This window comes from Schistocerca americana, chromosome 8 (genome assembly GCF_021461395.2).
Source record: "Schistocerca americana isolate TAMUIC-IGC-003095 chromosome 8, iqSchAmer2.1, whole genome shotgun sequence".
NCBI lineage: Eukaryota > Metazoa > Arthropoda > Insecta > Orthoptera > Acrididae > Schistocerca > Schistocerca americana.
Genome location: NC_060126.1, coordinates 99,379,347 through 99,523,525, shown reverse-complemented (window position 1 = coordinate 99,523,525; position 144,179 = coordinate 99,379,347). Strand labels below are relative to the sequence as shown.

The 144,179-nt window shown below is 44.3% G+C and overlaps 1 protein-coding gene across 1 annotated transcript; it reads left to right on the top strand.

The window, feature by feature from the left end:
* The first annotated feature begins 31,784 nt into the window (after nt 1-31,784).
* Nucleotides 31,785-141,171, top strand: LOC124545593. Its single transcript, XM_047124541.1, has 6 exons — nt 31,785-31,872; nt 73,261-73,356; nt 98,659-98,800; nt 108,005-108,138; nt 120,661-120,810; nt 141,017-141,171. Exons 1-6 carry the CDS (start codon nt 31,785-31,787, stop codon nt 141,169-141,171), a joined length of 765 nt encoding a protein of 254 aa, XP_046980497.1.
* The last annotated feature ends 3,008 nt before the right edge of the window (nt 141,172-144,179 follow it).

Sequence of the window (144,179 nt, the reverse complement as noted above, 5' to 3'; positions counted from 1 at the left end):
CAAGCGACGGATCTCAGCTCTCCCTCGCATGAGCGACCGATCGATTCGTAGATTGCATGTGTGTGTGTGTGTGTGTGTGTGTGTGTGTGGGGGGGGGGGGCAAATCGCAGCGATATGACGCTGATCACTGGTCGCATGGAAATCTCAGGGAATCTGACGGGTCGCTTGCGGATTCGTGCACGCAATGTGGCTGCTGACTGGTTAGCAGCGGCGTATGATAATATGGCTGCGACTTGTTTCTATATTTATTAAGCGTTGTTGTGCAGTTTCGTTTCGTTTTGCTTTGCCCACGTTGAGTAAGAAATTTACGTTGAAATTTGTAGTTATCCAGAGCCTACAAACTTCTCTGGTAAATGAAGAGGAAGCTGGAGTTTCCCTTTATATCAAGAAGTAATACAAAAATTAATATGTTCATTTTGTAGTGCAAAACATTCCGAAGAGTTTGCTATATAAACCATATATATATATTAGAGGAAATGTGTCTTAAGTCTGCCAAAGTGCAATGTTACGCTTCTTCACACAGCATTCTTCTATCGTAAGTCACTATATTTACACACAAACGTGTGTATTTTGTAATGGAATTCGTGAAACCTATAATCAGGACACTGGAAATTAAGCTGCCCTGTTGTGCCTCTCCTGTTCCCAGCCGGTGAGTTTGACACCCTCACAATTAATACTGGGCAGGATTATTTGTAATTGGGAGAATAAGCACTATTCAGAAAATTTGCATTCTTTGTTGCCTATCAGCTAATATATTTCTCTTTTGTGTGACATAAAATTAAATACAGGAAACATAAAATCAGTAAAGACAAGAGATAAGCAAGACAATACACATTTCTTCAATCCTTAGGTCCTAGCGTGTTGTTTTTCTCTGATCTTGCTACAGTTTTAGACGGCGTTCTTTCCTTTCTGCGAAAGAATCTATTACGTTTTCGAAGTTCGTCAGATGTTTTGCTACATGAAAAATCAAAATGTCGTTGTCTAACACTGGAAAAGCTATTAATACGAATAGTAGTCAAGACTGATGTGGTTTTTCCATTTGATTACGTCTGTTTTGTCACTGTACGCTAGATAAAACGAAATAGGCCTTTCTAATATTGCAGCAATTGTAACACACGGCAAATAAGAGAGACTGTTTTGGCATAAATGATCATTTTTATCTCCCTCATTTACGTAAACAACACGACAGAATATAGTTTACAAAGTACCAAAATCAAATGCCTATAGACCTTCTATAAGCAAAAAGTTTTATGTTAGGAAATAGTTTCACATTACATTCATACAATCCAATTTATCAGGCATTAGATCGAGAAGTAGTAGTAGTACGAAATTTTTGTATAAATTTGGAATCGTTATATTCTTCCATATAATTTTGTGTTATCCCTGTTTCTTCTCCTAACAAACAATTTTGCCATCACTATCTCTGTTACTATTCCTGCCATTGCCAAACTAACTCTGCCAGAATCACCAGTTTAGTTATCTTGCATTTATTCTCCGCTTAGGCGTCATTACGTGTTCGTTCAAGGCGTTTTCCTCGCTATTACGAGAATAGAACTTAAACGGTTGCTAACCGGGGACTGTAAAACTGGCCCTTAGTAGTGCAGCGATTTGGCAAAAATTTTCTGTCAAAATTTCATTTTCTTGGAAATACCGAGAAGATTAACATGTAATCTTTTTTGTCTGTTATTCCTGTTAGTCGTTTATATCTATTCTGGTTGTCTGAATCTGTTGAGGCCGGCTGTGGTGGCCAAGCGGTTCTAGGCGCTACAGTCGGGAACCGCGCGACCGCTACGTCGCAGGTTCGAATCCTGCCTCGGGCATGGATGTGTGTGATGTCCTTAGGTTAGTTAGGTTTAAGTAGTTCTAAGTTCTAGGGGACTGATGACCTCAGAAGTTAAGTCCCATAGTGCTCAGAGCCATTTGAACCATTTTTTTTTTTTTTTTTTTTGAATCTGTGGATTTCGTCAAGAATTATAACAACGCTGGTCATTCGCACACCCAATCAACCACATAAACAAACAGCGATTGCCAGTCATCCGTTCGCGTTCATTCAACTCCGATCTTAAAGCCGTATCCCCTTTCGTGTACGGGAAAATTCTTTATTTCTAGATACGACGGGGATTCCTCTGGCAGAGACATCACGTACACTATGCACGCATTCAAAACTCAACTTATGATTCGTTCAGAAATCAACTTATGATTCGTTCAGAAATCAACTTATGATTCGTTCAGAAATCAACTTATGATTCGTTCAGAAATCAACTTATGATTCGTTCAGAAATCAACTTATGATTCGTTCAGAAATCAACTTATGATTCGTTCAGAAATCAACTTATGATTCGTTCAGAAATCAACTTATGATTCGTTCAGAAATCAACTTAGAACGTGTTCAAAAATATTCAAAACCCAACAGAGACGCGTTTCACAATCATATGAATAACCGACAGACCAACGAACGCTGGATGTTAAACGCTTTGTGAAACAACGTTTTTTACTTAAAGAATATGAATTTGGCACCTCCTGAAATTGCCGCCGTCTGTGGCAGATAGCCCGGTTTGTGCCCCTACCCCGCCACTCATCCACCCTCCCTTGATCCGGGCCTGTGTGCTGTAGAACTAGAGTTGACGGCAAGTTCACAGTAACAGACGTGATACGATGGGCTTTCTCCTATGCTTTTGAGTTATTTATGAAATAATTACACGTATAATTGAAGTTTGTGGAAATAAAAGTATTGAACACAATGATATACGTACTTACTGTAATGTTAAGAGGACATTTAATTGAAATGTTAAGGCAAATCTTTTACGCAGTAATTCTCAAGTCCCTTTTCATTTCATATAATCTAACTTCCCTTCATGCAATTAATAACAAGAGCTACAGTAATTAGTAGTGCTGCTGAAGTAACAACATCTCCATAGACGAATCGAGTAAATTATTTAAACACTTTCAGGTAAATTTCAAAACTAATGAAAAGGAACTGGGTACTAATAAACTTAAAACGGATTTTAATGGCACAGTGGAGAAACGTACACAACACGTCTGGCGTCAGTGAAAAATGAAATGTCTTCTGTAAAGTAACCTACAGTTCCCCAGAAAAGTGCTTCAAAACAAGTTTAATAAATCATAATTCTCGTTTATTTTAAATTTATCTTTTGCAAGTGTTCATGGGCATACGGAAGTCAGCTGTAACTGCCGCTTAACATAGCAGTTCATTTTCCACATCGGAACTTTGACAGAATGACCTTCATAATACTGATAGAATTTGTTTGACAAATCACTCATGTGTGGGATGTTGAGACGAGCGATCGATTGCAGGCGATATTGCGTGCGACGAGTCGCTGCGATCCGGCACTTGTGTGTGTGTAGCCCTTACGAACCCTCACTGCGCGCGGTACGGCGTTCTCTTATCACTGCTTCCATTGGTTAACCAGACGAGTACTAAATCGCCAGTTGCAAGCGATTGAAACATAATTTATTATTCCCAGAGAAATAGTACCTACATTTTATACATATTGTTGATTCCAAGTTGATATACGCAAAGAAATACACGAGTTGTAATACGCCAAAATTAATTTTATTTCTTGTAAAACTAGTAAAAGTTTGAAATAATGATACAGTACTTGAAACGTATATTATATTTGTACTGTGAAAATAAATTTAAGGCCACATTTGACAGCCCTGTGTGTTCCACGCAGTTTCCATGTATTTAAACAAAACTGAGATGGTTAGGAATGAGACTGCCACATAAATGGTACTGATTTTATCTTGAGAATACTGTCATGATGGTCAACTTGCGGCGGAGCGGTGTTAAAAAATTCTCTAGCACTGAGTGAAGCAAGCTGCAAATTAATGTAGACCTACCTCAGTACAGTGTTCGTTCACCATCCGTTGCTCTGCATTCGTAGGTACTACCACAGTCTAACATAACAGTCGCGACACTCACTGCTGTAAAAGTTGTTGCCGTTTGACAGATGATGCGACACAAGCGCTCCAAGCGGCAGGTAAGGTGAACGTCAGACGCGTCGTAAGCATAATGTTTGTTTGCATCCATTTCCTACGTAATTTCCGAATTATTCGAATTATTTTCTTGCATCGAAGAGTTTGTGTAGTATCAGAAGGCATATATGTTTCTAAAAATGATTCTGAAATAAGCGCAAGTATGGACAAAAACCATGAATAGAGTGGCAAGCTACAACACATTCGTGAAGAAACACTTGTGACATTGGACAGAATTGCAGCTTACCACGTTGATATCAAAAGAATATAAATACACAGATTTACATGTAAGAACCACAGACATGTACCTCTACATGCAAAAGCGATCGACAGCTCATTTATCGTTTTGTAGGCCTACCGACGTTTGTGAGCTTCGGTTTCGTGCAGCCTTAAAGTATCGACTGCACACCGACCAGTGGGTGTCATTGTCGCCTGTTGCCACAAGTGCGACCTTCATCTTTATATTATTCTAAGTGGGACAAGCAACTGCCAAATAGTGGGAGAAATATGCTGAAAACATTATAATGAGCTGATTACTGTACATTTATGAAAAACCAAATATTTGAATAATTTTCAAACAATCTGTCTGTATGCACTTTTCTTGTCCTGTAATAGTTTCGTTCGATCTGCACATTCTGACACTTCACACGGTTTGTAAGACACGAACAGCTGCACTTAATCTATCAACTTCATCGCCAAAGCAGGTCTGTGTTGATAATTCACACGAATCTGGCACTGATACCTGGAGAGTTGAACTGGCTGCTTCTGTGTCTTAGGACCGTTTTACAACTTTAGATTGACTGTCGAATCATTGTGGCAGTTTCCTCTTCATCGGCAGATGAGGTGGCTTATTTGGAATGTCAAACAGTGTGGGTACTGCATTCCACACGAGTTTGTTATTGTCTGCGTTCATGAACTGATTTTGTTCGAAATGTAGCGGACAAAACCTAATATTATTATACAGGTAAACTAGGTCGTTCTTCATAAGGTCTTCTCGTCTGCTATTAACTAGCCATTTTCTGCTCCTAAAACGAAACATTCGTCATTTATGCACATTAATTTTGCAAGTGAATCCTGACGATACAGTTTAGTAACATGATGGTATATACCTCTCCGGATCCTTAGGAAGCCAAAAAAAAAAAAAGACAGCTGTGGTGTCTTCTTCCTGTTGTTGCTGCAATTTATTGCGCTACAAACGCTCCCGATGGTAAAAACCATTGTATAAATCAAAATAAACAATCACTTTTCGCTTTCACGATCGCGCCGAACTCATGGTTCAACCTACCAGCCGCTTGGGGCGCTGCTGGCGCTGTAGGCAACAAAATCGAGGCGAAGTGTCGCGACTGTTATGTTAGACTGTGGTACTACGTAGACGATGTTCATTGAAGAAAAACATCGTCCATACTTACGATTCCATAGTCCGCGTAACTCAGGTAACAAAATAAACCTGTAAATCTCTAGTAATAACAGGCAAAAGTGGATGCCTCCTTCCTTCATTGAAAATGTCCGCTTCCCGATACTAATATTTTTTATTGTCTTTTAGTTATGGTGTTAACAGGCCCACATTTACGTCGACAGCACATCTACTACTAGTTCATGCAGCTTATATCACACGATAGACAGCCAGAAATGTACAAAGTCCAACCCGAAATATTACGAGATCAATACAGTCAGTAATCTGCTCTGAATTGAGTTTCACACTCGATCCTTTTCAGTGGATTCTTCAAAGGAAGATGCTCGCCAAAAAATGTTCTGTAAAAGCATAGTGAACACGCCACGCAGACTTCTTCACAAAAGCCGATAGTTTCACACGCGGTTTTCTCTACAACGACCACTCCAAATCTCCCAAAGTTCACAGAATTGTCCGTAAATGTATCTGCCTGTACGGCGATATAAACCGAACACGAAATAACAGTCACTTCTTCATTTTACATATAACTTTTTCGTACACGTCTAACATGATCTTCTCCTCCGGAGCTAATTCACGACTGACTCAATGCTGTTGCTCATTCCAACGCGCGGGAAAGGCTTTACTCTGATTGGTTGATCAATACGAACAATCAATCAGATCAATCTTTCAAGATCATATTCGCGCTTAAACTGTTTTACTCCAGTCAACATTCACAGATACATTTACGTCATTTCATGCTGCAAATATTAACAAAATGTTCCACCAAACCAAACGAAATGAAAACTAATCTTCAAATAACTTTAGAAAAACATTACTCTACAATTAACTATTTTGGCTGCCTTCTTACAAAAACAGGCACGCTTGGACATATTTCATCAGCAATATGGGTACAAACAAATTTCAAGATTAGTTTTATGTAATGCATTACACAATCATGGCGTGGGAAAGGTAACGTGTGACCCACATACACACTCTCACTCTCTCTAATTTACTCCCACAACGACATAAGACACAAATAATAATTTTGCTGAATTTTACATTACGAAAATGAAAGTTAAAGTTTTAATATGAAAATCTCAATTAATTAATTTTACACACGGAGAGTTCTGTTAATGTTTTCAAATGATACCAAAAGATAAACTGTTATAGTTCCTAACTGAATTTAATTCCCTAAGTGTCGGTTTTTGACTTTTTTAATGGTTTCTTCACATCTCCGAAACTGTTATAGGTAGCGGTATCAAATTTTGACACAAAGTTCGTCTGAATAACAAAAGGTCATGTACCAAATTTGGAATAAAACAGATAATATTTAACATAGTTATTTAGTTTCTTAGGTGAGATGAATAAGTGATTTTAGTACACGCCACAGCGAGAATTCTCACGGTCCGCTTTAGTGACAGGTGTGGCCATGACGCATGCGGCAGGTCAGAAGTCGGTCGCCGCCGAATGCTACTATACTGCAGGCTTCCAAAACAGCTTGGCATAATGAAACAAAACTTACAGCAAAAATCTGCGACGCTACAAACTGACTACAGAGATCCACTCATAATAATTGCGTCTGTTAATGACCGGTAAAACGCTTTCCTGTGAAGGAGAAATCACAGTCTAACTGCTGAATTACATTCGCTGTACCATATGTAATCCAACATATATGTATTTGCTTCGGATACGTGATTTCGAAAGGCGACTGATAAGGATTTACAGTGCTTATGTCCTTAGCCACACTCTGGAATCCCCCCCCCCCCTTCCTCCGCCCCTGCGGGTTCGGCGGTAAGAATAGGCCCGCGGTATTCCTGCCTGTCGTAAGAGGCGACTAAAAGGAGTCTCAAACGTTTTGGACTTAAAGTGATGGTCCCCTAAGGGGTTTGACCACTATGTTTCAAAATTTTCTGTTAGTGCGTACCATTTGGGACAGGACGTATTATGTGATGTATTATATATCCATCTTGCCCTAACATCAGGCACCTTCATTCTTGTCATGGAGTTGGACTTTCACCGAGCTTCCGGCCACATCAGCTGCAGTGTGTTCCGAGTATCATACATTCCCTCCATTGTGCACGTCCATCGTTGCTCACTATATACATGGATATTCGACACACGACAACCAGCACGGTCATCAGTCCGTTGTGGTGGGGTCGTCATGTACCCTATTGGTGGTGGCCCCCTGACTACACAGGAATCGCACTGCTGATGCCTCAGCTGCTACCTCCAAACGTATGCCAAGGAGTAGATGCCTATCCCTCTGGGGCATCGGGACACCCAGCAAAGACCATCCTGCCAGGTGGTCTTTGCTGTGGCTGGGTGGCGCCCGTGGGGAGAGCCCCTGGTCGGAGTGGGTGGCATCAGGGCGGATGACCCACAATGAAGTGTGGTACATCATCTCTCGCTGGTGGACCTCCACCAGCAGTCTCTAAGCAATCGTGGTCTGACCTCAGTGGAAAGAAATTTGATCAGAGATCATTTCCCTCTGTGGCCACTCAATGGGAGGAACGTATAGCTAAAGAAGGCAGTGGAGATTATTCACCCCGGTACCTTGTGTGTAGGCGAGTTGATGGGGAATCATTTATGTCGACCAAGACCCAGTTTTTTGTGGAGCATTTAGAGGACACGTTTGGGGAGGTGGAGAGTGTGTCCAAAATGCGCTCTGAGTCAGTTCTCATCAAAACACCATTCTCTGCCCAGTCACGGAGGTTGCTCACTTGTGACAAGTTGGGGGATGTTTCTGTCACCATCACTCCCCATAAGAGTTTAAACATGGTCCAGGGTATTATATTCCATAGGTATCTTCTTCAGCAGTCCGACAATGAACTACGCGCCAATCTAGAATGACGAGTAGTTCACTTCGACCGGCCTGTCCATCGGGGTCCGCGGGATAATCAGGTAGCCACCGTAGCCTTCACCTTGGCCTTCGAAGGTGATGTTTCACCCAAAAAGGTCAAGGTGATGGTTTACCAGTGTGATGTGAAGCCATATATCCCTCCTCCGATAAGGCGTTTTAAGTGCTGGAAGTTTGGGAATATGTCGTCCCGATGTACTTCCAGCGTCACGTGTCGAGATTGTGGACGTCCTTCGCATCACAATACTCCATGTGTCCCGCCTCCCATCCGTGTTAACTGTCGAGAGCACCATTCCCTCTGCTCGCCGGACTGTAGGATATTCCAGAAAGACCGAAAGATAAAGGAATATAAGACCCTGGACTGCCTGACCTACACCAAGGTTAAACGGAAATATGAGGGGCTCCATTCTGTGGCAATGACGTCGACCTACACCGCTGCTGCAACAATGGTGCTCCATCTACTTCAGGAGCAACACCCCCCCCCCCAACCATCAGGGACATGTTCCCCCTTCCCAGCCAGAGAAGAGTAAGACTTCTTCGGCTACTCTCACCAGGAAGGGGTCCCTTCGGGACCTCCCATCCCAGGCTTAGCCCAGTGCCAAAGCGGACACCCGCAAGTGGCTGAAACAACCACCAGTCACTGGTCGTAGGGCGTCATGGTCGTCGTCCGTCCCTAAGATTGACCGTGTGAAGCCCATGAAGCCTGAACCACCGAAGGCACAGCGAGAGAAACAGAAAAGGAAGGAAGTCCCCAAGAATACGACATTGCGGTGGCACCCGTCCCACCTCTTCCTAAAAGCTCTGCGTTTGAGGACGAGTGGGAGATTCTGGCGTCCACTGAGGACCTCGATCTCGCCAGTCCCTCAGACACCATGAATAGCGTTAGCACAGGAGCTCAGTCGGAGGCAGCAGGTGACCCAGCGGCGTAATCTGCCTTCCCAGTCCCTTCATGCCTTTCTCAGCCATGGACAATATCATCCTCCAGTGGAACTATAGCGGTTTCTTCCACCATCTAACTGAGCTCTGACAACTTATCAGCCTTCACCCTTTCTTCTGCATTGCTCGTCAGGAAACTTGGTTTCCAGCAATGCGAACCCCCGTCCTCCGTGGCTATCGGGGTTATTATAAGAACCGGGCAGCTTATGAAAGGGTGCCTGGTGGCATCTGCATCTATGTCCTTCACTCTCTTCATAGCGAGTCTGTCCCTCTACAAACACCTTTAGAGGCTGTCGCTGTTCGGGTGTGGACGCCACAGGCTGTTACCGTCTGCAGTCTTTACCTTACACCCGATGGTGATGTCACGCAGCATGTCCTGGTTGCGCTGATACCCCAATTGCCGTCACCTTTCTTGTTACTGGGCGACTTCAACACCCATAACCCTCTGTGGGATGGGTCAGTGGCAACAGGTCGAGGCGCCACCGTTGAGCATTTATTGGCACAGCTCGATCTTTCGATTTTAAATGATGGTGCCTTCACACACTTTAGTGTGGCGCATGGCACGTACTCCGCCATCGACCTTTCGATCTGCAGCCATAGCCTCTTACCGTCTGTCCAATGGAGTGTGCATGACGACCTGTGTGGTAGTGACCACTTTCCGCTCTTTTTGTCACTACCACAGCGTCACTCTTCTGGGTGCCCTAGCAGATGGGCTATGAATAAGGCGAACTGGGATTTGTTCTCCTCCACTGCCGCTTTTGAGCCTCTCTCTACTGATGACATTGATGCGGTGGTTCAATCGGTCACCATCGGCATCGCTACTGCCACCGAATCTGCCATTCCCCGGTCTTCTGGGTCCCCTCGGCGGAAGGCTGTGCCTTGGTGGTCGCCTGAGATCGCTGAAGCGATTAAAGATCGCCGGCGGGCGCTCCAGCGTCACAAGCGACATCCCTCCGTAGACCACCTTATCGCCTTCAGACGGCTGCGTGCGCGGGGCCGCCTCCTTATCCGCCAAGGCAAGAAGGAGTGCTGGGAGCGGTATGTGTCCACCATTGGCCTCCATGTCCCTCCATCGCAGGTCTGGGCCAAGATTCGACGCATCTACGGCTATTGGACCCCTGCCAGCGTCCCTGCGCTCTCACTGAATGGAGCAGTTTGTACTGACTCCGACGTCATTGCAAATCGCTTAGCAGAGCTTTTTGCTATGAGTTCCGCTTCTGCGAATTAACCCCTGGCCTTCCGCTCCATTAAAGAGCAGATGGAACGTCGGAGCCTTTCGTTTCGCACCACCCACCCAGAATCTTACAATGCTCCATTCAGTGAGTGGTAATTTCGCAGTGCCCTAGCTGCTTGCCCTGATACCGCTCCTGGGCCAGATGGCATCCACTGTCAGATGCTGAAACACCTTTCAGTGGACTGCCAGCGGCGCCTTCTCGATCTTTACAACCGTCTTTGGGTCGAGGGGGAGTTTCCCTCGCAATGGCGGGAAGGCATTGTCATCCCTGTTTTGAAACCTGGAAAGACCCCCCTGGAGGTGGACAGCTACCGTCCCATTAGCCTCACCAACGTTCTTTGCAAGCTTCTCAAACGGATGGTGAGCCGGCGCTTGCATTGGGTACTGGAGTCTCAGGGCCTTCTGGCTCCGTCTCAGGGTGGGTTCCGTAAAGGCCGCTCCGCCACCGACAATCTGGTGAGCCTGGAGTCGGCCATCCGTACTGCCTTTGCCCGCCGTCAGCACCTGGTCGCTGTCTTTTTCGACATGCGGAAGGCGTACGATACGACATGGCGTCATCACATCCTTTCAACGCTTCATGGATGGGGTCTCCGGGGTCCTCTGCCGATTTTTATCCGCAATTTTCTGTCGTGTCGTACCTTCCGCGTGCAAGTCGCGGCCTCGTATAGTTCCTCCACGTCCAGGAGAACGGTGTGCCACAGGGCTCTGTTTTAAGTGTCTGTCTGTTTTTAATAGCCATTAACGGGCTTGCTGCGGCCGTGGGTAATTCTGTCTCCGCATCCCTGTATGCTGACGGCTTCTGCCTTTACTACAGCTCTACTGGCATTGCAGCTGTTGAAAGTCAGCTACAGGGTGTTATCCGTAAGGCGCAGTCTTGGGCTGTAGCGCATGGGTTTCAGTTTTCGGCAGCCAAGACCCGCGTTATGCATTTCTGCCGGCGCCGAACAGTCCATCCTGAGCCGCGGCTTTATCTTGCCGACGAACTCCTTGCTGTGGTGGAGACCCACAGGTTTTTGCGGGTGGTTTTCGATGCCCGGTTGACTTGGCTGCCTCATATCCGGCAGCTTAAACAGTGTTGGCGGCATCTAAACGCTCTGAGATGCTTGAGCCACACCCGCTGGGGTGCCGACCGCTCTACCCTGTTGCGGCTCTACCAGGCGTTAATCCAGTCCCGTCTGGATTATGGGAGCCTGGCTTATGGCTCAGCATCCCCATCTGCGTTACGGGTGCTGGACCCAATTCTCCACAGCGGGATACGTCTTGCCACTGGTGCTTTCCGCACCAGCCCTGTGGACAGCGTACTAGTGGAGGCAGGTGTACCTCCACTGCGGTTCCGACGCCAACGTTCGCTGGCCGCTTATGCTGCCCGTGTTCTAAGCTCGCCCGGGCATCCAAACTATCGTCTCCTGTTCCCGCGATCGGTCGTCCGTCTGCCAGAACGTCGGCACCGGTCTGGTTGTACAATAGTGGTCCGCGTCAAAGAGCTTCTCTCTGGGCTTCAGGTTTTCACTGTTCCACCTCCTTTCCGGGCTACTTTGCATACATCCCCATGGTGTGTTCGTCGCCCTTGCCTTCGGCTCCACTTGGCACAGGGCCCGAAGGACTCAGTCCCTCCAGAGGCTTTCCGCCGCCGCTTTTATTCTATCCTGGCCACGTATCAGGGCTCTGGTATTGTTTACACTGACGGTTCGATGGTTGCTGGTCGTGTCGGTTATGCGCTAACTTTAGGGGACCATTCCGAACAACGTTCCTTGCAGGATGGCTGCAGCATTTACACTGCTGAACTGGTCGCCATCTTTCGTGCCCTAGAGTATATCCGCTCCTGCTCAGGTGAGTCCTTCGTTATCTGTAGCGATTCCCTGAGCGGTTTACGAGCTCTCGACCAGTGTTTCCCTCGTTCTCGTCTGGTGATGGCTATCCACGAGTCTCTGCATACTCTTGCCTGTTGCGGCCGCTCTGTGGTCTTTGTGTGGACCCCCAGTCATGTCGGTATCCCAGGTAACGAACATGTTGACCGCCTGGCGAAAGAGGCCACCGGTAAGCCATCTCTGGACGTTGGCCTTCCAGAGACTGATTTGCGGGCAGTCTTCCACCGCAAAATCTTGGCGCTATGGGACGATGAATGGCGCGAACTGACAATGCGCAATAAACTCCGTGCTGTCAAGGAGACGACGGCTGTGTGGCTGTCATCCCTGCGAGCCACTCGCAGGGACTCAGTAGTTCTTTGCCGGCTCCGCATTGGCCACTCCCGGCTGACATAGAGTTATTTACTGCGCCGGGAGGACCCTCCTCTATGTCGCTGTGGGGCAGCTTTGACAGTGGCCCACATTTTGCTGGCCTGCGCCCCTTTTAGCTGTGGTCAGGCAGACATTTGCGCTGTCTGCTACGCTCCCTGCCCTTTTAACAGACGACTCCACTATGGCTGACTTAGTTTTACGTTTTATTCGGGCAGGGGGATTTTACCATTTACTCTGAGTGTTTCTGTTATATTTTATTGTTTTGTGTTGATTCTGGCCTTTGGGCTATGATTTTACGCTGATTTTTTAATGTGTTTCTAAGTGGTTGGCTTCTCCTTTTTTTATTTCTATGGTCGGCCAACCACCGTCACACTATGTGTGGTTTTAGTTCGTTTTGTCTTGTCTTTCTCTAAGTTTCTCTTGTTCTGTATCGTCTGTGATCTCTTCTGTTCCTCGTTTTTATTCTCTGTGGGTGTTCTTTGTGTTTGGAACAAGGGACCGATGACCGTAGCAGTCTGGTCCCTTTAATCCCCCAAACCAACCAACCAACCAACCGATCCAAAGATTTCTGCCGATTCACATAGCTAACAATGAACTTTCCGGACTGATCACAATCATTGTTGTGTGTAAGTGCAGACTTGGACTGTGCATCAACGTTTGTACGTTTTTCCCCCTTGAATGAGTATCTTATTTGAGCGCGCGTTTCTCCTTCAAATATAGTCCGACCTTTATTGTACATGCAAGATTCACGAAAAACAACGGTCTTATGCTTTGAGTTTGTCACGAGAATTTCAAGCACTTGAATTTGAATCATAATTATATTTTTTACGAGGTGTTTCTTGACATAAATTTTGTTATGTTTTTGAAATGGGTACTCCAACATGGAAATTCCTTTGGTCTTGTATCGTTGGAAACAAAACCTAATCACACCTGATGAAATCACTGACGTTAAACGACATTCGTCCAGCTTGAGAAAAAATTTTGTTTAGAAAGCTGCACATTTAACGTTGCCGATATTATCGACTTCTGCATTTTTTCCACCTGTGTATTTCACATTCAGAACGGAGAAAGCGAAATTTCTTTCGTTTACTCAATATGTCAAGGCATTTTCTCTGTTTGAATAGTAAATTTTATTTCTCGACTTTTCATTTCCAGACAGCTGGACTATCACATGCATATTCTTCATGAGAATAATAATTCAGTTTCTTCGCGTCTGTGAACTGGCAGTCTGCCTTATCGAATGTTTTGGTTGTTAATCTCACATGTCTGCGTTATTTAAACGTCCATTTGAACACTAAACCACCATATCGCGCATTTCATTGTCTACACGCATTTCCTGTTCACAAATTCTGTTGATGCCTGTTGTATATCTCGTTAGATACTAGCAAAATATTCATAGGAGTCGAGTTTTTTTTTAAAAGGGCGTATCTCATGCAGAGTAAATTTTTCAGGACACACAAAAAACTGTCAACCCCAAACTAAGAAACACAGATGCTTTTTGGTGGTTTTACGTGATTAGTACAGTAATATCTGAGTTTATGTGAGAAGGATTTTCACCTTAAGTAATTATGCTGTGTGTAATAGAACTTTAAACTTCATTGATTTACACCCTTTTAAAAAAGTACAACTAAATTAAAAAAAACTCATGTCAGAATTAAGCAAACTTTGCTTTGTTTTTTTTTTTTTAATTTTGTTTAATTCTTTTTCAAAGGTATACAAAATACTATTAAGAGCAATAGTTTATGATACAAATCACAATAACTAATAAAAAATATAACACCAGTACTGTCACAATTAAATTACATAAAATACATTCTTCTTATTTTGTGGCATTTTCAGGTTCAGTTGGCCAAGAAAATAGTTCTGTGTAGAAATACTTGTGCTCTTGAGAAATGTAGGGTTCGATTTTCTTAAGGTCTTCAATCTTTGCTCTTTTGATGGGAACTCTCCCAGAAGAGTACGATGGCGATGATGGTGGAGCAGATGTCATTTTACTGAGAGCCATGAAGAAAGTGTGGTAGACCAGACCATTTTATGTCGAATACCACTTAATGTAACCCTTTCTTTCATGGGAATACACAAAGTGATAAAGAGTATTAATTGGAAACTTAATTCTTTCATTTCTGGGTTTGCTTTTAGTCTCTTCAGAGATAGCACAATTTTTTTAGTGCAATGGTCACCAGCTTTTGAAATCCAGAATTTTTGTGGTTGCCACTTCTTTCACCACAAACTTTCCTGGTACAAAACTCTCTATAATATGACGAGCAACCTCATGCACTGAATAGATTCTATCAATTTTTTTGAGATTTTTTGATGATTCCAAAATCACAGTGACGAGGTAAAAAACTGTGACCTCTCACAGGGAAAAATTGTTGTATTTTATTAAATCGACCTGAGTCTGTGAGTGAGAGAAGATATCGAGAAAGTCTCTGATTTTTGTTTTGGCCTGCGCAGTTATCTGAAAATAAATGGAACTCTGTTTTATTTTGAGGCACTTATTTTATAAAATCTGATAAAAAAGAACAGATCTCATCTGGCGATTTTCTGCTCTTCCCTTCATGTTAAACGTACAATGTACTCTTCTTTTCTTTAATGTTACTAATACAGAATATACTAACAGTAAGCTGTCTTAAATGGAAAAGCTCCTGAACTGAAATCATTGGTAGGGTTATATTCTGCATGTAGTAAATTGCGATGGACAAAACAGTGCTTTCTCTTTGCCCCTCTACAGATAATGCATGTTTTAGAGCAGAATAAAACTTTCTACTCTGCGTTTATGTATTAATAGTTCGGTTGTAGCTGTCCTTTTAGCAATCTCATTAAGATGAGGGGATTTATTTTTATGGTTAAGTTCTTTGCAGGTACAACATACATCTACTTGAGACCTACCAAATCTGTAGCCAAAACTCATTCCAGTATGTGTAGTATGAGACAGTTCTGAATTCAGCGTATTTCGTTCTGAACAGTTTCCACATTGTTTTTATTGATAGCTGAGGGCTCAGGTGGCATATTTTGACCTGTCTACCTCTTTATCTTCTGGAGTGCATCCATTCATTTTTAAATCTCTGATTCTTCTGACTCTCTTTTCACTCACAGAAAAAAACAGAAAGAAAAGCTTTCATGCACACCTTCGTTCGATCACTTCCTACAAGAATGTGGCAAGAGAAAGTAGCACTTTTCACTACCTTGGGATAACCTACATCAGTCAAACCTTGTAAATACAAATACTGGGCATTCTTATTAAGAATATTGTAAACTTTTGAAAACACATGCAAACAGTTGTCTTCCCACAGATTGTCCAAAAATTTTCTTGTACATCTAACAGAAGAAAGAAAAAGAAAGAAACAAATGAGTAATTGTTGCAGTAAACACAACTAGTACATGGTCGTTCTGAAGAAGATGGAGGCTATCATTGAAACAACTTTGGTTACCTATTCAGTAATATTGTTATTAATTGTTTTAATGATAAACATGAAGTATAGCTTTGAAAGAATAGTGTATTGTTAAATCATTAACACAGAAACGGAACAAAATAATGGAAGCAAAGTAGCTTACCTTAGCTTGAAGAACAATATTGATTCTGTCGTTAACATTACCTTCACCCTTGAGTCGGGCTACTTTTACTTTGCTTACCTTATATAATGATGGATTTGCACCACGTTTTCTTTTGCATGATTTGTCAGCGTAATCACTACACACGCTATCAGTGTCACTCATTTTATCGTTTGGCGTGAACTAATTGTCAACTGAACAGCGATGGAACAAAGGCTGTGTATCACAGGTTAGAAAATAAGTGGCAAACTGAAACAGCTGTTTACAATGCTGCCAATAGATTTTTTTTTAAAGAGGCGGAAGTCAGTGACGCCCATTTAAAAAAAAAAAAACTGCGATCTTTGGTCTGGGATTCTCGCTCAATGTGCAAGGCATTAGAAACGCCCTTTTAGAAGTAATCGATAGGCGTATCTATCAGGCAAAATTTTGAAAAACACAGCCCTCAGTCGCGAACACAATTAATTTGTAACCTAGGTTTCGGTGTCACAAGGGACACCTTCTTCGGACAAAATTAAAACTAAATGTTATAGCATAACGTACCAAAAAATACGAGAGCTGCGGTCATACCTGACAGCGTCAGATAGTCAGAATTAAAATAAAATGCAACAGAGGTGCAAGCCACTAGGGACTGCGGTGTGTCTTCTGCTACAGTCAACACAAAACTGAAACATCATGTGACTTGTGCACCACGGCAACTTCAAGACAATACCGCCATCCGGTGGCTAATTGGTAAAACATCTCTCGAAACTGCAGAGAGAGAAAGAAACAAACACCTGAACGGTGTACATGAAGTAATTACAATAGCTGGATACTACATGGTATAAAATACAACTAATGAATGACTCGCTGTAGTACAAAATTCCAGAACAAATGCATAAAGAAGACATATACGAAATATTCCATTAATTGACATTACTGCTTCTATAATAGATACGTTATAAAAACCAAAAAGTTTTTTTTAATTTACGTATATGAGCCGTAAAAAGTAGAAAGAAAAGGTATCTCTGAATCTGCAAGAAGTAGTTGGCACATCAAAGTGTTAGATCTCGTCAAGCAGCGGCTTTATACCATAGAAATAACGTCTTCCGCGCAACTGCACCTGCTAGTTGAGAAAAAGTCCGTCATTTGAAAGTAAATGCTTGAAAATTTCCAGCTCCTCCAAAATATCAAGTTTACGCCCTTTTTTTCAATATGCAAAATTTCCAACATCGTACAGAGTTTTAAATAAGATTAAGATTAATTTACGGAAGCAGAAACTAGTCCGTTAGAAAAAGGGCTTAACTATAATATCAAACCAGATTTGACTAACAAGCAGGTCGTGCAGAATGTCCTTGTAGACCTGAAAACTGGTTTAGACTGCATAAAAATGGATAGTGCTGTGCAAACTAGGATTGCTTATGATCTAACAAATATTTTTAGTAAATGTCAAGCTGCTTCCCCTAATGCCTCATGTAATGACAAGGCCTTGATTAGAAATATTAATAAGAAACTTAAAGATAAAGATGCTCTTATAACGAAAGCTGATAAGGGCTCTTCACTAGTAATAGCCTATAATGAAGAATATATTTCGAAAACCATCCCTTTTTTCGAAGAAAATGGTATTTCTGAACTGCAAGTCGATCCTACTCCCTCTCTCCAGAAAGAAATCAGATCAGCTGTTAACAACGCCGATTTCTTGCTTAAGCCATTTCGCAAAAAGTCACTTTTTAATATGAACCCACAACCTCCCAAATTAAGAGCGCAATTTAAGAGACATATGCTTGGCCATCCCATTTGTCCGATTTCGAATTCTGACTATCTGACGCTGTCAGGTATGACCGCAGCTCTCGTATTTTTTGGTACGTTATGCTATGAAATTTAGTTTTTATTTTGTCCGAAGGTGTCTCTTGTGACACCGAAACCTAGGTTACAAATTAATTGTGTTCGCGACTGAGGGCTGTGTTTTTCAAAATTTTGTATTACACAACAGTCGCTGATTGACAGTCATGTTAAAAACCTTAATATCTATAAGGTTTCTGAAACAACAAAAAACTGAAAATCGCTGAAATGATGAGTTACGCCCCCTTTAACTCGATTCATAGGTTTTCACTCACCATACAGCGGAGAAGCTGAGTCACAGATATGCACAATAAAAAGACTCTCATAATTAAAGCTTTCGACCATTAAGGCCTTCATCAACAGTAGACACACACACACACACACACACACACACACACACACACACACAATCAAGCAAACACTACTCATACACACACGACTGCGGTCTCAGGCAACTGAAACCACATTGCGAGCAGCAGCACAAGTGCATGATGGGAGTGGCGACTGGGTCGTGGTAAGGAGGAGGAGGCTGGAGTGGGGCGAGGGGGGGGGGATAGTATGATGGGGGTGGTGGCAGTGAAATGCTGCAGGTTTGATGGAGGCCAGGGGAGAGTTGGGGAGGGGGGGGGGGGAGTAGCAGAAAGGAGAGAAATAAAAAGCCTGGGTGTGGTGGTGGACTGACAACTATGTAGTGCAATGTAGGATGTATTGCAGGGAAAGTTCCCACCTGCACATTTCAGAAAAGTTGGTGTGGACAGCATGTGCTTCAAGATCGAAATATTTTTATCGGTGCAATTTCGTGCAGTGATTTATGTCGATGGTATTCCTTGCATGATCAGAATAGAAAAGCGCTGCAGTCGTGTACGTAGTCCACACTGCCTTGTCACTATCAAAATGTTTAAATAAACAGGATTCCATACCCTGCTGTGAATTTCTCAACAAATTCTTTCAGTAAATAAGTAAACTGTATTTTGTACAGTACCTTGTATCCAATAAATTGTTTAAGTAAATAATATTCCACACATTTCGTTCTTTATCAGAAATTGTTTAAACTATATTCCATAGACTGCAATCGGCTGCAATCAACTGAGTCTTTTTCCCACCAATTTCCAGACAGGTGGTGGGAGGGTAGGGCTGGAAGATTTACCAGAGGGGAGGTGTTATTAATTGATCAGTTTAGTTAATTAGTCAATCAAATTGATGGAGTGGAAGGGGACTATTCGAATAACTGAAAGTGTATTTGTATCGGCGCTAGGATGGGGGAGGGTTGGATGTTTCCATTGGGTTGGAAGGGGGTCATAAATGAACCAAAAGGGTTCATAATCCACTTAGTAGATCAATATACTAAAGTCATAGTTTAATTAATTTGCACATCAATTTAATATCAAAAGTGGTGTAGAAAAATAGGTTAAGGACCTGTCAATCAAAAGAGAACACTAGGTTAATGGTTGACATGGATCCGAATAGTAGGTTTGCCCCTGAACATATGCTTGTCTCTGATGTAGACAACCTGTGCCAACAAAATGTGTTTGTGCCGCCGGTGTCCTACTGCTAAAATATTGCGCCATGATTCTCTATATGCATCAGTATTACTCGAGTTCCAGTTAATATCAACACATTAACTTTAAACAGAAAATCTTCCACATCGATAATTAATTTGCCACTCAGTAGCCGTTGTATTAAGACACCTGGAAACTAGACTGTATATTCGAATATTAAAAATAAATTGTGACGGCTGCTACAGGCGATCCACCACACATATCAGTGCCCAAACGAGGCAACACAATTTTCTGTTGAGTTGAGAGAACAGATACCCGGTGGGGCCAATGTAATTCATCTTCATTCGACCTTAGTCAAATAAATACTCTTTCCAAGTAAGGTAAGTCTCACACCGTATCCACTGGCACTTAATTGTAATATCTTAGCGTATATTTGCAATTTCTATTTTACATTGTGTAGCTGGAGTCAGCCCAAACTACAACTGCCCGTCACATCTTTCATGCGACGCCCACAGTGAACAAAAAGAGACGCTCTGTTTCCAATTACAAACTAAATTATTTTTAAAGCGAAATTTTTCGTGCCCATTCACTAGAGTGGTCCAAAATTAGTCTAGTGCGATATTTGTTCTATCGATATGTATTAACAGAGACAGTAAATGACGAAGAGTAGACAAAAAACCAGAAACGGCTCAAAGTGCTGCATGCTTGACGGGCGGGCCAGGGCAATGCTGTCGCTCCAATACTGATTATTCTTCCGGTTTACGGTAAGTGTTAATATACGTTGATAAAAGAAATATCGCAATAGATTAGTCTGGGTCCACTCTGTCGAATGGGCCACGTAAAATTTCTCTTTTAAAAAGCGTTTTGTTTGTAATGGTGAATAAACCGACGCTTTCTGTTAACACTGGACGTCGCATGTAAGACGTGACGAGCAGTAATTGTTTGGACTGACTCCAGGGTACACGAGACAAACACGACATTATTTTATATATAATAGCATTCATTGTTCGTTTAAGATGATCGCGAAGTGAGGTCACATGCATTTTCTTCGTCCGTTAAAAGAACTTATTTAAGAGGAAATAGTGTCAAATTTAAATTTTCTATGCTTTGTATACTTGCTGTAGTGTCCGTTCTTGTCACACAACTGGATAATTAGCGTCCCAGCAGCACTTGTTGTTGAAAAAACTTGTTCTTTAGCTGAAGTCCCGATAATCGCGACATAACCCGAAATTTTGCGTGACATAAACACAAAAAATTGTATTCAAGTTTTCTTCGTAGTGCAAAATTGGTTTAAAAAAGACTGCTACTAGTTTCATCAATATCTGTTGTCACAATAAAAGTGTAATTAAACGTTTCTAAATCGTATTTAACTAACACATTTCGTATTGTTTACTAGTGAGATAGACGCGATCTAGGCCTAAATTTTCCGAGTTATAAACGTTTAAAACCTGACCAAACACGCCTGATTAAGTAAATTCTCTAAAAGCAAATTAATTACAAATCATTCTTCTGTCATTGTATCTCTAAATCAGTACCAAGAAAACAGCCACCGCACGTAAGACCTTTGTGTCGTTTTTTGTTTACACGCAGCCAATCTCGCGTCCTTGACAAATTTAAAACATTCTTTAAACTTAATTATTCTTTCGAAACTGACCATGAGTGATAAATGTGGGAGCTGTTATAGGGTAGTGAGTAGAGGGATTTGTTTCCAATCTTGTAGGAAATATTTTCACTGGGGGGGGGGGGGGGGGGATGCAGTGGGGAGAATGTTGGAAGAACAGAAGAGGCTCTCTCCTCGAACTGTACAGTATGTGGTAGGAACATCTTGATTGGGGAACAGGAAAGGAAAATGTGTGCCCTTCAGGCACAGTTGGAGGAAATAAGGAAGAAACTCATAAGGATCAAGGGAGATAGGGGGGAGGAGGTTGGTTGGGAACTGGCGGCTGGTAGGAGGATAGGAAGAAAGTTTTATCACCAACACCAAAAACAGGTATCTACCACTGCCAGAGTTAAGTGGAGAAGAGCCTCAGATAGAACGAGGAGCAGAAAATGTGTAGCACACTTCAACCGAGGCCAAGAAGCCTAGGAATGTACAAAGTGTTAGGAAGAAGAATGTGCTGCTGCTAGGTAGCTTCAAGCCAAATGCAGGGCTAAGCCATGTGATAGAGGACCTAGGATCTTTATTCTTTATGTAAGGACTTAACGAGGACCATGTAGTGATGGTGGGTGGGGTGGGAAACAGTTTGGACAGGGGCGGTGCATATGACATAAGTGGTGACCTGGACAAGATAGCTCCCTGACTCATGGCACTTATGTACACTTTGTTGAGATGTTCCAGAATCATGATGGACTACATCTTGATGGAGCTGTGATGCGAATCATTGTGGGGTTAGTGATGGCTCTGAGGACAGCCAACTTTGCTCATGTTTCTCTGGTGCCTGTTGGGACTATCAACAGATGGGGTTTTACTAGGCATAGCCTACACCTGAACAGGACCGGGTAGGGAAGATTGGTACAGTTTATTCATGAAAGTGTAGGGGGTGAATCTCGGGCCACACATGGTCAAATACCTGTTGTCATAGGTAGGAAAAGTAAGGGTTTTTTTTTAGGATAAATCCACACAACAGATTCCCCTGAATAAAGAGTATCTCCAGCACTTTAAAAAATACTGAAACAATCACTCACAGGACAGATTTTAACACCTCAAATATCACATATACCAGATGTCACAAAGAAAAACAAACCATTTGAAAGAGTAACATGGGGCATTTCACAGACTTAACAATCCTCCATCAAAACATGCAATCAATAAAAAATAAAATACAACTATTAGAAGTTGAGCTCCAATCTTTGAACTGCATACATACAGTAGTATTATCATTATATGAAAAGGCAAACTCTTCCTGCAGAACTACTTCAAGAGGTGGAGGATCATGCATTTATATCAGAAAAGGAACACAGTTCAAATCCAGACATGACCTCAGTACTGTAAGTGAAAACAAACACTTTGGATTATCAGCTGTTGAATCAACAGGGCTTGACATCACCAAGAAATTAATCATTTTGTATGTGTATAGATCTCCCAATGGTACTGTGGACACTTTTTTAATAAGTTAACAGAAGTTCTAGATGAAGTCTCTAGGTACAAAGGTCAATATAATTCTGCGTGGTGACATTAACATCAACACTAACATCATAAATGAATCCAGCAGCACCTTCATAAATATCCAACGAAGTTTTGGCATGTCCCTATTGGTCAATAGTGTTACAAAGGTTACCACAACGACTTCACCAGTAATTAACGATGTGACCACAAATACGGACAGGGAAAAATACGATGTAGCTGTAAAAAATCTCAGACTATCAGACCATCTCTGTCAAAAGCAACAGTAAAGTCAGGCATCGAATCACTCCCTAAACTACAAGCCTACAAACGACATGTATGAGAAATCAAAATAAAAGATTTTTGAAAAGAACTGGAAAAATAAAAGTGGGATAAAGTGTATAAGGAAACCAATGTGCATATGAAATTCTCTAAATTCTCCACATTGTTTAAATTGAACTTTGAAAAGGCATTTACAAAAGTATGCATGTCTGTATCAACATCTCACAAAAGCATGTGGAATACAGCAGGTAATAAGAAGTCCTCCCAATCATTTAAACACCTCAGTTCCATGTAAAAGATTCACAATGATCCAGAATTCTTAAATTTCTATCGTAGATACAAAAATATCTATAGGAAGTTGCTGATTGCTGCAAAAAAAGTCATTTAATGACAAATTAGTATATAATAAAGAGAATAAAAGCAAAGCAGTCTGGGATGTTATAAAAAAGGAAATGGGGAGAGGCACACAAATACAGAATAACATACTGCTAACGGAGAGGGATAAAGTAGTAAATGATCCATAGCACTAAGCAAACTATGTAAACGAGCACTTTTCAAGTACTGCAGAGAAGCTACAGCAAAAATTCCCCCAAAGAAATATAACACTTGTAAGTAATGTTGCACTAAATACAATGATGTTACTTCTAACCACAGAGGATGAAGTCAGTAAAACAATTAAAAAATTAAAAAATAAAACATCTGTAGGCTTAGATGAAGTACCAATGTGTGTACCGAAAGAATACATAGGGGTTATACAAGGCCCCTTAACAAATATAATAAATGAATCCTTCACACCAGGGACATTTCCAGAGCAGTTAAAACAGGCAAGAGTTGTACCTTTGCTTAAGAAAGGTAATGCAGAGGACACAGAAAATTACTGGCTCATTTCCCTGCTGTCAGCATTCTCAAAAATAATAGAAGCAATTATGAAAGACAGATTAATGAATTACCTGAATAAATACAATCTTTTAAGCGAATCACAGTTTGGTTTCTGAAGGGGCAAAAATACGGAGTCAGCCATAGTAGAATTCACAAAAGTTGTACTTGATGCTCTTGATAAAGATGAGTGTGTCACAGTCATGTTTTTGGATCTTTCTAAGGCATTGTGACAGTCGGCCACAAGATTCTATTAAATAAATTAGAAGCATTAGGAATAAGAGCGGTGGCTAATGACTGGTTTCGATCATATCTAACAGGTAGGGTACAAAGAGTAGAGATAACACATACTTCAAATAGATCTAAACATTTAGTAAAACACTTATCAGAACCAAAATATAGGGGTTCCGCAAGGTAGCATATTAGGACCAATACTGTTCCTGATATATGCCTCACATGGATCTTCACGGAGATAACTTGTCCTCCGATGTGTGATGGAGTCCGCAGCAGTTATTGCTTTGCCTCCCATGCATGCTGATGTAATGCATCCTCACGTGTTGATTGTCTTCATGGGTGTTTCCTCAGCGCAGTTCTGCAGGCTAGGCAGCTAGCAGATGATATAAGCCAATGACTTTCCCAGTAGTGTTACTCATGGTGAAAAAAATCCTCTTCGCTGATGACAGCAATATCATAGTCACTGAGAAAACAAGACAACTCCTTGCTGAGATAGCAAATGAAACTCTCAAGGAAGTTTATGATTGGTCAATAAGTAATGAAGTTACACTGAACATAAAGAGAACTGATTCCATGAATTTCAGTTTGAGGAGGAAAAATGACAATGTTAAATTAAATGTAGATGGCACCTCAATAGACTGTGTAACAAATGCAAAATTTCTAGGAATGAATGAATATTGATTCTCAGTTGAAGTGGTGTGAACACACAAAGGTACTTCCAAACAGAATGTCATCAGCATGTTATGCCCTTAGAATCGTATCATCAGTGTGTAACATGCAGTGTCTTTTAGTTACATATTATTCATATGTACACTCATTTCTTAGCTGTGGCATTCTTTTTTGGGGAACAAATGCACAAAATATGAACACAATTTTCAAACTCCAGAACAGAGCCATAATAATAATAGCCACAAATACTAGCTGAGCTCATTGTAAAGATCTGTTCAGAACCCTGCATTCAGTTGTTCACATCTAAAATAACATTGGTAATTACTGCACAAGCAGCTCTGCCCATGACATTGCAACGACAGATAGACTCAACTCAAAACAGCATTTTCTACCAGGGAATAAAATTGTACAACAAATTACCAAAAGACATTAAAGAAATTGCAAAAATACACCCATTTAGAAAGGCAACTAAAAAGACCTGTCATGCAATACATTTTATCCATTGAAGAATTACTTAGCTAAAACAGAGTAGGGGTTTGATAAAAAAAATGTTATACAAATAAATAATAAGGATAATGACTATAAAATATCCAACATTCCACGTAACACCTTCACTTTATGTTTTTTTCCTTCTTTTTTTTCTTTCTAGAAATACTTACCCCCAAGCTATGCTTTACGCATTTCTGTGTTACCTTCATGCATCAATAATGTTCTATCTAGGGGCTAGTCAATTTAATAATCTCAACATCTCACTCATTATGGAAGGATGCTGACTCAGCTTTTCAGGATAGCAAATGGGAAGATGCGGCACAGAAAATGGCCCAGAGATCACCAGTGTGTGTGTGTGTGTGTGTGTGTGTGTGTGTGTGTGTGTGTGTGTAGTGAGTGAAGTGTTATGAAACAATGTGTGTATAGTGTGGGCAGTGACTGATAATGAGATATGAGTAAACAATGGCATTACATTATTTGAAGTTATTTGTAAAAAAAGTATTATATACCAGGAGTAAATCTAATGATTGTCTCTAGCTAGACGTCTCTAAATATATGTGTATACGAATTAGCTTATTTTAAATTGATCTAAATTTGTAAATACTTTGACATGTCCTATATCCTTGTAAAAAGAGATCTATGGATGAATAAAGCTACTACTACTACTACTACAAAATATACAGGGTGGTCCATTGTTAGTGACCAGGCCAAATATCTCACGAAATAAGAATCAGACGAAAAAACTATCTTGAAGGGGGAAATCAGCACTATGGTTGGCCCGCCAGATGGCGCTGCCATAGGTCAAACGGATATCAACTGCGTTTTTTAAATAGGAACTCCCATTTTTATTACATATCCGTATAGTACGTAAAGAAATATGAATGTTTTAGTTGGAACACTTTTTTCGCTTTGTGATAGATGGTAGCTGTAATAGTCACAGAGGTATAAGTACGTGGTATCACGTAACATTCCACCAGTGCGGATGGTATTTGCTTCGTGATACATTACCCGTGTTAAAATGGACCGTTTACCAATTGCGGAAGAGGTCGATATCGTGTTGATGTATGGCTATTGTGATGGAAATGGCCAACGCGCGTGTGCTATGTATGCTGCTCGGTATCCTGGCCGACATCATCCAAGTGTCCGGACCGTTCGCCGGATAGTTACGTTATTTAAGGAAACAGGAAGTGTTCAGCCACATGTGAAACGTCGAACACGACCAGCAACAAATGATGATGCCCAAGTAGGTGTTTTAGCTGCTGTCGCGGCTAATCCGCACATCAGTAGCAGACACATTGCTCGAGAATCGGGAATCTCAAAAACGTCGGTGTTGAGAATGCTACATCAACATCGATTGCACCCGTACCATATTTCTATGCACCAGGAATTGCATGGCGACGACATTGAACGTCGTGTACAGTTCTGCCACTTGGCATAAGAGAAATTACGGGACGATGACAGATTTTTTGCACGCGTTCTATTAATCGACGAAGCGTCATTCACCAACAGCGGTAACGTAAACCGGCATAATATGCACTATATCCACGATGGCTGCGACAAGTGGAACATCAGCTACCTTGGCGTGTTAATGTAGGGTGCGGCATTATGGGAGGATGGATTATTGGCCCCCATTTTATCGATGGCAATGTAAATGGTGCAATGTATGCTGATTTCCTACGTAATGTTCTACCGGTGTTACTACAAGATGTTTCACTGCATGACAGAATGGCGATGTACTTCCAACATGACGGATGTCCGGCACATAGCTCGCGTGCGGCTGAAGCGGTATTGAATAGCATATTTCATGACAGGTGGCTTGGTCGTCGAAGAACTATACCATGGCCCCCACGTTCACCGGATCTGACGTCCCCGGATTTCTTTCTGTGGGGAATGTTGAAGGATATTTGCCATCGTGATCCACCGACAACGCCTGACAACATGCGTCAGCGCATTGTCAATGCATTTGCGAACATTACGGAAGGCAAACTACTCGCTGTTGAGAGGAATGTCGTTACACGTATTGCCAAATGCATTGAGGTTGACGGACATCACTTTGAGCATTTATTGCATTAATGTTGTATTTACAGGTAAGCACGTTGTAACAGCATGCGTTCTCAGAAATGATAAGTTCATAAAGGTACATGTATCACATTAGAACAACCGAAATAAAATGTTCAAACGTACCTACATTCTGTATTTTAATTTAAAAAACATACCTGCTACCAACTGTTCGTCTAAAATTGTGAGCCATATGTTTGTGACCATTACAGCGCCATCTATCACAAAGCGAAAAAAGTGGTCCAACTAAAACACTGCTATTTCTTTACGTACTACACGAATACGTAATAAAAAATGCGGGTTCCTATTTAAAAAAACGCAGTTGATATCCGTTTGACCTACGACAGCCCTATCTAGCGGGCCAACCATAGCGCCATCTGGTTTCCCCCGTCAAGCTAGACAAATGGTCGTGGATTTAAATCCCATTCCATATACCTATGTAAGTCACAGCTACACCTTAACCCATTTCCACGTTACCTTCATGCATCAATAATATTCTATCTAGGGGCTAGTCAACTTAATAATCTCTCCAGTAATTATTGTTCCTTTACCGCTTAAAATATGGCCTTATGTCCCCATACATATCTCTATATTCGTCAGAACAAAGTATCTCTAAACTTAAACGATTAATTTCATATTCGTACCAGAACCAATTCTTGAAGACCACTAGGAACTCATCAGTCTTCTGGAAAATATCTTGATACATTAAATCCCGTGGGCAGTGTGCCTTCTCAGATATCCTTCCCACGAAACTGTTCGTATGCCCTCTGTTTGGTAACCTTATCTAAAGAAGTTAAATCAGACCCAACTACCTTTACTCTCTCCTTAACGCCGAACTAAGACTCGACAACCTAATCAGAATAATTAATGAACATAGACTTCAAATTGTTGATCATTGCGACACAAGAGATGTCTACTTCCTCAATTGTTTTGTCCGCTTTCGTATACAGCTTTTGTGGCATATCAGATTTGGACTTAACATAGCTTCTTTAAGTCAACAAATTAATCCTTAACGGTAGTAATAGTCTAATTTAATTACTACTGTAAATGACTAAAACGGCGCAATTCTTTTTGGATTCGTCTAGTATTCTGAGGGCACTGAATTAGAAACCTCCTGTCACCCAGTCGACAACCCCTTTACAATCCTTACTTATCGAGTCTCCTTACTTTTTTAATTTCGCCCTTAGTTCCTTGTAATTAGCATTTGACATATTCTATAACTTGCCAAAATCAATAGTCTTCACTTCTTCATAGCGTTTAACTGAACAAATTCAGATCTTATTTAATTAAGATTGCCACACATTTCAAATCTGATCTCTCCGTTTCCTCAAGCATGATGGAGGGAGCTACTGGGTATAGCAGCTGGACTGATTGGTGATTGCTGGAGGAAGGCTGACTGCTTCCCATTATAAGGTGAGAGTGGTAAACCTGTCGTCATACCCTTCATAAACAAGGTACCAAATGACATATTTAAGGAGGGTAATGCAACCCCCACACTGTACGTCACACCACAAGCGCCTCGAGGAATGTACAGGTTTCTGATTGGCTTATTCTGCCCCATAATTTATTATACATAGAGAACACCTGCAATGCGATGAAAAGACATCCACTTCCATTACAGCCTTTTGCTAGAAATCGTAATGAACTGATACATAGTGTGTTTCACACAGAGATTCTTCAAGATGACATGCGTAGACTGTTTTCTTCCATGCCAAAACTAATACAAGAGTGCCAATGGAGGTCACACTTCATGCTGATGTTGATGATGGACATCTGTTTCCAACGGAATGAAAGCTTAATTGTTTAATATCCATTATGTGATAACCATCTGCACAGAGTTTGATAAATATCGCACTGGTGCGCCATAGTGGAATTGTTACACCACCGTTTTTTCCAAACAGTCCCATAACTTACGTAAATCTATACGAGAGAGTAAAATTAAAATCTAATAAATTAATGTCCACCAGATAACGAACTGTAGATTAGTATCAGTGATTGTCAACACATAACTACTTTGACTTTGAGTTCCCATGTTAAACGGCATGCATAGCTAAATCAGACGCCGCTGTGAAACCAGGTTGGACTCCATTGAGGACGAGGGGCGCTCTGTAGGAGCATAAAACCGCCGCTCGTTCCGCGTGTGACGGGAAATGCAAGGCAATGCCGTGCCGAGCTTTGTTTTGTGAAACAAGAGTAAGAAAGAAAGTCACCTTGTCGGCGAGCGTCCGAAATCAGACAGTTCTGAGTCTGTTTTTCTCGATATGTGTGCCCATGGAATGAGTGCCACTTAGTGGTGACAGGTCTAGAAGAACTGCTATTGTAGCGGGAAACAGCGGACAGTCAGATTTTGCCGAAAAGCACAGACTGTTAAAAAAACACCTTCGAAATAAAATGATCGTATGGCATTACTGGCCGGGACGCCCCATCCGGGGAAATTCGGCCGCTGGGTTGCAAGTCTTATTTCAGCTGACGCCACATTGGGCGACATGCTTATCGGTGATGATGAGGACAACACAACATCCAGTCCACGAGCGGAGAAAGTCTCCAACCCGGCCGGGATTCGAACCCGGGACCGTGTAGTAGGCAAACGCGTTATTACTCAGCTAAGCAGGCGGAGACGTCTTCGAAAGTGGAACGCGAAAAGGACGTTTGGCACTTATTGGAAGAGCGTGAGATGCCGAAATCCGTCCAGGTGCCACTAATCTAAACGTTTAAAGAAGCATATTGATTCATTTTAGTAATTGAGTAGGGGAAGTAGGGAGTGCCACTGTACTTCCAGAGGTCCAGGGAGGAGGGGGGGGGGGGGGGGGTCATAAGTTGGACACATTTTGGAGCGCCAACGCTAACAAGTTTTTAAGTCATTAACCTCCTGCCTTGTAAGACAAGATTTTACTGGACAGTACTTCTAAGAATTAGTATTCTGCCAATTAAAATTAATTGACGCGAAAGAAACACAAAACTAAAAGTTTTTCCTTGACGGAAACGGTCAGCAGATAGTTGTTACTTGTGGGGCAGGCCTCTTCACTTCTAGGATTCACTCTTAGACGACTTCTCGAGCACATCTTCGCCAAATCCAGCCGCCGTAGGACCGCGATGCTGAACTAGGAGTTGTTGGTACAGAACCAGTGACTGTTCTTGTAGCACTTCAGCCGTCTCTTGCAACTCATGAGTATGGCGATATCCAGTCGCAACAGCAAAGCGAAATGTAGCAAAATAGTTTCGTACTGATGTTCAATAATTTCATTCTTCATTCCAAACATTTCTTTGCAGTTAGAAGTTCAACATTCACTGAACTCCGACAGTAGATACACGTGCATATATCATCATGTAGTGTTTTCTATCTCTATACTAATTTATGGCATCATAGTACGTCCTTCGCGAATGTACCCTTTATCCAAATACGCATTCAGTTGAATCACATTCCAGATCCCTTGTCCAAGTTTGCCAAGGCATTAGTTTATTGATCGCAGTCGTTGTTCGATATGTTGATATAAATTTGATTTCTTGCATGGAAAAATCTAAGTTTACTGAAGTCTTTGTTTAATTTCGTAATCAGATGAATTCCCTTATCATTGATTCAATAGGTAGACGTTAAAGTGCCAAATTAATGCATTTAATTAAAGATTCAAATGAAAGAATTCCACCCACACGATACGCAAGAGCTGCCAAAACGCGTAAACTTACATAAGACGTTTCATCAGTGTAGTTTTAGACTGGCAGATGCGGGGTACAAACTGGATGTATTTTCCAGGGCCACAAATGTCGCTCGCTGAATTGAGGACGTTGGCATTATTTCCTTGTAATTTCTATTCTTTGTTTTCTCGGTCTGTCTTTTAGTTTAAGTATTTTTATTAAAATGAGAGACTTCATTAGTGTCTATAACAAAGAGAAATACGTAATGTTGAGATCACTGTCATTAATTGTATTGTACCAATGTAATTCATTTGCATCAATTCTTGCGAGAGAATTGCAAGCCCTTCTGGCCATGTGACCAACTGAGACAATTGTCCAGTCCGTCAAGGACAATGTCCTTCGCCTACCTCTAACGAAGGAGTTGATATTCTGCTCCATAACAGCTTGTGTCGGAATTCTGGGCAATAAACTGGTAGACTCAACAGTCGAGCCAAAGACTGGCACCACGTCCATTGTAGTTGTGTCGTCGAAGCAGCTTGTATGCACGTCAGTTGGCGCTGACACTACGTACCACTCTAAGTAGTGAGGGGGCTCATGTTTGCCGTGTCGCGCATACACATAGGGCACTTTTCACTTACCGTGTCCGTCGGTCCTCTTACAGTGACTACGGTGTAGGACACTCTCTCCTGATGCGTGGACTCTCTCTACGGCGATAGCACACGCTCGTGGAAATTCCAAGAAGGCAGTAGTCATAGCATGGGATGTTTGAGAGCACACTTGTATTTTACAGGGAGGCGCTGTGTGACATAAACATGTCCCCTATCCTTGTACAAATGAGGTAGCTTTCTATACCTGGTAACCTATACGTATATAAACCTTTAAATTGTAACGACTGTTTCTTTACATTTACAGGACTGCGTCATGAAGAATGCAGTAGCAGCAGCAGTGCGTCTCTGTTTGATGGTGACAGTGTTGGCAGCAGAGCCGGACAAGGAAGATGATGACGGAGGTCAGTAGGGTGTCGCTCTGAACCACACGTTAATATTTAATTATTTCACTGTAACCGTAATGTTTCATACACTATAACTGTGGCTGCCTATTTTTCCTGAGTCGTGTTACTAGTTTAGTTGCAATGTATGACAAAAATATTGCTTTCATACTGGTCTTTCACGTGTCTGGTTGTCAAAGGAAAACTGGGCCCCAAGTAGTCTTGCAAGCCCCTTTCACATATGCTGCCTTTATTTCCACGCATGTACGTTAATCTTAATTACATTTATATTAGTGGTCACTAAGACATTAATCTAAATGAAGGAAGTATGGGGTGCTGCGTAGTAATTTGTTGTCACTAGAAATCAAGCAAAGGAATAAACAGAGAAGTAAATAACCCAGAATACTTTCGATAAAATGGACGCAATCATCAAACCGAATATTCCAATATGCAGAGAGTTGATGCAGAGAGTTTACAATCAATGTGTATTTTATTAGTTCTGACATATATTAGACAAATATACAATTTTAATGACAAAATTATTCAAAAATTGGAGACTAACTAGCGACCATTTAACAAGAGGCATGTTAGGACTTTATGGGGTGGCAAGAAAAGAAACAAGCGAATCAGGCAACAGACTGGAATGGAAGACGTAATTCTGACTTCAAAGAAAAGGAATTGAAGTTTGGAGGGAAATGCAACAATGCTAATGGATGGTAAATACACCAAGGATGTTGTGTGCTGGATTTGAAGTCATAAGATCGAGACGACGGCGTATAGGATAGTGGGTAAATGACATTAGAACACATTTAGGAGCAGCATGTATGGGCATAGCCGAAACCCCTAATGTATGGGAAACTCAAGAGGAGGTCCTTATCCTACAGTGGTTGTCAAAAGTGTAATGATAATAACGAAGATCCATAGTGAACAGCTTTAAATTGTTTTGCAGGGAATTTCTGAATTTCGTTCTCAATTCTGACATCTTTTAAATTTTGAAAAATATTTTTCAATGTGATATTTCCCACATGTCTGTTCGAAGCGTTCTTTCTCGTGAAACGCTTTAACATTTTAGCCTAGCTTTTTCATATCATTAAATAATTTCTTTTCAAGAACGTATAAATAAAATGGAATTGTGCACTAGGAATAAACCGACCGAGGTCGAACTGTTTTCAACAGCCTGGTCTTGTATTTGGGAGGATGGAAGCACGAATCTGCAACTAACCATCCATGGGCATCGAGATTGAAGCTGCACATCATGCAGCTTATTGCGCACAGTTTGAGTCGTAGCACAACGCCCTGTGCCTGCATGAAAAAAGCATTATTCAACATGGTGGCGTTGCTGTCAGGGTTCCTCCGAGCCAAAATCGGTAGTCAGCGGTCATCCACTGCAGTAGTAGCCCTTGGGCGGTCTGAGCATGTCACCGACGGTTCCTATCTCTCTGTATCTCCTCCATGTCCGAACAACATCGCTGTGTTTCACTCCGAGACGCCTGGATACTTCCCTTCTTCCGTGCCCTTCCTGGCACAAAGTATTAATGCGGACCGCGGTATTGACCGTCTAGGCATGGTTGAACTACAGGCAACACGAACCGTTAACCTCCTTCCAAGTGGAATGACTGGAACTGATCGGCTGTCGGACACCCTCCGTCTAATAGGCGCTGCTGCTGCATCGTTGCTTACATCTTTGGGCGGCATTAGTGACATCTCTGAACGTTCGAGAAGACTGTGTCTGTAATGCAGTATCCACGTCTACCTTCAGGAGTTCTGGGAACCATGGTGATGCAAAAATTTTGTTGTTGTGTGTATATGGAACTGTAACAACCTATTCCATAGACAAGCTTCTGAAGGAGTGATCCATCATGGCGTATAAAATAATCATCCTTATAAAATCAAACAACTGAAAATGTAGGATGGAATGTAACAATATTATGAGGAGGAAAGTTGCTACTCACCATATAGCGGAGATGCTGAGTAGCAACTGTTCTTCCCATAATACCGTTACATTTCATTCTTATAAAATGTACGCGAGTTGAAGATTCAGAATGAAGAACCAAAAGACCACCCATGCTGGCAAGACAAGTTTGTTTTGACGTGTGTTGCCAGGTTGGTTGGGCTTTTGGCATTTCACTTTTAATCTTTAATTTGTACACGCTCTATAAGGATGACAATTTTATACGCCGTTATGGGTAATCCATAATGGCGTATAAAATTGTCATCCTTATGAAACGCTTTTGTAAGCCAGGCTATGGAACAGTAACAGTTCTTGTCTGGAGAGAAAGGGACCAAACTACAGGGGCATGAGTCCATTTTTCCTCACTCAAACAGCTCGCAGAGTAAAGCCATTCCCCAAAAGAGTCTGCGAAGTAAAAAAGGCGGAAAACTAACCGCTAACCACACTGAAAGACAAAACTAAAGAGGCAAGACAAAGGGACGAACGTGCACTGAAAGGAAAAAAGGGGTAGAAGGTATTAAAAGAATAAAGTAGTTGGCCTGGGTGGCTGATTGTATGGAAGAAAAAAGGATGCCACTCTGCAATACACTAAAATCTGCAGCATAAAAGACAAGGTTAGAGAAAAACAGATAGGCAAAAGACGAAGACCAAGGCGAACAAATAGCAAATAGAGAGTGAGGGAGGGAGGGCGGAGCCCTGGGAGAGAGAGCCAGACGCTCACCCTTAGATTGTGCGATGAAAACGAATAAAACGTAAAACTATTTCAGTTGATTCATTGTCTCCCAACATCACAGACAGTGTGGTGACAAAATGGGCCACAGAGCGGCTAAAATTGATCAGTCAGACAAGATGGAGACGACAGTCAACTGGGAAGTACAATGGCACTGAGGTAGGTTTCTGCAATGGGGGAGGTAACCATAAGTCAGCCATGTATGGGCGATGTGGGGCTGGCAAGGACAATAGAGTCACTGTGAGTGGATGCAGGACTGCCACACATTCATTGTCTGCTTCACAATACGGAATTTATTTGGTGTACTGAGGATGCACCATTCAGCATCCCGGATCCCAAAAACTGTACAGTGTAAGACCAATTGTAGATCAATTTCCAGTTGACTGATCTCCAGAGTTTTACTGGTAGCCTGTCAGCAAGTTCATTGCCCAGGATCCTGACATGTCCTGGCGTCAAAATGATGCACGCTGAACGTCCACTGTTTCTGAGAGCATAAAGAGACTCCTGGAGAGTCATTAGCAAAGGATGGCAAGGGAAGCACTGGTCGAGAGCTTGTAGGCTGCTTAAGGAGTCTCTACAGGTGATGAAGGACTCACCTGCACAGGAGTGGATATGCTTAAAAGCTACCAACTCTGCAGTAAAAGCCCCCAGGGGCTCAGAATTCATTTGCTGGGTACGGGCTTGGCGACCCCGGGGCTCCTGAGCTGGGGACTGGTAAGCGCCGTCAGTCCTCTGTCACTGTAAGCTCTGGGCATACATCAACGACCACCGTGCGGCGCGGCGGTGGAATGTTGTGTGTCTCAGGGAGTGGGGATCTTGGCTTGACCCCCCAGATCGCGAGGATGGAATAAACCTCTACAAACAACACCTCAATCTCAAGGTGTGCTGCGTGCTGGTGAGATGCATGGCTGTTGAGGTGGAACAGTCGTTAACGGGCAACCTGTGGGGAACCTGCCACACCTCAGTTGTATAAGGCTTACCTAGGCACGTGGGGCTCTGTCTAGGTGGACTTCTAGTTCCCTAGCTGCTCGTGGGACCGAGATGGATCCTTCCAATTCCTCTTTTCTTCCTCCCAGCGGAAAGGGTGGGCCGCTGGAAGGTTCTAACACCCAGTCTCTTAAGAGGGCTCGTGCAGTCAGTCCCCTGACTCCGGCACTTCTTTGACAAGTCCAGTCTTAGGTAACAGAATGCATTCTGGTAATGCGAATGTGTTTCTCATTGTGAAACGGAAGGAGGGTAGTTTCGAGAAGCTTTCGCCCTTCTATATACAAAAGGGATTGGAGGGAATCGGTGGCTCCATAAAATCGGTGAAATGCTTACGTAATGGGACCTTGCTAGTCGAAACTTCCACTTCCCAGCAAGCAACTAACCTCCAATCTGCTAAATGTCTTGGAGAGTATGCCATAGACACTGAACTGCACAGCACCTTGAACTACAGCAAAGGTGTTGTGACATGCCGGGATCTAGTTGACATTCCCAAGGAAGAACTGCAACGTGAGTGGGCTCCGGAATGTATCGTTGATGTCCAACACATCATGAAGAGGGTTGATGGCAATCTTGTCAAATCCGACTCCTTTATTCTGACCTTCAGTAGCACATAACTTCCTGAACATGTTAAAGCTGGCTTCCTTCGCCTTAGTGTGAGGCATTATTTTCCGACCCCAATGTGCTGTTTTAAATGCCAGCTTTTTGGGCATACCACCTTAGGATGTAAAGACGAAGCGACTTGTGGAAACTGTGGTAAGGCTGTTCATGAAGGAGTTAGTTGCTCGTCTCCGGCTAAATGTATCAATTGCTCTAAGAACCACCCTGTTTGGAGTAGGGACTGCCAAATATTTTTAGAGGAACGCAAAATCCAGGAAATAAAAACAACCAAGCGTATCCCCTATGGGGAGGCCAAGAAGATCTATAAGTCGATGGAATCTCCCACATTTGCTACATCTTTTGCATCCCTGGTTCAGAAGCCTACTCCCAAAGTCGATGCCTCAACGCAGACCGAGGTGGTGAGTGTTGGCACTAACACCTGCAGCTGTCAGTGCACTTGCAATGCAGCCAGTGTTTCAGTGCCAGTAGCCCCTACTCGAACGGCAGACAAAGGTACAGTGGCGAACTTGGGCCAGCCCCTGGCGCCTCCAAAAGCAGCGGCTGTTCCCAAGCCCAGTGCGCCAATTACCACTCCCACATCCGCTCCCCCAAAGCCCACCAAACCACAGAAAGCTCCTGTACAGCAGGAACAGGAGGTCAAATCCCATGCTAAACCATCTGACCGTGCGGATGTTGTTTTACGTGAGGCTCATCTGACTCTTCCCCAGAGTTGATGGAATACGATGTATGTGTGGGGCAATCATCTCGTCCCACATCTGCCCCTCCACCTGCTGCGCTCTCCCCACCACATCGGAGAGACAGGATGAAGGTGCTACCCCCAACACAGATGGCTCCCATACTTCAGTGGAACTTGCAAGGGTTCAGGACGCATGTGGAGGAACTTCGTCTACTCTCTCAGGGTAGACCACTGTCTCCAGGAGACATATTTCCATCCATCATACTCCCCTGAGATACGAGGCTATACACTCCAGAAAAAGGACGACCTGAGTGGGGCGAGAGCTAGAGGCGGCGTAGGTATTTTCGTCAGGACGGACTACCACTGCTCGCCTCTCTCACTTACGACGACTTTACAGGCCGTTGCTGTGTCCATGCACGTGCGTCATCCATTGACTGTATGTTCACTTTACTTGCCCCCACATGATGCACTTGATGAAGCGGCCCTCACCGACCTTCTTACACAGCACCCCCAGCCATTCATTATTTGTGGTGATTTTAATGCCCACAATGTGCTTTGGGGCTCTGCAATTACCTGCCCCAGGGGTAGAGCAATTGAGAGGCTTCTCCTGTCATCCTGTACCTACTTGCTCAATGGAGGACAGAGTACTCATTTCTGCACAGCGACTGGGTCGTTCTCTGCCATTAATCTCTCGCCTTGCTCTCCAGCTCTTGCCGCCAGTGCTCACTGGGAAGTGATCATTTCCCAATCTGGATTCACCTGCCAGATGACGTGGGCCCCGAAAGGAGACCACCACGATTGGTGCTCAGTGGAGCTGGCTGGACACTTTATAGCCAGTTGGCCCAATTCGAACACTGTGCGAATGTTGAGGTGTGGGTGGATCATATTACCAAAACGGTCCACCATGCCGCTGCGGCATCCATTCCACAGTCCACAGGTCACCGGAAAAGGCCACCTGTGCCTTGGTGGAGTGACGAATGCCGCTCTGCAATCAGGACCAGGCGTGCGGCTCTGTGTCGGTTCAAGTGTCGGCCGACTGCTGAGAATCTTGCAGCCTTTCGGGTGGCGAGGGCAAGATGTCGCCACATTATTCGTGAGAGCAAGAAGAGATCATGGCAACAGTTCCTGAACACCATTATCGTTCCACCAAAAGTTCCAATGAGTGGGAGACCATCAGGAGAATTTCTGGCAGAGGAGGGAGGTGCCGCATAGCTGCTGTAACGAATAACGGCACTCTTCACATGGATCCGCGAGACATTGCCCAGACTATGGCAGCGTATTTTTCCACAGTTACTGCAACAACGAGTCAGGATCCAGGTTTCCAGCGCCATAGAGCGGGCCCCCTGCGGGTTCGGGGGTAAGAATAGGCCCGCAGTATTCCTGCCTGTCGTAAGAGGCGACTAAAAGGAGTCTCAAACGTTTCGGCCTTCTGTGATGGTCCCCTCTTGGGTTTGACCTATTTTTTTTCCAAATTTCCGTTGTTAGTGCGTGCCATTTGGGGAAGGACACCTTACGTGGTGTTTTTCTATTGGTCCATCATGCTCCACCATCTTGCATGTTACCTATTGTCGTGTGGGGGGGACTACGCCCAACATCTTCTGGGTTGTCTCCTTCTTGCCTTCTGCGCACTCTTCTTCTTAGCGCCCACGACAACTGTGGACCCTTTCAACACCTAAAATCCAGCACGGTAGCCAGTCCGTTGTGGTGGGGTCGTCATGTACCCTCTTGGTGGTAGCCCCCTGACCACGCAGGGATCGCACTACAGATGCCAGAGCTGTTTCCTCCCCATGCATGCCAAGGAGTATGTGCCCATCTTGTCTGGGGCACGGGGACTCCGGGCAATGGGATATCGGCCAGGTACCCGTTGCTTTGGCTGGGTGGCGCCCTTGGGGAGAGCCCTCGTTCGGAGTAGGTGGCATCTGGGTGGATGTGGCGCAATGAAGCGCAATAAATCACACCAAGCTGGTGGTCGCACGGCCACCAGCGTCTCTAAGCGAGGTAGAGTCGACTTTGATACTGCACAATATGATCCTCAGACGTTCCCCTCGTTGGCTGCGCCATGGGAGGGACGCCGATCTAGTGCCAAGCGGGAGCCTTACGTACCGCAATACCTTGTCTGCAGCAGGACTGATGGTGACTCCTTTCTTACGACGAAGCCTATGTTTTTTGTGGAACACCTGGAGGATAAGTCTGGGGAAGTGGCGGGGTTGTCTAAAATGAGGAATGGGTCCATCCTCCTCAAGACGTCCTCCCCAGCCCAGTCACGAGCGTTGCTCTTGTGTGATAAGCTGGGTGACGTCCCTGTTACCGTCACTCCCCACAGTAGCTTAAATATGGTCCAGGGGATTATTTACCATCGTGACCTCTTGTTGCAATCCGATGACGAGCTGAGAGCCGACTTGGAACGACGTGGTGTGCATTTTGTCCGTCGTGTATATAGAGGACCCAAGACAAACAGGGTGGCCACCAGTGCCTTTATCTTGGCCTTCGAGGGTGATGTCTTGCCCGAGAAGGTCAAGGTGATGGTTTACCGTTGCGACGTCAAGCCATACGTGCCTCCCCCGATGCGGTGCTTCCAGTGCTGGAAGTTTGGGCATATGTCCTCCCGTTGCCCATCCAGCGCTACATGTCGAGATTGCGGACGCCCCTCTCATCCTGATTCTCCATGTGCGCCTCCGCCTGTATGTGTCAACTGTGGGGAGCACCACTCTCCATGCTCGCCGGATTGCCCCATTCTTCATAAGGAGCGGAAGATAATGGAATTTAAGACCCTGGACCGGCTTACTTGTCGAGAGGCTAAACAGAAATATGAAAGGTTGTATCCTGCTTCCCTTCGAACATCTTATGCTGCAGCCACGTTATCGTCGCCCACGCGAGCGACGGTTGTCGCCTCATCTGTGCCGCCTTCAGTGGGCCCTCGGGGCCGTGTATCTCTGTCTGCCCCCCTCGTGCCTGGGGGCAAGCCTTCCTCTGTTGCCCCCTTAGCAGTTGGGGGCAAACCCTCTTCTGTCGCTCCCCCCACGCTTACTTCGGGAGTGACATCTGCTCCACAACCGGGGGGCTCGATCCCTCCCCCTCCTTCTCCGCCGGCGTTGCCTCCGCCGGTTCCTCTCTCGCGGAAGGGGTCCCTTGGGGCTCTCCCTTCCTCCGTTTCTTCTCCTACCCAGCCGGATGTCAGCCAGTGGCTGAAGGTTCCGCCACCTGCTGGTCGTAGGGCTTCTGCGTCGTCGTCAGCCTCCGACGCTCCTTCAGAGAAGCTCTCCCAGCCCTCTCACCCTAAGGGCCGACGTGAGAAGAAGGAACGGCACGTGTCCAAGAAGAAGGACGTTCCAGCGGTTTCAGCACCGCCTGCTGTACCTAGTCCTGGCTCCGGGGATGAGGTGGAGATCCTCGCCTCTGCCGCGGATCTCGCCCTGACGGAACCCTTGGGGGCCTCTCCTATGGACTCAGCTGACTCTCCCCCGGTGGCGGCAGTTGGCTCTGAGGCACTGTCTGCCTCTTAGTCGCATTCACGCCCTCCCAGTCCCTTCCTGCTTCCATTCTCCAATGGAACTGCGGTGGTTATTTCCGCCACCTGCCTGAGCTCCGGATGCTTCTGAGTGATTCCCCTGTTCTCTGCATTGCTCTGCAGGAAACTTGGTTTCCGGCACTGCGGACCCCCGCCCTTCGCGGTTATCGGGGACACTATAAGAACCGCGCTGCCTGTCAACGAGCGTCAGGTGGGGTTTGTCTTTTTGTTCACCACTCTGTCTGTAGCTCGCCAGTACCCCTTCAGACGCCTTCAGAGGCAGTCGCTGTCAGGGTTGAGCTCTCGCCGGCTATTACTGTTTGCTCTGTTTACATTCCTCCGGATGGGGAGCTCCCCCGACATGTCTTGGCTGCACTGCTGGCTCAACTTCCGCCACCTTTGCTGCTTATAGGCGATTTCAATGCCCACAACCCTCTATGGGGTGGGACTGTCTCCAATGACCGCGGTCGGGCCGTGAAGCATGTGTTGGCCCAGCTCGACCTTAGCCTCTTGAATACCGGTGCTCCCACGCATTTCAGTGTGGCCCATGGCTCTTTCTCGGCCATCGATCTCTCTCTTTGCAGCCCCGGGCTTGTCCCATCCCTCCACTGGTGAGTGCATCCTGACCTGTGTGGTAGTGACCATTTTCCCATCTATTTGTCACTGCCCCAGTGTCATTCTTCTGGGCGCCTGCCCCGCTGGGCTCTCCACAGGGCTGACTGGCCGGCTTTTACTTCTGCTGCAACCATTGAGTCTCCCCCCCAAGGTGACATCGACGGGGTGGTCCGTGTCTTAACCACATCCATCATTTCGGCGGCTGAGGCTACCATCCCCCGCTCTTCTGGAAAGGCGGGGGGATAAGATGCAGTCGCCGAGCTCGTCGCAAAGTGCGCGGCAAGCTGTTCAGCAATGGCGGCAGCGTCCGTGCAGACAGCGCCGTCCAAGGAGAGCCCAGGTACACCCATAGGGGTCTGGTATCCAGAAATCCGCCGTATCCGGGACCACACGAGCGAGGGGGAGACACGGGAGCCCAAGGAGGAGACATACCGCTCCCAGCACTCCTGCTTACGCCGTGCAATAAGACGGCGGGCCAAGGCACGGAGCCTCTTAAAGGCGATGAGAGTCTCCAGAGACGGGTGCCGCCTATGACGCTGGAGAGCCCGCCGACGGTCGCGAATAGCCTCAGCAATCTCCAGCGACCACCAGGGTACAGCCTTCCTCCGAGGGAGTCCAGAAGAGCGGGGGATGGCAGCCTCGGCCGCCGAAATGATGGATGTGGTTAAGACACGGACCACCCCGTCGATGTCACCTTGGGGGTGAGACTCAATGGTTGCAGCAGAAGTAAATGCTGGCCAGTCAGCCCTGTGGAGAGCCCAGCGGTGCAGGCGCCCAGAAGAATGACACTGGGGCAGTGACAAATAGATGGGAAAATGGTCACTACCACACAGGTCAGGATGCACTCGCCAGTGGAGGGATGGGACAAGCCCGGGGCTGCAAAGAGAGAGATCGATGGCCGAGAAAGAGCCATGGGCCACACTGAAATGCGTGGGAGCGAGCCGAGCGGACGCAGTTCTCATTTCACACGCGTCGTTCTGAAAAATACAATGCTCCTTTCAGCGAGAGGGAATTCCTCGCTGCCCTCGCCGATTGCCCTGATACAGCACCAGGACCGGACTGCATCCACGCGCAGATGCTGAAGCATCTCTCCCGGGACTGCCAGAGACACATTCGCGCGGTATTTAACCGCATTTGGAGCGAGGGCGTGTTCCCGTCGCAATGGCGAGAGGGTGTTATTGTCCCCATCTTGAAGCCCGGTGCGGACCCACTGGCGGTGGATAGCTATCGTCCCATTACCCTCACCAACGTTTTGTGCAAATTGCTCGAACGTATGGTGGGGTGGCATTTGTGTTGGGTCCTTGAGTCGCGCGGTCTCCTCGCTCCATCCCTGGGTGGCTTCCGTTGGGGCCGGTCTGCCACAGACAATTTGGTGCGGCTGGAATCTGCTATTCGTACGGCCTTTGCCCGACGTCAGCATCTCGTTGCTGTATTTTTCGATCTGCGGAAGGCGTATGACACCACATGGAGGCATCACATCCTCGCCACGTTGCATGAGTGGGGTCTTCGTGGTCGGCTCCCGGCTTTTCTTCAAACCTTTCTATTGCACCGCTCTTTCCGGGTGCAAGTCGGTGCCGCCTCTAGTTCATCTTATCTACAAGAAAATGGGGTCCCGCAGGGCTCGGTGTTCAGCGTCTCCTTATTTCTAATGGCCATTAATGGTCTGGCTGCAGCAGTGGGGTCGTCGGTGTCTCCTTCTTTGTATGCCAACGACTTCTGCATCTCATTTAGCTCCACGACTACCGACTACGCTAGTTGCCAAACGCAGGCTGCAGGTAGCCTTTCGGAAGGCAGCATCATGGGCTCTGACTCACGGTTTTCAGTTCTCTGCAGCCAAGACTCGAGTTATGTATTTCTGCAGGCGTCGGACGGTCCACCCTCATCCTGAACTTTACCTCGACGGCCACCTGCTTGAAGTGGTGGACACTTGCCGCTTCTTGGGACTCGTGTTTGATGCCCGGCTCACATGGGCTCCTCATATTACTCAGCTGAAGCAAAAATGCTGGCGGCACCTCAGCGCCCTCCGCTGCCTTAGCCACACGTCTTGGGGTGCGGATCGCTGTACGCTGCTGCGATTGTACAGAGCCCTTGTGCAGTCTCGGCTTGATTATGGGAGTCTGGCCTATGGGTCTGCATCACCCTCAGTGTTGAAGTTGTTAGACCCCATACACCACTGTGGGGTTCGGCTTGAACTGGCGCCTTTCGTACGAGCCCCGTGGATAGTCTACTGGTGGAGGCCGGGGTTCCCCAGCTGCGGATTCGCCGCCATCGACTGCTCGCCGACTATGCTGTCCACGTGCATTGCTCGCCAGGCCATCCCAATCGTCGCCTGCTTTTTTCCCTGCCATGGTCCTCCATCTGCCCGAACGGCGACCTAGGTCTGGGCTTTCCGTCGCTGTCCGCGTTCAGTCCCTGCTGTCGGAATTGGGTTCATTCCCTCTTCCGCCTCCCTTCCGGGTCCGTGCACCTACGCCTCCCTGGTGTTTGTCCCGGCCATCTGTCCGTCTGGACTTGGCACAGGGACCCAAGGACTCGGTTCCGCCTGTGGCCCTCCGTCGCCGTTTTCTTGCACTCCTCGCCTCATTTTCGGACTGTGAGACTGTCTACACTGATGGTTCCCTGGTTGATGGTCGCACTGCCTACTCTTTTGCTCATGCTGCCCATGTTGAGCAGCGCTCCTTGTCGGCTGGCTGCAGTATTTTTACTGCAGAGCTGGTGGCCATCTTGCGCGCTCTTGAGCATATGCGTTTCTGCTCAGGTAGGTCCATCGTGATCTGCAGTGACTTCCTGAGCAGCCTTCAGGCCTCGACCGCTGCTATCCCTCCTCTCCTCTGGTGTCCTCCATTCAGGAGTCTGTTTCCGCCATTGCCCGTTCTGGTCGTTCGGTGGTCTTGGTTTGGACGCCCGGTCATGTTGGCATCCCAGGGAACGAACGTGTAGACAGGCTGGCCAAAGGGGCGATCGACGCCCTGGCTTTGGAGATCGGCCTTACGGCTCGCGACCAGCAGCTGGTGTTGCGCCGTAAGCTGATTGGGATGTGGGCTGCTGAGTGGCGTGGCATGACAGCCCCGAATAAACTGCGGGCTGTCAAGGGGACGACCGATGTGTGGCGTTCCTCCCTGCAGGCTTCTTGCAGGGACTCGGTAGTCCTGTGTCGGCTGCGCATCGGCCATACATACCTGACGCACGGCCATCTGTTGCGTCAGGAGGATCCCCCCTTGTGTCGGTGTGGGTCCCGGCCGACGGTCGGCCACATTTTGCTCGAGTGTCCTCGACTGCACACACTCCGGCAATCTTTTAATCTCCCGGGCACTTTGGCTTTGGTTTTATCCGACGATGCCTCCATGGCTGACACTGTTTTACATTTTATCCGTAGTAGTCCTTTTTATGGTTCGATTTAGGGAGGTCCTGCGCCTTTCCCTTTCTGTGTCTTTTGTCCTTGTGTCTGTTGCTGTTCTGGTGTGCCGTCAGATGGTTGACTCTTTCCCTTTTTTTTCTTGTGGTCAGTCAACCAGTCTCCGGCCATCCTCCTTTCTTCTGTTTCTTTCTGTCTGGTGTTCCTCTGTCCTGTTCTTGTCTGTAGTGTTTGTTGCTGCATTTGTGTTCTTTTGGCGCCTGGGGGGACGTCTCCGCCCCCTTTGGTTTTTACCTGCTCCGTAGATTTTCGGCTCGCCTGATTTTGGAATGGGGGACTGATGACCTTCGCTGTTTAGTCCCCCTTAAACATCCCAACAACCACCACCACCACCATAGAGCGGTTGCTGAGAGATGTAGCCTGGACTTCCAGTCCACATGAAGTTTACAACTGCCAATTTTCTATGTGGGAGCTGGATTCTGCATTGTCTGGAGCTCGTGACACATCCCCTGGTCATGGTAGGATCCATTACAGTATGCACAACAAAGAAATCCTCCTCGCACTTTTTAATGCCATTTGGGCGTCGGGTCACTTTCCTGACGCGTGGCGTGAGGGAGTTTTAATTCCTTTTTTAAAACCTGGGAAAGACCGCGTGAGCCCGAGTAGCTACCGTAGTGTTGCCCTCACTAGTTGCATGGGGAAGACCTTGGAGCGGATGGTCAACCGCCGCATTGTCTGGATGTTAGAATCCCGGCAACTCCTTAGTCGCTTTCAGTGTGGGTTCAGGAGGTTTCGTTCCACCTTCGATAACCTTGCCCTCCTGGAGGCGGCTATACAACAAGCTTTCCTACGCCGTCATCACCTTCTAGGTGTATTTTTCGACATCAAGAAGGCCTACGATTCCACTTGGAGGAGTCTCATCGTGGAGCAACTTCACGAATGGGGTTTTTGTGGTTCTCTTCCTCTTTTTATTCAGTCTTTCCTCTCACCACGACATTTTAGATACCGAATTGGTGACGTCCTGTCTGATCGCTTTGAGCAGGAGAACGGTGTCCCTCAGGGTGGCGTTTTAAGTGTGACTCTCTTTGCCATCGCTATTAATAGCATTACATCCATAGTGAAAAGTCCTGTCCAGTGTTCCTTGTTTGAGGATGATTTCTCTTTGTTTTGCTCGTCTTCAAGCCTTGCAACGACAACGCGTCAGTTGCAACTTACTATTAGACTGAGCGCAGACGAGTGGTTTTAAGTTTTCCACCGAGAAGTCTGTATGTTTTCTTTTTAACCGTTCTCGTTCGATTTTAACCTTTCCTGATTTGAGGATGAGGGACACTTCTTACTTTTAAAGACACAGTGATATTTCTGGGGCTCATTTTTGACTCGAAGCTTATGTGGTTACCTCATCTTAAAGACCTGAAACGGCGGTCGCTTCAGACTTTAAGTATTTTAAAATGTCTTAGCTACAGTACATGGGGATCTGAGAGGACTTGTCTGCTCCAGTTTTACAGGGCGTTTGTGCGATCTCGGCTAGATTAAGGGTGCACGGTGTATTGGTCTGCGAGGCCTTCTTACTTAAAGATGTTGGACGTTGTGCACCATGAAGGGCTTCGGTTGGCCACTGGGGCATTCCGAACTAGCCCCATACCAAGCCTCTGTGCGGAGACTGGTGAACCGCCACTTCATATGCGGCGACGGTTACTCGTGTGACGCAGCCCTATGGGATTCGCGCACAGGATTGCCTCGCTGGCTGGTCTTCGTATTTTACGTTGCGGTTGGAGCAGATCTCCACCTTAGCTACTCCGGAGACCCAAACTTATTTTAGATTTGACTAATTTTAAGAAAGATAGCACACCAAATTTTAGATTCCAATCTCTGTTTTTTTACAGTTTAGATGTGCATCACGGTTTCACCATCGTTAACACTGATGGCTCTAAACAGGAGGATTTCCTTGGCTGTTCTGTGGTGTTCCCTGACCATGTTACCTGGCCCCCCTGCTGGTTCGGGGGTTAGAATAGGCCCGCGGTATTCCTGCCTGTCGTAAGAGGCGACTAAAAGGAGTCTCAAACGGTTCAGCCTTATGTGATAGTCCCCTGTCGGGTTTGACCTCCATATCTCAAAATTTTTCCGAAGAGCGAGCCGATTGAGGAAGGGCGCCTTACTTGGTGCATTGTGTCCATGTTGTGTTGAGAACTTTCGCCATCTCATTCATCGTTGCATTGCAGTCCTGCCCACTCTCCATCGCTTGGGCATGGCTACGCTCCTGCGTGCACTTTCTGCCAAGCACTGTGCAGGGCCATTTTCTGCACTGATGACGCCCATGGACCACATGTCACCTAACATCCAGCACGGTAGCCAGTCCGTTGAGGTGGGGCTGCCATGTACCCTCTTGCTTGTAGCCCCCTGACAACACAGGGATCGCTCTACTGATGCCTGCGCCGTTAACTCCCCACGTATGCCAAGGAGTAGATGCCCATCTCCCTGGGGCATCGGGACTCCCGGGAATGGCCATCCTGCGAGGTGGCCTTTGCTGTGGCTGGGTGGCGCCCGTGGGGAGGGCCCTTGGTCGGAGTAGGTGGCATCAGGGTGGATGACACGCAATGAAGCGTGGCACATCTTCTCTTGCTGGTCGCCCACCACCAGCAGTCTCTAAGCGTTCGAGGGCCCATTTTAAAGGTAACGTATATGACCCCAAATCGTTCCCCTCCCTCGCCACGCCATGGGAGGAACGAAAGGCATTGCATGAAAGTGAGACGTATTCGCCCAGATATCTTGTCTGTACCAGAGATGATGGGGAATCTTTTATATCCGTGAAGCCTCAGTTCTTTGTAGAGCATTTAGAGGAAAAGTTTGGGGAGGTGGAGGGCTTGTCCAAGATACGGTCTGGATCGGTGTTGATAAAAACGGCATCCTCCTCCCAGTCGCTGGCCTTGCTCGCTTGTACTAAGCTGGGGGATGTCTCCGTCACCATCACGCCCCATAAAAGTCTGAATATGGTCCAGGGCTTTATCTTCCACAGGGATCTCCTTTTACAGTCCAATGACGAGCTGCGCGCCAACCTGGAGCGCTGAGGTGTCCATTTCGTCCGGCGCGTCCACCGGGGTCCGAGGGATCGTCAAGTTGCCACCGGTGCCTTCATCTTGGCCTCCGAGGGTGACACGTTACCTGAGAAGGTCAAGGTGATGGTGTACCGTTGTGATGTCATGCCATATATCCCTCCCCCGATGCGGTGCTTCAAGTGTTGGAAGTTCAGCCATATGTCTTCACGCTGTGCTTCCGACCTCGTCTGTCGCGATTGCGGTCGACCATCTCATCCTGATCATCCCCGTGCCCCGCCTCGAATCTGTGTGAACTGTGGTGCGCACCATCCGCGTTGCTCGCCAGACTGTCCGATTCTGCAGAAGGAGCGGAAGATCATGGAAATCAAGACTCTCGACCGCCTGACGTACACTGAGGAGAAGCGGAAATATGATCGGCTTCATTCAGTGCGCATGCCAGCTTCTTATGCCGCAACTGTCACTCCTGCTACAGTTCCATCCGCTCCAGTCAGCTCTCAGAGTCGAAGTCCCACACCTGCCCCCTTGATGGTGGGGGGCACTAAACCCACTGTTGCTCCTGCTCCATCTACTTCAGGAACAACACCCCCCTAACCATCGGGGACATCAGTTCCCCCTTCCCAGCCGGAGAAGCGTAAGACTTCTTCGGCTACTCTCGTAAGGAAGGGGTCCCTTGGGTACCTCCCTTCCCAAGTTCCGACCGGTACCAAAGCCGACAGCCGCAAGTGGCTTAAACAACCGCCGATCCCTGGTCGTCAGGACACACGGTCGTTGTCTGTCCCTGAGACTGACCCAGTGACGCCCTCCCAGCCTGAACCACCAAAGGCACAGCGCGAGAAGCAGAAGAAGAAGAAACTCCCCAAGGCTACCGACATTGCGGTGGCACCCATTCCACCACTTCCTACAAGCTCTGCGTCTGAGGATGAGGTGGAGATTCTGGCGTCCGCTGAGGACATGGATCTCGCCAGTCCCTCGGACGCAATAGATGGCTGTTGTAGAGGTGGTGACTCAGTAGCAGCAGGGGCCCCGGAGGCGTAATCTGCCTCCCCAGTCCCTTCACGCCTTTCCCATCCATGGCCAATACCATCCTCCAGTGGAACTGCAGCGGTTTCTTCCACCATCTAGCTGAGCTCCGCCAACTTATCAGCCTTCATCCTTTACTTTGCATTGCTCTGCAGGAAACTTGGTTTCCAGCAATGCGAACCCCCGCCCTCCGTGGCTATCGGGGTTATTTTAAGAACTGAGCAGCTTATGAAAGGGTGTCTGGTGGTGTCTGCATATATGTCCTTAACTCTCTTCACAGCGAGTTTGTACCTCTACAAACAGCTTTAGAGTCTGTCGCTGTTCGGGTGTGGACGCCACAGGCTATTACCGTCTGCAGTATTTACCTTCCACCGGATGGTGCTGTCGCGCAGCATGTCCTGGCTGCTCTGATAGCCCAACTGCCGCCACCTTTCTTGTTGCTGGGCGATTTCAATGCCCACAACCCTCTATGGGGTGGGACTGCCTCCGATGACCGCGGTCGTGCCGTGGAGCATTTGTTGGCTCAGCTCGACCTTAGCCTCTTGAACACCGGTGCTCTCACGCATTTCAGTGTGGCCCATGGCTCGTTCTTGGCCCTTGATCTCTCAATTTGCAGCCCTGGACTTGTCCCATCCCTCCACTGGAGAGTGCATCCTGACCTGTGTGGTAGTGACCATTTTCCCATCTATTTGTCACTGCCCCAGTGTCATTCTTCTGGGCGCCTGCCCCGCTGGGCTCTCCACAGGGCTGACTGGCCGGGTTTTACTTTCGCGGCAACCATTGAGTCTTCCCCACAGGGTGACATTGACGAGGTGGTCCGTGTCTTAACCACGTCAATCATTTCGGCGGCCGAGGCTGCCATCCCCCACTCTTCTGGACTCCCTCGGAGGAAGGCTGTACCCTGGTGGTCGCCGGAGATTGCTGAGGCTATTCGCGACCGTAGGCAGACCCTCCAGCGTCATAGGCAGCACCCGTCTCTCGAGACCCTCATCGCCTTTAAGAGGCTCCGTGCCTTCGCCCGTCGTCTTATTACACGGCGTAAGCGGGAGTGCTGGGAGAGGTATGTCTCCTCCTTGGGCTCCCGTGTCTCCCCCTCGCTCGTGTGGTCCCGGATCCGGCGGATTTATGGACACCAGACCCCTATGGGTGTCCGTGGGATCTCCTTGGACGGCGCTGTCTGCACGGACGCTGCCGCCGTTGCTGAACACCTTGCTGCGCACTTTGCTAAGAGCTCTGTGACTGCAACTTATCCCCCCGCCTTTTGCTCTCTCAAGGAGCGAGCCGAGCAGACGCCGTTATCATTCCGCACGTGTCGTTCTGAAAAATACAATGCTCCTTTCAGCGAGAGGGAATTCCTCGCTGCCCTCGCTGATTGCCCTGATACAGCACCAGGACCGGACTGCATCCACGCACAGATGCTGAAGCATCTCTCCAGGGACTGCCAGAGACACATCCTCACCATCTTTAACCGCATTTGGAGCGAGGGCGTGTTTCCGTCGCAATGGCGAGAGGGTGTTATTGTCCCCATCTTGAAGCCCGGTGCGGACCCACTGGCGGTGGACAGCTATCGTCCCATTACCCTCACCAACGTTTTGTGCAAATTGCTCGAACGTATGGTAGGGCGGCGTTTGTGTTGGGTCCTTGAGTCGCGCGGTCTCCTCGCTCCATCCCTGGGTGGCTTCCGTTGGGGCCGGTCTGCCACAGACAATTTGGTGTGGCTGGAATCTGCTATTCGTACGGCCTTTGCCCGACGTCAGCATCTCGTTGCTGTATTTTTCGATCTGTGGAAGGCGTATGACACCACATGGAGGCATCACATCCTCGTCACGTTGCATGAGTGGGGTCTTCATGGTCGGCTCCCGGCTTTTCTTCAAACCTTTTTATTGCGCCGCTCTTTCCGGGTGCAAGTCGGTGCCACCTCTAGTTCATCTTATATACAGGAAAATGGGGTCCCGCAGGGCTCGGTGTTGAGCGTTTCCTTATTTCTAGTGGCCATTAATGGTCTGGCTGCAGCAGTGGGGTCGTCGGTGTCTCCTTCTTTGTATGCCGACGACTTCTACATCTCATTTAGCTCCATGACTACGGGAGTCGCCGAACGCAGGCTGCAAGTCGCCGTTCGCAGGGCAGCATCATGGGCTCTGACTCACGGTTTTCAGTTCTCTGCAGCCAAGACTCGAGTTATGCACTTCTGCAGGCGTCAGACAGTCCACCCTCATCCTGAACTTTACCTCGACGGCCACCTGCTTGAAGTGGTGGACACTTGCCGCTTCTTGGGACTCATGTTTGATGCCCGGCTCACATGGGTTCCTCATGTTACTCAGCTGAAGCAAAAATGCTGGCGGCACCTCAACGACCTCCGCTGCCTTAGCCACACGTCTTGGGGTGCAGATCGCTGCACGCTGCTGCAATTGTACAGAGCCCTTGTGCAGTCCCGGCTTGATTATGGGAGCCTGGCCTATGGGTTTGCATCACCCTCAGTGTTGAAGTTGTTAAACCCCATACACCACTGTGGAGTTCGGCTTGCAACGCGCTTTCCGTACGAGCCCCGTGGATAGTCTACTGGTGGAGGCCGGGGTTCCCCCGCTGCGGATTCGCCGCCATCGACTGCTCGCCGACTATGCTGTCCACGTGCATTGCTCGCCCGGCCATCCCAATCGTCGCCTGCTTTTCCCTGCCGTGGTCCTCGATCTGCCCAAACGGCGACCTAGGTCTGGGCTTTCCATAGCTGTCCGCGTCCAGTCCCTGCTGTCGGTACTGGGGTCATTCCCTCTTCTGCCTCCCTTCCGGGTCTTTGCACCTACGCCTCCCTGGTGTTTGCCCCGGCCCCCTGTCCGTCTGGACTTGGCACAGGGACCCAAGGACTCGGTTCCGCCTGTGGCCCTCCGTCGCCGTTTTCTTGCACTCCTCGCCTCATTTTCGGGCTGTGAGACTGTCTACACTGATGGTTCCCTGGTTGATGGTCGCACTGCCTACGCTTTTGCTCACGCTGCCCATGTTGAACAGCGCTCCTTGCCGGCTGGCTGCAGTATTTTTACTGCAGAGCTGGTGGCCGTATTGCGCGCTCTTGGGCATGTGCGTTCCTGCTCAGGTACGTCCATCGTCATCTCCAGTGACTCCCTGAGCAGCCTCTAGGCCATCGTCCGCTGTTATCGCTCTTCTCCTCTGGTGTCCTCTATTTGTCGACAGGCTGGCCAAAGGGGCGATCGACGCCCCAGCTTTGGACATCGGCTTCACAGCTCGCGATCAGCAGCTGGTGTTGCGCCGTAAGGTCCTTGGGATGTGGACTGCTGAGTGGCGTGGCATGACCTTCCCGAATAAACTGCGGGCTGTTAAGGAGACGACCGATGTGTGGCGCTCCTCCCTGCGGGCTTCTTGCAGGGACTCTGTTATCCTGTGTCGGCTCCGCATTGGCCATACATACCTGACGCACGGCCATCTTTTGCGTCAGGAGGATCCCCCCCTGTGTCGGTGTGGGTCCCGGCTGACGGTCGCCCACATTTTATTGGAGTGTCCCCGACTGCGCACCCTACGGCAGTCTTTTAAGCTCCCGGGCACTTTGCCTTTGGTTTTAAGCGACAATGCCTCCATGGCTGATGACGTTTTCAATTTTATCCGTGGTAGTCCTTTTTATGGTTCCATTTAGGGAGGTCCTGCTCCTTTCCCTTTGTATGTATCTTGTCCTCGAGTCTCTCATATTTGGTTGCAGATTTTAGTGTGTAATCGGTTGGTTGACTCTTTCCCTTTTTTGTTGTCGTGGTCAGTTAACCAGTCTCCGGCCATCTTCTTTTCTTCTGATTCCTTTTGTCTGGTGTTCATCTGTACTCTTCGTGTCTGTAGTGTTCGTTACCGCATTTGTGTTCTTTTAGGGCCTGGGGGGGAGTCTCCTTCCCCTTGGGGTTTTACCTGCTTCGTGCATTTATGTCTCGCCTGTTTTTGGAATGGGGGACTGATGACCTTAGCTGTTTAGTCCCTCTTAAACATCCCAACAACCAACCAACCAACCAACCACCACCACCACCACCATACCGTGATGCAAGGGCAGAAGCACAAGCTGATGGGGATCTGCCTTGTGTTTTAGCTAACGATGAGACGTGTGTGTCTAGGGTTTTTAAGTTTTGCGATGTGTCTGGACTATGGCCTAAACTTTTAGGCTGGAGGTTTTAGTGTATTGCAGAGTGGCTGACTCCTCCCTTTTTTCCTTGCGGTCAGCCAGCCACTTCCATGTGCTACATTGTTTTAGCTCCCTCTACCATTTTCTTCCCGTGTTGTCCATGTTTTACTGCTGACACCCTGCATCATCCCACGCTTCGGTGTGGTTGAGCACATGTTTTTCAACGATTGTTCCCCGTGTTTTATGTTCCGTTTTATATTGCTGTTCTGAGTTTGTTCTTGACACCCGTCTCACTATGTTACTGAACGGGCGCTGAAGACCTTGCTGTCGTGCGCCCAAAAACCCCTCTACTACTACTACTACTACTACTACTACTATGCAGTATCAACACTGCAGCCATCCAACTAGGAGCATAGGTCAGTATGTCCAACGTGAGCGTAAGCGAAGCCAACGTGACCATTGATCATTGAAACGTTGGTGTGGACTGTTTCTGAGTGCTGGAATGCTGAGAATAGAGAAAAATTTCTGGCGGAGGGTCTCAGGTGGAACTGAGCTTTTTGGATCTTGTGATAGGTTCAGACTAAGCTGGGGCCAAGAAATGGACCATGGAGGTGTATAAGAGTGGACCTGCAGGCACGGTGGTAGAAGTAAAGTGTCGAGTTCAGTAAGAAGCGACTGGGCAGAGACTGCAATTGGAATCCCAGATCTGGACTGCCATTGCAGAGGATTGGTCGCCTTGTTAGGGAAAGGGCACAGTAATTTGGATGGTGAGGCGAACTATGAATGTGTGCAGTGTAATTCAAAAGCAGCTGTTGTCACCTGATCCGCAATGTAGCACCCCAGATTCCAAGATCAGGCGGTCTTTGGGCTCACCGTATGTTCAAGTAGCTTGCACAGACAATTGGTCAGGCTGATAGGACCATAGCTATCCACTTCTAGCTACTTTTTACTAGGCATGAGCACTGGAATGATCATACTTTCCCGCCATTGCGACGTGAATTCGCCATCGCTCCAAATGCGATTGAAGGCAGCAAGGAGGTGGCGCTGGTAAACCGCTACCAGATGTTAAATCATTTAGGAATGGATGTGGTCTGGTCCGGGATATGTCTGACGACAAATGGCAAAGGCACAGCGTCATGGTGGCGTGGACCAAAAGGTAGATGTTGTCGTTACACCTGCTATTTTAGGAGATGAATGGCGAGGCAGTAGTTCTCAGATGAAGAGGTGTGAACATAATGTTTGGCAATGCGCTAAGCGATTACATCTGGATCAGCAGTACAACTCCATGTGAGGAAATTCCAGATATACATGCAGGAGTCTGGTATCCCTGAAGGTATCAGAGCCTGACGAAAACCTGCAAGGAGAGGTTTGTGTTCCAATGGTGGAGGCATATTATTCCCAGCACTCCTACTTCCTCGTTTGATGAGCTGATGGACATGAGTATGCAGCCGTTTGAAGGGAAGGAGGTACTACAGGGATGGGTAGCGTTTATGACATTGAGGGCCTGCCTACGGTCTCTAATGGCTGCAGTTATTTCTGGCGACCACCAAGGCAATGTCTTCCACCTGGGGCAAGCTGAGGAACAAGGTATTACCGATTTAGTTGCGGCAACAACGGTAGTAGTGATGGTCTGGATCACCTCATCGATGTTGCCATCCATCGGTGATTCAGCGGTGGTAGTGTAGGTGAAAGCGCCCCAGTCAGCCTCAGTAAGAGCCCATCTAGGTAAGCGTCCAGCTGAGTGACGTTGGGATAGGAACAGGAAGAGCAAAAAGTTGTCACTACCACACAAATCGTTGTCAGCTGTCGCGTGGATAGAAGGGAGAAGGCCACGATTGCAAACTGAGAGATCAGTGGCTGAGTATGTGCCATGTGCCACACTGAAATGGGTGGGGACACTGGCATTTAGGAGGGAAAGGTAGAGTTGAGTTCGTAAATCCTCGACATCTTTATCATAGCTAGTAATCTTGGTTCCACCCCACAAAGGGTTAAGGCATTAAAATCATTCAGAAGTAGAAAATGTGGGGGGGAGTAGGAAAATTAGTGCAGCCAATACATGGTAGGCACCTCACCATCTGGAGGAAGGTAGATCTTATAGATGGTAATTTCCTGTGTTGTCCTCTCCCTGACAGACACGGCTTCTAAAGGTGTTTGATGGGGCACAAATTCGCTACATAGACATACATACAAACTCCATCTGACATTCTGCTACAGTCAGGATGGTTTTTGTAGTACTCCCAATAGCCACAATGGGTGAGGTTCGACATTATGCGAAACCAGGTTTCCTGAAGGGCAATGCAAGAAGCAGGTGGAACACTTGAAAGTTGTCATAACTCAGCCAGGTGACAGAAAAAACTGGCGCAGTTCCAGTGGAGGATGACGCTGTCAGTCGTATGGGAAGTCATGAAGTGGCCAAGGAGGCAGTTAACACCTCTGGGTCACCTGCTGCCACTGGTTGAGTGCTGGTATCCAGGACCTTTACATCTGGAGTCTCGGCAAGATCTAGGTCCTTTCGATATGCTGGAATCTCTACCTCATCCTCTGACATGGAACTGTTAGGGAGTGGTGGTGTTGGTGCCACAGGAGTGTCCTGTTTCTTAGCAGACTTCATCTTCATCAGCTTGCTCTCTCGCTTCTCTTTAGGGGCTTGCTGGGAGGACTTCTCCAAAGTAGCTTCTGGCGTAGTGGAAGACTGTGAAGCCCTTTGTCCAGCAGCTTGTGGATCCTTCCGTCACTGCTGAGTGTCCACCCTGGGATTGCTGGAGAGTTCCAGAGGTCCCCCTTTCATGCGAGAGGAGTTGGAGGAGGCTGTTGCTTCTTTAGCTACGGTGTGGGAACCAAGGTCCCCATCATTTAGGGAGGCGTTGCCCTCAAAGTTTTCGGAGCAACAAATGTAGAAGTGCCCTCAACCACCAAAGAGACAGGATGTAATAGGGTTGCGCTGAGGGCCCACTGTACCAAGGTAGAGGCAAGGAGGCTACTGTCGCCAGTGAGGGTGATGTCGACATAGCTGCAGCATAAGTAGATGTCAAGAGAATGGGATGCAACCATTCATCTTTCTGTTTAGCCTCTTGGTAAGTCAGCCAGTGCAGGGTCTTGTACTCCATAATTTTCTCCTGCTTTTGGAGTACTGTGCAGTCTGGCGGACAGGGGGAGTAGTGCTTTCCAAGTTGATACTAGTGGGAGGAGGTGCGCATGGAGAATTGGGATGCAGTGGACGTCTGTAGTCTTGACAGGTGGTGCTGGAATTGCAGTGGGGAGACGTGCCCAAATTTCCAGCATAGGGCGAGTGATGTATGGTTTTACATCATATATCATCACCTTGACCTATTCAGACAATGAATCACCCTCAAAGGCCAAGATGAAGGCCCCAGTAACACCCCTATTGTCTTTTGTTCCCTTATAGATGCGCCGAATCAAGTGAACACGCCGCTGCTCTAAATTGGAGTGGAGTCACACTGCAAGAGAAGATCATGATTTAAAATAATCCCCTGGACCATGTTGAGGCTTTTATAAGGGGTGACGGGAATGGGAATATCACCCACCTGGTCACAGGCGTGTAATGCCTGGGAGTGGGCTGGGGAAGCTTTCTGAATGAGGACTGCCTCATTTCTCATTTTCGACAATGCAGCCACTTTCCCAAACATGTCTTCCAGGTTTTCGACAAGAAATAGAAGCTTTGTAGCCAGAAAGGAGTCCCCATCTGTTCTGCTACAGACTAAATACCTTGGCGAGTAAGGCTCTCTCTTTTCTTTAGTCCTACAAGCCTCCAATTGGGTAGCTAGGGAGGGGTACGATTTAGGGTTATTTCTGTCAGCATTATACTCTACCTTGCCTTTCTTCGAGACTGCTGGCGCCATTCAGCCACCAGTAAGAGATGATTTGGTCCGTTTCATTGCGGGTCATCCACCCTCATGCCAACCACTCTGATCAGGGGCTCTCCAACAGGTGCCACCAAGCCACAACAAAAGCCACCTGGCGCGATGGCCATTGCCAGGAGTCCTGATGGCCGAAGATGATGAGCATCTACTCCTTGGCATACATGGGGAGTTTGCAGCTCAGGTATCAGCAATGTTGATCCCTGTGTTGTCATGGGGCTACAACCAAGAGGGTACTTGATGGCCCCATCACGACTGACTGGCTGGTGTGCTGAATATTGGATGCAGAGAAATCCAGTTTTGTCATGGAGGCAAAAGAGGACAGCGGAGAACAGAAGAAGATGACATACCCCAGAAGGTGTCCTCACACAAACAGCTGAACTGTGGGTGGAGTCGCAGAGCCATGACAATAAATAGCGCAGAAGATCTAACCACCCTATGGATAGCAAGTGCATCACGTAATGCATCCTTCCCAAATGGCCCGCGTTCTTGTAGAATTTTGAAAGTGTGAGGTCAAATCCTGAAAGGGAACCAGAACTAATTAGGTCGAAAAGTGCGAGACTCCTTTTAGTCGCTTCTCGTGACAGGCAGGAATACCTTGGGCCTATTCTAATCCCTGAACCCGCAGGAGAAGCTTTAACTGCACAATGAAAATTGCAGTATAAGTATTGAAAAGTTTTTATATTAAAAATTATTTATCACAAGTTTTACATTAAAAAGTTTATTTAATAATCTGCTAGACTGATTGAAGGAAAGTGCCACCATTTATCGAGTTGGAGAAATGCAGACTGTCGCACAGACATGTGTAGTGCAATTCCGTATGGGGGAAAGCAGAGGCGACGGAACGTGTAGAATATTGACATCACAGCCTCAATTTGAAAAGCTATGATCACATTGGATCTACTCAGTTTTTCACCGGAAACTGTATTCGTGGACTGCAATAAGACTGGAAAACTTCAGGGCATTGGAAAATTTCGAGTTACATAATACTGTTGTTTTGGTGAACTGCAAAATTTATGAGATAGCTGGGACGAGCTTCTGGCTCCCAGTTACATGCGCAGGTACGACTGTAAATACCATGAGTCCTGATCTCATAGACTCTTTAGATACACTAATAGCATCTCAGCAAGCAAAATTTCCTTGGAGCAGATGTTGCAACGTATTCAGCGATATCAAGATAACAGACGCCGAAATGTGGTAACCATAAGCATTACGACCCCTAGTCTTTCCGTGTTTCTGATAGCAATTTTTGTAGTTTATTTTTGTCTCAAAGGTAGATATATCCATTCTTAGGGCCTACCGAAACATCAGATGCCTGTCAAGTTGTTAATTAACGTAATTCGAGAGATTAAGAAAAACTCTAAAAGTAGTTCAACTTGGGAAACGAAATTAAGGTAATGTAGGATAACTGTAAAATGGGTTCAGAAAATCAAAAGTTAAGATTAATGGTATAGAATTAGGAAACAAAGAGAAAATACATCAGAGTCAGCTCTCACAAGCAAACGAATTGATGACATAGTACAGTGTACAGTTTTGTATATAAATCTATGAGATGATTGCAGAGGATAATCAAAGGTAAAATTTTTTTGGAAACGGGGAAGGAATGTTACGCATCAGAATAATTTTACTGTACGTTGAATTTATTGAAAAGTTCTGCCAGGCAAGTTCAGAACAGAGTAGGCCAGCTCTGGGCCGGTGTCCTACTGTGAATGTTAACGGGAGGTGTTGCCGATGTGACCCACGTCACAGCATGAAGCGAACATTGCCACACAAACTTCGAGTGGGGGAAGGCAGAAATGTAACCGTCGCTGTGCTACGCAACACAGTAATGTGTAGTGACACTTCGTAATTTTATCGACAGACCGCCACTCTCAAGCCAAATGTAGGCAGAAAGACCCAAGTTCGGCGACGTAGAATAATTATGGAATTGCCACAGAAAGGTAAGGAGGGATGACAGGACCGACAAACGAGGGCAAATGTGTCGATACACCTAGAGCCACCGCGTCATAGGCGCATCCTCGGCACACATTCCGTTGTGCTGCCATTCTGTCCAAGTCGCTAGAGCCAGAGAGAATGGCGGTCTACTGAGTTTCAGTGAAACGATGACAAACTGATCGATGATGATTCGCCTGCTACCACCTGGTTGCTCTGCTTGCTGATTCGCACACCTAGACGCAGCCAACCTGATGCTTACTACAGACTTCGCCTGCCCTTGATGCCCACTGGAATATCGCAGATAAAAACATGGGTTTGCGTCCAGCCTCCTTCACTACAGGCCATCATGGCTTGCAAGCTGTCATCTTCACCCCGACCAGGTGTCGCCCGTTTGTACAGCCCTCTGGTCAACTTGTGAACATTTGCTGCACTTGGTCGCTCCATGGGGGATGGCCAGGGCCTAGTCTTCACGGTAATCGACGTCCTGGACTACATTCGGATTTCCTCACCTGAGCAAGTGGTGGGCTTTTTATGAGAGCACTGTAGTGGGAGCTGCAGTGTATCGCACCACGTCTGCACAGGAGATATCTTCTCGCCCTTCTGCTGCCGCCAGCACAGCACGCAGCCGTGGCTCACTGCCCTGCGGGGTGACGTCGCAAGCCGCTAAAGAGGCAACAGCACTTCTTTATGGCACATTCTTACGCCCAGCCGCCGACTGTCGCCTTGAAGGTAACTCTGTAAACTCAAGAGAAGGAACAAATCTTATTACAAATACCAATGTGTAATTGACGCCTCCGAGCGTAAACTGGATCACTAATACTCACTCTGTGCCAGGCCTCCTGCTTAAAGTGCAGCCCCAATTCCTTGCTTCGCAACAGATCTATGATCACTTGTTCATATTCGATGCTGTTAAGTGCATCTCCTCTACTGAACAAGTACTCATAGCTCTTAAATTACGTATTTTAGAGCCCATCTTTATCAGACAATTTTTCCTGTTTTGGTCAATACTACCACCACTGAAAGTACACTATATGATCAAAGGTACCTGGACACCCCCAAAATGACACGTTTTTCGTGTTAGGTGCATTGTGCTGCCACCTACTTCCAGGAACTCCATATCAGCGACCTCAGTAGTCATTAGACATCGTGAGAGAGCAGAATGGGGCGCTCTCCAGAACTCATGGACTTTGAACATAGTCAGGTGATTGGGTGTCATTTGTGTCATATGTCAGTAGTAACTTGATACCTTGGGCACACTCACAGATAATTTAGCAACATTTTTATATTTTTAAAGGAATCACTTGAGTGAGCAAACCGAATGTACCGACAAAATATGAAAATGAAAATTCAAAAAAAGAGTCTTGAGGAGCCCCCAAAAGAAACCCTGAAAAGCTACTTCAAAATCACACATTGAGCTCTAGATCATGAAATTCATTATCATTATTTTTAGCTCTTTTTATTCCTTTATATCTCAGCTTAATATTGCCTTCTTCAAAACACTTAAAATCCCAACTACTAAGAATTTTATAATATCTGTCTGACAAAACAACTTTACGTTTTTCTCCATATCTAGTTTTTAAATATTCACAACCTATAATGTAATATAATTCATTTACTTCTAGCTCACTAATCATTTTAAACAAATTAGAATTGCTTGCAGTGTTTAGCTTCTTCAGTAGAGCCTCCATTTATATATAATAAAAAATTTAATAAGATTAAAAATTTTATTATTATAAATATGACTAATGTGTGGGAAATATTTCAATTTGACAGTACTGATGAAAAACAACTTCAGTGTAATGTTTGAAATGAATATTTTAAACCATGTTTAATTATAGAACATATGAGAAATTGGAACCATGATGTATTAAAGAACATAGAAGAATATGATGAAACTGATATAGAAATATGGGAGGAAATAGGAAGCTCAGGTTCTTTCTTTTCTATGATTGTAAAAAAATAGCTAATTATAATTTACCTAAAATACTTTACCAATAAAATTGTGTTAAAGCCTATTCATTATTTTTATCAAAGCCTATTCATTATTTTTAAAAGTTTCTCATTCTATAACCAAAAACTTAGATATCAATGAATACAACAGAATTCAACTAACTAATTTATTTTGTTTATATAAGAAATGGGGTATGAATTTTTTTACATTAGAAGAGATTCAAAATCTATAAAACAGTGTATCAAAATTTTCTAGAACAATTCTCTTGTCACACTGAAATGAGAATGCTTTCTTAACTTGTCTGTTAACTAGATTTATAGTAACAACATCTTTGGTTACCTGATGTATAACTGTATCTGTATCTTTTCTTTCAATTCACTCTCTATTAGTCATATCACAGAATCACCATTCAGCTTTTGAAGATGCATGTAATTTAAAGTGAAAACCTTTACCTTCATCTCTGTTTCTTTATCATATTTCTCATAATAATAACTTTTGGGGCCTTTTGAAGCCCAGTCTGTAATCCAGTTATTTCCCAATTCATCAGTCTATTCGTCTAACATACAAACTGTTTCCACAGTATTTTTACCATTATCAACATATACTACAGAATCGGTGTCAAAATACATAACGTTTATTCCTAGTTTGTCTAACATATCATGCAATTTAAGCCTTGCATTTGATGTAGTGAATGCAGCTATGAAAATATTTGTAGCTGTATTATTTTCTACATAATAAGCGTTGAAATTGTACCTCATCTGTACCATATGCTCATTAATAAAATTTATGTCTAAAGTATCTATTCAATCATCCAAAAGTATCTCATAAAAAGTTGTAAATCTCTCACATAATGAGTTTTATTCATATTTTGCCTTTGTCCAAATTTCCTCCATAATAAATTCAGACATATCTTGGCAACTGCTTCTTTATCTAGGTTTTCATTTATTCTATCAGGATCTGAGTCAATATCCATTTTCTCTTTAACTATTTTCATATACTCTTCATCGCTTTCAAAATTACGTGGACTGGTTTCTAATTTTATTTTCACAAAATTTTTAAACAATTTGTTGCTTTCATCTTTAAAATCCCATACCTCATCTGTACCACATATTCATTAATAAAATTTATATGTAAAGTATCTAATCGATCATCCCATAGTATCTCATAAAAATTTTATCAATGTGTGACATAATCAGTTTTATTTATATTTTGCCTTTGTCGAAATATCCCACATAATGAAATAAGACATATCTTAGAAACTGCTCGTTTTCCTGGATTTTCGTTTATTCTATCAGGATCTAACTCAATATCCATTTTCTCTGTAACTGTGTTGATGTACTGTTCCTCATTTTCAAAAGTATGTTGATTGTATTCTAATTTTATTTTTAAAAAGTCTTTCATGTAATTTTCAAACACCATTGCTTTTATGTTTAAAATCCCATATTTCATAGACATCTAAAATTTTATATCCTTTTTCCACAGCTTTCTTTACTTGTCCGCTACCCAACTTCCAATAAAACTTATTTCTTCATCAATGTGATTAAATTATTTATTTGTTCTTCTGCACATTGATAAACAAAGGAAACAACAGTTTTTCATTTTTATCTATCTTTATTTTAAATGGTAAAACAGGGTGATACAATCGTCTGGGTGCCAATACTTAACATTTTATAAAGCTGTACCATTATTTAATGTAATATTTTGGTTTGTATATTTTTGTTTCATGTCATCAGGATAATAATCATAATATTGTACAGTTGGAGAAAGACTACATGCAGCAATATATTTTATTTTTGTGCTAACACCATCTGATTTAGCTCTTAATTTTATTGCACTTATTCGTCCACCATAAAAAGCATTTCTTGGATTCAACAGTTCGACAACTTTGGCTAACTGTTTTAGTTTCTTAAGCTTTTTATATTCTGGTGAGTTCAGCCAATCACATTTCCACATCTCTACCAAATTACATCCAGCATTTCCTATTTCTGTACTTCTTTCTAAAATTCTTTTGATAAAGGTCATCTACTTTTTATTTTTATTGTTAATCGTTTAACTTTTGAAACATTTTTTACATTCATACCAGAAGCAACCATGATAATGATAAGGAGTATTAGTTTCTTTATCAAATCCATCTAGTTTTGCACCAACTATTCTTACTTCTCCCCCATTAAGAACATGTTGAAAGTTGCTATTATTTAAACTATTTAAACAAGCTATGGATTCTTTAGTGTAATTTTCTTTCTATTCATTATCCAATACAGCAGTCGTATTTCTAGCTAAATATTTGGATCTGTATATAGCCATGCAAACTCCACCAATTGTTAAGTAACAAAATTGATCAATATTAGCTATTTCTAAGAATTCTAAACAACCTCTTCTCAAATCTCTACATCAGAATTAGAGTACTCATTAATTTCTTTCTTGAAATTCAACACATAATTTTCTTTAACTCTGTAACTATGTCATTTGAGAAATGCTTCTGTATTTTTCAGTGTGAAAACAGTAATATTCAGAATCAGTACTTGGTCCAATTTAATTTTCATTTTCTGCTGTATTGAATAAATGTGGGAAGTAACCTTTCTTCAGTTCTTTCAAATCAAAAGTTTTTGGAAAAATACTAAGAGGACTTTGTACAGAAGTACCGCTGTCTATAATTTTTGGACCTAACTGTTTGATCTCCAATAACATCAATTTAGTTCCTGTGTAGATGTTATTTTATGATATTTTCAACACAGTATTTCAAAATAAATTGTGAATTGTAAGCTTTTACATAATGAGCTATGAATGTGTAATAGCTGCTTTTTTCCCAGATATCATCCATCTACAGAATTCATGATTTGTCTTAAATTTATAAAGAGTGTCACCTTTAAAATTGTGAAAAGTTATGAAATTTTCAATGTGTGTTCCAGTTTCTTGAGTTGCTTCATAATCAAACCACATATACCTCTCTGCATAAGTACAATTCAGTCTCTTAGGGATTCCACCTTTACAACATTTAAACACCTGCAAATATTTTATTGCACTCGAAGCATTGCTAAACATAAAAATCTTTAAATTCTCCATTAATATAACAACCATCTTTATTACAATTTGGACAACCTTGGACTATAAAATGCTCACCAAATTTTCTTACATAGACACCACCTTTTTTGCAATTTGTGTTGCATATAACATTTGTGATTTTTAATTTTTACTTTTTACTACTTGATTACAGTTTCTACAAAGTTCAAAGCGACATGTATGTACTTTGGATCTCACACAAATCTTATTACTTCCTTTAAATTTACAATCTGTAACACAAGCTTCTTGGCGATTGTTTAAGCATTCTTCATTATAGCAGTATCTAGTGCATTTCTCACAGTAAATCTCATTTTCTTCATTTTCGTGTTCTGGACTTTTGCATAATATGCACAATTTTCTCTTTATTTTGCATCTATGTTCATTCTTCTTGTTGTATGATTTCTTACACTTATTGCAGAAATATACTAAATGCCAGGAAAGCTGTCATATTGTTAATTACATCGAAATGGTTGCGATCTTTATGTAGATACATCTTCATTTCTTTTTCTGGACCACTATAGGTAACTGAAGTGAAATTTTCAGCACATACAACGTTTTTTGGATGTCTAGTAGTTGCTCTACGTTTTTAATGTCACCTACAGTAAATCCTTCTTCTTTGGATTCAACCAACTGTTTACATAATATGTCAGTTAACTCTTTCTGTAATTTGTATTTATCTCCTACTCTGATCTTCTTAATCTCACCTGTAGTTAGTTCTCTTCCCAAAATATTATCTGTATGGTGTGTTAATGTAACAATTACTGCTCTAGGAAAACACAAATTATCATTAATTTTATTTCTTGTCATACACCTTTTAGTCCTTTGTCTTCAGCTAGATGTAATATTTTTCTACCTTTACCACTTCTAGGATTGCTATCATCGGAATATTAATGGAGGTATCAGCTATATGAACAGTCTCAACAGATGTTAAAATATCTCTCATTTTATTGCACAAAACTTCAACAGACTCTAGAGTATTATTCGATGCTCTATATCCTGTGGAAATTGGATAAAACATTTTTGGGTTGTTTATTGTTAAATTCAACTTATCACCTCTTCTAAAATTAGATGTCTTTTTAGCTGCTTTTAACATAGAATTGAATGCTTTCGTTATATAATCTGTTTCCTCACTAATGGTACCAAGTTTGGTAATGTTAGCATCGTTAAATACAGGGTGAGGCAGTGAAACGGCACGATTTTGTAAAACCACCAAAGATTTATTTACAAGTAAAATCATAATAGTTGAACATGGATCTCAAGTACAAGAGTGGAAATTAAAGATTTAACTTAAAAACAATCATTTTTTAAATATGGTGTCAGTGAGGTGTCGTCCTTGGTTTTGCACACATTGTCTAAGCCTGAGATGAAATTGTCCCATGACGTTTCGTAGCATCTGTACTGGAATGTTGTTAATTTCCTGTCGAATTCGCTCCTTCAGGTCTTCTTTTGTTCTTGGTGGATTTTCCTGGAAGACATTCCACTTGAAGTAGCCCCAAAGAAAAAAGTCTGGTGCCGTCAGATCTGGTGAACGGGCAGGCCAGGGGAAATCGCCATTCCTGCTGATTAGACGTCGTGGAAATGCAAGTCTGAGCAATTCCATTGAGACATTAGCAGTATGGCTTGTTGCACCATCTTGCTGGAAGAGTGTTTCAGCATCTGGATCATGTCGATCAATTCCAGGCAGACCAAAAATGGTCAACATGTCAGCATAACGTCCAGAGTTTACCGTCACTGTGTTACCATCTTCATCTTCAAAAAAATAGGGCCCCACGATTCCACGAGATGACATTGCGCACCAGACTGTTACTTTTTCAGAATGGAGAGGTTTTTCATGAAGTTCGTGCGGGTTATCTGAGGACCAATATCTGAAGTTTTGCTTATTTACGTACCCACTAAGATGAAAGTGGGCTTCATCACTCATCCATAAGTTATGCACTCTTTCTTCATTTCGTTCAATAACGTTAAGCATTGACTGGCAAAAGCGTATACGGTTATTGTAGTCACTAGGTTTAAGGGCTTGCACTACCTGAATTTTGTATGGATGATAGTGAAGGTCACTCTTCAAAATCCGTCTTACTGATCGATTGCTGAGACCAAGTTCTGCGCTGTGCCGTCTCGCGGATTTTCGCGGACTTCGTCCCAACGCTTCGCGCACACGATTAATGTTCTCGGGTGTCCGGATTGTTTTTGTGCTGCCGCCTCTTTCCTTTGTTGTGCTAGCAGTAGCTTCAAAGGTTTTAACCCAAAGGAGAATGGCTTTCCTTGATGGGACGGGAGCTCGTGGCGGCAGGTTGAATTCACGACGAAAGGCGCGTTGAGCACCAACCACACTATCCGCGTTTTTGTAATATGCCTTTACGGCATATGCACGTTGCGCACTCGACCAACGCTCCATGGCTACTGAAACTTCCACCACTCTAGACGCCCAAGGTCACTTCCCCCACTCTCGCAACCCCCCTCCGCGGCCGACAACCACTATCGTAATCGTGCCGTTTCACTGCCTCACCCTGTACAATTTTGTAGTCAACGGACCATGCTTTCAATTTTTCATTAAATCTAGATCTAATTTCTTTAATCTGAAGTAAATACTTTCTGAATGGTTTGGTCGCTTTTTCTTGTTCAAGTAATTTGGACAAAATGGATAAAGTTGATCTAGTCTCACTATCATTTCCTCTCTCAGTGGACGAGTTTTTTCAATAATGTCATCGTAACATCTGTAGAAAAAATTTATATTAGGTACATGTTGTGGTCTTGGTCTAGTCATTTGGAACAGATGTAGATGAAATTGAAACTCTTTTTACCCAATAGCATTAATTAACTCTGATTTCGTTAATGTACTGTGTCCTCTAAGGCTAGGATTTTTAGCTAGAGCTTTGAGTTCATGTACTCTCAAATTATCGAGATTTATTGTAGGAGGAGGCAAATTATTTGAAACGATTAAGTTAATTAAATCAGCTTTTCTAAACCCACTATAAACTCATAAATTATTCTTTGTGCAATAATCGTGAGGTTGAGCGACTGTAAACGCTTCCATTTATGTATAATAAAAACAACAATAGTTAAATTTTATCTTCAGTTAATTGTATATGTTTGGCTGACTGGAAATGTCTTTTGAGACCACTTGTAATACTTTCTTTTCCACATTTACACACCATTTTTCTTTTTCACTTATCTTCTAATTGGAAAACATTGCACCTGCTTGACCACTTGTCCCTAGGTGAAGGATTTGTGTAAAAACAACTAAAATCTTTAATTTCTTGACAACCAATACATTGTAACAATGTGCTTCACTCTGTTGATCTCTATTTGACTCCTGTTGTTCATAATAATTCTTGCTAAAACAAAGAATAGCTTTCATGTCATTAAATTTTTCACTTGGATTCTTATGGTAAGATATAAATTGTTTAAAATGTTCTTTTTCATTATTATATATTTCTCATTTACGATTTTTTTCATATTCTATTCATACATTTGAATGTTTATCCTTTGTATATTTATGTTACTGAAAGTTATCAATTGATTTCTCCACCTTGCATTTCTTACTTTTTCAACACTTCCATTTATTGAGGTAGTTTTTCATTAGAATACCTAAAATTATTCCTTAAGAAATGAATCCTTTTTCATCTTGTTGTACACTAGATAACTGCATAGATAAAATATTTTCACTCTTAATTTTTTTACTCTCACTATGTATTTTTATTGCATTTACGATTTTTTAATACAATATGCATTTCAAACCATGTGCTTTGCTGATTTGTTGATAAAATGTATAAAATACTTGTATAACAGCTAAAACTGACGACAGCAAAAGAGAGAAGTGTTTGTATCACGTCATGAACAAGGGAAGCACGACCACAGCAGAAAAAAGACAAGCTGCGAATGCATAATATAGCACAATATGCATAACATGTACATACATATACCCTTCTCCGTTACCCGTGAGCGTTTGTGACATCATCACGTAATCATTCTGTATCGAGAGAGGTGGCACAGTGAGTAGCACACTGACTTGCATTCGGGAGGACGGTCATCCTGATTTTGGTTTTCCGTGATTTCCATAAATTGCCTCAGTCTAGTGCCACGATGGTTCCTTGGAGAGGGCGCGGCCGATTTCCTTTCCCCATCCTTCACTAATCTGATGACACCGATGACCTTGCTGTTGGTTCGCTCCCCAAGTCAACCATCCAATCAAATCATTGTGTATAATTCAGCGGCTGAAGAGAAAGCGCGAATTGATGATTTCCTTTCAGCAGGCGTCGCCATGATGATACCTTGTTTCTGTACCTGCGATGCTAATGTGCACTATATAAGGAAATAAATTAAAACCCAGCGAAGCTAGCATATAAAATATCTAAACGCGTTTTGTAAAACAAAGCTGAACAAACCGTGTCTTGCATATAGCGGAGTTTCTCGGTAAGCACGGAAAATAAGAACAGCTATAACAAAAAAAATATTACGACGATTATTTTATCAGTTTGTCTTGGTAATATATCCATACTGGCCTTACCTCTGTAATTTAGTCTCGCAGTCGCAGTTGCAGTCGGCTTAACACTATTTATTTCGTTTATTAGGTGTTTAATTCTAGTTAATTTTCTCCCTTGATACAAATTAATGCCCCTCCATAGTTGGGATAGCTAACGACGCCTGGTGGCGCTCGAGTCAGTGGCAAGTCGGTTGGAATTCTGGTTGTGGATGAAACTTCCACTACCATTATTTGGCCGGAAAGGAGGGAGAGGTGGTGGCAGAAGGTTCGCGATCACCAGTCTCTGCGCCAGTATCCTTCATCAAATTCCAAACCTCTCTTCAGTGTCTTACGACGTGAGGCCGCGTGTGTCTGTCAAATGGGGATGTGAAACTCTCAACTCCCTTGGTGCTGTTCGAGAACAGGACGCTATGCGCTGGCACCGGCTTTTACCCTTCCCCTTCTCTCATCGTCATACAACATATTACAGCACACTATATATACACATCCACTTCAGTCACATACTCTCTACAGATATACGTGCGACACCATTCCTGGATATCCACAAGGAAAGGGGCCAACTCACACAGAGGAAGAGGATCCTTTCAGAGAGGTGGCTTAACTCACCCAGTGAGATATTCCATCCACAATGCCACACGACATTTACATTTTCATTTCAAGATGATTAAAAGCTGGTACCTTTTCGAACGCTTTATAAAATGTTAAGAGGGAACGACATCTCCATTTACAAGCCATTTGGTAAATCATAGGCTCTAACAACAAAACAAAACATTGTCATATATTATATTGCTGTGCATGTGTTATTCCAAATTATGATGGAATGTTCCTAGGCACAGCGGTGACTACAGCCGTTCTGAAATACAATTCACAGTTGCGAATATGGACAACTGTAAGCTGTATAATAAATTGACGACAGTCAAATGGTGCCGACACAGTAGCTCAGCGTGTTCGGTCAGAGGGTTAGCTCCCCTCTGTAACAATAATAAAAAGTAAAAATAAAAAAAGGCGACCGCTCACGATAAGTATGAACTCCGGGTTTGAGGCCTGGCACAGCACAAATTTTCACAGTCATTAATTCATTATACATGTGATGGTTGTCCACATGCGCAACTGCATATACATTTTTTGTAAATATTGTAATGGTCTGAGAGTCAAGTAACATCTTCTGAAAGACTAGTTTCTCTCCTTTCACTTTTAGCTTTATTTAAAAATCGCTTAAATGTTTATACAGAATGTGTCACATATGGAAAACTCTTTTTATTTAGCATGATATTAATACCTTCAGCTACTGATGGGCGTTGATATATATAAACGGGGAGAGGTGTAAATGTGTGCCCCGACCGGAACTCGAACCCGGGATCTTACATGGCAAACGCTCTATCCATCTGAGCAACCGAGGGCACAGAGGATAGCTCGACTGCAGGGACTATCTCTAGCACGTCTCCCGCGAGACCCACATTCTCACCTTGTATGTCCACACACTACATTCGTAGTGTCCCACCCCACCACACTCATTACTCGTGGAAGACATTCTTACCAAGTCCCGTAGGAGTTCGGGGAATATGTGTGCATCTGCACAGAAAACGAAGGTCATGGCCGGTGTTGCCAGAACTGTATATTTATATGGATATGGTGTCTGTTCTTTCGGACATGTCCGAAAGAACAGACACCATATCCATGTAAGTATACTCTTTTTATTTGGTGAACGGTTCAGCATACCGAAACGAGGTTTTCAGAAAATTATGGTACATAATGTGGTGTCACCACAGACATCACACATGCTAGGTGGTACCCTTTAAATCGGCCGCGGTCCGTTACTATACGTCGGACCCGCGTGTCGCCACTATCAGTGATTGCAGACCGAGCGTCGCCACACGGCAGGTCTAGTCTAGAGAGACTCCCTAGAACTCGCCCCAGTTGTACAGCCGACTTTGCTAGCGATAGTTCACTGTCTACATACGCTCTCATTTGCAGAGACGACAGTTTAGCACAGCCTTCAGTTACGTCATTTGCTACGACCTAGCAAGGCGCCATATTCAGTTACTATGTATGAGAATGTATTCTGAACAGATAATATTGTGAATCATGTACCGTCAAGATCGACGTTCGTCATTAATGGATTAATGTTGAGTATCAAACTAATTACGTCCGCTTTCTTAATTCTAATTCCTTGTCGTGTTCCAGACCTCACGTCAGTATAGTTCTTCCCTCCTCACGCCAGCCTGCGTGAGCTAAAACGCGTGCATTTCGGCCTCCACTAGTAACACGGTGTTGGCTCTTTTGCCAACACAACACATAAATGGGCACGTATTTTATTACATGTTTAAAGCCTTTAAATTATGTATCAACCAAAATAATGAAGTAAGTTTAATTTTTTAAATTGAATAATGTGCTATTTCAACGGCATTTGAAAATGCGAAAAGAGTGACAGTCGTTGTAAACGAGTCCGTGCTGAAACTTTTCACAAAAGTATATTTGAAATGTGCTATAATTTAAAGGCAAGACAGCTGGATGCCCTACTGTGGTGGAAACGGCACCAAGTGTGGATCTCATTCCAGGCTCCGCCGTTGTAACAAGCATTTCGGCCGTTTGCTTGTTTCCATTTAAAGAGGTTTATGTACACATAAAACGCCTTCTGATATGCTAGAATTTAGTATACAGTTTAATTTATAAAATTTACCAATATCTATGTTGCATAACATTGAGCCACGAAAAATACGTGTTATATTAATACCGCAGGCTTACCATCTCGGTACACACAGGGTGTATCAAAAAGAATCATCCGATTTGGCACGTCTATATTTCTGAAAGTAATAAACAAATACAACGAATTATGTTTTTTGATGAACGGGAAGCTCAAAAAGTTTTTTTTTCATGCCTTTTCATAGGTGTTCAGTATGCCCCCCTACAGATGCACGGCATACGTCAATGCGGTATTTGAATTGGTTCCACACTGCAGAGAGCATGTCTTGAGTTACGGCTTCCACCGCTGGTGTTATGCGATGTCTCATTTCATTTATTGTTGTTGGTAACGAAGGCGCATCAGCAGGGTCTTTTACAAACCCCACAGGTAATATTCATATATAATCAGATCCTGTGACCTTGGAAGCCAGTAATGTAAGGCTAAATCATTTGGTCCAGTGCTATCGATCCATCCTTCAGTAATCATTTGATTTATAAATTCCCGCACTTGCAAATGACAGTGTGGCGGTGCCTCATCCTGTTGATAAATGAAATCGTTCAAATCAGTCTCCATCTGTGGGAAAAGAAAGTTCTCATGCATATCGAGATGTGTGCTTTCTGTAACAGTGTTCTCGGCAAATAAAAATGGAGAGACCCTCTGTTGTTGTACAACTTCATGTGGTTATTTCGTACGCCATATCCTCACATTATGACGGTTCACCTTTCCATTTAAATGGAATGTTGCCTTGTCGCTAAACGCTAAGCGTGGAAGAAAACTTTCATCGTCCACACGTTGATGTTTGTCACCTCCACAAAGATCTTGCAGTAGCTGAACTTTGTATAGTTTCGTGTGTAAAGGTCGACGCAACACAAGCCAGACGGACATCGGGGCCACGATGAGCTGTCGAGCTGCACGACGAACGGATTTCTGCGCACTCCCTGTGAAACTAAGGCAGATGTGAAACTTCCTGGCAGATTAAAACTCTGTGCCGGACCGAGACTCAACTCGGGACCTTTACCTTTCACGGGCAAGTACTCTACAATCTGAGGTACCCAAGCACAACTTACGCCCCGTCCTCACAGCTTTACTTCCGCCAGTACCTCTTCTCCTATTTTCCAAACTTCACAGAAGCTCTCCTGCGAACCATGCAGAACTAGCACTCCTGAAAGAAAAGATGCCTGCCGTGGTGGCCAAGCGGTTAAAGGCGCTACAGTCTGGAACCGCGTAGCCGCTACGGTCGCAGATTCGAATCCTGCCTCGGGCATGGATGTGTGTGATGTCCTTAAATTAGTTAGGTTTAAGTAGTTCTAAGTTCTAGGGGACTGATGACCTTAGAAGTTAAGTCCCATAGTGCTCAGAGCCATTTGAACCATTTTGAAGAAAAGATATTGCGGAGAGAAGCGCACACTTCGCTGCAGAGTGAAAATCTCATTATGGCAGATGTGTTCGGAGTCTGTGTCAGAGACTCGACGACGGCCGGGCGATTTGCCTTTACACAAACAACGTGTTCCTCCGAATTGTTCGCAGGCCGGTGTGGCCAATCGGTTCTTGGCGCATCAGCCAGGATCCGCGCGACCGCTACGGTCGCAGGTTGGATTCGTGCCTCAGGTATGGATCTGTGTGATGTCCTTAGGTTAGTTAGGTTTAAGTAGTTCTAAGTTCTAGGGGACCGATCTCAGATGTTAAGTCCCATAGTGCTCAGAGCCATTTTTTCGGAGTTGTTAATGCCATAGTCTAATGCTCTGTACTGTAGGAGGATCCACACCATACCTAGTACAAAAGTTACGCTGAACAGTTATTACTGATTCGCACTGCGCAAAACATAGAACACAAAACGCTTTCTGTTATGCCGACACCATTTTTACTAGAACTGAAGTGGGTGCACACTCCTGCTACCTAGCGGGAACGGTGTAAATCTCGAGAGTTTGCTCTTTCCAACAGCACGTTGTTCACACACACATCTCAAACAACATAATAGTTGTGATTTTTTTCAAACATAGGATAATTTGTTTGATACATCCTATATAATGATGGAAGTAGGCACGAGAACTGCCTTGCCCTTCAATTTTAATACGTCGCGGATACTACTGCGCAGTTTTTCTACATCAACACTTCTGTATCGCTGTTTCTATCTCTACGGGGTCAGGAACTATGAATGCCGTTAAAAAAGTATACCGCCGCATTTTAAAAACGATACTAGCTTCCACATATTAGTTGATACAAAAGTTAAGAGTATTACCTCTGCAACAAAATTACGTTCTCCCCTACGTATTATCATTTACTGGAAACCTCGTTTTATTCCTTGAACCATTCAGGAAATAAAAGGGATTTTACGTGTTAACGCAGCGCATACTGCATATCTAGACTTACTGTACGAGAAATTTTGTCTCAAATGTGTTCAGATGCAACAGTAGTTTGTATGGTGGTAGATTTAGTGGTGTTTCCTCCTGTGCTTTTCGGTCAAAATTCCAAGCGGACCTATAGCTCGTTCTTGAGGCTAGTTCGTAGGAAAGAGTCAAATATCACGTGACTGTTCTGGCAGCCGTGGTACCGTATCGAGCTCTGCCGCGTATCTGTAAATCTCGAGTCCTGACGGTCGTAAGTTTATTTCAACCAGATGTAGTAAACATGACGGTACTGCGACTCTGGTTAGATCTTCACTTCACTTTGTCAGTTCATACCTTTGTAGCTGGTTGTTTTTCAAACTCTACGTACAGGAAACGTGTTCATACGACAACTGGGAGTAGGCTGAGAAGGCCGGAGGACGAGTATTGGCACGCTGTGTTTTGTTGCAGCGACAGTGGCGGTGCCCAAGTGCCGGCGAGACAGCCCAGACCTGGACGAGTGCCTCCAGCGCGCCCTGCAGGCGTCTCTGCCGCTGCTGCTGCGAGGTGAGCCACGGCTGCGTCAGCATGTCGTACCCTCCCTCGGAAAAGAATCACACGTTAAACCGCTAGCTGCGTCCCTTGTTGTTCAGGTTGCATGTTAATGACCTTCCAGACAATATTAATAGCAACGTCAAAGTTTCCCAGCTGATGCTGTTATCTGTGATGAAGTACTATCGAGAAATAGCTGCATGAGTATCCGATCAGATCTTGATATGATTTAAAAGTGGTGCAAAGGTTGGCAGCTCGCTCAAAATGTTTAGAAATGTAAAATTATACACTCCGCTAAACAAAACAATGTAGTAGGTATCCTACGACTACAATATGGATGAGTCACAGATCGAATCAGTCAACTCACATAAATACATGAGAGAAGCAGTTTGCAAGGTTCTGAAGTGCCAACCACATAGGCTCGGTTATAGATAAAGCACGTAGCAAAATTCGTTCCTTGGTATGGTGCTAGGAAGATGCTTACAAAATACTTGCGCAGCCTGTACTAGTGTGCAACCCGAACCAAATGGGACTGATAGTGGATATTGAATGTATACAGGGAAGGGCGCACGAATGGTCACAAGTTTTTTGGGCTCACAGGAGATTGTGAATCAAATGCTGAAAAATTTGGATTGGGTACTGCTTGAAAATATATGGAAACTCTCCCGAAAAAGCTTAATTACAAAATTTCAAGAACCAGTATTATGTGAAGAACCTAGGATTATATTACAGCACCGTATGATATCACTGCTGTAGGCGTCACGGAGAAAAGATTAGAGTAATCATTATTCCTGTGCTCCATACGAGAAAAGGACGGAAAGAAAGTGTCATGCGAGGAAAAGACCCTTCGGCATGTATTTCACAACGGTTTGCAAAGTGTTTATGTAGATAGTTGCGTCCTCTCTCAGTCTAATGTTACCTGCAGTCTCATTACAAATAAATCAGTTTTGTAATTTGTACGGTGTACGCTTACCCTTCTGTTGGGCGACGCCCAGTTTTGTCCTACATCTACATCTTCATCTATATACTGAAAATATCTAATGTTCATCGATGCAACTACTCGCTGTATGTGGGTGGTATATGCCCAAACAAAAACTACTTATATTTCGTGCGGTGCGCAATGTGAACAGCACAAGACATTTTGGTTTTCATTGTAAACAAAGAATTATTCAACTGACAATTTTACCTGTTCAGTCCATAGAACAATCTCACATTACTCTAGTGCAATATTTAGATAAAAGGCTTTTGTTGATAATGGCAGCGAAACAAGAACAATATCGGTGGTTTCAGCAAACAACGAATAGTATTTCTCTGCTATGCAGCGTTGTCCTTGGAGTCCTTGGATTGAATTCTGAAAAAGTTTATATCAACTGGATACCTACAATCGTAATAGGGACAATATTTTACTTACAGTCAGAACTAAAGCGTTTTTCTTTCTATTCGTATTATATGAGGACTGTAGAAAAAATTCCGGAACTTTGTTCACAAAATTTTTTCCACGCTTACCTTTTACGTATTGTGCATGGTCTTCTTCGAAGTACTCACTTCCACAATTGATACACCGCTCCCAACGCCGTTTCACTTCCGGAAGTAGTCTTGGTACGCCTCGTGCTGGATCGCGCGGAGCGCCGTCTGGAATTTTCTTGTATCTCGGCTATCGTTGCAAATCTTCTTGCTTTCAACTGGGTATTCAACTTTGAAAATAAAAAAATGGCAGCAGGAGCCATGTCTGCAGAGTACAGAGGATGAGGCAGCACAGTGATTTCGTTTTCTGTGCAATAGTCACGCACCAACAGGGATAAATGTGCGGGTCGGTATCGCTATACAAGAACCACGAATTTTCTCGCCACATCTCTGACCGTTTCCTTCTCACATTTACTCGAAGATGTCGCAACACATCCCGATAGTACCATCGATTAATAGTTTGTCCCTGTGGCACGAATTCATAATGAACTAATCCTTCAAAGTCAAAGAAAGCTTTAACATTTGACCTGACCTGATGAGCTTTTCTTGGTCTTTGAGAACTTTTCCCGACCCACTGTGAACACTGAACTTTAGTCTCAACATCATAACCCTTGATCCATGTCTCATATGGAATATCTTGTTCTCATTTGTGCGATCCAAAAGCTCTTCACACATTGCGAAGCGAATGTCTTTCCGGTCGTGACTCATGAGCCGTAGGACAAGCTTGGCGGCAACACGATGCTGTGTCAGGATTTCATGACTTGATCCAACTGAAATGTTACATTCTTCTGAAATCTCTCGGATAGCCAGTCTTCGATGGTCACGCACAATTTCGTTGACGTTCCTGATATGGACGTCGTCGGTAGATGTCGAAGGGCGTCATGAACGAGTGTCATTTTTAACTTCCGTCCGACCATTTTTAAACCACGTGAACCATTCGTAAGACCGAGTACGGCTTAAGCACTCATCACTCTAGGCTTCCTGCATCATTTGGTGTGTCACTGTAAAGGTTTTCTTGAGTTTCACGCAAAATTTAATGCAGTCGCGTTCCTCCTCTAACTCTGCCATTTAAAAAATCGCAAACTGTGTGACACAACGTTCTACTCGATACAGCACTGAACAATAACTAACAGACATACAACTACGAAACTTCTGGCAGTTACTCACTAAACACAGGCGTGTGCAGGGGTGCCAACCACATTTCGCTCCAACACACAATTGGCGCGAAATTACGAAAGTTCCGGAATTTTTTTAACAGAGCGCGTATATCTCGTGAATCAGTATACAAGTAGTTTTTGTGTGAACTGACTTCATTCAAAAGTCACAATAACAAGTTTAAAATAAGCTTTCGAAACAAAATACAAGAAGGTGTCAAAAAAACCGAATACTCGCCACAATGGGACCATGCAGTGGTTCCATTCAAAAGGAATCACCGCTCGCACTAAGACATTTTTCCCACTGTTTCATGTTTCGTGGAACGCGGTCGGCTGCTGACGGATCTAGAAACACACCGACTCTTGCACGTACTCGCTGGATTAAAACAGACGCCCACGCATGTCTTTCTTCAGGTCGACAAAGATGTCAAAATCACACTGTGAAAGATGCGGGCTACACGGAGAATGTTGCAGTGTTTCCGAATCAAAGCGCTTAAGTATAGCCTTCATCTGGTTGACAGTGAGGGGGCAGGCGTTATCGTGCAACAGTGTGGTTCCGTGCAGTAGCATTCCTGAGCGTTTTATCTTAATGATGCGTCGCAGATTTTAACAAGTGTCCTCATAGCGTTGCACATTGATTGTGGTTCCACGCTCGAGGACCTCGCCGAACAGAGGAACCATCCTGTTCCACGATAACGGCCTTTCCCACGATGCCAATAGAGCGAATGCTACATTTCGACGATTTGGTTGAGAAACACTGAAAGTTCATCCGTACAGTCTGGGTCTTTCAGCGTATGATTTTCAAATCTTTCGCGATCTGAAGAAAGAAATGAGGGGACGTCGGTTTCATTCGGACGAGGACGTGCAAGAGTGGGTGTGGTGGTGGATTTGTCAGCGGGCGACCGCGTTCTACGAAACGGGAACTGATCGTCTTGTCTCTCAGAGGGATCAATATCTTAATGCACGTTATAATTACTTTTAAATTGAACCATTCCATGGTCCGAATGGGTTAGGCTTTCATTTGACTGCCCTTTACATAAGTCACCCCCTTAAAACAGCACACTGTTCGCTTTGGAACGCTAAAGGTGCTGTAGGTGTAGCACCAGATGGTCATATAACGCTTCAACGCTGACGTACATCATGGCAGCGAACTGGTGTGAATGTCAGTCGGCTGAATAGAATCGGCGTAGTAACTGACTCTACGTGACATGGTGACAAAAAGCAGCTGTCGTATTTGGACGTGCCAACGACCACACCGTGAATGAAGTTGCCCAATTTGTTGGTGCACAACGTACATACAAGGAATGGGCTTACCACGCACCGCCATACAACACCGCATGAGAACAATAGTCGTGAAAAGATCCTACCTGGTAGGGGCCGAAGTCGAGTGTCACCCTCTGTCAGTAACAGTTTGTTTCAAACACGACATATACTACGGCTGTCAGTGAACGCAGACCGCCGGCCGGTGTGGCCGAGTGGTTCCAGGAGCTACAGTCTGGAACCGCGTGACCGCTACGGTCGCAGGTTCGAATCCTGCCTCGGGCATGGATGTGTGTGATGTCCTTAGGTTAGTTAGGTTTAAGTAGTTCTAAGTTCTAGGGGACTGATGACCTCAGATGTTAAGTCCCATAGTGCTCAGAGCCATTTGAACCATTTTGAACGCAGGCCTATCTCAACCCACTTAACTTCTGTCAGGTCCGAAAGTGTTTATGATTGACTAGGATTGACCCTCATTTTCGGTCTCTGTGAGTTACGATCCTGGCGACCATTGTTTTTACACTGCGTTACATAACTGCAAATGGTGCATAGAGGATAGACAGACTTCTTAGATACACCAACAGATAGTGCAACTTGGTTCATGGTCTGGTCATGAGCACCTCCAAATACGATAATTATTTTCAGCCATTCTGTGAGATCTCCACGTCGACCCATCTTAATTGCTTAATTCCGTACAAACAGCTTTCACTCACACACCACTTCACTCTACAGCGGTAAAGGCTCACGTGACCTCCTGGTATCGGCTATACAGCTACTACAGACAAAAGACAATACAAAGGCAGTCCAATGACGACGTGAGGTCTAGTATTGTGTTAGGCTCATTAAGACTAACTGATGCTCATCTCAAGAGCGCATCACCCGACCATAAACCGACTATGGCCTCCCCTAAACATTCTGAACGGCTTTGTGAATGAATTACGGTATGAATATAGACGTCATGCAACCACGATATATTTTAAATGAAGGCTCTCTCGAATACACAAAAATCTACTGTATTAAAGTATGTTCCAGAATAAATCATCCCGTGCAGAGCTCGTCTAGAAATGGCTAGGTACGAAGGGCATAAATAAAATTTTAACTGTCACCTTAAAAAGTAATCTTAGATAATCAGTTGTTTTCAAAAAAATTGCTCTGAGCACTATGGGACTTAATATCTATGGTCATCAGTCCCCTAGAACTTAGAACTACTTAAACCTAACTAACCTAAGGACAGCACACAGCACCCAGTCATCACGAGGCAGAGAAAATCCCTGACCCAGTTCTTTTTATTTACCTGTCCGTTGTACAGGTACACACAGAAATCCAGCGCCACATTACCGTAGCACGCCGATTGAGGAGCCAATGGCGCAGATCATTGCCAAATGTGTAGTGTTGTCCGGTAATAGTTTTCCGCATTGACGAGAACAGTAGAGCAACAAATCCGTGTTGACTTGGTGCAAATGTAAGGCAACAATGCACCATCCTATGCCACAGTACCTAGATGGCGTAGAGGTTTCCAGAGTGATGAAACTAGTTTGAACAACGAACAATCAAGTGGCAGACCATCTCTCTGCGAAGAACCAGGTATCACAAGAGAGGAAGAGACTCTGGTGCTCCAAGCCAGCGTATCACAATAGAGGCGATAATGAAAAAATTGAAATTCAGTGATGGATCAGTTGTTGACATCCAGGACGACATTCTGTACACGAGAAAGGTCGTCGCCCGGTGGGTTCACACCCAGTCTGAAAGTCCGCCCCGCCGAAGCAGCAGTGGAAGTGCTGCTGATGTGTCAGGCCAATCCAGATCAATTCCTTAGCCACCTAATGACCACGGAATGCAAGGTCTATCGATATGACTCCGAGGCAACGGAGAATCGACAAAGGAAATAATCTCACTGAATGATTGAGCGATCATTGTGAAAATTTGTAGTTAAAAACTTCTACAACGCTTATTTATTACGTCGTTTCAACTACTGCTACCATCGAACCAAAATTTACATCAGAAAACTTCTGTCTTTTGCAACTGACTTTTATTGCTGAGTAACATACGTGTTTCGCTTATTCATGTTAGGCATCTTCGGTGTATTCATTTTTGTGACCTGTTCATCCAATCATTTGTTGTTCTATATCTGCTAAATGCACATTATATAGGTTTCTTCCAGTAAATACTTTTCTGCACACAACCTATACTGGTGAATACTCCACATGGTTGCACTGTTCTTGGTACATATATACCATCGCATGTGACCAAGTGCATTGCAACCATGTGGAGTTTCCTACAAAATAGGGTATGTGCGGAGAAGTACTTACTGCAAGAAACCTATGCCATGTGCATTTACCCGATATATAACAGCAAATGGCTGTATGAACTGGTCACAAAAATAAATAATGCTGAAGATACCTAACATCAATAGATGAAATATGTTTTGTACTCAAGAGTAAATTTCAGTTGCAAAATATGGGAGTTTTTATCTTTATAATTAAGTACAACTGAAGTTATTATTTTCAAGTGAGGAAAATGGATACAAATGTTAACAAAAATTAGAACTTGTAAAACAGCGTTCAATTTGCAGACATAAGTTCTGTTCAGTAGCCGAAAAGGCGTTATAAATAAAGACATAGATTAAGGGATCTAGACGGTTTTATTCACAAGCAAAGGACGAAGCCATCACTGCACACACGTGGAATCACTACCGCCGCAAGGCGAAGACCCAACCATCATCGGACAAGGGCATGCTGAGTTATTGGACTGCCATGGTGTGATACGAACAGAATTTGCTCGTAAGGGGTCAACCCTCACGGGACCGTACTACAGTTTTGTTAGTGGACTTCGCGAAGCTGTCAAGACAAAGCGTTGCGGGAAACTGTCCAGCAACAACTCCCCACTTCGCTTTGCGTAGGACACTGTCACATATGCTACTTGCTTGGGCTACCAAATTTTGCATGCCCCCTCCGTATTCTCCAGACATGGCACTTGCCAACTTCTTTTCCTTTCGTCGCATGTAGAAGCCATTGCTTGGCCGACATTTTCAGAATGATGACCAGACGATTTCCGAAGTGGAACGTTTTCTTAACAGCCAAAATGCATATTTCTACGACCATAGTTCCTGTCAAGTCACCTATCGTTGGAAACAAAGCCGCGCAGAGTGGCAGCGCATTTAGAGGCGCCATGTCACTGATTACGCGACTCCTACCGCCAAAGGTTCGAGTCCTTCCTCGGGCATGGGTGTGTGTGTGTCGTTCTTAGCATAAGTTAGTTTAAGTAGAGTGTGTCTAGGGACCGATGACCTCAGCAGTTTGGTCCTATAGGAATTCAAACACACGTCATTTTGGAAACAATATGTCGCATTGGAGAGTAAATACACTACTGGCCATTAAAATTGCTACACCACGAAGATGACGAGCTACAGACGCGAAATTTAACCGACAGGAAGAAGATGCTGTGATATGCAAATTATTAGCTTTTCAGAGCATTCACACAAGGTTGGCGCCGGTGGCGACACCTACAGCGTGCTGACATGAGGAAAGTTTCCAACCGATTTCTCATACAAAAACAGCAGTTGACCGGCGTTGCCTGGTGAAACGTTATTGTGATACCTCGTGTAAGGAAGAGAAACGCATACCATCACGTTTCCGACTTTGATAAAGGTCGGATTGTAGCCTATCGCGATTGCGGTTTGTCGTATCGCGACATTGCTGCTCGCGTTGGTCGAGATGCAGTGATTGTTAGCAGAATATGGAATCGGTGGGTTCAGAAGGGTAATACGGAACGCCGTGCTGGATCCCAACGGCCTCGTATCACTAGCAGTCGAGATGACAAGCATCTTATCCTCATGGCTGTAACGGATCGTGCAGCCACGTCTCGATCCCTGAGTCAACAGATGGGGACGTTTGCAAGACAACAACCATCTGCACGAACAGTTCGACGACGTTTGCAGCAGCATGGACTATCAGCTCGGAGACCATGGCTGCGGTTATCCTTGACGCTGCATCACAGACAGGAGCGCCTGCGATGGTGTACTCAACGACGAACCTGAGTGCACGAATGGCAAAATGTAATTTTTTCGGATGAATCCAGGTTCTGTTTACAGCATCATGATGGTTGCATCCGTGTTTGGCGACATCGCGGTGAACGCACATTGGAAGCGTCTACTCGTCATCGCCATACTGGCGTATCACTGGTTACACGTCTCGGTCACCTCTTAATCGCATTGACGGCACTTTGAACAGTGGACGTTACATTTCAGATGTGTTACGACCCGTGGTTCTGCCCTTCATTCGATTCCTGCGAAACCCTACATTTCAGCAGGATAATGCACGACCGCATGTTGCAGGTCCTGTACGGGCCTTTCTGAGTACAGAAAATGTTCGACTGCTGCCCTTACCAGCACATTCTCCAGATATCTCACTAATTGAAAACGTCTGGTCAATGGTGGTCGAGCAACTGGCTCGTCAAAATACGCCAGTCACTACACTTGATGAACTGTGGTATCGTGTTGAAGCTGCATGGGCAGCCGTACCTGTACACGCCATTCAAGCTCTGTTTGACTCAATGCCTAGGCGTATCGAGGCCGTTATTATAGCCAGAGGTGGTTGTTCTCGGTTGTTTCTCAGGGTCCATGCACCCAAATTGCGTGAAAATGTAATCACATATCAGTTCTAGTATAATATAATTGTCCAATGAATACCCGTTCATCATCTGCATTTCTTGTTGGTGTAGCAATTTTAATGGCCAGTAGTGTTGAGAGGCACCCACTTGCCTTTCTCATACTGTGGCATCAAGCAGTCAGGCCTGCAAGATGAGTGGTTTGCCAAGCGAGTGGAATCTTCCTTAATTTATCGAGCAACATGAATTCTCGTATCTTACTATTTAGTTACAAATTATCCACCTGTATGAATAATACGCAACGGAAACACGCATCTGACTATCAGTGATTTATAGAACTCTGACTGTACACTACGCACTGGCAATACCACATTTACCTTTTGTCTTTGATTTAACGGCTTTTATATAAATTCGGGACATTACGATAACATACAATTTAATGAAAAAGGCCACCAATCTCTTTCTTTTCACTATTTGATTTATTCCTAAACACACAAATTCTACAACCTACAACAGAATCACATGAGAAATTCCGCCCAGTGGGCATGGCTTTACGTTAGTGAATCTCTATACTATGGTCTCGTAATCTATTTACCGCAACAGTGCACTCCCTGGATCGGATGGTGGATCTTTTATTATACCTCACACTTCGCCTCTCACAATAATCCTCACGAAACTTTCCTCCAGATCGAGCGATACAGAAGGAACAGGCATACCCACAAATCTTTCGAAACTACCTTGCTACTCCCATGCAAAACACACATACCCAAATTACAAGACATACACAACACAACAATATGAAATATTACACAAAGAACGGTTACAACTTCATCACTTTCCGCTTTCCCACTTCAATCAATATTTATCCCAGTTTCACACGACACTGTCCCACTTTGTAATTTCTACTTTCCTAATGTGAACTCTGGAGATAAACGCACGTCTTCCTGTGCAATGCAAGCCATGTGGCGTTGCTGGGAAAACGGCCGACTCACCTTGATTCTCTCTCAGAGTTTAAATTCAGCGTCACACGGAATGATATTTCTTAAATACTTCAACTTATGATACACACGCTATTTCTTAAATATTTCAGCTTATTGTACACACGCTATTAATTCTTAAATATTTCAGCTTATTGTACACACGCTATTAATTCTTAAATATTTCAGCTTAAGCTCACGGAAGTATCTCAACTTATATCTACACGTGGGCTCTTTGTGACCGTTGGTTTACTACAATCCCCTTAAAATTACCTGCCTCACTTTGTAATTTTCCCCACAAAAGGTCCTGTGAAAGAGAAATTATTAATTCTAACTACTCTTAAATATTCCACATCCATACCATGCCTCCACTCTTTCATTCCGGAGCACAACAAAAAAACAGGTCTTTACAGCAGAAGGTTCAGCGGCAGAGTGCTGAAACATGGCCGTATTCTGATTCTCTCGCACCTCTCTCGAAGTGGGAGAAGCACCTTGCTACCTTATTGGTCAGCCACATTTCAGACGCTCAAAGCTCTGGTAACTTCCATCTCTTTGGTCTCACCAAAGGTAGCCAAAGGATCGACTCAAAGATGATCATATATTCCGATTCACTATCTGTGGTTAGCAGACGACCATACATTCATTCCTTTCACAGATCTCACCAAACTGGATGTAGGGATTTATTTGGAGGGAGTGCACATGTGATCAATTAAATAAATAAATTGTCATTCTTTCCCACACTGGTATCCGGCTTCGCTGTATTAATTGAAATTGAGTTACTTTTACACAGAAAATGTGTTGTTCTGACAAGAATTTCGTACCTATTTTCAATGTTGGGCGGTACTGTACCCTTTCAGTGTATATGGAGAAGGACTAAGCACCATGATATCGAGTTTCACGGCTACAGTCTGAATTTTTCGGCGTGATGGTTGAAGCTTTATGACTATTCATCGTACAAGCATGATAAAACCTGGGTCCTTGACCCTGGAGTTGATAAATGGTGTAAGTCCTCTAGTTCTGTGAATTCTGTGCATGTTGCAGTCCCACTGTATCAGGGCTATCATGATAAATGCAGTGAGGATCAGTTTCGTTGTACACTTAATTCCCCAGTTTCTCGAGGAAACGGAATAGTTATTAGTTCTCCGCATCTGATATTCATTACAGCAAGAATAGGCCAGCACGTAGAACCAACTCGAAACCTAGAGCGAAAAACCAAGGAGCTGCCCTCTTGTAAAAATAAAAGGAAAATTCATGTTACATGAAGAATTGAGCAAACGTTTGCCATAATTCATTTGTAGTGATCAAGTGAGAAGGGGCTTCCTCTGAGAAGACCTCTCATTTCTATGTTTACAAGTGTCCTGGCATGGAAACAGTGAGGCCTTGGTGGGTCGCTGAATGGAGTTGGCACCACATCTGCTCACACAAGAAATATACTTCCCGTAAACTCTGGGAAGTAGGGCGATGAACTCTGACGCCACATCTCAGATGTGTTCGATTGGGTGCAGATCTGGCGAATTAGGGGGCCAGCACATCACTTGGAACTCGCCACTTTGTTTCTCAAACCACTCCATCGCCCTCTTGACCTTGTGAAACGGCGCATTGTCTTGTGGGAAAATGCTTCTGCCGTCAGTAAGAATGTTTATCATGAAGGAGTGCACGTTATTTTCAAACAGTGTTCGATACTCCTTGGCCGTCATGGTGCCTTGCTCGAGCTCCAGTGGACCCATGGATACCCACGTGAATGTTCCCCAGAGCATAATGGAGCCGTCGTCAGCTTGTCTCCCTCCTACAGTACAGAAATGTCAAGGAGCTGTTCCACACGAAGACGACGGTTTCGTGTCTTCGCATCGGCATGATGAAGAAGGTATTGGGATTCATCAGATCATGCAACACTTGCCACTGCACCAACGGCTAGTACCGATGGTCAAATTCATATTTCAGTCGTAGTTGCCAGTGCCGTGCTGTTAATATTGTCACATAAATGGGTCGTCGGTTGTGGAGGATTGTTAGGAGTGTTCGGTACTCCGTGACTTCAGACACACATGTACTCTTCCCAGCATCAAAGTCTGATGTCAGCTCCGCCACAGTTCGCCGCCTGTCTTGTTTTATCAGTCTGCCCAGCCTACGACGTCCGACATCTGTAGTGCGGAGTGGCCTCCCAATATCACGATGTCTGCACGTGATTTCATCTTGTTTTCGGCACATGTTGGAGACACTGACCACAGCACGCCTCGACCATCGACAAGTCGTGCAAGTTCAGAAATGCTTGTACCGAGCTGCCGGGCTATCACACTCTGCCCTCGGTCAAAGTCAGATCGCGCATCTTCCCCATTCTACACACTGACAGCATGCTGACTGATACTACATGCGCCCTGAGTGTGTATGTCTAGCAGTTATTCCTGGCCATGTGACGCTGCTATCGCCTATCGCCTGTCGATAGTAGGCCAGTGGTCATAATGTTCTGGCTGATCAGTGGAATTGTTCAATGGAAGAAAGCGCAAGCCTTTTTCTGACTTTAAAATCCTCCTTGAAAATAAAGATTTATGTGGAACAAAGTTACCTATTAAATTCTATGAGGAGCCCTAAATGTCAGCAGTTTGGTCATAAGACGAATGGTAGTAGAGACCAATCTTTGTGTGGTAAATGTGGGTCAAAGGCGCACGAAGAGGAGGGAGTCTTTACATTTCCACCGAAATGTGCTATCTGCCCAGGTGATCATGCAGTGTGTCTGTGTTGGAGAGATAAAAATTCGGAAACTGAAGAAGGAATGGGAAATCGTATTTCGTGAGGCGAAGAAAGCTTCAAAAGGAATGTAATCTCCAACATTTGTCGCCTCTTTTGCTGCAATTGTGAAACCATGTCAGTAATAGTAATTCCGTAGCAAATAAATCTTCGAGTTGGATAGAAACACATATGCTCGCAGCTTCAGTTACAATGGAAGAAGACTCCTTAGATTACGACAACAGTAAGTAAATCAACAATGACAAATCAAAACTCTCTCTCTCAGGATTCTAAGAAGTGAGCTTTATTGCAGTTACGGCCACTATCTCCTCTAGGCAAAAACAAATGTTTAGCTACGACTCGTCCAAAACCCGTGCAATCACGACACAGCCACTAGTGAGCTGAATAGTCTCACTGTCCTATACTGAATACAATTTTGTGTACATCGATGAATACTGATCTCCGTGAACTATTTTAAACATTACTAAGGGAGACTGCCCATAAAGGCCGAAGAATCGGCAGTGATCAACGGCATGGGAATGCAGAAGGCAATGTGTATCCACAGGACATGTGGCCTTTAACTGAAAAAGTATCATGATGATCTCTCCTTTGACGAGAGATTCTAGAGTAGTCCCCCATTCGGATCTCCGTAACGGGACTGCTAAGGTGGATTTTTTTTTCAAGAGGTGGAGCCCCTCCACGACCACACCAGCATGATGGCCAACTCAAAAGATCTACTGTCATCTCTGCATAAGGGCTAGTTTTCACTAAAGTGAGGTGTCGCAGGATGTGTGTACTGCGGTGTTTGCGTAGTCTGGCTAAGGTTAACCATTAAAACGCGCTCGTCTGGAGATAGATTGGGTCGAAAGTCGAACGAAGGGTAGCGGTTTGAAGGGCGGAGGAAAAAAAACTGCCAAGGCAAGAGCCAAGGGAAAAAGCCTTTGCGATAGTTAGGTCGTGTAGTAAGGGTGGTAGCGGATGTCTTGCTGCCTGTGACAGGTCATGCAAGGGTAGGCTTCGTTAGTAGTGGGTATCATGCATGTCGATACCTTTGACGCCCCCAGGGGCTCAGCATTCATTTGCTGGGTACGGGCTTGGCGACCCCGGGGTTCCTGAGCTGCGGACTGGTACGCGCCGCCAGTCCCCTGTCACCGTTAGCTCTGGGCATACTTCAGCGACCACCGTGCGGCGCGGCGGTGGAATGTGGTGTGTCTCAGGGAATGGGGATCTTGGCTTGACTGCCCGGATCGCGAGGATGGAATAAACCTCTATGAACAACACCTCAATCTCAAGGTGTGCTGCGTGCTGATGAGATGCATGGCTGTTGAGGTGGAACAGTCGTTAATGGGCAACCTCTGGGGAACCTGCCGCACCTCAGTTGTATAAGGCTTACCTAGGCACGTGGGGCTCTGTCTAGGTGGACTTCTAGTTCCCTAGCTGCTCGTGGGACCGAGATGGATCCTTCGAAATCCTCTTTTCTTCCTCCCAGCGGAAAGGGTGGGCCGCTGGAAGGTTCTAACACCCAGTCTCTTAAGAGGGCTCGTGCAGTCAGTCCCCCTGACTCCGGCACTTCTTTGACAAGTCCAGTCTTAGGTAACAGAATGCATTCTGGTAATCCGAATGTGTTTCTCATTGTGAAACGGAAGGAGGGTAGTTTCGAGAAGCTTTCGCCCTTCTATATACAAAAGGGATTGGAGGGAATCGGTGGCTCCATAAAATTGGTGAAGCGCTTACGTAATGGGAACTTGCTAGTGGAAACTTCCACTTCCCAGCAAGCAACTAACCTCCAATCTGCTAAATGCCTTGGAGAGTATGCCATAGACACTGAACTGCACAGCACCTTGAACTACAGCAAAGGTGTTGTGACATGCCAGGATCTAGTTGACATTCCCAAGGAAGAACTGCAAAGTGAGTGGGCTCCGGAATGTATCGTTGATGTCCAACATATCATGAAGAGGGTTGATGGCAATCTTGTCAAATCCGACTCCTTTATTCTGACCTTCAGTAGCACGAAACTTCCTGAACATGTGAAAGCTGGCTTTCTTTGCCTTAGTGTGAGGCCTTATTTCCCGACCCCAATGCGCTGTTTTAAATGCCAGCGTTTTGGGCATACCACCTTAGGATGTAAAGGCGAAGCGACTTGTGGCAACTGTGGTAAGGCTGCTCATGAAGGAGTTGGTTGCTCATCTCCAGCCAAATGTATCAATTGCTCTGGGAACCACCTCGTTTGGAGTAGGGGCTGCCATATATTTTTAGAGGAACTCTAAGTCCAGGAAATAAAAACAACCAAGCGTATCCCCTATGGGGAGGCCAAAAAGATCTACAAGTCGATCCAACCTCCCACATTTGCTACATCTTTTTCATCCATGGTTCAGAAGCCTACTCCAAAAGCCGATGCCTCAACACAGACAGAGGTGGTGAGTGTTGGCACTAACACCTGCGGATTCTGCTCTGTGGGAGGTTGCTGCTGACCTCCATTCTAGTGACCACTTCACCCTTTGGATTCGACTCCTGGATGAGGCCTGGCATTACCAGTGCCGCCCAGATGGCACCTCTGCAGCGCTGACTGGACACTTTTCAGCCATTTAGCTGTTTTGGAACACTGTGCCAGTGTCCACGAATGGGTCGACCATGTTACAGCCGTGATCTCCCATGCTGCTGAATTGTCGATCCCACGGTCCTCAAGTCATCCCAAGAGGAGTCCTGTCCCTTAGTGGACCACTGAGTGCCGCTCAGCCATCCGAGCCCGCCGTGCAGCTCTGCGCCGCATCAAGTGCCGTCCCTCAGCTGACAATCTTGCGGCCTTTCGGGTGGCAAGGACCAAGGCGCGGCGAGTGATTAAAGAGAGCAAACGACGGTCATGGCAATAGTTCTTGAACTCCATCTCCCGCTCCACTAGTTCTACGAAAGTATGGGAAACCATCAGGAGGATTTCCGGGAAGCGCAGCCAACTATCTGTCACGGCATTGCTGCAACAGGGTTGTCTACTCACGGCGCCGAGAGACGTTGCCCAGACACTGGCCATGCAGTTTGCAGAATCTACTGCCACTATTAACTGTGATCCAGATTTCTGCCGCTACTGCACTGCCATCAAGAGGGATCACTTGGACTTCCGCTCTCCAAATTCTGAACCATACTACTGTCCCTTCACAATGTGGGAACTGGATTCGGCGCTGTCTGTGGCTCATGATACTGCGCCAGGTGATGATCAAATCCTGTACAGCATGCTGCAGCACTTGTTGCTACCATCAAAGGAAGTTCTCCTGAATTGTTTTAATATGATATGGTCATCCGGCACGTTCCCTGACTCGTGGAGGGAGGTTGGTAGTGTGCTATATGATTTGTGCGTGCAGGAGAATGGTGTTCCTCAGGGAAGCGTTTTAAGTGTCACCCTCTTTGCCATCGCCGTTAACAGTATCACGTCCACCATCAGGAGTCCGGCCCAGTGCCCCTTGTTTGTGGACGATTTTTCTGTTTTCTGTTCTTCCTCCAGTCTTGTCACTGCTAGTCGGCAGCTGCAGCTTACGATAAAGCGATTAGAGGCATGGACTGCGAAAACGGGTTTTACCTTTTCTGCACACAAATGGAATAGTGTTCATTTTAATCGTTCTCGACGTGCGTTTACTTCCCCTGAATTGCGTCTGAGGGACATCATTCTTCCTTTTAGAGACAGTGTGAGGTTCCTGGGCCTCACTTTTAATTCCAACTTGTCGTGGTTGCCGCACCTTAAAGACCTCAAGGTGCGGGCCCTGAAGGCACTGAATATTTTGAAGTGTCTGAGCCATCGGTCCTGGGAAGCAGATCGGGCGCGTCTGCTGCAGTTTTATAGGGCTTTCGTCCGGTCTCGTCTTGACTATGGATGCACTGTGTATGGGTCAACGAGGCCTTCGTATCTGAAGATTGTTGACGCAGTACACCGTGAGGGTATCAGGCTGGCCACTGGTGCCTTCCGTACCAGTCCCATCCCCAGCCTGTGTGCTGAGGCCGGGGAACCGCCGCTCGCCATCCGGCGGGTGTGTCAATTCCTTGCCTGTCCTACCTCCCCTGCGTACCCTACTGTTGACCGACCGCCTATGGAACGTCTCTTTTCCTGGCGTCCCAGGGCAATGAGACCATTTGGGATTCGTGCCAAGCATTTGCTTGAGTCCCTTGGTGTGTAGCGTGTGGCACCCCAACTCCAGGGTTTTACCCGCCTGCCTCCCTGGTTGCTCCAGAGGCCCAGCGTCCTTTTAGACTTGTCAGAGAACCGGAGGAGATGCACACCTGCGTTTATTTTTACCTCCTTGTTTTACGAAATTTTGAACCAGCATCCTGACCATGTACCAGTATTTACGGATGGCTCTAACAGGGGGACTCTGTTGGTTGTGCTGTTGTTTTCCCTGATCGAGTTGTCAAGTTACGGCTTCCTGTGGCGTTTACCATCTTTGATGCTGAATTGTTTTCGATCTTGCGAGCATTGGAGCGGATGAGATGTATTCCCAGTCTTAAGTTTCTCATCTGTTCTGACTCCCTGAGTGCCCTTCAGACCATGCAACACTTGTACCCAGCGGATACGGTCGTCCAGAACATCCATGAAGCCCTACTCCACCTGCAACGGCAGGGGATGGAGGTTTCTTTCTGCTGGGTGCCGGGGCACGTGGGTATTAGGGGAAACGAACTGGCGGATGTGGCTGCCAACGATGCATGTTCCCTCCCTCACGTCGTTGAATGTGCCGTCCCCCTCCATGCTGTTACCTCCCTTTTGCGTTTTCGTGTTATGCGTCAATGTGAAGAGGAGTGGCTGGCAGTTGGTGAAAATAAGCTGCGTCTGGTCAAGGCCACCACGCGTCCATGGCGTAAGTTCTACCAGTCATGCACGCAAGATGAGGTTCTCCTCACTCGCCTCCGCATCGGGCACAGTCCCTTAACGCATGGTTTTTTACTCCGGCGGGAGGACCCCCCAATCTGCAGTGCTTGTGGCGTCCAGATTACTGTCCGCCACATTTTACTTGACTGTTCTTTATTCTCTGACCAGAGGGCGGTGGTTTCCTTGCCACCGGATTTGCCCTCTATTTAGCAAGACGACGCAACGACTGTGGTTAAGGTCTTACGGTTTTGCGTCCTGTCCAATTTGTTGCCTCGAATTTCAGGGAGAGGATTTTAATGTGCTGCTGGGTGACTGGCTCACCCAGGGTTTAGGTAAGAGGTCCGCCAGTCACGATTACCTACTTGTTTCACTTCGATTTCTGTTCTGTTTTCCTTGTGTTTCCTTTCCTTTTTAGTGCGTTTCTTCTCCTCTTGTTTTGGCTCTGTATGTGAGGATTTGGAACTGCGTCAGGCCTGTATCTTTTAGCCGTTCTCCTTGTTCGCTGTCCGTCTTCGTCCCTTCACCGCATGTGTTCCTGTTTCTATGCGTTTGGGCGCTGATGACCACGCTGTTTAGGGCCCAAAAACCTCAAACCACACACACACACACACACACACACACACACACACACACACACACACACACACACACACACACGCGCGCGCGCGCGCGCGCGCGCGCGCGCGCGCGCTTTCAGTATGGATTTAGGAGGTTTCGTTCCACCTTCGATAACCTTGCCCTCCCGGAGGCGGCTATAGAACAAGCTTTCCTATGCCGTCATCACCTTCTAGGTGTATTTTTCGACATTGAGAAGGCCTACGATACCACTTGGAGGCGTCTCATCCTGGAGCAGCTTCACGAATGGGGTTTTCGTGGTTCTCTTCCTCTTTTTATTCAGTCTTTCCTCTCGCCACGATATTTTAGATACCGAATTGGTGACGTCCTGTCTGATCGCCTTGAGCAGGAGAACAGTGTCCCTCAGGGTAGCGTTTTAAGTGTGACTCTCTTTGCCATCGCTATTAATAGCATTACGTCCCTAGTGAAAAGTCCTGTCCAGTGTTCCTTGTTTGTGGATGATTTCTCTTTGTTTTGCTCATCTTCAAGCCTTGCAACGACAACACGTCAGTTGGAACTTACTCTTAGATGTTTGGATGACTGGGCGCAGAAGAGTGGTCTTAAATTTTCCGCCGAGAAGTCTGTATGTGTTCTTTTTAACCGTTCTCGTTCGATTTTAACCTTTCCTGAGTTGAGGCTGAGGGACACTGTTCTTACTTTTAAAGACACGGTGAGATTTCTGGGGCTCATATTTGACTTGAAACTTACGTGGTTACCTCATCTTAAAGACCTGAAAAGACAGTCACTTAAGGCTTTAAATATTTTAAAATGTCTTAGCCACATGGGGAGCTGACAGGAATTGTCTGCTCCAGTTTTACAGGGCATTTGTGCGATCTCGGCTCGATTATGGGTGCACGGTGTATGGGTCTGCGAGGCCTTCTTACTTAAAGATGTTGGACGTTGTGCACCATGAAGGGCTTCGGTTGGCCACTGGGGCATTCCGAACTAGCCCCATACCAAGCCTCTGTGCAGAGGCTGGTGAACCGCCACTTCATATGCGGCGACGGCTACTTACGGTACGCCAGGCGTATAAAACTTTGTCCACACCATACACACCTGCATACCATACCGTTGCTCAGCCTCCTCTGTCACAGCTATTTCATCACCGGCAACGTGCGACGCAGCCCTATGGGATTCGCGCACAAGATTGCCTTGCTGCGATGTCTATGGCTGGTCTTCGTGTTTTACGTCGCGGTTGGAGCAGATGTCCACCTTGGCTCCTGCGGAGACCCAAACTTATTTCAGATTTGACTACTTTTAAGAAAGATAGCACATCAGATTTTAGAATCTAATCTCTGTTTTTTAACATTTTAGATGTGCATCACGGTTTCATCATCGTTTACACTGATGGCCCCAAACAGGAGAATTTCCTTGGCTGTTCTGTGGCGTTCCCTGATCATGTTACCTGGCTTCGCCTCCCTGATGAATAAACCGTTTTTGCAGCAGAGCTCCACACGATCCTGAAGGAACTGGAGCAGATGAATCGTATTCAGGGCAATCGATTTCTTCTCCGCTCCGATTCTCTTAGTGCCTTACAATCACTGCAGAATCTGTACCCAACTGAGGAGATGGTCCAGCTGATATATGACCAACTATACTTGCTCCAACGGCGGGGTAAGGAGGTATCCTTCCGCTGGGTGCCTGGTCATGTGGGCATATGGGGCAATGAACAGGCAGATCGGGCTGCGAAGGAGGCGTGCAGAGAGCAGGATGTGGTCCAGTGTCCTATTCCCTTGCAGTCTGCCATCTCTGCACTCCACAGAAAGTGAATGGAGTTGTGGAAGGAAGAATGGCTGGCGGTGACGGCCAATAAACTGCGGTTGGTGAAGTGAACAACTCGGCTGTGGCGTTCCTCCTGCCGGTTGCTCAGGCGGGAAGAAGTGGCCCTCACACATCTTCGGATCGGGCACTGTCCTCTCACGCATAGCTTTTTATTACGGCAGGAGGATCCTCCGTTTTGTGATGCTTGTGGTGTGCCCATTTGTGTCCGACACATTTTAACAGACTGCATTTTATACCGTGATGCAAGGGCAGAAGCACGGGTTGATGGGGATCTGCCTCGTGTTTTAGCTAACGATGAGACGTATGTGTCTAGGGTTTTAAAGTTTTGTGATGTTTCTGGACTCTGGCCTAAACTTTTAGGCTGAGGTTTTAGTGTATTGCAGAGTGGCTGACTCCTCCCTTTTTTCCTTGAGGTCAGCCAGCCACTTCCATCTGCTACATTGTTTTAGCTCCCTCTACCACTTTCTCCCTGTGTTGTCCATGTTTTACTGCTGACGCCCTGCTTCATCCCACGCTTCGGTGTGGGTAGGCACATATTTTTCAAAGTTTGTTACCTGTGTTTTCCGTTCCGCTTTATATTACTGTTCTGAGTTTTTTTCTTGACACCCGTCTCACTATGTTAATGAGCGGGCGCTGAAGACCTTGCTGTCGTGCGCCCAAACAACCCTCTACTACTACTACTACTACCTTTGACGTTGTGCGATGCTGTTACTCAGCGGCTCCCGCTGGGTGCCGGTGTTGATCTCTCGGTCAGCGTGAGAAAAACTGTAACAGTTGGGTTCATCATAGTTTTGTGTCCGATAGGTCATATATCAGATGCACAGTGTATGGTGATGTTGGCGATTTGTTTGTGCGTCAGTGGGCGAGCTCGTCGATTTCCCTGATGTTGCCCCTTGGTCGGCTTTATTAGCAGCTGGTATATTCAGTCAACGTTGCTGATATGCAGGGGCTTGCCGACGTTTGTCGCTATTGGTGTATGTTAGCTTTCTAAAAATTCTGTGTGGTGTCTGTTTGTTCTATATCGTGTCTCCCTACCACTTTCGCGCAACGACGCTCTGAGCGTGTTTTTTAGGGAATTGACTAGTTTGAACTTGGGACCTGTTGCTGGTAAGTGACGTCAGACCACACATGACATGTAGAATTCAGAAGAGTTCAGTGAGACTAGCGATGATATAACCAAATACTTAATGATTTCAGCGTCAGCTCCACTGCACTCCCTGTAAAGGAATCTTAATACTAACTAAATTTAGTGGAAGGGGTTCAAGGCTTTCCTATTTTTAGTTAGCTGGTAAAATAACGTCGAAAAAGCAGTTAAGTTTACCATTGGAAATTTTATTCTACTCACAAAACATCGTTTATAAATTGCACTGTTGATAAAAGGAAATGTTTTAATACAGGATGGTAAAACCCAACTGCGTTCAACAAAAATGACCGAATATTCCCTGAATGGGTTTCCAAGTTCTACAATGGATCGAAGGATGACCTATGCCATATCACATCTATAATCTAGGTTTAAGGTAAGTTTCACAAAAGATAAAACTATCAAAATGGTCTACAGTGACCCCCTATTATCTTTAATTACTTATCTAACTTGTCGTAAATTACAGTGGCTGATGTTGCTTCTCAATAACTATATAACACAAAAATCATCGCGTTTCAGATTTTTACTTCAAGTGGCAAATGTGAACACCATGAGCTTTAATTGACGATCGACACTAGTATTACGTAAAGGGGATGTAACAGATGAGACTTCTGCAGTTCTGAGTGAAGCCTTATGCGCTCAAAAATGCGGCATCGCGTGCGTTCATTACCTTGTTGGTGTTCGTCAGGGGGCGGCGTTCGGCACAGCTCCGCTCACCTCGCCGTCTCCGAAGCAACTCCCCAGCAACTCTCTCCTAACTTCTCCTTACTATAATTTACCGAAGTTGGTTTAAAAAAAAACTATCTGGCTGTGTTTTCATCTGACCAATCAGGGTCTCAATGTTAACCTTAAGCTCCACCTACAAAAATTCTGTCTGTCCAATGAGAAAAGTTATACTTTTCGTGGTGGGGCAATGTTTTTAAAGTTTGCAACGTAACAGAGACGCGAAAAAGTCTCACGCTAAAACTTGCGGGTGGTGTAGCCCTTTTTGTGTTATCGTAAGATCTATACTGTTCTTCTGGAGGGCTCTAGCTTTTAACATGGGCTGGGGGCTGGGGGGTGGTCTTGACGTAACAGAGACGCAAAAAAGTCTCACGCTAAAACTTGCGGGTGGTGTCGTCCTCGCGGTTAGCTGGCGACGTGGGTGTCCGTCCGTCCCTTATCGTAGGGCCTTCCAGCTTAACATGGTTCTGCTCTCGGCTTCTGTTCTCGTTTCTCCCCTCGGAACTGCGTCTGTCTCACGGTGGGAAGGTATGACATGCATTTAGGCATTCTTGTGTTAGTCTGTGGTATTCCATTTGCTCACTCGTTACTCGTGTTACTTCGGTTAATTTAATGTCGCAATTTATTCAGAGCTATGTGACATACTACTGGATTTGCTTATCATGTCAGGGTTTTCATGGAAGGTGTTGGATTTGCCTGACACCTTACATATCACCACCCTTCGAACTTAATTTTTGCACTGAAGTTAGGCAATGATTGAATCGTTGTCTAAGTCAGTCAAAAATTATTGCTTTATCTAAATAATGTGTTTACTGTTCAGCCACGTTATTCTGTTCTATGCTAGTTTGTATTACTAATTTATATTTGTATATTCTTCCACGTTATCCTTAAAAATGACAAGAGAAGAATATTTTTTATGCTATTATTAATTTTTAATTATTTTCTTTCTTTATTTAAGTGTGAAGTTTCTTTTTTAAGAAGTCTGCTATCGAAATTGAGGAGTCTTTCACATCGATTTTCTTAGAAATATTGTTTTTATAAATGTAGTAATTAAGTAAAATCTATTCCTAACACATTTTCTAAATATCATGTTCAAGTAAAATGTTTTTGTTTCTAGGCACTCATTTCAACATTGTTACACTAACAACCCATACTAACACCTTACAGCTTGCCATTGGTGGTTATGCCCTAGCTAGTAGTGTCTAGCTGGGGCATAACCACTTATGTCAAGGTAACATGGTCGAGGTGACGATGACAAAAATATTGAACAGCCAACGAAAGGATAACGTTCTACGAGTCGGGGCGTGGAAAGTCAAAAGTTTGAACATGAGAGGCAAGCTAGAAAATCTGAAGAGGGAAATAATAAGGTTAAATCCAGATATAGTGAGATCAGTGAAGTTAAATGGAAGGAAGACAGGAATTTCTGGTCAGACGAGTATAAGATAATATCAATAGCTTTAGAAAACTGTACCACGGGAATAGGATTCTTTAAGAATAGGAAGGTAGGGCAGAGAGTGATTTACTGTAAACGTTTCGGCTTTAGGGTTGTTCTCATCAGGCACCAAAGCCGACAACGACACTTTAAGTATACATGCCAACGTCGCAAGCCGAAGATGAAGAGATGGAGAAAGTATATGAGGAATTGAACGAGTAATTCAGTACATAAAAAGAGATGAAATCTAATCGTCATGGGGGACTGAAATGCGGTTGTAGGGGAAGGACTAGACGAAAGGGTTACTGGAGAATATGGGCTTAGTACTAGAAACGAGAGAGGAGACACACTAATCGAGTTCTGCAATAAACATCGGTTACTAATAGCAAGTATTCTGTTCAAGAATCACAAAAGGAGAAGATATACTTGGAAACGGTCTGGAGATGCGTGAAGATTCCAATTAGATTGCATCATGCTCAGGCAGAGATTTCGAAATCAGATATTGGATTGTAAGGCGTACCCAGGCGCCGATATAGACTCAGATCACAATTTAGCAGTGATGGAGAGTATGCTGAAGAGACTAGTCAAGAAGAATCATTGCGCAAAGAAGTGGAAACACTAAGAAACGAAGAGATACGTTTGAAGTTCTGTGAGGCTATAGTCACTGTGATAATGAATAGCTCAGGATGCAGTATAGTTGAAGAGGAACGGACATCTCTAAAGAAGGCGATCACAGAAGTTGGAAACAAAACCGTTGGTACAAACAAGACAACTGCTAAGATACCATCGATAACAGATGAAATACTTCAGACGATCGGTGAAAGAAAAAAGTACAAAAATGTTCAGGGAAATTTAGGAATACATAAATACAAGTCACTTAGGAATGAAATAAATAGGAAGTGCAGGGAAGCTAGGGTAAAATGACTACATGAAGAATGTGAAGAAATCGAAAAAGAAATGATTAACGGAGGGACGGATTCAGTATTTTTTTTTTTTTTTTGTCATCAGTCTACTGACTGGTTTGAGGCGGCCCGCCACGAATTCCTTTCCTGTGCTAACCTCTTCATCTCAGAGTAGCACTTGTAACCTACATCCTCAATTATTTGCTTTACGTATTCCAATCTCTGTCTTCCTCTACAGTTTTTGCCCTCTACAGCTACCTCTAGTACCATGGAAGTCATTCCCTCATGTCTTAGCAGATGTCCTATCATCCTGTCCCTTCTCCTTATCAGTGTTTTCCACATATTCCTTTCCTCTCCGATTCTGCGTAGAACCTCCTCATTCCTTACCTTATCAGTCCACCTAATTTTCAACATTAGTCTACAGCACCACATCTCAAATGCTTCGATTCTCTTCTGTTCCGGTTTTCCCACAGTTCATTTTTCACTACCGTACAATGCTGTACTCCAGACGTACATCCTCAGAAATTTCTTCCTCAAATTAAGGCCGGTATTTGATATTAGTAGACTTCTCTTGGCCAGAAATGCCTTTTTTGCCATAGCGAGTCTGCTTTTGATGTCCTCCTTGCTCCGTCCGTCATTGGTTATTTTACTGCCTAGGTAGCAGAATTCCTTAACTTCATTGACTTCGTGACCATCAATCCTGATGTTAAGTTTCTCGCTGTTCTCATTTCTACTACTTCTCATTACCTTCGTCTTTCTCCGATTTACTCTCAAACCATACTGTGTACTCATTAGACTGTTCATTCCGTTCAGCAGATCATTTAATTCTTCTTCACTTTCACTCAGGATAGCAATGTCATCAGCGAATCGTATCATTGATATCCTTTCACCTTGTATTTTAGTTCCACTCCTGAACCTTTCTTTTATTTCTATCATTGCTTCCTCGATGTACAGATTGAAGAGTAGGGGCGAAAGGCTACAGCCTTGTCTTACACCCTTCTTAATAGGAGCACTTCGTTCTTGATCGGCCACTCTTATTATTCCCTCTTGGTTGTTGTACATATTGTATATGACCCGTCTCTTCCTATAGCTTATCCCTACTTTTTTCAGAATCTCGAACAGCTTGCACCATTTTATATTGTCGAACGCTTTTTCCAGGTCGACAAATCCTATGAAAGTGTCTTGATTTTTCTTTAGCCTTGCTTCCATTATTAGCCGTAACGTCAGAATTGCCTCTCTCGTCCCTTTACTTTTCCTAAAGCCAAACCGATCGTCACCTAGCGCATTCTCAATTTTCTTTTCCAACGTCCTTGGCAATAAGCTGTTTTCATCTCTATTCGAAGATGAAGGCACAGCTAGCCATTCAGCACATCACTACCGGTTAATAACTGGCTAAAGCAGCGAGTGCCACTATTCTTTTACGAATGAATGAAGAAGCTGATGTCACAGTATGACAAATGTTTCAGTTTGGGTGGCAACTGTGTGGAAAAGTAGCGTCACCTCGTAAGTGCAGACTGTATATAATTTTTTTTCCCATTTTTCTTTTTTTGATATCCAGTGCGAGGTTAATTTGTGAATAGGCTTCGTATTTTATTGTAGGAAAAGACCACAGATCGAAATTTTCGTCGTGTCTTACGTCCAGCCCCTCTTAACGGGGTGATTTGTGAAAGTTGGCTGAGCTGCACAATACGTTTTCAGGAAATCCTGACTTGGGGCTGCCTGCACTACAGCCGCTGCTGGTGGACAAGCTGGACTTCGGCAACAAGGAGGCGGGGCTCAGGCTCAAGCTGCGGGACGTCCGCGTCTCGGGGATCGCCAACAGCACCTTCCACGGGGTTCGGTGAGTGTACATCTTGCGAGCAAAAGCCCTTTAGGAGCGGTGCGACCACCTCTTTCCCACCCACCAGTCGCCGTGACTGGTTGAAGGCGCGTCACGTGACACTGCCGGCCATATCGGGCCTTCCTACTGCGTCGTAGTAGAGGATGTGTGTCTTAATTTTGGACGTTTCCACAGTGATGTGGTATTTAGAGTCACCTTTCGAGACACTAAGGCAGGGAAATATTATAGGACGGAAGCAGTAAGAACAAGAACTACAAAATCATTTTAAGATTCGCCGACGAATAGGGAAAAGTGCCCGTATTTCGGGTTTTGCCTAATTCAGAGTAGCTGAATATCGTCCTTGCTTGGTGCTGCATTCTGTAGCTCCCTCCGGCAACCAGTAGCTAAGGTCATTTTGATATGCCTTGGAGAGTTTTATGCTGGTGCTGTTAACGTTTATTTCTCCACAGCTATCTTTGCGCTGTGGCCAGGAAAAACATTTTCTAAAGTTCAGTTGGAAATCTATCTTAGAGCCAGAGAAGATGTACTTTCAAAGCATTTCATATGAGACTTTTTATCTGTCTGATAAATCATGTCACCCACACTTCACTTAAGGGTTAGGTAGTGCCTAAATAGAAGCAAGTGTCCCTAATAGTGGGTAGTAATATGTTGCACTATTTCGGGTATCCGAAATTTGGCGTCAGTCTATACAAAACGATGTTCTGAATTTTATTCCAGATACCACCTGTCCGATGTTTGAGAGACAAAGACGTTGGGCCATTGATGGTTTAAATGGTTTAAATGGCTCTGAGCACTATGGGACTCAACTGCTGAGGTCATTAGTCCCCTAGAACTTAGAACTAGTTAAACCTAACTAACCTAAGGACATCACAAACATCCATGCCCGAGGCAGGATTCGAACCTGCGACCGTAGCGGTCTTGCGGTTCTAGACTGCAGCGCCTTTAACCGTACGGCCACTTCGGCCGGCTGGCCATTGATGGATTGGACATACTGGTGAGATGTAAATGGTTTCAAAAAAATGTGGGATATGTCCGGGTAACCCCCTTGGTTTCTTCATCTGTGAATTTTCCTCTTCAGCAATCAGCAGAAAATGCGGATGAGGCCTCAGAAGCCGCAGTAGAGCCATTGTTGATTGCAACCAATGCAAGGCAAGAAACAGCGATTTCTGCTTTTGAAATCAGTCCACTTTCTGTACTTCCGCCATCAAGCCCAATACCAAGTGCAGGAAAAGCAGTAGTATTGACTTTATCTCCTCTTAAAAAGGCTTTGGAGCAGTACCTAGATAAAGACGAAAAGAAAGCCATAATATTATGTCGTCCATGTTGGACTGTTGTAAGGAACTGCGACTGTTTACGACAATAAAATTTCAAATAAAACAATTATCTGTCTCAGTCACTCTTTATTTCATCCCACCACGCGTTTCGAGAGCTTACACTCTCGTCTTCGGGCGGACCAATGATATTATATTACAATTTTGCTAGCTGGATGCAGCCAATTGTTCGTTTTGGTTTCATTTTGCTACAAAAACGTATAAGATGCACTTGTTAGCGTAATATGGCACTAAGATTATAAATTTAAAACGGTGATTGAATTATTTACAATATGTTCCTGTGCACAGAACCCTGAAATTTGTCTTAAATATACATTTATAACTTAGTTTGTCTCATAGAACACGAACCAGTAACATAAACCAAAGATTTTAACGACGTAAATATATAGTGCGTTGCCTCAGATATCGTTTATTACTAACTTACATTGTGGACCTCATAGACATATAACAATCATTAAATTGTTTCATTCTGTACAACAACTTATTATAGTATTATTATTGCAAACACTTGGCAATGCAAAGACAACAGAGAAGACATCACATTCAACAAAACCTACTCCATGAGCTTCATTTGATACATGTGACAGACCTTCAATATCTGAGGCTACCAAAAGGAAGCTGTTCGTAAGAAAGAACAAGTAAGCCACGAAACGGCAGGATCATGGTGAGAAAGACTCCATTTCAAGCCTTCATTAAACCATGAATATGAAGAGAACAAGGAGCACATATGAGTATACTGCGACCAACTGTGGTCACCTGACAAGTCCAATGAGACCTGGATTAAATGCAGCGGTTGCTTTCACTTGTGTTAGAGCTATGTGCAAGTGTCGACGGTGATACTTGTACAGTTTTAAATGTGACTTCTGTATCAAAAAACACAGGACTGAGCATTTTTCTTATGACTGAAACTTCTGCAGAATAACAAAAAGTCATGCAGCACTTTTTACTTTTGAAACAAAAAATTAATACGAACAAAGGCTATGATACTAATCATTAAATTTTTGTATTTGTTTATTACCCATAACTAGGAAACCCGAAAACCTGTAATTAGGAAACATATTTCCGGAGGTAAGAATTATCCTTTTTAATTCTTTGATCTGCAATTACAGAATCAGAAAATATTCGGAAGACTTTTGTAAGGGTAGTATTTCAGTATTCAGTAGTAGTAATACGGCACATCTTCTTAATTTAAAGACTGCTAATTTACTGGCGATTTTAAATTTAAAAACGGCACCCAGTAATAGGGCAGTTTCCCATTTATAAAAGCAACAAAGAGCCTTTGTGTTTTAACCTGAACAAAGTCGAGATAATAATGTTAAGGTCACATTCTTGGGTCGTTGCTTTTTATTTGTTTGCAGTTGGTTGGAACGCGCCAAGTAAGTAACTTACAATTAATCGAAAAAACTGGTTTTTTCCTTTTCTTTTCCTAGTTAATAATGAATTCTTGAAAAAAGCTGAATGTTTCCTCATTTGCTTACTTATGTTTAATATATCATTACAGCAGACGGAGGAATAAAAGCAGACGAGAAAATGTTACACGGCATGGAAATGTAATCCTTTCAGTACAGTCGATTTTGTTTTGTTTTATTCTCCGTATTTTACAGCTGTTTCTACGCTAGACTAAGCAATTTCAGATGCAAATACTAGTAAAATGTGTGCGGCAAACCATGTTTGGTACATATTTTTGCAGAACGTTCACTACCTAAATGCAGTGAACTGTAAATGACTTATGCTTCTATTACACTGCAGTCGAGATATGCGTGTGTGCGCTGTTACCATTGTATGTCCACCGGACTTTCAGTGGTGTACGATACAACAATAACAGTGCCCACAGCATGTTTTTGGTACCTTAGTATTAAAGAATACGTAGATAAATCTTGCCAGAAAATCTAATGAACCGTGCTACGAGTTGGATAACGGTTGGAATCTCAAAATTTCCACGACGTACTCTAGTCGAAGAGGACAGAGTACGCCGATGGCCACGGCACGGCAACCATGACGACAGCTGAATGCAACAAATGTCGGGTGAGACCGAAGCCAACAGGCAATTTGTCAATAAGTGGCCACTGAAGCCTCAATAATTTTGTACTACTCCTCTGTGTGGAGGAGATGTCGACCTAATTTTTGGTACAGGTACAGGTATACGTCGGCGATACCATCGTCGTGTGGAGCCGTAGTGAGTAACAACTCCGTGACTTATTAACACCCCCGAGCAGTCTCCATGCCAATTTAATATTTATTATGGAGGCAGAAAACGAGCAACAACTATCCTTTCTAGGTGTGCTGGTTACGAGGAATGATGAGAAACCAGCACGCAGCGTATATCGAAAGCCGACACACACGGACCGGTACCTTTATAAACTGTCAAGTCATCATCCACGTCACAAAAAGGGAATGATTAGTACGTTCTTAACGCGTGTAAGGTATGTGAGTTGCAGCATCTCGGACGCACTATGAAACACCTGGAAAGTGTTCTGAAGGGCATAGGCACTCTACCAGTTGCATAAAAAGAGGCACGAAATCTAATAACACCCCGCCATGTGAAACGTTAGAAAATAAATGCCGGGTAAAGTCTTTCTGTCTTACATCCCCAGGCTGACGGACAGAATCGCCCTTATCCTGCACAAACTCGGCCTAAGGAAGTTTTACAGATCAGCTATGAAGATCAGAGGGTGTCTTGGATCAGAAAAGGACAATAGGAACCCACTTGTAACGTCGCCAGTACAACACATTCCCCGTTCATGTTGAAGAAAAGTCTATGTGGGAATGATAGTCTAGCCATCAACACCAGGATCACGATACTGCAGGGTGGGTCAGGAGGAGAAATCGGCCGTGGTGGAGCACTACTCGGAATTTATTGCTTGGAGAAGAGCTATCGCTCTGTCTTGTTCGGGAAAGGCATAGAAATCCACAAATATGACAACAGTTTCAACAAGAAAGAGGGAAGCCTCAAGTTAACTGATCTTGAATTTCCGTGCTGCAGCGAACAACCGTTGCAGCTAGAAGTGGGAGAACCACTGCAAAATTAACCAGTGAAAATCATCAGACGTTGGCGCGACAAGTACATCTAATCTCCGGCGGTCTAGAATCCTTTCCACCGCTAGCAATAGAGTATGAAGTTTCGACTGTCAGCTACTCGTGCTGGCAAAACGTCAGAAAAATCGTGGAACAAACGTCGGCCGAAGATCCCGAGACAGACGCCAACAGACAATATGTTTACAAAGATTTTCATCCCACAAATATGTGCGTTCTTACGACTAAATATCTACACAAAAAAAATTATATTACTTTGTGAACGAAGATTAAAAGTATAAGAATGTACAGGCCAAAACCCGTACACGAGCGAATACTGGCACGGATTACATGCTATATGAATAAAAAAACTGTCGAATGAGAAGAACAGTGAAAAGAGATGAGAGGAGAGGGGAGGAAGGAGTCAGTGGAATAAAAACAAGAGAATTATGTAATGGCGAGAAAAATTTTAACTGACTGCTGCTACTTTAATAAGAATAAATAATAGAACTGCATTTGATACTTATGGATTAAGTCATTGTGAGTGGTGTTCATTGATAGCCAGAATGTCAGTTGATGCCTGATTTCTGCCCATAATTCCTAATGAAGAATATCACATCATAAGAATTTTTGAGGATTTTGAGGAAAGACAGAATTTTTCTTTTTTAAGTCTCTAACTCCTTTCACATTGAGTCAGTCTAGTAGCCTCATATTATTGTCTTACAAATAATTTGCCACAGAAATTACAGGAAATCCTATAGATTCCACTATGTTATAAGGTGGAATCTTGTCTTTACTCTTGAACAGAGTGTGAGGAACAATATTCCTAGTATAAAAATGTGGTGTACATTTCCTGGATTTTAATTTTCTGGACGTACTTGTCAAGTCATGCCTAGGAACATACAGCATGGGGGTCTATGTGTTGTCAGTGTGATTAAGTGACTGTTATCCTCTGGTTCTCCTTTCTGATGAGTTTATTATCAATTGAGATAGGACTGTAGTCATTCCTGTATGCAATTTATTCAATTATTTTTAATTCATTTTCAAACTCTGATTTGGTTTGTGATGTAGGTAGCAGGCAGTGTACCATAGAGCGGAAGGTTGTGTGTTTATATGTTATAGGATGCTGAGAATTGACAGGTTTACTAAGTCTCTAGAAGTAGATTAGATTAGATTAGATTAGTACTTGTTCCATAGATCATGAGTACGACACTTCGTAATGATGTGGAACGTGTCAGGTTAATAAAAGGTGTCTATATAAGATATTCCATTAGACAAAATGTTACATGACACTCAACAATTCATTTTATTTTTATTTTTTTTTACTTTCCTGTATATCTTAAACCAATGTTTTTTTCCTGTATATCTTAAACCAATGTTTTTGCCTGCTTGGTGGTTCCTGTCTACAAGCACAGTACATCATCGACATACCTGATCCAGCATTGCATTTTAAAACTTATGGGCTCTTATCTAAAAAGGTTTGTACAGAATTATCCATAAACATTTCAGCTAATAGGCGATTCAAAGACGACTGCATTGCTACTGACTGACTGTACAGTGTCTGTTGAAACTGAAATTAATTTTACTTTAAGCGTGCCTCAGTTGCCAATCTTATATTCTCTGTATCTAATGGATTTGTTCTGATATAATGTAACAATTCTTTTAAAATTTCCATAGTCTCTCCAACTGTAATATTGAAAAACAAACTACTGATACCAAATGAGATTGGGTTAACATTAGATGGAGTAGGTACATGTTTCAGTGTTTTGACTTATGTGCGCTAATTAGGTACTCCCAATGTTTGTTTAAATTTAGCTTTTGTTCTATTTAGTGAATCTAACTCTGGCTAATTTATGGCAAGGTAGTGAACTAAAGACACTACAGGTCTTAATGGAATACTTTCTTTGTGAAGCTTAGTTAACAACATACACTGGACGTTATTAGATTCGTGTCTGTGAGGTATTTGAAGACATTAGTAAACAGGAATTGGAAGGTTGAATTCCTCACTTCCATAACATATTTCACTGAGGGATCGTTAGGCAACTAGCATATTGACTTTCTTATGATGTTTGTTGTCAAGAATCAATCACAGTTCGAGAAGAACAGTTTTATATATTGATGTGATAGTAGGAGGAGAAATGACTCAGAATATCGTTCAGTCAACTACAGTGTGGTACGGAAAGAAATGAGACTTTCAGCTGCAAAAATGTTTGACTACTTACACACTGTTATAAAGAATTTAGTAGAAAATAAAATTAACTAGAAACGAAAACAGAAATCATATTTATTGACCACTTCTCCTACATAATACAAGAATTTTTGAATGCATAATACAGGGTGATTAAAAAAAATACCACAACTTTAAAAATGTGTATTTAATGAAAGAAACATAATATAACCTTCTGTTATACATCATTACAAAGAGTATTTAAAAAGGTTTTTTTTCACTCAAAAACAAGTTCAGAGATGTTCAATATGGCCCCCTACAGACACTCGAGCAATATCAACCCGATACTCCAACTCGTTCCACACTCTCTGTAGCATATCAGGCGTAACAGTTTGGATAGCTGCTGTTATTTCTCGTTTCAAATCATCAATGGTGGCTGGGAGAGGTGGCCGAAACACCATATCCTTAACATACCCCCATAAGAAAAAATCGCAGGGGGTAAGATCAGGGCTTCTTGGAGGCCAGTGATGAAGTGCTCTGTCACGGGCTGCCTGGCGGCCGATCCATCGCCTCGGGTAGTTGACGTTCAGGTTTCATAACTAACCTTTTTCGTAGGACTCTCCATACAGTTGATTGTGGAATTTGCAGCTCTCTGCTAGCTCTGCGAGTCGATTTTCCTGGGCTGCAACAAATGCTTGCTGGATGTGTGCTACATTTTCATCACTCGTTCTCGGCCGTCCAGAACTTTTCCCTTTGCACTAACACCCAGTCTCTGTAAACTGTTTATACCAACGTTTAATACACCACCTATCAGGAGGTTTAACACCATACTTCGTTCGAAATGCACGCTGAACAACTGTCGTCGATTCACTTCTGTCGTACTCAATAACACAAAAACCTTTCTGTTGAGCGGTCGCCATCTCAGCATCAACTGACGCTGACGCCTAGTCAACAGCGCCTCAAGCGAACAAATGTACAACTAAATGAAACTTTATAGCTCCCTTAATTCGCCGACAGATAGTGCTTACCTCTGCTTTTTGTCGTTGCAGAGTTTTAAATTCCTAAAGTTGTGGTATTCTTTTTGAATCACCCTGTATATACAAGGTGAGTCACCTAACGTTACCGCTGGATATATTTCGTAAACCACATCAAATACTGACGAATCGATTCCACAGACCGAAGGTGAGGAGAGGGGCTAGCGTAATTGGTTAATACAAACCATAAAAAAATGCACGGAAGTATGTTTTTCAACACAAACATATGTTTTTTTAAATGGAACCCCGTTAGTTTTGTTAGCACATCTGAACGCATAAGCAAATACGTGATCAATGCCGTTTGTTGCACTGTAAAATGTTAATTACATCCGGAGATATTGTAACCTAAAGTTGACGCTTGAGTACCACTCCTCCGCTGTTCGATCGTGTGTATCGGAGAGCACCGAATTACATACGGATCCAAAGGGAACGGCAAAGGGAACGGTGATGGACCTTAGGTACAGAAGAGACTGGAACAGCACATTACGTCTACATGCTAACACCTTTTTATTGGTCTTTTTCACTGACGCACATGTACATTAACATGAGGGATGAGTAAACGTACACACGTGGTTTCCGTTTTCAATTACGAAGTGGAGTAGAGTGTGTCCCACTGGAAACGCGTCGACGTATGTGGTATCAGCATGATAGTGCACCTGCACATTCCGCAATTAACACTAGGCTGACCCTTGACAGGATGTTCGACGGGCGTTTCATAGGACGTGGAGGACGCATAAATTGGCCATCCCGTTTTCCTGGTCTTACACCTCTGCACTTCTTTCTGTGGGGTACGTTAAAGAAGAATGTGTACCGTGATGTGCCTACAACCGCAGAGGATATGAAACAACGTATTGTGGCAGCCTGCGGCGACATTACACCAGATGTACTGCGGCGTGTACGACATTCATTACGCCAGAGATTGCAATTGTTTGCAGAAAATGATGGCCACCACATTGAACATCTATAGGCCTGACATGTCGGGACACACTCTATTCCATTTCGTAATTGAAAACGGAAACCACATGTGTACGTGTACCTCACCCCTCATGGTAATGTACATGTGCGTCAGTGAAAAAGACCAATAAAAAGGTGTTAGCATGTGGACGTAATGTCCTGTTCCAGTCCCTTCTGTACCTAAGGTCCATCACCGTTCCCTTTGGATCCGTACGTAATTCGGTGCTCTCCGATACACACGATCGAACAGCGGAGGAGTGGTACTCAAGCGTCAAATTTAGGTTACAATATCTCCGGATGTAATTAACATTTTACAATGCAACAAACGGCACTGATTACGTATTTGTTTATATGTTCTGATGTGCTAACAAAACTAACGGGGTTCCATTTAAAAAACGTAGGTTTGTGTTAAAAAACGTACTTCCGTGATTTTTTTTATGGTTTGTATTAACCAATTACACTAGCCCCTCTCCTCACCTCCGGTCTGTGGAATCGATTCGTCGGTATTTGATGTGGTTTACGAAATATATCCAGCGGTAACGTTAGGTGACTCACCCTATATATATATATATATATATATATATATATATATATATATATATATATATATATGTGTGTATGTGTGTGTGTGTGTGTGTGTAGAGCTCCCCAGTGACCTGGTCGTCGACAGATGTTAAAGCGTAATCATCTTCTTTTCATTTTGCAGCGCCAAACTGGACGACTATACGGTCTTCGTGGGTGGCAAAAGTCCATTAGTGACAATGACAGGAAGATACAAAATCAATTTCACATTCGAAGGAGAGAAAATTGAAGGCAAAGGGCGTTTTGAAATGAATCTGAGTGAGTACCAGAATTGCGTCTCTAACTCGTAAGATTTAAGCAGAATGTAAGAAGAGGTTCTTGTTGGCAAAACCATTTAAATTCATTTCGATTATAGTCTTTTACTGATAATATAGTATTATACTTTTTTAAAATCTAGTTGACTTATTTTTCTTTCCAATTGCGATGGTGCAGCTTATTGGCTACATATCGAAAAGTGTAGGGAGGAAACCTCAACTGCTCCAATGGCTTTTTTCTATCATTACCTCTGGCAACAATCTTTGTACGTGACACGTGCCAGGTTGCCCCTGGTTTTTCTGAGTAGACCTGGATATTAAAATAATAATAATAATAATAATAATAAATCGATGCAATGTTTCATGTGATAGCATCCATCTTACTACAATACATAGAATGTTGTATCGGCATGCCTATTACGTCGATTGTTTTTTGCAACTGAATACGTATACGGTTTAGAAATGCATGGAAGTGAAACTGAAAAAGATACTTTCACAAAGTCGGAAACCTTTTATTATAAATTACAAAGAAAGTTGTTATAAAAATACAGTTTTTAAAAAGTCCACATATTTGTTTACTGTACTTTACAAAAGCCCAGTCTTTTGCCCCTCAGGTGATTTCATTGTTCATCCAAAACTTTTGCCGCCAGTGAAAATAATCTCTGAGATGCGAAAGATATGCCGACTGTTATACAATATGTTAACGGAGTATTATACACTCCTGGAAATTGAAATAAGAACACCGTGAATTCATTGTCCCAGGAAGGGGAAACTTTATTGACACATTCCTGGGGTCAGATACATCAGATGATCACACAGACAGAACCACAGGCACATAGACACAGGCAACAGAGCATGCACAATGTCGGCACTAGTACAGTGTATATCCACCTTTCGCAGCAATGCAGGCCGCTATTCTCCCATGGAGACGATCGTAGAGATGCTGGATGTAGTCCTGTGGAACGGCTTGCCTTGCCATTTCCACCTGGCGCCTCAGTTGGACCAGCGTTCGTGCTGGACGTGCAGACCGCGTGAGACGACGCTTCATCCAGTCCCAAACATGCTCAATGGGGGACAGATCCGGAGATCTTGCCGGCCAGGGTAGTTGACTTACACCTTCTAGAGCACGTTGGGTGGCACGGGATGCATGCGGACGTGCATTGTCCTGTCGGAACAGCAAGTTCCCTTGCCGGTCTAGGAATGGTAGAACGATGGGTTCGATGACGGTTTGGATGTACCGTGCACTATTCAGTGTCCCCTCGACCATCACCAGTGGTGTACGCCAGTGTAAGAGATCGCTCCCCACACCATGATGCCGGGTGTTGGCCCTGTGTGCCTCAGTCGTATGCAGTCCTGATTGTGGCGCTCACCTGCACGGCGCCAAACACGCATACGACCATCATTGGCACCAAGGCAGAAGCGACTCTCATCGCTGAAGACGACACGTCTCCATTCGTCCCTCCATTCACGCCTGTCGCGACACCACTGGAGGCGGGCTGCACGATGTTGGGGCGTGAGCGGAAGACGACCTAACGGTGTGCGGGACCGTAGCCCAGCTTCATGGAGACGGTTGCGAATGGTCCTCGCCGATACCCCAGGAGCAACAGTGTCCCTAATTTGCTGGGAAGTGGCGGTGCGGTCCCCTACGGCACTGCGTAGGATCCTACGGTCTTGGCGTGCATCCGTGCGTCGCTGCGGTCCGGTCCCAGGTCGACGGGCACGTGCACTTTCCGCCGACCACTGGCGACAACATCGATGTACTGTGGAGACCTCACGCCCCACGTGTTGAGCAATTCGGCGGTACGTCCACCCGGCCTCCCGCATGCCCACTATACGCCCTCGCTCAAAGTCCGTCAACTGCACATACGGTTCACGTCCACGCTGTCGCGGCATGCTACCAGTGTTAAAGACTGCGATGGAGCTCCGTATGCCACGGCAAACTGGCTGACACTGACGGCGGCGGTGCACCAATGCTGCGCAGCTAGCGCCATTCGACGGCCAACACCGCGGTTCCTGGTGTGTCCGCTGTGCCGTGCGTGTGATCATTGCTTGTACAGCCTTCTCGCAGTGTCCGGAGCAAGTATGGTGGGTCTGACACACCGGTGTCAATGTGTTCTTTTTTCCATTTCCAAGAGTGTACAATTTGGTAAATTCTGTTTTATGATCTTTCCAAATTTTCAGCGGATTTTTGGTGGTTCTTCCTAACGGAGATATCAGATTATTAAAAGATCATTAGAATTCCAATTCATGTGTAGTGATGTATGATGGTCACAGTCTCAAGCGACCAAAATGATTTAAGATGACGCAGCAAATACGTAAGAAAGTTGGTATTACCCATTCGATGGACAGAATAAAAAAACATCGGCACATCGAGTATATCGAAGATTCAACTATATGTAGGTTCGCTTCAGTTCATCAATACTATATATTGAGTGTTTTCAATATGTCGACATCAATATATCATTCATGGGCACGTCCAAGCACAATACCTCCTTTCTGGTATTTTGTCACGTCTTCACATTGACCCATCTCATTGCGATCATCCATACAGTGGATTGACACTTACAATTTACATAGGCGTTGGAGGGCCATATGATCTCTTGGCGGCACTTATAACCATCTGACCGCTCCAAAGAGACCAGTGTACTATTTTAAGAGTATGACTAATATTTTGTCCAGTCACCCTATGTTTAAGCTCAAGATGTCCTCCTGCAACAAGTGATAGGAATAGATTGTTTAGTGTAGAGTGGTTTTCCGATTTTGGATATTTACGAAATATTTCCACATTTTGTGAAATGTGCCTTAATGGTAGTTGTGATCGGTACACAAGCACTACGTAAACCTGCGTTGTTTGTGTGAATATGGCAGACACCGGGACGGAATGGTGGCTCAGTAGCCGATAACTGACAACAACTCAACTCAAAACCTGTAATTTGCTTTATTTTTCTTCTCTCCTGTGACGAGCGATTATGGTGGTGACTATTAACACGGAACTATGTTGTCGTCTTGGTTTGGAGTCAGCCAACAGTTTTTACACCGTATCTCACGTAATACGTTCTTTTCAGCTTCTGCAACCAAATAATTCTCTCATATAGTACAGACGCACGACTCGACAGGACCTACAGCATGACCTGTAGTTAACGAATATATAAATATAAGTGTTATGAAACAGAAGTCCTGAAAAGTATATATGAAGAGTCTCATGTATCTATAGCAGACAAAAATAATTAAAATTCAGAGACCATCAACCTAAGTTTAAGACGAGAGTGTATTTATCACACGTGCGTTTTAGTACATACGTAGATGAATTCCTTTTGGAATGGATAATTGAACTACCGTATTACTCTTTTAATATTAAAATCGAGACTACATTATGACGATGCTATTGCTAGACGACCAGGTAATTGTTGTGAAAAGTGAAAATAAACTGCAAACGGCAGCATATGAAGTACAAAAAATCTGTGTTATTTGATAACGAAACGGAAGCTAAGTAGTTTGATGGGAGAACAAAATTAGATCAAATATTATAATAAAAGGGGTAATATTAGGGCCAGTAAAAATTTTAAATCCTTGGGATGAAGTATATCACATGTCAGGCGAAATTAATTTTCTAGACACGATATAGAAATTTAACTTAAAGAGTGATACTATTAAACGAACATTACAAAGGAAGCAAGGTAAGAATCAATGTCTGTGTCGTCCCATACTGAAGCATTGATCGTAGGGCAGCAAATGCAGGATTCATTACTGTACTATGCAAGATCCTAGTCGAGATCGTTCGCAGTTGCCTTCCCTTTACCTGTCATGAATTGTCAAGTGTGTATCTGTCTCTTAGGGGCGTGTGGATGACTATAATGAGTGCTTCTCCAATGTAGTGTACGGGTTTGCTTTGTTGTGGATGTAAGGAAGTGAGAGGGTGAAACCTTCTACCAGCCCGTACCCTACTCCTCTTGATTAGCACTAAGGGGTCAGGTAAGCTTAAGGTCTCCATCCGAAGGAATGATTACCATCAACAGTGTCAAATGCCCCCAATTCGTGTGACATCGCGGAGAAGCTTGGGATTCAAACCAGGAAGTCCGCGCAACGTCTGGTGATCAATAACTCAACGCCCCCTCCCTTTGCAGTAAGTGGAAATAGAAAGTAACCAATAGACATAGCGTATCCCGCTGTCACCCATCCAAGTACTGATCACACCCAACATTCCTTAACTTCGATGCTCTGACGAGAACCGGTGCTTACAAAGAGGCAAGACCGTTGGGAAAGAAAGGCACATTTCTGAAATTTTATGAAACGCTAGTCACTTTCAGATTTAGTGTAGGGAAGTGAAACTTGGATACACTAAGAATACAGATAGCGGAAATGAGATTACACAGACATGTAGAAGGATATGTACGAATAGGACTCGCGAACTGAGGTTCAAAAAATGGCTCTGAGCACTATGGGACTCAACTGCTGAGGTCATTAGTCCCCTAGAACTTAGAACTAGTTAAACCTAACTAACCTAAGGACATCACAAACATCCATGCCCGAGGCAGGATTCGAACCTGCGACCGTAGCGGTCTTGCGGTTCCAGACTGCAGCGCCTTTAACCGCACGGCCACTTCGGCCGGCGCGAACTGAGGGTTCCGTCCAGGTTTAACTATGTGTGTAGACAGTTCATGCATCCTGACAATCGAGAATATCGACGATATTTGACTGTAATCGATAGCGATACAGGCAAGACATACATCTATCCGATCTTGAGAAAAAGAATTCGTAACAGAACGACAGACACACAGTCGGGAGACAAATGAAAAAAACGTCGTGTGATATAATTACAAATGTACAATTGTCAGATTTTTTTTTTCTTCTTGCGTGTACTATGAAACCTTGCTTCTTGACAAATATCATGACTGTACGTCAACGAGTAGTATCCTATACTTTTCTGTGAGTGACTTTGCTGAGGCAAAATATGTGTATTAAGTGTCCATATCTTTTGATGACGTTGACTTAGAAGATTAAATTTTTTACACCGCCAAGGAACATGGATCTTAATATGAGACGTAAATGTCAACTTGGTACGTCCACCCGTTCGTGACAACATTATTTTTAATAGTCGCACAGACAAATAGACGGACAAATGGACAACAAAGTAATCTTATTAGGGTTCCGGTTTTCCGACTGAGATTCGGAACTCTAAAAATGGAAAACAAAATAGGAAATAATAGCGGCATTTTGATTAATACTTCTAAATGGCAAAACTAGAACAACACGAAGGAAGTGAAAGAACACATCCATTCGTTGTTGATAAACATACACTTAGTGATCTAAAGTATGCGGACACCTGGCTGAAAATGACTTACAAGTTCGTGGCGCCCTCCATCGGTATCTGGAATTCATATGGTGATGGCCCACTCTTAGCCTTATTGACAGCTTCCACTCTCGCAGGCATTACTTAAATCACCTGCTGGGGAATGGTAACCCATTTTTCACGGAGTGCTGCACTGAGGTGAGGTATCGATGTCGGTCGGTGAGGCCTGGCACGAAGTCGGCGTTTCAAAACATCCCAAAGGTGTTCTATAGGATTCAGGTTAGGACTCTGTGCAGGGCAGGCCAGTCCATTACAGGGATGTTATTGTCGTGTACCCACTCCACCATAGGGCGTGCGTTATGAACAGGTGCTCGATCGTGTTGAAAGATGCAATCGCCATCCCCAAATTGCTCTTCAACAGTGGGAAGCAAGAAGTGCTTAAAACATCACTGTAGCCCTGTGCTGTGATAGTTCCACGCAAAACAGCAAGGTGTTCAACCCCGCTCCATGATAGAAACGTCATCTGCCATCATGTGTTGTGCCAACAATAAAATTCGGGCATTCGTCATACCCACACCCTGCCATCGGATCGCCACATAGTGTACCGTGATTCGTCACTCCACACAACGTTTTCCTATTGTTCGATCGTACAGTGTTTACGCTCTTTACACCAAGCGAGGCGTCGTTTGGCATTTAGCGGCGTGATGTGTGGCTTATGAGCAGCCGATCGACCATGAAATCCAAGTTTTCTCATCTCCCGCCTAACTGTCATAGTACTTGCAGTGGATCCTGATGCAGTTTGGAATTCCTGTGTAATGGCCTGGATAGATGTGTGCCTATTACACATTACGACCCTCTTCAACTTTCGGCGGTCTCTGTCAGTCAATAGACGAGGTCGGCCTCAACGCTTTTGTGCTGTAGGTAGCCCTTCACTATCACTTGACTATCACATCAGAAACAGTGGACCTAGGGATGTTTAGGAGTGTGAAAAATCTTGCGTTCAGACGTATGACACAAGTGATATCGAATCACCTGACCACGTTCGAAGTCAGTGAGTTCCGCGATGCGCCCCATTCTGCTCTCTCACGATGTCTAATGACTACTGAGGTCGCTGATATGGAGTACCTGCCAGTAGGTGGCAGCACATTGCACCTAATATGAGCCGGCCGGGATGGCGGAGCGGTTGTAGGCGCTTCAGTCTGGAACCGCGCGACCGCTACGGTCAGAGGTTCGAATCCTGCCTCAGGCATGGATGTGTGTGATGTCCTTAGGTTAGTTAGGTTTAAGTAGTTCTAAGTTCTAGGGGACTGATGACCTCAGATGTTAAGTCCCATAGTGCTCAGAGCCATTTGAACCATTTGAACCTAATGTGGAAAACATGTTTTTGGAGCTGTCCTGATACTTTTGATCACATAGTGTAGGGGGACCCCAAGTCATAATGTGTCCACGAGACAAATACCATATGATATCTACGTGAGGGGATATTTCTAGACGCCCAGCACTGCTGAAACCACAGTGTGTATTTTACAATATGACAAAATTTTCAGACAGCTTCCTGATTCCTGAAAGATAACAACAGAACTGCAACAGACACCAGGCGAGGTGATTCCGTGGCAATACGAGTACATTGCACTCGTTTTCAGAACAGCTGTCCGTTTAATGTTTTCCATGGCTTTCTTATAAGAATGATGAGTGGTGTTTAACGCACCATCTACACGGATATCATCAAAGCCTTAGTGGCAGCTCACAGTGACGAGAGTGGGTAGCAGTATTAACATACACTGATCTCGATGATATGTGAAAAAAAATGTTACCATATATCGTTAGTCTTATTTTTACAAACCATGCATTGAATCCTAAAGCCTGTCACAATAACTTATAAACTAGCGGCGTTATTATTACGTGTGGCACTTAACTGTATAGGTTACTTGTACGAGGCGTGCTGAAAAGTAAAGCTTGCGAATTTTTTATGTAAAAAAATGGAAAACGAAATTCAGACATAACAGCGGAATTATGATTAATATCTCTAAGTAGAAAAAAATAGAACACAGACGGAAATGACAGAGCTAATCAGTTCGATGGTTTTAAATAAAACAAACGTGAGTAACATTCAGTATAATTATTCTTCATATTTGCTTTCCACTGTCGCTAGAGGGTTCTGAACTGTAACGTGTAACATGGCGGTGATTAAGTAACTATATCGGCGCATATGAAACAATATGCTGTAAACGAGTTTCAAATTCGTAGAGTTCGTTCACACATGGCGCACCCTTTCCTCTCTTCTTCACCATGACGATGTCAGACCACACACGAGCGCTATGACATCTGCAACAGTCGGATACCTTGAGTTCATTGTCGTCGATCGTCCTGCATACAGTCCCTTGACCCCATCCGATATCTTTCTGTTTCCAAAACTTAAAGAACACATTAGAGGACTTCACATTGAAGTTATGAAGCGGCGCAAGCAGAGGTGATGGTGTTGTTCTGTCAACAAAGTCAAACATTCCACAGTAACAGTATCAACAAACAGGTCACCAGGGTGACTATGTTGAGAAATTTACAAACATGAAGAATAAAGATGCAGTATGTTAATAACTTTTGTTTTATTTAAAAAGCGATGAGAGTTTTCACATAAAAAATTAAGAGACATTACTTCCCTTCCTGCGCCGGAAATCGCTGCAGCCGTTAGAGACCGTAGGTGGGCCCTCCAACGTCATAAGCGCCACCTGTCCCTGGGGAACCTTATTGCCTTCAAATGGCTCTGAGCACAGGTTCGCCTCCTCATCATACGAACGAAGCAGGAGTGTTGGGAAAGCTATGTCTCCACATGTGGAATACGAACCTCCCCCTCCCAGATTTGGACCAAACTCTGCCGACTTTACAGCTATCATAACCCCGCAGGTGTACCTGGAATTTCCAAAAATGGTGGTTTACTTGCCGCTCCAGACATAATTGCAGAGCATCTTGCTGAGCATTATGCTTGCATCTCTGCATCGGAGAATTATCGCCCCACCTTTCGTCTCCTCAAACGGAGCGTGGAGTGACAGCACCTCTCTTTTGCTCCACACCACCCTGAGCCTTATAATGCTCCATTCAGTGAGTGGGAATTTCTCACTGCCGATGCTGACTGTCCTGACACATCCCCTGGCCCAGATCGCATCCATTCGCAAATACTGAAACATCTGTCAGTGGATTCCCAACGTAGCCTCCTTGCTGTCTTCAACTGCATTGGAGCGATGGCGAATTCCCATCGCAGTGGCGGGAAAGTGTCATTCCAGTGCTAAAGCCCGGGAAGAACCGACTAGATGTTGACAGCTATCGTCCCATCAACCCCACCAACGTTCTGTGCAAGCCAGCGATTGTGTTAGCTCCTTGAGTCTCGGGACCATCTGGCTCCATCCCAGGGCAATTTTCGCAGAGGACGCTCCACGATCGAAAACTTTGTGTACCTGGAGTCTGCAATTCGATCAGCCTTTTCCCAGCGACAAAACCTATTGCCGTCTTTTTCGATCTCATGAAAGCCTACGATACCACTTAGTGACACCACATCCTCGGTATTCTGCTTGGGGGGGAGGAGTCTCCGGGGCCCACTCCCTAGTTTTATACAGATTTTTTTCTGTCACACCACACTTTCAGAGTTCGCGTCGGTGCTTCCCATAGTGCACCACATATACGAGAGAATGGGGTCCCACAGGGCTCTGTACTGAGTGTCCCACTCTTTTTAATTGCCGTCAATGATATTGCATTAGCAGTAGGATCGTCAGTGTCTCCCTTCCTATACTCTGACAATTTTTGTATTTCGTTCTGCTCTTGTTCTACTGTTGCAGCTGGATGCCGGCTGCAGGGAGCTATACGGAATGCACAGTCGTGGGCCCTCACTCACGGATTTCAGTTTTGGCCGCCAAAACTTGCTTGATGTACTTCTGTCGTCACCGTACCGTCCACCCCCATCCAGAACTTTACCTCGATGACCAACTACTTGCTGTAGTGGAGACTTACCGCTTTCTGAGACTGGTCTTCGACACCCACTTAAGTTAGCTTCCCCATCTTCGTCAGCTTAAGGACAAGTGCTGGCGTCACCTTACTCTTAAGACTGAGCCACACCGACTGAGGTGCTCATCACCATACGCTGCTGCAGCTGTACCAAGCCCTTGTACTGTCCCGTGTTGACTATGAGAGTGTGGTTTATGGTTCGGCGGCGCCCTCAGCATTGCGTTTACTCTACCCAGTGCACCACTGTGGCGTTCGACTAGCGACGGGAGCTTCTAGGACGAGTCTGGTGACCAGCGTTCTGGTGGAGGCCGGAGTTCCTCCAGTGAACGTTAGGCATGCACAACTCCTCACCAGTTACGTTGCACACATTCGTAGTTCTCCTGCGTATCCGAATTACCGTCTCGTTTTCCCGAACACTGCTGGCTCTCGATTGGGGTTTGCGTCCGATCGCTTCCGTCTGAACGGGAGTCTTTCCCTTTACCACATCTACTCGAGGTCCATTCACATACACCTCCATGGTGTAAACCTTCCCTGAAGCTTCGCTTGGACCTTTCACATGGCCCTAAGGACTCTCGCAGCTCTCTGCTGCCACTTCCTCTCGATTCTTGATGTGTTCCGGGGCTCTGAAGTGGTTCACACCAATGGCTCGATGGCCGATGGTCACGTTGGCTTCCCCTAAGTTCACAGAGGGCATATTGAACACTACTCTTTGCCAGATGGCTGCAGTGTTTTCACTGCAGAGCTGGCGGCCATATCTTATGCTCTTGAGCACATCCGCTTATGTCCTGGCGGGTCGTTTCTTTTGTGTACTGACTCCTTGAGCAGCCTACAAGCTATCGACCAGTGCTGCCCCCGCCATCCTATGGTAGCGCCCATCCAGGAGTCCATCTATGCCTGAAACTGTCGTCATTCTGTAGTGCTTGTATGGATCCCAGGTCACGTCGGAATCCCAGGAAATGAACTTGCTGACAAGCTGGCCAAACAGGCTACACGGAAACCGCTTCTGGATATCAGCATGCTCGTAACTGACCTGTGATCATATTACACAATACTACACAATAAACTGTGTGTCATTAAGGAGACTACAAATGTGCAGAAGTCCTCCATGTGGGCCTCTCGCAGGGACTCTGTCGTTCTCTGCCGGCTCCGCATTGGCCGTACGTGACTAACGCATGGTTACCTTCTCCGTCGCGAGGACCCACCTCGGTGTCACTGGGTCTCACGTATGACTATCATCCACATCTCGCTGGACTGCCCATTTTTAGCCGCTCTGCGGCGGACTTATAACCTTCTCAACACCCTAACTTCGGTGCTGGGCGACAATGCCTCAACAGCAGATTTCGTTTTACGTTTTATTCGTAAGGCGGATTTTTATCGTACCATCCATGGGTGGGCATTTAGCCTTCTCACCAAGGCCACCACCCTCCCTCCATTTTAACTGTCGCCCTTTCTTTGCATTTGTTTGTCTTGGTGGTCGTCTTTTCCCTAGATGTGTTAATTTCATCTTGTCTTTTTGTGGTGGACATTTTAATGTGTTGCAGAGTGCCTTGCTCATCCACTTTTAATCTTGTGATCAGATAACCCAGACCATCTGCTCTATGGTTTTAATACCTTCTTCTACTTTTCCTTGTGGTGTATGTTTTCCCCGTTTTTGTTGGTTCCATTCGTTTTCTTATTTGATGTGGTTCCCCATCCCTTTTCCCCCTTTTACTTTCGCAAACGTCCTTTTGGTGTTTTTGTACCTTGAACCTTACTTGCATCAGGAAAAAGCAACTGATGACCCTGTAGTTTGGTCCCTTGATACCCCAAACCAACCGACCAACCATTATTATTTAAGGAAGTTTTTTGTTGAAAAACTTTCGTTTTAATATCTTGTCGGGTAGCCATTCTGTTGTATTACTTCTTTCAAACGCTGCGGCATATTGATAATAATATTTTTTAAATAGTCAGTACATAGACCGTCCCATTCGTCTTGTAATCGATGTTTCAGAGTTTTTTTGGAACATATTTGTGCTTTTCTATTACGTCGCTGTAGTTCTCCCGACACATTCTCAGTAATATTGAGGTCTGGTGGTGGAGGTCATGGTTATAAGACTTTCAGGCAGTTGTACGACAAATATTCTTGCACAATGCGAGCCTTATGTTTCGGATCATTATCCTGGTAAAATTCGAACGTGTTTGGTATCCTCATTTTTTCAGCACTTTCGCGTAAATTATTTTTAATATGTGAGATGGTCGTATTTGTCCATGATACTGTCGATGAACACAAATTCACCCTGTCGAAATATGGATATACAATCCCAGACAAGAACACTGTCACCTCTTTGTTTTACAGGCGGCTTTAAATTCATGACATTAGATTCTTCATTCTTCTTCGACCATACCATTCTTCGATCCGCCCCGAAAATTTTAACTTTCTTGGTTAAAAATGACGTGTGCCAAAATGTTGCATCTTGCGTAATAAACTCTTTGGGTAAGTCGACTCTCTGCTTCCGATTCTGTTCACTTACATACGGTTTCTTCCTAGCCTATTTTCCACTTTAGCCAATATCTTTCACTACTCTGTGTTTCTTTTTAGGATGTTCCTTCTTTACAGTCTCGTGTAGAAGCTCAGTTGCTAATTTAGATGCACCCAGCGTAGGATCCTCCTTTATTTTTCGTAATAGATTCCTCTTCTCACGTGCGTCCAACTTCTTTGGTTGGCACTTTTGAGGTATGGAGTCTCTACGGTCCTCGTTTTTGAATCGTCTAACGATATCTATAAAATACTTTTAGTCGTGTTGAGCATGGCAGCAAGTTGTCTATGTGATTTACATTTCTCGTTATGAAAAATCACAAGTAGTCGTGTATGAAAACTTGTATTAATTATTCTAGGTATTGTACTGTCTGGGCACTCGACCACGGTTGTAAACAGCCTTCCAACTTAGAGTATATAAATTGGCGTGAACGAACGAAACAAATGCTACACTGACAAATGTCTGCATATTGAGGTACCGTGAAAATCGAACTATTTTATTTGGATCGTATTATTTAACAGTTGTTACAAGTTGTGTAAGAAAAGTTCGTACTTTTATTTACCGGACATCTACCTGAATATAAAGTTGTTTTGTTAAAAATAAAGTAATGAAGATGCTACAAAGTGAAAGTCTCATAGCGTCCGCATGTTGACGTTGCTCACTGTATCCTGTAACGTTGCCGCTCCGCTTAACTTTACGGCTGTAGCGCATGGTGTGTGCCCCGCAGCTGAGGTGGAGTCGAAGAACGTGCTGCACGGCGTGAAGAGCGTGAAGGAGGGCCGTCACTACGTGGACGTGCACCTGGACGGCGACATCCTCAGCGTGGCCGGGCTCAGCGTGCGCTTCCACGGCCTCTTCACCGGCGACAAGGACAAGGGTGAGCTGCTTACCTCCTGTTAATGTCGTCTATGCAACTAAATAAAAGGCTCTATGTTTTTGTGCTGTACCCGTATCACTTGCTATTTTTGTGAATTGTGCTCAGTGACCGCTAATGCGTGTTTGATGTGTTTAGACAGGGTCAACCAACACTAGCACACTCGGACGCGATAGCGCAATCGCTTGCATACTAACACTACACAAATACCTCTAACACAATTTCGTGTCATTGACATTTTAGGTGGAAAAATCACCTAGAAGAAAGGAATTTTTGGAAGCGCCATAAACACATGTGTAAGAAGTATCTTCATTCAATACTGTGTTGCTGAGTTCGAGATACAGGTCCTGATTTTTATTCATTTTTATTGTCTTATATTGATCTACTCAGTAATGCTGTAGAATACTCTAGTTCTTAAACGACACATATCCTTTAACCACAGACTTTTTGACACCGAACACAGCGATTATTGGTCAGACATATCAGAAGTATTCGTGAGGGGCATTAATCAGTTAAAATTAATTAGCAATGATATGGCTGAAATACCTACACACATTGTCAATGTGGAAATGTTAGGCGTACAAAACACATTCAGTAAGAGCGGCCAGCTGACTGAAAGCTGAAAAACATAATTAATAGTTGCAGGAACATGATAATAAAAATATACTCTAAAACAAAACAAAAAGGAACGCACTACGAAATAATTATCCGAATGGGACGTAAGTAGATAGATGTGATGTACACATACAGACAGGCAAAAGATTACAGTTTTAGAAAAACTGGACGATGTATTCACGAGGAAGAGCCTCACAAGTGGAGCAAGTCAATAGCGCGTTGGTCTACCTCAGGCCCTTACGTAGTTATTTGGCTAGGCATTGATTGGTACAATTGTTGGATGTTCTCCTGAAGGATATCGTGCCAAATACTGTCCGATTGGCGCAGTAGATCTTCAATCTTCGTAGCTGGTTGGAGGGCCCTGCCCAGAGCACTCCGATCGTTCTTGTCTGGGGGGAAGATTCAGCGTCCCTGCTGGCCGAGGTTGGGCTTGGCAAGCATGAAGACGACCAGTGGACAGTCTCGCCGCGTGCGGACAACATTATCTTGTTGAAACGTAAGCGCAGAATGACGTGCCATGAAGAGCAACAAAACGGGGAGTGGAATATAGTCAATGTACCGCTGTGCTTTTAAGGTTGCCACGAATGACAACCCAAGGAGTCCTGACCATCATCCTGGTAGTCGGGACGTATGGCGGTTGACATTCATGTTGTTATTCCACCTATGTCTGTTGCGTCTACACGCACATTTTGCAGATTTTCAGGGCTCAGTTCGAAGTGAGACTCATCGCTGAGAACAATTCAATGATTAAGTCAATGAGATTCCAGCCCGAATAACTGCTTGGATAGGGGCCACAAAGCGTCATTGACAACGCATTATTGACTTGCTCAATTTGTGAATCTCTTTCTCGCAAATAAATCATCGGATTTTGTGATACCAAAGTTTCGTGATTACTTGCGAAGGGGGCGCTATCCTTACTGAAATAAATGTAATGGACATAAAAGTGGTGAGGGTGATAGTTAGTGCGAATCAATTTGAACTAGAAGGAAGCAGATAATGTGGACACTGGGTGCGAATGTAGTTGACAGGGCAGTGCGAAACAATAGTATTAGACGACGTAATTTCCGTGGTTTCAGGGAACTACCCAGGATAAAAGAAGCAGAGATAGGAAAGGGAGCCGTGGATTCGGCATTTGTTTTTTACTTTAGGGGGAGAGGTGTAACATAAGAAACAGGAAACAATGCTGAAAGCAAGGTGCAAAGAATGGAGGAACGCAATGCGTGAAAGACTATATAGTAAACAGTTAAAAGTCAAATACTTCATTAAAAGTGGAATACGACCGAGCTCTCGTTTCTGGGTTAGTATTAAATAATTGCACGTGTTTTGTATAATACCTGCGATGATTGCTGCATAACGACTAATAAGCCAGGTATCACATCACGTAGCTTAGAAAAAAAAAGTTGCACCTAGACCCGAGATCGAACTCGAGTATTCTAACGTAAAATTCTGCCCAGAGCACTCACTGTACAGTATAGTGACGCAGCACTGAATGAAGATAACTTGTCGTACATTTGGTTACAGTCTTTCTTCTGCGTCCGTTTTCTACCGAAATATTATTACCGATGATTTTGCACTGTTAAGAAGCAAGAAATCGCGCCGCGGCGTTCCAGTGCGTGAATTTTGCTTCATCCTGTACAATAAATTTGTTAAATAACGTTTCCAGGTATGTTATAATATTTTATTATCCTCCCGTTGTTAGGTAAGAAACAACTTTTCCGAACATAGCTTTCGTAAGGCTCTCCTTACGATTTTCTGAGATCTCACTATCTCACATATATCGCCCTGGAAGTTATCGTATCTCGATGTTGTGCGTACTGCAGGATGCGCGATTTTGGCGTCTGCGAGCACTCTACGCGGGACAACGACGTACATTTCCATGTGAACACATATAGGATAATGAGATCTCAAAATACACGAGTAGTAATTGAACCTGACGAAACTTCTGCTTGAAAAACTTATTTCTCACCTAACAATAGGAGAATAACGAAAAAATTTCCATGTGGTAACATATCTGGACATATTTATGACATATTTAGTATGTACTGTACGTACAACTGATACGTAATTCAGGCGACCGAAGATGATTCGTAAATAATAGAAAGCGAAACTGTGTGGCGTCCTGTTTACTTAAAATACTATAATAACATTAATAATGCACGTATTTAATAACACTCTTTTCAGGACACACACACACACACACACACACACACACACACACACACACACACACACACACAAAGTAGTGCTGGGATGCATACTATTTTCTTCTCACATCGTAGTCTTGTGCCTCAGTGGCTCAGCTCCAATCCCGTCGTGCAGATCCAAGAAATTCTCTCGGAGTCTTAATATAGGTATAAAACATAGAAATTTCAGCAGAAATAACATTATAGACACTTCTAACAATCACTACAGTAAGGAGATGTAAAACCACTGGTTACTTTCGTTTTAATCAAAGTGGTTCTCCCACTCGTTCTCGTATACAATTACAATAATACCTGTTAACCACTGCTAATACACGCTGAAGAGCCAAAGAAATTGGGACACCTGCCTAAAATCGTGTACGGCCCCTGCGAGGACGCAGAAGTGCCGCAGCACGACGTGGCATGGACTCGACTGTCTGAAGTAGTGCTGGAGGGAACTGACACCATGAATCCTGCAGGACTGTCCATAAATCCGTAAGAGTACGAGGGGATGGAGATCTCTTCTGAACAGCACGTTGCAAAGCATCCCAGATATGGTCAATAACGTTCATGTCTGGGGATTTTGGTGGGCAGCGGAAGTGTTTAAACTCAGAAGAGTGAGTGTTCATGGAGCTACTCTGTAGCAATTCTGGACGTAGGCATCACCTGTCAGAACCGTATCTAGACCTATCAGGGGTCCCATATCACTTCAACTCCACACGCCTCTCACTACTATAGAGTGTCCACCTGCTTCAACAGTCCCCTGCTGACATGCAAGGTCCATGGATTCATGAGGTTGTCTCCATGCTTGTACACGTCCATCCGCTCGATACAATTTGAAACGAGACTCGTCCGACCAGGCAGCATGTTTCCAATCATTTACAATCCAGTGTCGGTGTTGACGGGTCCAGACGAGGCGTAAAGCTTTGTGTCGCGCAGTCATCAACAGTACACGGGTGGGCCTTCAGCTCCGAAAGCCCATATCGATTGCCGGCCGGTGTGACCGAGCGGTTCTAGGCGCTACAGTCTGGAACCGCGCGACCGCTCCGGTCGCAGGTTAGAATCCTGCCTCAGGCATGGATGTATGTGATGTCCTTAGGTTAGTTAGGTTTAAGTAGTTCTAAGTTCTAGGGAACTGATGACCTCAGCAGTTAAGTCCCATAGTGCTCAGTGCCGTTTGAACCAACCCATATAGCTTATGTGTCGTTGAATGGTTCGCGCGCTGGCAGTTGTTGATGTCCCAGCATTGAAATCTTCTGCAATTTGCGGAAGGGTTGCACTTCTGTCACGTTGAACGATTCTCTTCTGTCGTCGTTGGTCCCGTTCTTGCAGGATCTTTTTCTGACCGCAGCGATGTCGAAGATTTAGCGCTTTACCGGATTTCTAATATCCACGGTACACTCGTGAAATGGTCGTATGGGAAAATTCCGTCATCGTTACCTCGGAGATGCTGTGTCCCATCGCTCGTGCGCCGACTATAATACCACGTTCCAACTCACCTAAAGCTTGATAACGTGCAATTGTAGCAGCAGTAACCGACCTAACAACTGAGCCAGAGACTTGTTGTCTTACATAGGCGTTGCCGGCCGCAGCGCTGTATTCTGCCTGCTATATTTGAATACGCATGCGTATACCAGTTTCTTCGGTGCTTCAGTGTAGAACAATAGCTATCAAAATTAAACATTGAAGTGGCTCTAATTACGGACGTCTTAATAGGCACGTGTGATTACTTCAAGAGCGAAAACAGGAGCAAGAGTGAACTCCGTCTCTCTGATTTTTCGCTATGGATTAATCAGTATCTCTGGCAGCTGTTATACGTAGAGTTCACTGATCGTGATGTTCAGAGTTGAATGGATATTACATTGCCTTACTTTTTTATTTTTTAGTAGAAACATCAAAAAGTTTACTCAAGTTAGCAGTTCACAGCAGCTGCACTGTTGGTAAAAAAATTAAGTTTGCTCACTGACAGTTCCCGGTAGCACAAAAGCATTACTGAATGTACTAAAAATGTTCAGTGAATGAGAAGTTTATAGTAAATTCCAGGCACATAAAGTCAGCAACTAATCAATGAGTTGTATATATCTTGAAGCTAATAGAGTTTCAAAATGTACAAATGTGTGTGAATCCCGAAGGGACCAAACTGCTGAGGTCATCGGTCCCTAGTCTTACACACTACTTAAACTAACATGCTAAGAACAACACACAGACACACACACACACACACACACACACACGCACACGCACACGCACACGCACACACATACCCGAGGGAGGCCTCGAACCTCCGGCGGAGAGGTCGCGCAACACATTTAAATAATAATATTGTAGATCAAATAACATAAACATAAAGCAATATTTTAAGGAAGTCCCTACATGCTGTGGCAGCAGGTTAAACGTGTACAATAGAGATATTCTTTAGATAATATTTCAAGTTGCCAGGACGTCTATACAAAGATGTCTTACTGCGTGAAATGCTTCAGAATTTCTGCAGTGTTTGCTGACAGTTTGTCCAGCCGATAGGTACGCTAATTAGCTTTCTTGCGGCTTCTCCGTCTTGCAGCATATGCTTTCTAGAATGAGGTACCATTCGGGTCTGGTGTGCGTTACACATATCTCGGCATTCGCCCGCTTTCTCGAACCCTCCAATACTTCGAGCGAGATGTCATCCATTCTCGCATACCTAGTTATGTTCCGTAGCGGATGATATGTTGAAGTCACGCAGCCAGAAGCCAAGTTCAAGACTGTAGTTGTAAGGCGCACCCTGCAATTAAGTCGTATCATTATCCAGCCCTTGCGGGTATGAGCTAATAAGCATTTCAATTTCCTTCGCTGTATCTATGCGCGTTTCTTGGTGACATGACGGTGGTACAGCTGACCCCTCATACCCAAGTATTTACACCTAATTCACTGTCTGATATTGTAGCATTTTCATTATTCTTCAAAACATAGTTCTATACAATACAGAAGCGAAGAGAATATCTCAAGGAAAGTGCTTGCAAAGCTGCCCTAACGAACCAAAAAAACAAACAACCAAATAAAAACTAACGTAATTGACAGTTGAGCGCGATATACCTCTTCCCAGCACATACACACTTTCACCTAATACTACGTGACGAAATGCAAGTAATCACCTCATTCCTGAATCAATTTGGCTCTGTATACCGTCTGCAATCGAATCACGCTGCGGAGCCTTACAATTCTACAGGAAGAAGAAAACAGCAAGTCACCCGAAAGCCACACCAAGACAGGAAGAGTCACGCTTAATTAATGGCTTCATACAGGAGTCAGCCTTGAATATCGTGAACTGAAAATGGTAAAAAAAAATCCAACGAAAAAGTTGTGCTGAAGACACAAAAAATATCACAGAAGGTGAAAATGAAGTTACTTGTAATCATAATAGTCTAGAAAAGTATTCATCTTTTGGATCTGCAGTAGCCTTTCTTTCCGTGTTTGGAGTTACATTATTGAATATAGATCCGCCTGTTATGCAAAAAAAAAAAGGTTTTTCTTTTTACCCAAATATGCATCAACACCTCTGTGCCATCCTCAGTGGATTTTGTTTATTGATAACTGAAAAAGTAGACATTATCAGGTTGTAACTGATCTAATAAAGTGAAGCCTAAAGAAAGTTTTTGTTTGTTTTTCTTCTTATTCCTTTTTTTTCCTACAATCGTATTGACCAACTAGGATAACATTATAACACTAACAACTTCAGTTCCTCTTCCTCCTTTGTTATTGTTTCCTATTTCTCCAGAATCCCCTTATTTTCTCCCCATGAATTCTCTCCCTTTCTTCTGTCCCTGTTGTTCCCGATTTTTTATTTCTTCTGCCTTGAAAGCCTTCCGAATTTAGTATTTTATTTTTAAAACGGTATCTTTCTGCTATTTCTGATTCCGAAAGGTTGTTTCTTTCTAGATCTTTCCTTACTTCTGTAATCCATGCTATCGTCGGTTTCTTCTTCCAGAAATACAGGAGTATTGTTTTGTTAGTCTGTTTTTATCCGTTCCGTAGAAGTGCCCAAAAAACTTTAATTTTCTTTTGGCCATTTTCTCTATATCTTTGTAAATCTCCTCATTATTTCGTATTTTCCAAACATTTGCAGTTTTTATTGCACCCATTATTTTTCTAATAATCCTTCTTTCCAGTACCTCTAGTTTGTCCATCTTATAGTTCATCGTTAGGCATTCACATCCATATAAACATTCTGGTCGTACCACTGTGGTGTAGTGTTTTAGTTTTTCTAGATATACATTTCTTGTTGTAAATATTTTTGGTCAAACCATATGCTCTTTCCATTTTGTTAATTCTTACATCTAATGCAGATTTTTCTAGTCTATTCTGTTGTATAGTTTCTCCATTATATTTAAATTTATTTACGCGCTCTATTTTAGATATTTATGTTTCTATGAATTTTGGCGCATTTTTTATGTTTGTCATGAATTTTGTTTTTTTAGCTGAAATTTTGAGACCAGTTCTGTCTGTTATTTTTTCATAAGGTTTGTCTGAATAACTGATTCTGTCAGGTTTTCTGAAAGTATTGAAAAATCATCCACAAAAGCTAAGCAGTTTACCTTAGTTCCATTTGTTTTCGTTCCCAGAGTTATTGGTCCAATTTTGTGACTTTTTAGTTCCGAATTCCAGATCTTTACAATTTTTTCTATTACACAATTAAACAGTAAAGACGATAAACCATCACCTTATCTAATTCCAGTTTTTATTTCAAATGGCTGAATACTTCTTCCATAAATTTGACTTTAGACATTGTACCTGTTAGTGTTTCACGAATTATATCTGATAATTTTGATTTAACACCAAATTCTCCAATGACCTTATCTATTGTTTCTCTGTCTGCACACTCAAATGCTTTCTTGAAATCAATAAATGACACTATTATTGAAACTTCCTGACAGATTAAAACTGTGTGCCGGACCGAGACTCGAACTCGGGACCTTTGCCTTTCGCAGGCAAGTGCTCTACCAACTGAGCTACCCAAGCACGACTCACGCCCCGTCCTCACAACTTTATTTCTGCCAGTATCTCGTCTCCTACCTTCCAAACTTCTAGACACTATTATTGGTTTGCTGGTTAACATTCTATGGCGAATTATAGACTTTAAGTTAAAAATTGCTTCTGGACAGGATCTTCCCTTTCGAAAACTACCCCGATATTTTCCCAGTTGTTTGTCTAAAGTATCTACCACTCTATTCAGGAGAATGTTTGATAATACTTTGTATGCCACTGGTAGAAGTGACACTCTTTTGTAATTATTGACATTTTGTAATCTTTCCAGTTTTCCAAATGTTCTCAAAAAGCAGATGTAGATCCTTTATGATTTTTGGTTCTGACCACTTCAATAATTCTGCTGGAGTCTTCACCACTTGCTTTATTGTTCTTGAGTGTTTTGATGGCTTCGTGGATTTGTAACTCTGTTGGTGGGAAATCTTGCTCTAGATTTTTAGATGTTACCGTAAATTCCAATTTATCTGTTGGAACTGGACAGTTTAACAGCTTTTCAAGACATTTTGCGAAAATTTCACGATTTTCTTTGTTATTTAATACCATATTGCCATTTTCATCTTTGAAACAAATACTTGGTGCCTGATATCCTTTAAGTATGTGTTTAAAAGTTTGGTAAAAATTTCTAGTATTATTTTTGGTGAAATTTTCTTCTATTTCAACAGGCTGAGAATTTTCGAAGTTTCTATTGATTTTCCGGATTATTTTTGACGTTTGTTTTGCATTGTTGTCTGAACTGTTCAAGGTCTTCCTCTTTTTCGAACATTTCCATTTTCTCCATTTTTGACCTCTTTGTATTAGTATTTCTACACATGCCTCATTCCACCATATCTTCGTTTTTATTCTTGGCCTATCCTAAAGCTTCCTCTTCTGCTTGAGTTATTTGGATCTGAGTTCATGCCAATCACGTTCTTTACTTGTCTCAATTTCTTCTCAAAATTTTTCTATATTTTCTTTTGTAATATTAGCTGTAGTTTTGTTGTATGTGACGACTTTCTTGGTCGCCTTTTTTGTTGTAGGTGGGAGAGATTGTATTTTAATCTGAGACAGATAATAGTCTGAATAGAATTCCCCATTTCAGACTATTTTAACATTCATAATTTCCATGATATGCCTTTTAGATATGGCTACGTCATCCAGTTGAAATTCCTCTAGGTTTGGATTTCGATGTTTCCTAGTTTTGGCTTTTTTTTGGTAGTTTGCGGAAATGTGTAGACGTAAGTTTTGGCCCTCAGGGACTCAGCATTTGTTTGCTGAGTACGGGCTTGGTGACCCCGGGGTTCCTGAGCTGGGGACTGGTAAGTGCCACCAGTTCCCTGACACCATAAGCGCCAGTGGAACATTGTATGTCACAGCGAATGGGGATCTTGGCTTGACTGCCTGGATCGTGAGGATGGAATAAACCTCTATAAAAAAAACTCTCAATCTCAAGGTGTGCTGCGCGGTGATGTGATGTGTGGCTGTCCAGGTGGAACAGTCGTTAGAGGACACCTCAGTTGTATAAGGTGTATAAGGCTTACTCAGGCACATGGGGCTCTGTCTGAGTGGACCCTTATTTTCCCAGCTGCTCATGGGACCGAGATGGAACTCTCGAAATCTTTTTCTTCTCCTCCCAGAGGGAATGTTGTACTGCCTGGGAGTTCTCACACTCATTCATCCAAACGAATGAGGGAGGCTTGTCCTCCTGATAATCAACTTCTTGTCATTAATGGGGTTCAAGGAGTTATGAATCACAATCACAGTGATCAAGAGGAAGGAGTGGATGTTTGAAAAATTGCCCCCATCCATAAAGGCTTAGAAGGGTTGGCTGGTACCCTAAAATCTATTAAGCAGTTGAGAAATGGTTCCTTACTTGTTGAGACTAACTGGGTTAAGCAGGTGGAACTTAAGAAATCACAGATATTGAGTGAGTACAACATCATTGTTGAGTTGCCTAACTCCCTTAAGGTGTGGTAACCTGCCGGGGTATTATGGATATAGACTTTGCTAAACTCAAACAAGAATGGGCACCATAGGGATCACAAATGTGGAACAAAGGACTCACAAGAACAATGGAGAGATTGAGAAGACTGCCACTTTTATTGTGACTTTCAATTCTCCAACACTACCTGAACACATCAAGGCAGGTTTCCTCTGACTTAGGGTTCAGCCCTATGCACCTAACCCTAAGCAATGCTTCAAATTCCAGCGTTTTGGCCATACAACGCTGAGTTGCAGGGGAAAAGCGACTTGTGGGAAGTGTGCAAAGGCAGCCCCTGAAGCTGGGACTGACTATCCATCTCCAGCAGTCTGCATTAACTGCTCTGGGAGCCACCCAGTCTGGAGCTGAGGCTGCCCTGTTTTTGCAGAGGAATACAAAATTCAGGAAATCAGTGACCAAGCAGCTCCCCTATGCAGAAGCCAAAAGGGATTATCAGGCGATGCAACCCCTTGTCTTTGTCCCTTCTTATGCTTTGGTGGTGCAGAAACCTGTTACTGAAGTCGATGCTTCGGCTTAGACGACGTCCAGTGTTCCCTTATCCACCTCTAGCATCTGTACATGCACCTGTATGTGCCAAAGTAAAGTGAAAGACATAGCGATCCAGACAGCTACGATGGAAGTAACAAGTAATGCTTCCACAGTGCACAGCTGGAAGACACCCCAAAAGCAGAGTGCCCCTCAATGCCAAGTTTCTTCAAAGAAAAGTGGCTCTTACCGCCCCATTTCCCCCTCATCCTTGATGGGAAAGGAAGCGGGGAAAGGATCCCAACATTTCGGTCAAAAGCTGACCTGGGTACCATCAGACGTCATTCTGGCGCATCTGACTGCTGATGAGGACATCATGGATTTTGATGCTTCATCACCAGAGCGCCTCACCACCCTGGAGCAAAGACAGGGATAAATCAAGACCACGTTGATAAAATGGCTCCCATACTCCAAAGGAATATAAATGGACACAGGGCTCATCTGGAGGAACTGCGACTTGTTGTACAGAACAGTCCATTTTGTCTCTGCCTGCGAGAGACTCACTTTAAAGAGACTGGCACTCCTGTACTTGGAGGCTATCTCCTTTATAGAAACGACGACCTTACTGTTGAGTGGGCAAAGTTGGGGTTCCAGTGTTTGTAAGGACACTTTTCACTCCTCACCTATTCCCTTAACAACAACACTACAAGCGGTTGCTGTTCGGATAGTGGCTCATGTTGACATCACAGTGTGCTCTGTGTACTTACCACCCCATGAGCCTCTTGATAGTGGGGTCCACACTCATCTTCTTGATGAACTACCCTAACCCTTTCTCCTTTTGGGGGACTTAAGTGCACACTGTGCATTATGGGGTTCTAACACCACATGCCCCAAGGGTCGGGTACTTGAGGATATGCTACACACAACAGATCTTAAATTGCTGAACTGTGGTCAAGCCATTCATTTTAGCGCCACTACAGGTCCGTCTGAAGCCATAGACCTCTCCTTCTGCTCGCCTGCTCTTGGGGACACTGCTCAGTGGGCAGTGGACAATGACCTTCATGGTAGTGATCATTCCCTATCTGGATCGATCTGCCTGATGGAGCAGATCCTGGAAGAAAGCCACCGAGGTGGTGTTCTTTACAAACAGTTAGCTTTCGAGCAATGTGACAGCGTCCAGGACTGGGTGGATCACATTACAGCTGATGCATCCATCCCAAAGTCCGTGGAAGTGCCTAGGAGGCGACCCGTCCCTTGGTAGAATGAAGAGTGTCATTTTGCAATCAGGCAGAGGAGGGCAGCTATGCGCAGATTCAATTGATGCCCTAGAAATGCAAATCTTGCAAACTCCAGAATAGCACAAGCAAAGGCGAGGAGAATAATTCGAGAGAATAAGCAGAGGTCTTGGCAAGAGTACCTGCACTCCATCAACACGTCCACATCCGCAAGTTAAGTATGGGAAGCCACCAGGAGGATCTCAAGTCACAACTGTCGACTGCCAGTAGCATCTGTACAATTACATGCGTCTCTTGTAACATCGATGAGGGACACAGGTCAGACAATGGCTTAATCATATAAATCCATTATGGCTGATTGCAGGCAGGATCCCACCTTCCGTCGATATCAGGAAGCCCAGGAGAAGGTTGCTCTTGATTTTAGTTCCATCAACATGGAAGAATACAAGCAGCCTTTCTCTCTGTGGGAGCTGGATTCTGCATTGTCAGTTGCTTGTGATATATCACCTGGAAATGACCTGATAACCGACAGCATGTTGCAACAGTTGGACCGACGGTCGAAGGAAGTCCTCCTTCAGTTCTTCAATAAAATTTGGATAACTGGCGACTTTCCCAACTCGTGGAAAGAATCTATTTTAATCCCAATTTTTAAAACCAGGAAAGGCTCGGACAGACGCTGGTAGTTATCATAGTATTAGCCTGACAAGCTATGTAGGAGAGACACTGAAGCGTATGGTCAATCGGCGCCTAGTGTGGGTTCTTGAAACCAGATCCCCACTCAGTCGCTCCCAGTGTGGGTCAAGGAGGTTGCGCTGTGGTAAAAATTGCTGTTTTGAAGAGCGCGCCGCAGCGCGTTGTGTGAAGCAGTCGCCCTCCGTTTCTGGCGGTGGCGCTGCTATGGCAATCGCAGCTTTGGTGTCTCCCTCTGGTGGGAAAGGGGAAAGGTTGCCTGTTCACGTGCATTTAAGCGGCGCTATGAGCTTGCCAGTCGGTCAGTTGGTCAGCCGGGTCAGTGTAAGATAGTCAGTGTCTGTCTGTCGTCTGGAGTGCTAGTATGTGTTAGGCCGCCAGTGTGCTCGAGTTGCTGAGGCAATGGTCATTGGCGGTTGGATCGATCGGTTGGTAGGTCGCGCACTGAGAGACAAGATGACTTGTCCGCCTTGAGCGTCGGCGCATGTGAGGTCGCGACGTGAGTCCAGTGGGCCGCGCCGTATAGCGAGGGGTAGTGGCTGCGCGGTCGACACGAGAGCAACAGGAGTCAACCCACGACATCTGTCTGGCCGGTGCGAGCTGCGACGCCGTGAGACGGGAGATCAGCGCGCCTTCCTGCGTCCGTTGAAGCGGCTGGCAGCGGACGGTTCGGGAGAGCGTTTTGGGGGTGATGCGCCAGGTCTTCGCCAGACATCGCTGTTTATTAGAAGTTAAGTGATTCGTGATATGTTGTTTCATTTACTTGTTAAATTCTACTTGTTTTCTTGGTCAGTCTCTCGTCCCCAGCTTGCTCGTCTGTCTCTCGTCCGCATTTGTTAGGCAGTTAGTGTCTGACTGTCTGTCTGTCGGTCTGCATACGTTGATGGCTGCCTCTGTCATGTTTGTCGGATTCGGTGTTAACGAATTTATTGCTTGAAGTGTAACGGCCGAATTCCTGAAATATGTTTTTATCATGCTATCATCTTGAGAGGCGGTGCATGTATAATGTAGAGCATGTTTGTATATTTTATGTAAGACTGCATTTCATGTGTTTTTTATTTAAATGGTCATTTTAGTATATAAAGTTGCCACCCTTCCACTGTAAGAGTTTTCCTTTTAAAATCAAGTTGCACTTTCGGTGGCAAGTTAACTTTTTTTAATGTTAGTGTTTTGTACCATTTCCATCCCTCCTACAGGATGCATAGTTTATGTGCTTGTGTGTTAAAATTTTTAGTTTAAAATAATCTGGTGTGTTGCGATATGCGTGTAGTCTTTCAGAGGTTGTTGTGAGCGGTCGTGACTGCAGCCGTGTCAAAAGGCAGCGACAAGTTTCTCAGCCCGAAAGCTCATACCGTCAGTATTTATTCTTCCTGCCTCTGAATAAAATTGTAACTTGATATTGTGAGGGTGCTTTCTGATTATAATTTTAAATCTGTACAAAAAAAAGGGCTTTTAGGAATTAAATTTCCATTTTTTGAAAGAAATTTAATTTGTTTTCATCAGTTACCCACTGGCAACTGCTTCCACGCTCACATAGTGTGATTAAATGTGTTAATGTTCTTGATGAATCGCTAGTAAATAAAGTAAATTGTCAAGAAAAGGTTTTGAAAGTAAATTCACGGTTCAGAGGTATCGCTCCACTCTCGATAACGTGACCCTGCTCGAAGATGCAATTCAGCAAGCTTTCTTCGCAATTAACACCTTATCGGTGTTTTCTTCGATATGGAAAAGGCCTACAGTACTACCTGGAGGCATAATATTTTGTCGCAACTCCTTCAGTGGGGATTCCATGGACGTCTACCGACCTTCATATGGCCCTTTCTTTCGGACAGATATTTTAGATACAGGGTTGGGAATGCCCTGTCTTACCGTTTTAAGCAAGAGAATGGTGTCCCTCAAGGGAGTGTTTTATGTGTCACGGCTTTCGCCATTGCAATAAATAGTGTTACAACCACAGTGCGACGTCCAGTACTATGTTCCTTGTTTGTGGACGACTTCTCCATCTTCTGTGCATGCTACAGTCTCGCCACGGACACTCGGCAATTGCAGCTGATGGTCAGGCGGTTGGAGGAATGGTCTTGCACCACAGGTTTTAAATTATCATTTGAGAAAACAGTTTGTGTTGATTTTAATCGTTCCCTCTGTCTGTTTAGTTTGCCCATTTTAAAAATGGGGCACACAATTCTCACTTTTAAGGAAAAGGTAAAGTATCTAGGTCTTATCTTTGATGAGAAATTAACATGGTTGCCACATCTTAAAGAACTGAAACTCAGATGTCTCAAAACCTTAAAAATACTGAAATGTGTCAGTCATAGGTCTTGGGGAGCTGACAGGCAACGCCTGCTCCAACTTTATAAGGCCTTTGTGCGATTCCCAGCTTGAATACGGTTGCCCGATTTATGGGTCAGCGAGGCCTTCATACCTTAAAATGCAGTTCATCACGAGGGTATTATGCTGTCTACAGGGATCTATCGCACGAGTCCGGTTGTTAGTTTGTGTGCAGAGGCCTATGAGCCCCACTTTCTATTCGACGTCTTCTTCTCGTGGTACACCAACAATATAGGGCATTGTCCGTTCCTACATCGCCAGCATCCAATTATGTTGCTCAGCCACCACTGAATCAACTGTTTGATCATCGGCCACAAGCAACACGGCCATTTGGGATCCGTGCAAGGGAAAGCCCTGGATTATTACAGGTTGGTGGCATTTAGGTCCAAAGCCAAGGTTGGTGTAGGGCCTCCCCTTGGCTACTACCAAGGCCCAGATTGCTTTTAGAACTGACTGCTTACAAGCAGCATTGTACCCAAGACTATGTTTTTAAAGTTAAATTTAATGAAATTTTACGTAGCCACCCAGATTTTTTTACTGTCTACACGGATGGTTCTAAGCAGGGAGATTTATTCGGTTGTTCTGTCGTGTTCCCCGACATTGTCCTCCGGGTAGGACTCCCAGAGCAGTTTTCAGTTTATTACGCGGAACTGTTTACTATCCTGAGGACAATGGAACAGATGAGAAGGCGTCGTCACAAAAAATTTATCATCTGCTCTGATTCTCAAAGTGCCCTTCTCGCTCTTGGACAGATGTACCCAGCAGATCGGATGGTGCAACAGCTGCAGGACGCTCTCCTTCTCTTGCATAGGCAAAACAAGGAAATCATTTTTTGCTGGGTTCCAGGTCACATAGGTGTTGTGGATTGGCAAGAGAGCCAATCCACTATGAGAGGAAGCCGAAAGGCACGCGTTTTAGCTCACGCAGGCTGGCGTGAGGTCTGGAACAGGACAAGGAAGTTAGACTTTAGCAAAAAAGGACGTAGCTGTTGGAATACTTAACTTTAATCCGTAAATGGTGAACATCGCTCTTGACGGTACATGTTTTACAGCATCAATAGTAACTGGTAATGGCGCTGTGCTAGGTCGTAGCAAATGACGTAGCTGAAAGCTATGCTAACTATCGTCTCGGCAAATGAGAGCGTAATTTGTCAGTGAACCATCGCTAGCAAAGTCGGCTGTACAACTGGGTCGAGTGCTAGGAAGTCTCTCTAGACCTGCCGTGTGGCGGCGCTCGGTCTGCAATCACTGATAGTGGCGACACGAGAGTCCGACGTATACTAACGGACCGTGGCCGATTTAAAGGCTACCACCTAGCAAGTGTGGTGTCTGGCGGTGACACCACAATAGGCATCCAGGGAAACGAACTCACTGATGCTGCTGCTAGGGAGGCTTGCTCCCTTCTTCCTCCTGCCCGCTGTTCAGTCCCTCTCCGGGCTGTCACTTCATTTGTGACCAGGAAGGCTGTATGTTGGTGGGAGTTACAGTGGTTGGAACAATAAACTTCGTTCCATCAAGACTTCAGTGCGACCACGGATTACCTCCTTCCGCTCGTGACGGTATGAAGAAGCAGCCCTTACTCTGCTTAAAGTGGGACATTGCCGATTGACACATGGCTTCCTTTTACGCTGGGAGGAGCCCGCAGAATGTCTGATATGCGGGACACAGCTGTCAGTACGACATCTTTTAAATGAGTGTATTTTATATGACGACTTGATGTTTGAACTGGGTTTTCCACAGGATCTTCCCTCTATTTTAACCGATAACGAGGCGAGTGTTGTTCGTGTCTTAAAATTTTGCGTGGTGTCAGGAATTCTTCCCAAAATACGAGGGTTATTCCAAAAGTAAGGTCCGATTGATTGCCAAATTGAAACCACAGTGAACATCAGAAATGTTTTACTTGTAACAATTAGCTACACCTTTCAGCTACTTCTCTACGTAGTCGCCGTTCTGACTTAGACTTTTGTCATAGCGTTGTACCAACTTTTCAATAGCCTCATCATAGAAGGCAGCCGCCAGTGCTTTCCGCCAATTCTCCACGCTGGCCTACACCTTGTTGTCTGTGTCAAAATGTTGTCGTCAAAGACTGCGGTTCATGTGACCAGAGATGAAACTCAGGGGGAGACAATTGCGGACTGTATTGTGGGTAATCTAACATTTCCATTTGAAAACGATGCAGGAGCATCTTCATTGCCCCTGCAGAATGCGGCTGAGAACTGTCGTGAAGACGAAACAGCACGACAGTTATGTAATGTTGGCTGCATAGCTTCAGGCGAAATTTCTCACCAGGCCCTCGTACTTGGCGGCAGACACTATTTTCTAGACATCTTTACGCACTCACTGCGAGCTCAGAAATGGGAAGAGCGACGTGAAGCTAACTGGGGTTATACTAGAGACACTACCCAACACATCTGTGCAAAGCTTTATCGGATTTTCATAGTCGTTTCCATTTCGCGACCGATCGGACCTTACTTTTGGAATAACCCTCGTACTTGGTGTGAGATCTTAATGTGTCACAGAGTGGCTGGGTAATGTATTATTTCTAAGGCGCCATCCAGCCACGGTTATTTGTCCCTTTTTTAATAGCATCCTTACAGGTATTTTATCCATGATTTTATTTAGTTATCCCGCTGTGTCTCGCTGGGGCTCTATTACGAGTTTTTATGACCGTCACATTCTTGGGGTTGCTCTATGTTTCCTGTAGTGGGATTAAACGTAGTTTTCCGATTCACTGATCTTTGTACATAGATTGTAAAAATCTTCTTCGGTATAACATTAATGCAACGACGCTGATGACGTAGCTGTTCAACGCCCTCCACCATAAATCATCATCATGAGTTTTAACTGGAACATTTTACTCATATTGAGAAGTCTTTCACCATTTATGTTTGATCTTGAGTGTGCTGGATATTCACCTACAACAGCCCTAAATAACTTTTTCCTCCCAATTTGCGCATTGAAGTCGCCAAGAAGTATTTTAACGTTCTTTTTAGCTGTGATAGAAATTTCAGATTCTAAAAGACCCCAGAATTGATTTACTTTCTCCAGATTGCTTCTGTTGTCAGCATTTATAGGTGCATGACAGTTTATGAGGGTAGCTTTTATTATTGTACTTTATTGTTAACATGGATATTCTTTGTGAAATCGATCTAAATTCTGTTACAATGTCTACGACTTTTTCGTTTACATAAAATGCTGTTCCAAACATCGGCGTGTTTTCCATTATTCTCACTGCTGGTTTCCGTTTATAAATTCTATAGTGTTGTGTATCACACACATTCTCATCTAAGAATCGTCTTTCCTGGACTACTATAATTTGTATATCGTTCTTCTGCAAAAATAATTCTAATTCCTTTTGTTTCCCACTTTTCAAAAAAGAATTTACATTTAATGTTCCAAAGTAGTACATCTTCTTGAACTGGAACTTGGAAGGCTTTTCAATATATTCCATCTCTTCTTCACCGCAAATGTTGGGACTCCCCAGAATCCTAGATCCCATTGCATTACATGGTGTAATGGAGGATTCCTCATCCGAGTTACTACCTGGGGTAGAGCATCCATTGTGCAAACTTTCCATTTTGCGACTTGAAGCTGTAAATTGTAAAGAGAGGGAATCCAAAGTGATCCCTGAATTCCCAAATTAAGACCAAGGTGTTAGCCTGGAATATTACTTACTCAGCCGCCACTAACATGTGGAACGGACGCTGTCGGGGTGCCGCCACTAACATGTGGAACCATCGTGCCCTCTGTCCATTTTAGCCTTGGACAAAAGGCTCCCTCTTCCGCCAACTCCGCCGTATCGAAGTCCATCTTCTTCGCCTTCGCTGCCGTCGAGGACTTCACCGTATCCCTGGCAAGGGGTTCTCACGAGGTACTATCATCCGGGGCGGGTGAACCAAGGTTTTTTAACGAGGTGTTATTCCTCTCCCTCTTGCTTTCTCAACCTGGCTTGGGACCGACTATAGCGGAGTTCTTACCGTGATTTTACATTATATGGTTTTGCAGAACAAATGGTTCAAATGGCTCTGAGCACTATGGGACTTAATTTCTGAGGTCATCAGTCCCCTAGAACTTAGAACTACTTAAACCTAACTAACCTAAGGACATCACACACATTCATGCCCGAGGCGGGATTCGAACCTGCGACCGCAGCTGTCGCGCGGTTCCAGACTGTAGCGCGTAGAACCGCTCGGCCACCCCGGCCGGCTTTTGCAGAACAATCTGTGTGGTGTCCTGCACTGATAGCTTGTCATCTGCAAACCAAACGATGGAAATGTGAATTTCATCGGTGAGTTAACACATCCCTTGATTTTTAAAGGACGTGATTTTGGTTTGGCAAAATGTTTTGCCCGTTTATTCGTTATTAGTCACGTTTTGCTATGACTGATGCTACTTCTTCAGCGTTCTGAGAGCACTGCACACACATATTAATGTACTTTTTGTAATTTCATTCTTCCAAACGCCTGTTCATTTTGTAAAACGCGCTCACGTCAGCGTTCCTTTGTTGCCGAGAGAATTTGGCGCCGAATTTGAATTCTGTTTACTTTTTCTCTCTCTTTGTGTGTGTGTGTGTGTGTGAGTGTGAGTGTGTGTGTGTGTGTGTGTGTGTGTGTGTGTGTGTGTGTCTGTGTGTGTGTTTGTGTGTAAGTTACATTAGCTGTTTGTGTTGCCTTTTCTGTAAAATTCCTTTACTGTATTAAATAATGTGACTTTACAGAGTGTAGTGTTTTCATTTAAAACTTGTGTGCCTTCTTCGTTTGCTTTCTCTTCTATTGTCAGTTTGTGGTCTAGGCTGTAGCTGGATTTCAGTATTTTTTAAATCTTTTGCTAATATAGTTGGGGTGGTTACATACTGTTAGGTGGTCAGCAGATGTGCTTTGGGTGCTGTTATTTTAGGGCTGTGTTTTGAGCATCTTGTTTGAAAGTTCCTGCATCTTTGTTGTATGTGTACTGATTGGCAGTGTTCATATATTCCTGATCCGTTGAATTTGTCTGTGGATTTCTCCTGTGTTCTGTGTTTTTTCTATGTGGTGTTGTGTACAAGTCGGTTGAGTGGCGCTCGTTACACGGAGCCGCTGGAGGTGTGGATCAGTGTGGGGTGCACTACTGGGTCCGCCGATCCCGCGCGACCGCTACCGGCGTCTAACGGGAATTTGCAATCCCATTACTAACTGTGACGACCTTGGGATGGCACTGATACGTGATACCACACATTCTTCAAGTGCCTATGAATATCTGCGCTGTTCTCGCGTTCTTCCAAAAGAAATTCAGTGACAGCTCTTTGCTTGGAACGCGCCTCCGTTACAGGGACCATTTTGAAGGCTACGTATAGCACCACCACGTACACGAACTTCATGAAACTATAAGGGCTGAAGCGGGAACATTCTATGATGTCCACAGAAAATTTCGCATATTTTTAGCTACAACTGGAAAAAAAGTGTTGCACTATTTATCGAATCACTCTTGTACTTTACCGAACAGATTCTATAAAATCGTCTGAGGATTGAAGAGCAGCCTGCGTGCTGCCGCTGTCCTTTCTGCAGTGAGCGAATCTGTCACATGCCGCGCCGAGTCGGCTAGCCGGCTGGCGCCAGTACGTTGCTGTCGGCGCTGCCACCGGGAGCCACTGTGTGCTGCCCCATTGCCCACACGGGCCTCCGCCACGCGCTTGACCTGCTTCCTTTTTGTGGGCTGTTGCAGAGGAGCAGGCGAACCGGCTGCTGAACGAGCACTGGCAGCAGCTGTGGTCGGCGCTGGAGCCTGCGCTGGACGCAGCCTACAACAGGCTGCTCTCTGAGATCTCGGGAAAGGCACTCGCCCAGCTGCCGCTCGCCGCCATCCTAGACGACCCTTGAGGCGTCGCTGCCTTTGCATCGCTACCAACTTTCTAGTTTCCTGATTAACTTTAAGTTTTGTACATGTAAATGATTAGATTTTCATATAGTCTTATGTGGTTAATAGCCTTGTTGGTGGGTGAAGTAATAAAGAGTGTTTCACAACACACATCTTCTAATTCTTCCCTCCTTTAACAGAAAACAAGTGTCCATACTAAGATAGGCTACCAGTATTCGAGGTTTTTTCAGAGCTTTGTTGTTGGCACGGCCGCGGTGGCCGAGCGGTTCTAAGCGCTTAAGTCCGGAACCGCGCGACTGCTACGATCGCAGGGTCGAATCCTGCCTCGAGTATGGATGAGTGTGATGTCCTTAGGTTAGTTAGGTTTAAGTAGTTCTAAGTTATAGGGGACTGATGATCTCATATGTCAAGTCCCATAGTGCTCAGAGCCATTCGAATTATGTTGTTGGCACACTATACAAAAATTAGTCATCCTCAGGGGACCGTAACAACATGTAAAACACCCTCGCCGGCCGAAGTGGCCGAGCGGTTAAAGGCGCTACAGTCTGGAACCGCACGACCGCTACGGTCGCAGATTCGAATCCTGCCTCGGGCATGGATGTGTGTGATGTCCTTAGGTTGGTTAGGTTTAAGTAGTTCTAAGTTCTAGGGGACTTACGACCACAGCAGTTGAGTCCCATAGTGCTTAGAGTTATTTGAACCATTTTTTTGAAAACACCCTATATTCGCGGCAACGGCCTCGATTCTGAGACGCATGAAGTCCAAAATCTTCTTAAGGTATGCAATATCCACCTGAAGCCATTCAGCGATTACATCGCACAGAGCAACTATGTTCCAGATGTGTAGATTGCTATATTTCACCTGATCTTTCGAACAGCCCCAGACACTTTCTATTGCATTAAGGTCAGTTCCTTTAGCGGGTCAGCCCACGTGCGATACGGTGCCTGAGTTTTCGTGTGCCCAGGAAAGTAAGCGTGCAACACAGCTTTTTTCACGGTTGCCGAGGACGTTCAAATAAACATCCTGGATCTTGTTCAAGGCAAGCTGACTGACTGGGCCTAAATGATGGTATGGAAAATACCCCCAAAACATCACAGAAGCACCTCCAGGCTGAAGTAGACGCTTCACATACTATAGCTTAACCGTCCGATTGGGCTGCTGGTCTACCTCGCATCGTTTAACTCGTCGGACCACATGGGTTGCCTTCAGTCAAGTACTGTTCAGTTTCTTTGTTGTTTGGCCCTCTGAAGTCGTGCAGCTTAATGTCCCACTGTGTTCAACGGCCTTTGCGAGGGACCCGACTCCACACGTCTACTGCTTGTAATATTCACACGAAAACTCGTTGATATGGACCTGATTCACTAACAGCAAAACTTCCTATCTGGTTTGAAACCAATTGCCATAGTCGGGGCGTCACCGTCTTCCTTGGTTCGTGCCGTTTAGAACGTTTTACGACTGGCTGTGAGCGTCACACAATTCCTTGTCTACACTGGACTGTTCGCATTGGTACACCAAATTATCGGGAAACTTCATTCACGATGTAGTCATAGGTACGCCCAAACAAGATATCTCCTTTCTGCCATTCTCCCACATCATCACGTCGATTCATCTTACAGCGCTGATTCTATGCAAACGAATGTCATACATGCACCACTTCATAACCATGACTTAAACTGGCGATAGAGGATCACGTGACCAATTGGTACCAGTTCTACACCACCTACAGCGACCCAGGCCGACCAGTGTGCTCTTTTAAGGGGGCAGCTAGTATATTGTCGTGCGAGTTTTTGTTGCTGAGTAAGACCCACTAGACTCAACATCCGGCACTCGTACAAATTCTTTACAAACTTTACATGCAGAGCCTGAGGATCAAGTAATGCTGACCAGACTCCATATCATCATGTCAATGGCTTTATTTCAATGTCGTATGAATGGACATGGGGTCGGAAATCCGCTTTCCCAGCCCTTATCAGTTATCCGAACTTGAAGTCCCTTACATCTCGGGCCAGCAACTCAGCTGTTAGGATCACAAGATTTTGTGTATCCTCTCCTGACACTCTCACCAAAGGAAAATAGCAGGCAATTAGATGCGCCGACCGCTAGCAGTGGAGGTCACGGACAAGAACTGATAATAAATACTGCTTTATTACTACCAGTTCCAGTCCTCAGATCGTCATCAGGTATCAACAGCCGCTTGAAACAGCTTTCATGTCCGTCTTATGATGCCTCACGATCTGAATACTGAAACTGGTTGTAATAAATAAGTATTTACTGTAAGCTCGTGGCGATGAAGTGCGATTTTTTTTAAATACTTACGAGATGTGGTGTACCACCTTCAGAAAATTCTTGATATTCTTCAAATTAGCAACATTCAAGACTCTCATGTCGAACATCAGCGAGTACTGACAAAATGACTCCGTGCTTTAACAGAAGACAAAATAATGGAATGGGTCTGCAAGAAAAATGCTAACCCACGAGATCTTCACTTTGAGTTATTGCAAATTATAAGTTGGTTAAATTCAAAGACGAGAACATAGGTATAATGAAGGAAAACAATTTATGTAAGAAATGTTTCTCTCCGGAGCTATAAATGGAACTATACCATCTGAACAAAATTATCCAGGCACCCCTATGTAACGCGGAACGGACCACAAGATATTACGAATGGCGGAAACGCCGTTATGAAAAGAGGATGGTGATTATTGTGTTGTCAGCAGAGAAGTAGTAACAGCAAATAGGTAGCTCAGGAGAGGTCAGTGACTTTTAACGTAGACTAGTCATGAGGTGTCACTTAAGTAACAAATCCGTAGTATGAACATTTGAACGCTTATAAAGCCGCCCAACTCGGCTGTGTTATCATTGTGGAGTGGAAACGCGAAGGAACAACCATAGCGAATTCAAGACCAGGCGGACTTCATATGCTGACGGATGGGGACCGTCGAGTATTACAGGTAGTGGTTATAAAAAATCGCACAAAATCAGTGGAAGAAATGATTCGTAAGTTCCAAAT

Coding starts and splice junctions, on each gene's coding strand:
- LOC124545593 (XM_047124541.1), top strand. CDS start 31,785: ATGAAGAATGCAGTAGCAGCAGCAGTGCGTCTCTGTTTGATGGTGACA. Junction 73,357..98,658: donor TCTGCCGCTGCTGCTGCGAG/GTGAGCCACGGC, acceptor ATACGTTTTCAG/GAAATCCTGACTTGGGGCTG. Junction 98,801..108,004: donor AGCACCTTCCACGGGGTTCG/GTGAGTGTACAT, acceptor TTCATTTTGCAG/CGCCAAACTGGACGACTATA.